Source organism: Plecotus auritus (assembly GCF_963455305.1).
Source record: "Plecotus auritus genome assembly, chromosome: 1".
Taxonomy (NCBI): domain Eukaryota; kingdom Metazoa; phylum Chordata; class Mammalia; order Chiroptera; family Vespertilionidae; genus Plecotus; species Plecotus auritus.
In genome coordinates this window covers 100,302,178-100,424,073 of record NC_137770.1, presented here as the reverse complement: position 1 = coordinate 100,424,073, position 121,896 = coordinate 100,302,178, and the positions used below count along the sequence as shown (strand labels likewise).

At 42.0% G+C, this 121,896-nt stretch overlaps 3 protein-coding genes and 1 long non-coding RNA gene across 5 annotated transcripts in view; 2 read left to right on the top strand and 2 right to left on the bottom strand.

Annotated features, from left to right (window-relative positions):
* Positions 1-3,852: 3,852 nt before the first annotated feature.
* On the top strand, positions 3,853-67,043 carry OPTN (optineurin). Of its 2 annotated transcripts, XM_080660962.1 has the most exons (15): positions 3,853-4,083; positions 11,380-11,556; positions 12,235-12,437; positions 17,454-17,630; positions 19,573-19,646; positions 21,475-21,609; positions 36,825-36,927; positions 38,017-38,132; positions 39,733-39,882; positions 40,446-40,539; positions 42,497-42,655; positions 52,798-52,928; positions 54,203-54,285; positions 59,684-59,839; positions 66,914-67,043. In XM_080660962.1, exons 2-14 carry the CDS (start codon positions 11,391-11,393, stop codon positions 59,806-59,808), a joined length of 1,716 nt encoding a protein of 571 aa, XP_080517088.1. In that variant the 5' UTR covers positions 3,853-4,083; positions 11,380-11,390; the 3' UTR covers positions 59,809-59,839; positions 66,914-67,043. The 2 variants fall into 2 exon arrangements, with proteins under 2 accessions (XP_080517088.1, XP_080517087.1); XM_080660961.1 differs by lacking the exon at positions 66,914-67,043 and having other exon boundaries at positions 59,684-62,981.
* On the bottom strand, positions 51,683-66,950 carry LOC308244857. The gene is made up of 3 exons (XR_013960180.1): positions 66,868-66,950; positions 66,597-66,757; positions 51,683-52,381 (listed from the first exon to the last, which is right to left on the bottom strand). It is a non-coding gene; the product is annotated as an uncharacterized lncRNA (long non-coding RNA).
* Positions 67,044-67,147: 104 nt separating the features above from the next.
* On the top strand, positions 67,148-106,657 carry MCM10 (minichromosome maintenance 10 replication initiation factor). Its single transcript, XM_080660832.1, has 20 exons — positions 67,148-67,249; positions 68,503-68,591; positions 76,794-77,132; positions 77,914-78,015; positions 78,159-78,296; positions 80,147-80,318; positions 84,328-84,493; positions 85,629-85,796; positions 87,061-87,177; positions 90,227-90,426; positions 91,757-91,857; positions 92,743-92,853; positions 92,940-93,057; positions 95,198-95,426; positions 96,742-96,886; positions 97,733-97,851; positions 100,155-100,268; positions 102,766-102,911; positions 105,861-105,903; positions 105,994-106,657. The coding sequence occupies exons 2-20, from the start codon at positions 68,585-68,587 to the stop codon at positions 106,075-106,077; spliced, it is 2,619 nt and encodes an 872-aa protein (XP_080516958.1). The 5' UTR covers positions 67,148-67,249; positions 68,503-68,584; the 3' UTR covers positions 106,078-106,657.
* Positions 106,658-115,841: 9,184 nt separating this feature from the next.
* The window catches only part of UCMA (upper zone of growth plate and cartilage matrix associated), a 10,911-nt gene continuing 4,856 nt past the window's right edge, over positions 115,842-121,896 (bottom strand). Inside the window, exons 4-5 of the mRNA XM_080642848.1 lie at positions 121,231-121,329; positions 115,842-116,320 (exon numbers count right to left, since the gene is read on the bottom strand). Coding sequence (XP_080498974.1) covers positions 116,223-116,320; positions 121,231-121,329 — 197 coding nt within the window. The 3' untranslated portion in view covers positions 115,842-116,222. The remainder of the gene's footprint in view (positions 116,321-121,230; positions 121,330-121,896) is intronic.

Sequence of the window (121,896 nt, the reverse complement as noted above, 5' to 3'; positions counted from 1 at the left end):
TGCATACTCTAGCATTCTTTTTGGTGTTTTTGCAATTCTACTGAAGTATATACTTTGCATGCCAAAAAATTCACCCATTGTAAGTGTACAAGTCAGTGATTTTTAATTACGCTAATAGAGTTGTGCAATCATCATTACAATCCAGTTTTAGAATATTTTCATCACCCCCAAAATACCCTTGAGCTCATTTGCAGTCAAAACCACTTTCAGCCCCAGGCAACCCCCGGTCTGCTCTCTGTCTCTCTGTGTTTCCATTTTCCAAAACATTTCCTCTCTATGGAATCACAGTATAGGCAGATCTATATTATAGGTAGATCTTTTGGATCTGGTATCCCAAGTGTGAATATTAATTTACTAGCTCAAATGTACATGAAAAATATTACATATCTTTATCTCCACCCAGCCCATGGAGGAGTGCAGGACAATCCACTGTCAGGCATCACTGGGGCTTGGCATGGAGGCTCTCCTGCTCTAGGCTCACGTGAAAATCCAGGAGGGCTTTTGGTACCATTTGTAATCAGGACTGTTTATTCTTTAGCCCATTAACTTTAATGCTGATATCATCATTACCCAACATTCGGGTTCTTCAAAGGAGAAGGCAGCTTGCTCTGTGATTTCCAATGACAAGCCTGTATCTGCCAAAGCTGTGGGACCAGGTTTCCAAGGTCCAATAGACGCATCACAGAGCTGTGTGGTGCTGAGAGCTTGCCATGAGTCCTGGTGCTATAGGGGCTGAGGCTTGAGTCCCTGATGCTCAGGAGACCACCAACCCCTAACCCTTCCACTCTGGAGGAGTCCCTTGTCCCTCCTACTGTTGTGAAAGCCCCCCACCTCATCCTGCCTCTCTTCACTCTTCCCCCAGGACAACTGGGATAGATAATTTATTTAGTAAGGATGGGCTCTCTCTGAAGACTATAAGAAAGGCTGCTCTTCCAAGAATCCTGCAAATGTTTTTGAGCTGCTCTCTCCAAACAGAGGGAGTGAGGGAGTGGGGAGGAACACAGAGATCATGAAACAAATATCTCACTAAATACTCTACTACACTGCTTTGTATTCAACTACCACAAAGCCACGGGGGTAGACAGCTAAAAGCATTTATAATTGCAGTTTTCTTAGCTGCACTTAGAGTCCATGTACTCACAGAAGTGTGAGAGGAAGGAGACACTACCGTGGGCTATTCAGGCTAGAAATAGAGCTGGCACTAACACTAGCAACTAACACTATGCACCAGGCATTGTTCTGAGCGTTTTATACATATTATTGCTATTGGTGGGGTGTCCTCCATGTCCCCCACCTGTTGTTGGTGGAAGTGGAGCTCTTTAGGTGCTGTGGGAACAAGAATTTCCAGAGGCTTCCACAGGAGGATGAGGTATCATGGAAAGCTTTATTTCTGTAGAATTAAACCGCTGAGTTTCAAGGTCCTATCTCCCTCCATCCCACCATGGAAGAAGTCCCATTTTTGTCTTCAGCAGAACTAGGATTAAAGCCACTGCCCAGAGTTTTCATTCCATATCGAAGCACAGTCCAGTCCAGCATCTGGCTGGCTTAGCTTGTGTTCCCAGCTGCAGTCCATTGCATGTGGGGTCCGCATGGCCATGGGCCATGCAGCTTTTAGGGCCATATGGCAGGCTAGCATGGGTCATGGAACAAGCGAGTGCAAGAAAGCAGGAGCGAAGCAAGAGGAACAAGAGAGGAAACTCTTCTGTCTGTGGATTATGTATTTCCAATTTTCGTAGGCTTGCATTGGGGTCCACCCTCCTAGCCAATGATCTTTGTTCCCAGGTTACACTGACAAGAAAGCATCTTCCTGTGTCATCCTGATGTCACTGTGCATGCTCCCATTTCTCTTTCCCCAGTGATTTGCAGGGAATGGACCTGTGGTTCCCTGAGGAGTATAAAGTTGCAGCTTCCTGATGAAGCTGCCCAGATGATCATGCTTACAATGTCTGACCTCCCCTTTGCTTTCTTCCTATTATTAATATTAATAACTAGCTATTATGCTGGTAACATTCCTTTAATCCTCGCAATGACTTTAGGTAGTAAGTGCTGTAGATCCATATCCTTATTTAAAGCCTATGGAGCAAGCTCAGATTCAGAATTGTTTGGATTTTAGCAAGGCAACACATGCATGTAATTGATATAACTTAACTTCCCCAGAGGGTCTGAAGCTCCCTCATACAAACTAATTAATGTGCCTTCAGTGAAACAAATAATCACAAGATATAAAGACTGTATAAGGTTTATATTAGTTTAGGTCAAGTTTTGCCTTCAAATGAATTAATAAAGGCTTTAGTTCTCAAACTGTTTGGATTTTAGACCTGTATTATAGCTTTCATTTAACAGATACAGAATGAGGTACAGCAAAAGTAGGTAGGTAATTTGTCCAAGGTCACATAGCTAAGAAGTGATGGGGCGCCTCAAGGCTATGGAGCAAGTTGTTCAGGAGAAAACTACTTTGACCACTTTCTCTAGCAGAAACTCACTTCCAACCTTCCGTCCTCTACAGCTTTGGCAGCCTTGTGTATGACCTTCCACCCCTCCTCACCCCATTCCCCAGCTTCCCTAATACTCATTTTATCTCACCTTAATATGGTTTCAAATAGCAAGAAGCCCAGTGGAGTGTGCTCACGCAGGCGCCTCTAACAGGCCAAGAAGGGACTCTCGGGAATTGAATATGGGGGCAGTTAAGACGTGCTAGCCACCCTACCCTGTTCCGGGGTTAACTTCAGGGTGGTGTGAAGGGGAGTCGCCCTGGAGTAGGCAGTCTAGATAGCAGGAAGCTGAATCCCTCGGGGATGCCAGGAAAAGGAATCTGCCTTTTCTCATTTGCATTAGGATCCAACCCCAAAAGCCCCGCCTTCCGTTTCCTTCCAACCAGTGAGCAGCATGGACATGCAACCATATGCTGCTTATTCCCACTGAGTTCAGCAGCATCAGCTCCTTCATTCATAAATCAAGTTCTTCCTGGTAAGACGTCCTTCTTAGTCTTTAGCACAAACTGGCTCCCAGACTCTCTCTCCCAGACCACCTGGGACCCGCCCTGATTTCTGTTTTCTTGTCTTGTTTGAGATTCTGTTGCCTGCCTGGTGTACAGGCTGCGCCGCCTTGGCCAAGACCTTACACACACACACACACACACACACACACACACACACACACACACACACACACACCGTGATCAGATGCCTTCTGTGCCCCGTGTCCTCATCCTTGCTCATTCATCCCTGCTGGCGGTGCTTAGGATGCAATCTAGGGCACTTCCCCTCCTTCCTCATCATCTTGTTTCCTCCCTTTTAAATCTGTCTAATCCGGAGGCATCTTCCCCGCTCTGGTCTAGTAGATCAATGTTCCTGCTTCCCAGGTGCAATCCAGGTCAATCCAGTAACCCCTCTCCCTGGGGCAGCTGAAGCATATGGGTGTCAAAGTTGGCCTGCTCTCTAGGAGCAAGTGCCCAAGCAGCATCCTGCAAGCTTTTGTTTTTAATTAAAGGTGTATTTTAAGGTCAAAATTGGGTGGAAAGCCACGCATGCTCAGTTAACTATGTCCAGATGTAAGACTTTTAACAGAGATCGAAGTCTTTCCAAAGATGCCTGGGACCATCCTCTTTCCATGGGATCTGGCCTTTCATAGGGACCCCCGCGGGGAAGACCGAGTCCGCATGTTTGATTTAATTAATAATTTATTTTAATTAACTTCATCCGTCAGGGTCACATTGACACCTAGGCGGTGGCTCTGGGTCCTCGCCCTGACCCTGAGCGAGCTGTAGGGTGAGGTCGCTGCAGGCCTGCTCCAGGGGAAAGGAAGGGCAGGGCATTTGGGCGGGGCCTCCGGATGGGGGGCGGGGCCTACGCCAGGGCAGGGGCGGGGCCTGAGGAGGGGCAGGGCCTGGAAATTCCCCGGCCAAGACAGGACGCCCGCGCGACAGGCAGTCAGCTGAGCTCCGCTGGGCGGAGTCGAAAAGGTTCCCGACTGCTCGAGGCTCCCCGAGTGCCCGCCGCCGGTCTGCAACCCGTCCGGAGTCCTCCCCCAGCGGGCACTATGCCGAGGAAGCCGTGAGGAGTGAGGCGAGAGCGCCGGCGCCGGGTGAGCCGGGGCAGAGGGACAGGGGTTTGGTGAGGCGGTGACTCCTCCTCTGCCCAGGAAGCTCTTCCCGCAGCCCCCTTCCCTGCCACCCTGAGCCAGTAGGGGTGTGGGTGGTAAGGGGGTGGGGTGCCCCCTCCAGTGGGAAGGTTTCCAGGTCCTGGCGGATCCTGACCTGGTGGGAAAGGGCAGCGGGGCGGTAGTCCCAAAGCGCCCTTCCCCCCCTTTTTACTGGCCTGGCGAACTGCGGGTGACTTACTCTGCAAGTCAGGAAGGTGTTAAAGGTTGACTCCCTCAGGTTGGGAATTATTAAACAGCCAGTTCCTCATTATAAGGGAAGTGGTTAAGGGTACACCTTTGGAAGATGTAAAAACTAAAATGTAGCTTTATGAGATGGCCCAGGAACACTAAAGAACCGGTGACCTCTCCCTAAGGTGGTGGGATACTGAACAGCTCAAAGGAATCTTCATAAACCGTAAATCTTCACACACACACACACACACACACACACACACACACACACACAGAGAGAGAGAGAGAGAGAGAGAGAGAGAGAGAGAGAGAGAGAGAGAGAGAGAGAGAGAAAGAATATTTGATAAGACAGAAATTGTTTGTACTGTCTTAAGCGTGTAAGCTGGAGGCAGTAAACATCACTAAGATGATGAAACCCAGATTCTGGTTGGCTACCTCCACCAGGAAAAGTGTTGTATGAAATGTATGCCACAGAGCTGTTTAAAGATGAAATGGAAACCAAAACTGTAGGACAGTAAGGTGGTGTTAGGACATCAAAAGCCTCAGATCTGAGCAAGTGGTACTTGCTTTTTGCCTACGGGGCCCTGGCTAACCCCCAGGATGGGCCCAGTTTGTAGTGGACTGGAGAGATCCAGGGCAGAGGCCAAGGTCAGAGTCTGCTCTGGAATGGACGAGGCAAGTAAAGTTTAAATGTAGCCCATAGAGAAAGGACAATCATTAGAGTCTTTGGGGTGTTCCATCTGTTTTCCTACTGGGCCAGTTTAACTATTCTTTATGTATTGTGAATAACTTTAAAGAAGTAGTCTTTTTTTTTTTTGTAATTGACCTCAGTTTGCATCTTATGCTATGGAATCCAACTAAACACTCCAAAAAACAAACTTTATTCTTAAAAGGAATTTGTCACTGTATTATCTTCCCATGGAACCCCCTCCCATCCCCTTTAAGTAGAACTGGCACATGGGTACTCTCTTCTCCAAGCCCTGCTTTTTTGTGAATTTTATAGAGATTTGGACTGTTCGATATATTCTTTTTTTAAAATATTATTTATTGATTTTTTACAGAGAGGAAGGGAGAGGAATAGCGAGTTAGAAGCATCAATGAGAGAGAAACATCGATCAGCTGCCTCCTGCACACCCCCTTCTGGGGATGTGCCGCAATCAAGGTACATGCCCTTGACCAGAATCGAACCTAGGACCCTTAAGTCTGCAGGCCGACGCTCTATTCACTGAGCCAAACTGGTTAGGGCTCGATATATTCTTTGGAATCTATAGAATAGTAAATCCAAAGAAAAGGAAAATAAATTAAACTTTGTTTTTTGAAAATAAAATCTATTTCAACCAGAAAGAAAGTTTTATTATAAGTTTTCATTGTTTTCACTTTGATGTATGTATGAGGATTGAATAATAGAATATGTGTTATGAAATGACATCCAGGTACCTTTGTAGTGATATAAAAAAAACCCACTAATTTTCAAAATAAGTTTTAAAAGTTGAGTTTAAAAATCTGGAAATGAGTGCCATAGAACTATAGAAAAACTCATAATACTAGAATGCCGGGTTGTTATCTACACAGCAGGAAGTGTTTTACTAGTGTTAGACTTTAAAATAACCTATTAAACTGTATTTTCATTTCATTTCAACAAACATTTACTGAGAGCCTGCTGTGTGCCAGTCTCTAGGAAGAATAAAATAGAGATCTTGGCTTAAGTTTGACAGAGAGATGGACTAGCATCTTTGCTTTGCAGGAAAGGGCCGAGGAGATGGAACACACAAAGTGCTATTGGGTGCTCAGAGGAAAGAACAGTTGCTTTCACATAGGACATCTATTTGAGCTGAATATTGAACTGTCCAGTGGGTGTTTGCCAAGGCAAAAGCGGGCCAGCTTTTCAGGTAGAGGGCAGAACAGATACAAGGGTACAGAAGCAAAAGAGTGCAGGGAATTGTCCCTGAAAGCCTGTATTTATCTTGCTCAGGGGCTGGAACTCTGTCTGGTATGGGAAGGGTTTTAAGCAGTCAGCTGAGCTCATACTAGAAAAGAAACCATGGAGGAAATGAGGCTGAGATGAAAAGAGATGAGAGTCAGACCTTGTAGGAGGCTATGAAAATTCATTCAGCAATTATTTGTTGAATCCCCAAATATGTAAAGTTGTGTTCTAGGTGTGGTGGACACAGCAATAGACAAAATAGGCAAAAATCCTGTACTCTGTGGATTGCAATGTTGTTGTAGTCCAGACAAGACAAGAAGGGCCTGAGCTAAGCTGGTGGGATGGAGGGAGGGAAGGTGGAAGTGACAGCACTAATATATTAGACTTGGGGGGAGAGAGAATGAGAAGGATCAATCATAACTCCTAGGTTCCTGCCTGGGACGATGAGGTAAAATCTATTTCCATTTTCTGTATGTTAGCAAACTACAAAATCAGAATACCATTTCTGTCACAAAAGGTGAGGCTTTTCTTACCTTCTTAGTAGAATACAGTTTTTCTTTTTCCAGGATGGTGATGGGTTTAGTTGATCTGATCTTGGAATCTTACTCCGCCTCCTTGTGAACCCAAACCAGAATTTGCCCATAGCCAGCTATGGTCTCCAATCAACAAGTACATTTTTATTCTTTAAAACTAATTTATCCTCTTGGTGCAGACTCATAGAGAACAGACTGGGGGTGTAGGGAGTAAGCAAAAAAGAAAAAAAAAAGAGAAAACTCATGGACATGGATAACAGTGTGATGATTTCCGCAGGGCAGGAAGGGAGGGGTAGAGGGAAGTGGAGGAGGGTATGGGGGGGATAAATAGTGATGGACGGAGACTTGACTTGGGGTAGTGAACACACAATACAGTGTACAGATGGTGTGTTGTGAAATTGTGCACCTGAAATCTATATAATTTGGTTAACCAGTGTCACCCCAATAAATTCAATATAAAGGAAAAAAAACTAATTTATTCACTTGGAGATTGAACCTATGAATACTTAATCAGCAAATCTGGAGAATCAGCCACACCAGGGTTGGGGCCTGGGCTTGTTCTGTATATGCCTCCTGGTCCAATGTCCAGTGGGTGGAAGTCAGAATAAAGCAGATTTCAAAATGACTTTCTGACAATTAGAGTTATCCTGTAATAGAATGAGCAGTTTTCTGCTAAGGTCATTGCTCATATTTTCTATCATTGAAATCATTCAAGCCTGGTCAAGACGTTCTTGCACTGAATAAAGGAGTTGGACTGGATCAACTCAGGAATGAGATTTAAGCTCATGCCTACAAAGTCAAGTCATTGCTATAATTACTTGACCTCTGGAATTAAGAACGATAAAAATATATAACCAGGAATTCAAATAGCAGATCTGGGAATTAAATCTAAGAGATTTTGCTTTGGATCTTACACCTTCCAACTAGTTCTCATTCTTTCTCATTGGCAAAATCTTGACAAATCCTGTGCTAAATTAATTCACCTTTTTGTAGTTAAATATCACCTTTGCTTACAAATGACACAATTTCAGGTGCACAATTTCAGATCCAGATTATTTGGCTTTTTATGAAAAATTCTGTTATTAGATAGAACCTTGGAATAAATGGCTTAGTTCAAATTTCCATAACCTTTGAAGATGCGTGCAAGGATTTCTAATGCATCTCTGTGTTTGCTTAATTGAAAGTAGCTCAAGGTAATGTTAAAAACAGAGAATTCCGTGTCCTCTGCCAATAGACATTTCCCATATGCACTGCACTGTGATAACTCCTAATGAGGCCCTCCAAATATTCTGAAACCATAAAGTGCCCTTTGAATCACCAAAACTGATTAAATTGCTTTTAGTAAAAATTTGGTAGTAAATTACATGCTTATAATTTTGGTTTTTACATGCTTATGTTCAGCATATGTATTAACTTTTCATTTACTATGACATTTGCATTACCAAATAAGTTTTCCTAACAATGCTGGGTAATGAAAAGTTTAACTAGGACAGGTATATATATTACTAGAGGCCCAGTGCACGAATTTTGTGCACTGGTAGGGTCCCTAGTGGCTGCCAGCTGCTGGCTGGATACTCCCTCCCTTCTCCCAGTCGCCTGCCACCATCACCACCAGCCAGGGCCCCCCTCCTTTCCCCCAGCCATCTGCTGCTGCTGCTGGCCAGGGCCTCCCTCCCTTCCCCTGGCCATCCACGCCCCCTGGTCAAACTCCTGGACAACTCCCAGTTGAGGGGACAATTTGCATGCTACGCTTTTATAATATAGGATTAGTAAGTGGGGGTGTCACAGCCATGAGAGTGTTAGGGTGTGCTGAACGGTGTGGGTCGAACTGTGATCTTGCTAGATGGTTTTGAATACTTTTTGAGCTGAAACCTACTATAATGATTATCATTTGCTAGACAAGTTAATAAACCATAGCAAGAGGCCAGGTGACTTCTAAAGGTCACACATCTGATTAGTGGCACCTGGTATTTTTACTACTGTCTCCTTAGTATAACCCTGCCTTTTTTCTTGGTGTCCTTATAAAATCTGGGCAACCTGAAAAAGTGAGAAGCATCAGTGTAACAACTAGAACCACTTTAACTGTATTATGGTTATGTCTGAAAGCTTGGTAGAGGTATAAAGGAAAGAAAAGGAGGAAAATATCTGCCCAATTTTCGAAGGAAAATCTCTTTTTCTTTTCCCCTCCTTCCTTCGACTCCTCTCCCCTCCCCTCCCTCTTCTCTCTTTTTTTTCTCGTAACCCTCTCTTGGAAAAAACATTAAGAAGAAATGTGTGCATATAATACAATGAAACCAAACCCATCTACAGACATGTGCTTAGACACTTTAAAATATATATATTTTTTATTGCCCTGGCTGGTGTGGCTCAGTTGGTTGAGCATCATCCCATGCACTGAAAGGTTGCCAGTTGATTCTCACTCAGGGCACATGCCCAGGTTGCAGGTTCGTCCTGGGTCAGGATGCATATAGGATGTTTCTCTCTCACATCAGTGTTTCTCTCTCTCCCTCTCCCTTCCTCTCTCTCTAAAAAATGTCAATAAAAACATTTAAAATATTTTTATTGATTTTTAGAGAGAGAGGAAGGGAAAGGAGATAAGTAACTATGTGAGGGAAACATCAATTGGCTGCCTCCTGCATGCCCCCTGCCAGGGATTGAGCCTGCCACCCAGGCATGTGCCCTGACCAGGAATCAAACCAGCAACCTTTTGGTGCACAGGACAATGCCCAACCAACTGAGCCACCTGGTCAAGGCAGTAAAAGCCCATTTTTATGAAATGTTAGCACCAACATCATTCTGTGCAAAAGTGAATTTTATAGAAAGCCAGAAAAACTGGTGTTATTCAAATTATTTTTATCCAAATTATTTCATGCAAAATAATGTAGATTATTTTATTTGGGAAAACAAGAGCAGTCCATCTAGTCACCTGATGCTGAGAGAGCACACTTCAGCATTATTCCTCTTTTCTAAATTGAATTAGGATGTGTACATCATAGATGCCTTCAAAAGGCTCACAGTTGAGTATTATGCTTTATTAGTGTTTTTTACCTCCTGAAATTGCCGTCATAATTAAGGAATTCGATGAGAATGCCTTTCTTTGTGCTAGCTGTCTTAGAGAGAAGTCATGAAGGCGACTGTGTCATGGGGCCTGCTGTCCCATCAATAGTAGCACCATCTCTGATTACCTACAAGTTCCTTCAGACGAAAGGCAGGTCGCCAGCCTCTCGGTCCCAGGGAACCTCCAGAGAGCCCAGGTATCACCTCCTATTGGATTGGGAAGAAGCACCGCCTGCAATTGGTGTGTAGCTACATTTTATTACATGGACACAGAGAGCGTGCTCATAGATGTTATGATATAGTGACAGATCAGATAGGGCATGTCTCTCTCCTCAGCTTCCAGTGACTGATTCACTGACTCTGCAGTTCTTCATGAAAAGGCTTATTATCATCTTCATGAAGTGTGAAAAAAAAAAATGTTTGCCTAGCCCGGCCAGTGTGGCTCAGTGGTTGAGTGTTGACCTCTGAACCAGAAGGTCATGATTCGATTCCCAGTCAGGGCACATGCCCGGGTTGCAGGCTTGATCCCTGGTGTGGGGCGTGCTTGAGGCAGCCAATCAATGATTCTCTCTCATCATTGATGTTTCTATCTCCCTCTCCCTTTCTCTCAAATCAATAAAAATATATATTTTTAAATGTTTTCCTATAACATGTAGCCAGTCACTAGAAGAGATTTCTATGTTTGCCCAGGTGGTAGGCCATAGAGATGTAAAGTTGGAATATACTTTCTCTTATTTATGTCCACTTTGACCCCTCTAAAAAATAAAGTGGTATTAAGACATTCTCAGAATATGCGATAATTAGGCAAGATTTTCTAGTCTTTTTAGTGGGCTTTGCAAAATTATCGAATACCAAGGCCTAAATATTCAGTGGTTCCTTTATCATATTACAGGTCTGGGTTTGGAATCACCATTTGTATTTGGTTGCACCTCTTGTTAAGTGACCTTGGGCGAGCTATGAAACCTCAGTGAACCCAGCTTCGTCCCCTGTAAAAGAGATGTATGTTGAGTTTCAATGAGGATTAGAAACTGACATGTGGTACAGTGATTAAGCATCCAAAATATGTTAGTTCCCCTTTTTTTCTTAGCCTAAAATATGAAGATTATGAGCAACTTTATTGAGATATAATTCACCCAAAATATGGAGATCTGAGTTTAAAGATTTGCATGGGAAAATCAATTTAATGATACTTTGCCCATGTATACAAATGTATATATGGAAACCCTCTTGAATGACTTGTGTTAGGATACCTGATCATCATGATATGCCCTCTTCCTCCTCCATATTTCAGCTCCTCACTGCACCTCTCTGCACACCCATATACACAGACTTACACATGCACACACATACACACTGAAGCTAGGATATACCTTTTTTGTTTAAAAGGTAGAATCATAAATGTTCAATTATATTTGGAGAGAAAGTAGGCAACTCTTGGGGTACTTACTAGCAATTATTAATAGATTTGGGGGACTCTTGGGGACCCCTTGCAGAGGGGGGACAGCTATTTTTCAGTTTGTAACTTTTTCATAGGAACTGCTGCCATGTCCTACCAACCACTTAACTGCCTGACTGAAAAGGGGGACAGCCCAAATGAAGCCACAGGAAATGGACCCCCCAATCTGCCTCACCCAAACCTGAACACGTTTACTCCAGAGGAGCTGCTGCAGCAAATGAAAGAGCTCCTGACTGAGAATCATCAGCTGAAAGGTAAGCAGCACCTGGCCCCTGGCCTCCGTGTTTCTCCATTCATCCCAGGCCTTCCTGAACCTAATCCTCTTGTAATAAGGCTTGTAGGTGAACTCCCTATTCTCTTTCTGGTTCCCTGGGGGCGGAAAGAGTACAGAATTTAGCTTAGTAAGGCTAAAACTGTTTTCATTATTTACCTTTGGGTACAGGTCAGAATAAAAAGTTGTTGTGGTTTTTTTTTTATCTCAGGGAAATGGCATAAAGACATCTAGCCCAATTAAAAGGAAAAAGAAAGGCTGCTATTATTTCCTTTAGTTCTAAATACTGCCTTGTTAAGAGGAAGGGTTCTCATTTCAAGCCATGGCTTTTGGCAGGTCCAGTGTTTGAATCTAAGAGTCACAGATGTTAGTCTGTCTAGTTAGTTATTCATAGGTATTCGTGCTATATGGAGGTACCCAAATCAGTTTTACTTTATTGAGACTTTTGAGATACTAGACCTGCTACTCCTGTCTGAAAGCAAAAACCACTCATCTTGCTACAGTCTTTTTTCTGGCTGACCCTTGGGCCCAGACCCAACATGGCATCTTTAGATTCAGAACCCCAGGTTGAAGTGGCTTGAGGGGCGGTTTGATTCATTAAATCAAGTCCAGTTTGTGTGACCCCCTTGTTGTGTGACCCTTTACTGTGAACCCCATACAGAAGCCATGAAGCTAAATAACCAAGCTATGAAAGGGCGATTTCAGGAGCTCTCAGCCTGGACAGAGAAACAGAAGGAGGAACGCCATTTTTTTGAGATCCAGAGCAAAGAAGCCAAAGAGCGTCAAATGGCTCTGAGTCAGGAAAATGAAAAATTAAAGGAAGAACTTGGAAAACTAAAAGGGAAAACAGAAAGGTCATTAGAGGTGAGCAGACAAATTAGTTGTGATTTTATTTTATTAGTATTTGTAGTGGAATCTTATTTGTCTAGACTTCTAGATCAAACCCTTTATGGTTTAGATTACATTGGTGTTTTTGCATTATCTTGAAAGAAATGTTCTTGCTGAGAAGATTGTTTGTGATTTTAAGGGTCATGAATAATCTTTTGTTGGGAGAAAGAAATTTATAAAGTTTTGACCATAATGATTTTAATCAGAAGAATGTTGAGGTTATAAGTCACTATTTTGTACTCATTATAGACAGAGCAGAAGGACCTCTGCTTAGAACCGTGCAAGTGTTAGTTTTTGATGTATGTCTTTGATATAAAATTACATTTTTTAAATTTACTGTCCTAACCAGTTTGGCTCAGTGGATAGAGCGTAGGCCTGCGGACCGAAGGGTCCTAGGTTTGATTCAGGTCAAGGGCTCATACCTCGGTTGCAGGCTCCTCCCCAGCCCTGGTCAGGGCGCATGCAGGTGGCAACCAAATGATGTGTTTCTCTCACATTGATATTTCTCTCTGTCTTTCCCTCTCTTTTCCACTCTCTCTAAAAATCAATGGAAAAATATCCTCAGGTGAGGATAAATAAATAAATAAAATTTACTATTACTCAGAATTTTTACTTATTGACCTTGTCCTTTCTCAGTCTAAAACAGACTCTTTGCTTTAAGTTTTACATTTACTTTTGAAAAATGGTTTGACAAATGTCGTGTTGTGATAGGAGATTATATAAGGTTGCCATGTTTTCATTGACACAAAGAATCTAGGAAATGTGCTCACAACCAAGGGTGGGTGTCAAAGTTGATAATGAAAAAAACAAATCAGAACACAGATGAAGCTTCTGCCCGCATGTTAAAGCTTACTGCATATTATTTGTTTAGGTGGACATCTGCTGTCCAAGCCTGCAACTTAATAACCCTTTGGAAGATGGAGCCCTGGGTTAACTGAAGGAGGATGTAATCCTGGATATCAGTGATTTTTCTTGAGACTTTACTTTGAACTTTGTTGATCTGTAATTTCTTAAATGAGTAAGAATACAGACAAAATGGAAAGAAAATAATGAAAAAGGGATGATGCTGAATAATCTAACGAATGAAAAGTTTTTTAGAAAAAGATCATAGTTTATATCAATGACTTGCTCGTCAACTCATGCTCATGGAACAATGAAAACATTCAGCTTTAATACATTTATATTTGTATTGGAAATGTTTCACTGTTGAGAGTTTATCACCTCTGATGCTTCAATGTGTCTTACAGTTCCAAGAGCATTAAGTCACTTTTCTTGGGGAAAGCTCTCATTGTCCAAATATTTTTGAGATACAGTACTCTGAAGAAATGACCACCTGGAATACATGAGTCATTTTCTGTTCTCTGGAATGAAATACCTTACAGATATTTCCCTTGCCTTTTGGGATGTGAGCTAACAGTTCGCTTTAGCCATTGGTGCCTATCACATTGAAGCCAAAAAGGAAGCTTCTAGAAGCAGTTTGTCTATCTGAGGTAGTCTGCCTGTAGGGTTTGCAATAAGTTGAGATCAGAAGCTAAAGCTCTAGACAGCTTCTTTCAATCCAGATGATAAGTTAAAGTGAGCTACAAAAAGGACTCAGAAATGAGTCCTTGAGACAAAGAGACACTTATAGCTCTTTAAGACCCTTGGTCATTAGCTTTCTCCCCCAAACTGTGCCTCCCAGGCCCACACCTGTCTCCTTGCCTCTTCCTTAATTTTTGTTTCATGGGTCATTTGAGATGATTTTTTAAAATTTAGGCCCTCATCTTCCTGACTTAGTAAAGGTTTTAAGGCCTTGGACTTCTCTCATTCGTGCTGTCCCATCTTTGCCACTGTTTCTACAGGAAATGCCCACCGGCCACCAGGGATTCTCATGTCTCTGTGCCACTCCAGGCCAGGGAGTTGAAATTTCCTGTAGAGAGCTGCCTTCTGATCCTCAGGGTGAGGCTGAGGCATTAATGGTCTGTCCAATTTCACTGAATTACACATTAATTTTTCTAAGGAGTACTTTTTAACTCTTAATTGCAGATTACTAGGCAAAGGTCATTAGATAGACTTTTCTTCTTGGATTATAAAATGGCATATCAACCTGCACACATTGCCAGGACAGTAGGATAGAGACATTACACAAAATCACAGAAAAACCGGAAGTTGCTGTGTCCCACAGGGTCAACGGTAAGTGCTCAAAAGTGATGACAGTGTAACAAATAGTGGAGTGGGAGTTGAGATTTGGGAGAATAAACCATAAGAATTCTGTGGTTCCCAGAAGGCAGGGAAAAGACTCCCAATGTTAAAATGGAGAGGAACTTAAAGTGTTATCCTACAGGGTGTTTATGGACAAATAAATAGATTCATAATTTCCCAAGGATAATTAAGAGATGCTCACAAGTGTGGAAAAAGACAATTAACCTAACAGTCTGAGATTCTAGTGTCACGGTCTCATATCACTGGTCCTCAGACACTTGTTTAAAACTCTCTTCCCAGGAACATACTTTCATAAGGAGGCAGAAAATTCAAATAAAGCTCTAAAGGCCTCTTTAATAAAACTTTCTTACCTTTCTGCCAAGGTAGTGTTTTTGTTTTGGTTTTTTTTTGTTAATCCTCACCTGAGGATATTTTTCCATTGATTTTTAGAGAGAGTGGAAGGGAGGGGGAGAGACAGAGAGAGGAGCATCAATGTGAGAGAGACACATCAATTGGTTGATTTGAGTATGTGCCCTGACCAGAATCGAACCCAGGGCCCTTCAGTTCGAGGACCAATGCTCTATCTACTGAGCCAAACCAGCTAGGGCTAAGCCAAGGTAGTTTTAAAAAATCCATTCTATAAAATGTCCCCCAAGAGGTCAGGTAGATAAATGTGAAGATTCCTAATGGGGCATAGTCTTGCCTTCACCTGCTTACTTCCTGATTCCAGGCTGAGCAGTGTCTTTCCTTGTATGCTTTCATTCTTTACATGTATGTTCCCACGGTGTGAGTCATTAGTGGGAGATAGCATAAGCTTGGAACCTTTCTTTGCCCACCTAACTTTGTTTCACAATGAGTTGCTTTTCTCTGAGGCCTGTGGTAGATTCCTGGCAAGAGACTGCTGCAAATGAAGACAAGCATGATCTTGATGGTGGGAGGGGCACTTCCCTGCTACACTTTTTAATATTTCATGGACAAGCTGGTTTATGGTCCAGGCACATGCCCTTCTGATACTTTTTGGTTCCACTGTGAGCCTTTGGACCTGTTTACCATTCCTTAGGACAGTGGTTGGCAAACTCATTAGTCAACAGAGCCAAATATCAACAGTACAACGATTGAAATTTCTTTTGAGAACCAAATTTTTTAAACTTAAACTTCTTCTAACGCCACTTCTTCAAAATAGACTCACCCAGGCCGTGGTATTTTGTGGAAGAGCCACACTCAAGGGGCCAAAGAGCCGCATGTGGCTCACGAGCCACAGTTTGCCGACCAATGCCTTAGGAAATCTGTAACAGAGGGTAAATGTGTGTGTGTGTGTGTGTGTGTGTGTGTGTGTGTGTGTGTATGTGTAGGGGTCAGTTTTCTAATGTGTTGCGTCATCTGATAATCACAAGTGCATGTATTTCTGGTGGTGCCAAGAGCAGTGAAGGTTTCCTGAGGAGGAAATCAGAAAGGATGAGAAGGTCACAGCTGGAAGAGACCATGGGGTACTGTCTTTCTTTCTAACTCAAGAAAACTGAGGCCAAGACATGAAGTGAATCTACTCAAGGCAGCACATGCACTGATTAGCAGAGTGTGGACTGGAGTCTATTCTCCCAAGCAAAACACTGCAGCTAAACAGGGTCTTGCTCTTCTGATTTTGTCATATTTAGTAATTGCAACAGCAGGAACACAACATGTACTTGACATTAGTGAAATATTAACATTTATTGTTAATATTTATAGAGGCTGAAATTTTTTTTTTCATTTTGTTACCAGCCTCTGAATTGTCAGTTGCTTATTTCTCACCAGACTTTACATTTAACAAGCTTAAAACAACACAAAGTTTTATAGTACCCAGACTACATTCCTGGGAGAATTTGAACCTTTCATTGTGTTTTTGCCAGTACTGTACCAGGTGATATCCTTGGTGCTTTGCCTTCTGAGTAGACATGACAGGTATGGGGAGAGTGATGGTGGGTATATGTTTGTGTGTGCGGGGAGTGGGAAGCAAGAGGTTGAATTGTGGTAGCTTTTTATCCTTATTTTCCAGTATTTTGGGACTATAACTTACAATTCTGCCATTGGCAAACTTTAGTTGTTTTTTAATTTTTTTTAACTTACTGCAGAAGCGCCCTGGTGGGGTAGCTTGGTTGATTGGAGCATCATCCTGTACCTTAAAAGGTGGTGGTTTCCATTCCTGGTCAGGGCATATGCCCAGGTTCCAGGTTTGATCCCCAGTCAGGGCAATTACTCTTTCTTTCACATCAATGTTTCTCTCTCTCTCTCTCTCCCTTCTTCCCTCCCTCTCTCTCTCCCTCCTTCCTTCTCTTCTTCCTCTTCCTCTCCCTCTCCCTTCCTCTAAAATTGATTTAAAAATAATAAAAATAAAGCATTAAAAAGTTACTTCAGAAGCACTGTCTTTTTTATTGAATTTATTTGGGTTAACAAAATTATGCAGGCTTTAGGTGCACAAGTCTATAACACATCATATGAACACTGTATTGTGTGTTCACCACCCCAAGTCAAGTCTCCATTCTAGTTGGCTGTTATTATGATACCAGATTATTCCAGCATGCTGAGGAAGCACGTCTTTCTTGTCATGAGGTTTAAAATTTTTTTATTATTTGAATACAATAAAATGATATTAAAATGTTTATTTTAAAGGTTATGTCGAAATAAATTGCCAAGGAAATGTAAGAATTTTTTACTGTAAAGCACAGGGGATCAAGTTGTTGAGAAACTGCCTTATCAGTGGGCATGGGGCACTGGAGTTGGATTCTGGAGCCTTAGTTTAATTCATTAATGTGCTTTCCTCTTGGTCATTTCCAGGAACCCAATGGTGACCTCAAGGTTCCCGAGGCAGAACAGGAAATGGAACAGCTGAAGACCCAAGTGGCACGACTTCAAGCTGAAAAGGCAGATCTGCTGGGCATTGTGTCTGAATTACAACTCAAGCTGAGCTCCGGAGGCCCCTCTGAAGACTCCTTTGTTGAAATAAGGATGTCTGTAAGTATTTTGGTTTTGTGTTAAGCAAATTCCAAAACCTCACCTGGGCAATTGATACAAATACCACCATTTCTTTCTCAACACAGGGAAGCCACTTAGTGAGGAAATTTCAGTAGTTAAGGTAAATTGGCTCTTTTTTTTTTTTTTTTTTTTTAAGTATAACATAATGCTTGTGAGGGTTATCATAGCTGAAATGGAAAAACATCTATTACCTCTTATGACAAAACAGCTAGTCCTTCTTTTTTTTGTCCTCACAAATCAGACATTTATATGACTGACCTAAAAGGCAAAAAAAAGCATAATCGTTTTCAGATCAGGTCTCAAAGCTGTGTTCAGCATTTCACTTAGGTGAGCAGAATCGTGATCAGATGCAATAAATGTTTTTAAAACATTTTTTTAATATTAGAACCCTCTTTTCAAACAAGGTCTTGTGAGGAACCATGGTTTGTTAAAAATAAGTGAAGAAAAGGAGCAGAGCTCTGCTGGTTGTAGGTGGATGGACTATCTCAGCTTCTCTAACAGCAGCTACTCAGGAACCTGAGAACAGAGTTCGAAGCTGATGCCACCAAACTCCCATTTATGTGCCACCAAAATGAAGTGAGCTACGCGAGATGGCATGTCCTAACCTGTGTGCAGCGCCCGTTATGGCTGTGTCTCAGACCGGGTGTGGCAGTCCTACTAAAATAGTGGATGAACCACAGAGGGGGAAAACATGTGAAGGTCCAATCCTCTGTCATACACACTGTCATTTTAGCTTTATCGAAGTGCATGTCTGATAAAGGAAAAGAGATTGTGTCTCTGAAAGAGAAAAATGTACCTTGAAGATGGGGGACAGGTGAAGGAGTTGGAAGGGCAATTTGCAAAAAGCTAAATTATGGATGTGTCTGAAATATTAGAGTGTGACTTCCTTTACTTCCTGATTTATTTGTTGCACTAAAGATTGATAGAGTTGGAGAATGGCTCTTAATAACTTTGTCATCCATGCCCCCTAGTAAATTTTAGATGCATTAAAAGTGGCTGAAATTAAGAAAATTAAAATACCACTTGAAAGCACACTTTGCCAGAATACTCTTTCTGCAAGTGACTAAAGATTATGAAACACAAGTTTGATCAAAGAGCATTAACCTTCTGCAAGTAACTGATAACATCCAGGAAGCCCAATGAGCCTATCGGATGTTTCCAAAAGGCTCCTGCCTCCAGGGCGCGTGGTGAGCATGGTATGTTCCCTCACTGATGAGTGACAGTTATTTTTAGTGAAAACCTGTTTTTCTTGGCCTTGCTACTGTGAACTGGATGGCACTGCCCAAATTTTAGGAAGAATGCACACATCCAAAACTATCCAGAACATCATTGTGCATTTTTGGAAGATTATCCCGCTACCTCATTAGAATAGAATTGCCCTTCAAGTCATTGAAGTGATCTTAATCCTCCGGTTTCCTAAATGGCCCAAGATGCATAGGGTTTCTAATAGGAGCTGACTTTGTGTTTTGCGAACCTTATTCACAGAAAACTGCCTCTTTTTCAACTTTGCTTCAGGAAATTCTAGCATTTTGAGTTTTAAAGGACTGTACAGGAAAGGTGTGTGGAGTTGTCACTAGCTCCATGTGACCTTAACCTAGGGAAGAAGGGAACTGCCAAAGAGAGCAGGAGATAAGCTTTCACGTTATGGGGTCAGATTGACTGTGCTGAATGAGAGGAGACCAGCCTTCGTCTGGATATTTATAATCCTGACAGCGCATGTGGGGTGAGGGAAGGGTACATTCCATTCCATTTGAGTGGCCGAATTTAAACACCACATATTTAAATGTTCGGTAGGCTCCTTAGGTTGCATGTCATCAAAATTCTTGATCTTTTGACTTTTTCTTTTTTTGCCTTTTTATCTGTGATAACATTCGTCTTGTAGACATATTGTATGATATCCCTTTCACTTCTGGTTCTACAGGAAGGAGAAGCAGATGTGGCAGTGAAAGAAATCAAGACGAGTCTTGGGCCCACGAGAATTGACTCCATTGACACGTATGTGAAGAAAGACTAGGGCTGTTGGACAGGCTTACTGGACTTGTCACTTCCAGGTCCCCACTGAGAGGTCAAACATGGGCTGTAAAGTAACTTATTATTAATTTATACCAATCAGGACCTCTCAAGAATGTTTAAATGCTGTTTAATGTTGCAGCTAAAACTGGCAGAGAATAAAAACAATGTTTGATGCCTTTTCAGGCTAACTAACCCTCACCACTCAAGGTGTTTCTTCTCCTTCAGATAAAAAGTGAAAGACCTCTGCTTCCTAATTTGCATACCAGCGCAGTTTGAGCTGGACCAGGCTGCCCAGCTTGATAAGTGGGATATTTCCATTTCCTCTGCCCTGTTCATTCCTTAGTACGAGCCACTGTGACTGATACTAATGGGTAATCTTCCATAACAATGACTGTTACTGCGCAGAGTCTCTGGGTGTTTCTTGGAAGTGCCCAGATATTTTACCTGTGGAGTCTCAAGTCGACCCCTCCTAAGTACTTACTAGGAAGTAGACCTTGTAATTGATGGGGGGACTTTGAGGGGATGGTGGAAGGACTGGGCCCCTGAGACTTGCATGTAGCACTCCCCAGAACAGGCTGTTGGCTCATCCTCTATACGCCGGTTTCTACTGTATTAGTCTACAAGAAACAGACAGCTATCTGAAAGTTTCTCGAAGGATCTCTTCCCTCGTAGACTTAAAAATAATTATCTATCTTCATTGTTTAGGGTATTACAGATGACCCAATTCCCCACCCCCTAGACTTTTAATATCTTTTTTCTGTAACTTGATGAATGTGTTTATAAAACATGAAAATGTGTTGTTGTTTTTTCTGTTATGCTCCCAAACCCTTGTATAAGGAAGAAAATAAGTTATTCGATAATACCCTTCCTTCCAGGAGAGCAATTGGCATAAATGAAAGTTATTCCCTAGTTAGAAATTCTTCAGTTTTTGTCTATATTACTTTTTTAAAAAAAATATCAGAAGACTTTACTAGAAATGGTGGGAAGGAAGGAAGCGCTGTTTGAAATTTCTAAGCCACTTCCTCCTCATTTAGATCCATAGGTACAGACCACTTCCTCTTTCAAGCCACAGAGCTGTTTTCTATTGCAGCTTTGTTATCCTGTTTGAGACTATATTAAGGAATCAGATATTGATTTCTAGGTTTGCAGTTTGAGCTTAGGAGTTGGGAACCAGAATTTACTCCTGGCTGTTTACTAGATGGTGAATGTGAGTAGACTACTGGAAGAGTAGCGGCCATTAGCATCAGCATAGTCACCTGGAATGTTTTGTTGTAATGATGGTCGTGGTTTTGTTTGCTTGTCATTGAACTGCCTCTTGATTTAATCATGTTTTGAAATCAAGAAAAATATTTGACATACCAATAATGCCTACATTTCTCTGCTCTAATTATTTGAATTTTTTCTTGACTCGAGAATGTGATGCTTATGTCAAGGTGGGGAAAGGCCGGTGGCCTGCATGTCACCACCAGCAGCATGTGTGCTGTGTACTTTGACTGTGGTTCTCGAGACTAGTTTTCTAGAAAAGCTGGGCACCGGAAACCAGGACTACCCCTGCTCCGCTGTGTGCGTGGGTCCTGTGGTCTGCTGTTGTGAGCACATGCAGTGTCAGGCAAGCCTACTCATTAGTCTCTACTCTTTCCCTGGAAAGTATGGAGGCCTGTAGCATGGAGGGTCACAGGGCCAGCGCTGCTTGTCAGTAAATGAGAATTAACTGGAGAGTATTCTGGAAAGCAGTTCCTTTAAGTTTGTTCCAGTTATATTCTTAGACTCTGACATTTTTGTTTTCTAACTCTATACCGCCTTGATGTAGGAGCAAATCTGCAGAAGGTGCCAGGAGTTGTTTGGAATCTGAGGAATTAACAGTGCGCCAGCTCCTGCTTTGCCTGAGGGAAGGGACCCAGAAGGTGGAAAGGCTTGAAAAGGCACTGAAAGAAGCCAAAGGAAGGTAGGAAATAGGCAACTTGAAATATGCATACACTGCTTTTTTTAAAATTATAAGTTTTTAAAATTTATCTTATATTGTTGAAAGTATTGCAGATATCCCTTTTTTTCCCCATTGGCCCCCTCCATACTGCCCCCCTCCAGACCTTTACCACACTATTGCCTGCGTCCATGGGTTATGCATATCTATAATAATAAAAGGGCAATATGCTAATTAGACTGGACAGCTGAACGACCTTCTGGATGAAGCCGGGGCTGCAAGGGCCGAGGCAGCCATTGTGGCCGAGGCCAGACGCCGGGGCTTTGAGGGCAGAGCCCCTTTCACGAATTTCGTGCATCGGGCCTCTAGTAAGCATATATATCCTGAAACACCAGTCAGAAAGAATGTGTGCACCCCTTTGTTCATAGCAGTGCTATTTATAATAGCTAAGATGTGGAAACAGCCCAAGCGCCCATCAGTAGATGAGTGGATAAAAAGTTGTGGTACATTTATACCATGGAATACTATGCAGCAGTAAAAAAGAAGGATCTCTTACCCTTTGAGACAGCAAGGAAGGACCTGGAAAGTATTATGCAAAGCGAAATAAGCCAGTCAGAGAAAGACAAGTATCACATGATCTCACTTATATGTGGAATCTAGTGAACAAAATAAACTGATGAACAAAATAGATCCAGAGATAAAGAAGCATGGAATAGACTGACAAATCTCAGAGGGAAAGTGGGGGGTGGGGGACTGAGGGGTAGGGAGAGATTAACCAAAGAATTTACATACGTTGCTTTTTTAACAGCTTTTTTGAGATAGCATTAAGATACCATCTAATTCATCCCTTTAAAGTGTACATTTCAATGATTTTTAGATTATTCACAGAGTTATATAACCATTAGCACTTTAAAATTTTAGAAGGTTTCCCCCCCAAATAAGAAAACCAGGAGCCATTAGCACTCATTCCTCTCAGTAATCTACTTCCTCTTTGTAGATTTACCTATTATGGACATTTCATATAATTAGAATCATATAATACGTGGTCTTTTGTGATTGCCTTAGGGTAATGTTTTCAAAGTTTATCTATGATATAGCATGTATTAGTTTTTCATTTCTTTTTGTTGCCGAATAATATTCCATTGTATGACTAGACAACATTTTGTTTATTCATCAGTTGATGAACATTTTGTTGTTCCCACTTTTTGCCTATTATGTATGTTAGCTGTGAACATTCATGCACAATTTTTTGTGTGAATGTATTTTTTAAATTATCTTTGGTATATACTAAGGAGTAGACTTGTTGGTTCATGTGGTTACTTTATATTCAATAGTTTCAGAAACTACCAAACTTTTGTCCATAGTGGCTGAAACATTTTATATTCCCACCAGCAATGTAGGAGGGTTCCAATTTCTCTACATCCTCAACAGCACTTGTTATTGTCTGTCTTCCTGATTATGGCCATCCTCATGGATGTGAAGTCATCTCTCACTTGTGATTTTTATTTTATTTCCCTAATGACTAATAATGTTGAGTATCTTTTCATGTTGACCATTTTATACATCTTCTTTGAAGAAATATCTATTCAAATCCTTTGCCTATTTAAAAAAAATTGCAGTCTTATTATTATGAACTCATTATATATTCTGGATACAAGTCCTTTATAAGACTTTTTATTTGCAAATATTTTCTCCCATTCTTTGGGTTATCTTTTCATCTCTTTGGTGGTATCATTTGTAGCACACTTTTAAAAAAATATATTTTTTTATTGATTTCAGAGAAGAAGGGAGAGGAAGAGAGAGATAGAAACATCAATGATGAGAGAGAATCATTGATCAGCTGCCTCCTGCACACCCGCCCCTGGGGATCGAGCCTACAACCCGGGCATGTGCCCTTGACCAGAATGGAACCCGGGACTCTTCAGTCCGCATGCCAACACTCTATCCGCTGAGCCAAACCAGCTAGGGCACACACTTTTATTTTTTTTTAATGTATTCCAATTTATGTTTTCTTTTGTCTCTTGTACTTTTGGTTTCATACCTAAAAGACCATTGACTACCAGGCGTCCTCAAACTACGGCCCGCGGGCCACATGCGGCCGCCGAGGACATTTATCCGGCCCGCCGGGTGCTGCTGCCTGTCCTGCTTAGCAGCCAACTTGTCCCAGGCCCGCAGTGCGCATAGGAATTTGTTCATAGTTGTTTTTTTTAAACTATAGTCCAGCCCTCCAACGGTCTGAGGGACAGTGAACTGGCCCCCTGTTTAAAAAGTTTGAGGACCCCTGGACTAACCCAAAGTCACAAAGATTCCCTCCTATGTTTTCTCCTAAGAGTTTTATAGTTTTAATGCTTACATTTAAGTCTATGATCTATTTTTAGTTCATTCTTTATGGTGTGAGGTAGGGTACAACTTCATTCTTTGGTGTATAGATATCTAGTTGTCCTAACACCATTTGTTGAAAAGATTATTCTTTCCCACACTGAAGTGTCTTGGTACCCTTGGGGTAAATCAATTGACCATAAAGGCAAAAATTCATTTCTAAACCTCCAATTTTGTTCCATTGATCTATTTAACTATCCTTATGCCAGTACTACACTGTCACAAATACTAGTTTTGTTGTAAATTTTGAAGTTGGGAAGTGTGAGTCATCCAACTCTTTTCTATTTTTAAAAGATAGTTTTGGCTATTCAGAGTTCCTTGTATTTCTATATAAACTTAGGGTAAGTTTGTTAATTTCTGGTGGGGGCAAAGCTAGCTTGGATTTTGTTAGGGTTTGCAATGATTCTAGATATCAACTTAGGGAGCACTGTCATCTTAACAATATTAAGTCTTCTGATTCATGGACGTGGGGTATTTAGGTCATCTTTAATCTCTTTCAGTGATGTTTTATAGTTTTCAGCATAAAACAGGTCTTACACTTCTTTTTCAAAATTTATTCCTATACATTCTAGTGTATAGAATGTATACATTCGGTGCTACTACACATGAAATTGTTCTCTTAATTTCATTTTTTGATTATTCATTGCTAGTTATAGAAATACAACTTATTGATCTTGTAGCCTGCAACTTTGCTGAACACAGTTATTAGCACTAATAATTTTTAAGGAGTTCCTTAATGTTTTCTACATACAAGATCATGTTATCTACAAATATAGTTTTGCTTTTTCCTTACCAACCAGGATATTTTCTTCTTGCCTGATGGCAGTGCCTAGAACTTCCAGTACAATCTATAATAATAAAAGCATAATATGCTAATTAGACCAGATGACCTTCTGGATGAACCCGGAGCTGTGAGGGAAGCCTGGGTCCTGGGTGCCTGCCGGCGGCCGGAGGGAAGCCTGGGTCCCAGGTGCCAGAGGGAAGCTGGTGCCAGCAGCCAAGGGAAGGAAGGCCTACTCTTGCATGAATTTTGTGCATTTGGCCTTTAGTATTATTTATATTACTAGTGGCCCGGTGCACAAAATTCGTGCACGGGGGTGGGGTGTCCCTCAGCCCAGCCTGCACCCTCTCCAATCTCGGAAACTTCGGAGGATGTCCGACTGCCAGTTTAGACCCGATTCCTGCGGGATTGGGCCTAAACCGGCAGTTGGACATCCTTCTCACAATCCGGGACTGCTGGCTCCTAACGGCTCACCTGCCTGCCTATCTGATTGCCCCTAACCGCTTCTGCCTGCCAGCCTGATTGCCCCCTAACTGCTCCCCTCCTGGCCTGATTGACGCCTAACTGCTCCCCTGCCAGCCTGATCACCCTCAACTGCCCTCCCCTGCTGGCCTGATCACCCTCAAGGCTTTTATTAGTATAGATATGACCCTTCACAGAAAATTTCACTAACCCTGCTCTACAATAAGGGCTTGACAATTGAATCATTGGGACCAGACACCAAGATTTTCTTTCTTTGAATAGTGGAGGGAATAATTATCTTGTCTCTAAGTTGCCCTGAACATCAAATGAGATAATGACTTAGAAAAGTATAAAAGCACCATATAAAGACAACTGTCTTTTTCATGTACTGAAAAGACAATAAAGTGGTAAAACGAAAAACACTGTTTTTATTGTCCCCCTTCCTTTATAGCCTGTATTTAAACTTTGAAATTTATAAAAATTTCATTTCTATTTTCATTTCTTTACATTCAATATTATTTTGTATTAGTTTCAGGTTTTATACTAGTTACAGAATAGTGGTTAGACAATCATATACTTTACAAAGTGTTCCCCGATATTTCCAGTACCCACCTGACATCATACCATCATTCCAACACTATTGACTATATTCCCTATTTAAGTGACAATAGGTTTACAGGTTCCTTCCAGTCTTTTGTGTTGCTTGCCCTTCCTTTTCTTTCTTACTTCTTCCCTCATTTTCTTTATATAGTATCTCAATTGGCCCTCAAAGCTCAGTGAAGGCACTTGGACATGCTTAATCCATTTTACAGACCAGGAAACTGAGGCCAATTCCAGTTGGCTGTGGAACTGGACTCAGCGCACAGGGAGCCCTCACAGCTGTGCTCTCCGCCCTTCCTAAGGGACAGCCATGGGGCAAACAGAATAAACCTCCCCGTGAGGCTTCTGAGCCTCGTTCTGGCTCATCGTGGATGCTCCACATTCTTTTCTCTCCCCTAGCCCCGCCTCCCGGCCCCATTCTTTACTGCCCCCCCCTTTCTGGGGAGCAGGTGGTAGGCTTCACAGTCACCGTGCAGGTGCGCGCCACAGTGGGGCAGGGCGGGAACTGGGGGCGGGACGGGCACGGGCTTGCTTTTGGGTCAAGGTGGGAGCAGGAGTCACGGCCTCTCAAGGCCCAGGCCGCAGCGAGGCCCGGTTAGCACCCGGAGCTTCACCAAACTGCTGCAGTGGGGTACCCGGCAGTGCAGTGCCCCTCCACTGAGGTGGCGCCGCCCCTCAACCCCCGCCTCAGGGCTGCGGGTCCACGCTCCTCCGCCCAAGCATCCTTCCACACTGGCAGTCATCACCTCTTGTTTCTTGGGGCCACCGCAGAACCTTGCTCTCCACAGGCGAGGCAGATCCCCGCCTGCCTGCCCCCTGCCCTGGCCCCAGCCCCCTCCAGTGCACCCCGCCTCGGCGCTGCTCTGCGCCCCTTGGGCTGCCTGCGTCCTGGCCGGCCACTTTGCCCAAGCTTCCTCTTCCTTCAGGTGCTCTCCTTAGACCCGTGGGAGCTTGGCTCCAGCGGCCCCGCCCCTCCATGGCTCCCTGCAGCCCCTGCTCCACTCGGCTCTCCCGAGCTGCCTGCCTGTCAGGACGCTGCCGGGGCACCCTGGTGCGGGCAGCGCGGTCCTGGGGCAGGGGGTGGGGGTGTGGGGAGCAGCTCCAGTAAAGTTTAGTAAACCCCAGGTCGGCCTTGGAATTCAGCTGCGGGCCGCAGGGGAGCCCGCCTGGGCGGGATGAAATCATGCTTAGACCCGGAGTGCCGCCCTGTGGCCCTGCAGCCACACCCACCCTGCGAACGGTTGTGAGGTGATGGTGTCCTGGACAAATTTGCATATTCCTCCATTATGTGTATATAGATTTTGACATGTAATTTTTTGCAGTAACATAATTACCACACAAATCTTTCTTCTAATTAATTTCCTTTCAATGTGCATGAATCCGTGCACTGGGCCATTAGTGTTAAATAAAAGTGGAGAGAGGAGACATCCTTGTCTTGTTCCTAATCTTAGGGGGAAAGCTTTTAGACTTTCACCATCAAATATGATAACTATTCACCTGTGGGTTTTTCACAGATGCTTTTTTCAGATTGGGAAACTCCCTTCTATTTCTAGTTTATTGCAATTTTTATTTGAACGGCTTTTGGATTTTGTTAAATTTTCATGTGTCTCTGGAGATGACTGCATGGTGTGTGTTTTTAAACCTTCACTAACATGATGTGTTACATTGATTGATTTTCAGATGTTAAACCAACCTTTCATCCTGGATAAATCCTGCTTGATTATGATGTATAATCATTTTTATATGTTACTGGTTTGGATTGTTAGTATTTTGTTAAGGATTTTGCATCTATATTCATAAGCGATATTGGTCTGTAGTTTTCTGTTCTTGTGATGTCTATGTCTGGTTTTGGTATAAGGGAAATACTTCCCTTGTAGACGTTGGTATACACACACTGCACTCAAACACACACACACAGTTTGGGGTAAAATATATCTTATAGAGTTGTGAAGCCAATGAATGTCTATATGTGAATGCACTTTTTAGAAATGCAAAGTGCTAGACCAAGCATGTCAAACTCGCAGCCACAATGCCTATTTTTGTGGCCCAGCCAATATAATAGTATGTAAGAAATGTTCTAATAAAACATTTAACTTAATTTTTACAATATCCTGTTATATATAATTATTAATAATGAACTACAACATTCTCTAATGACTGATTACTATAATCATGTTGCATTTATTTCCCTTACGCGCCTTATGCACAGGCGCACCATTTCTCTCCACTAAGACTAGCAGCAAATATTTTAGCAGCTGAATGCCACATCATTAGTCTTGGACTGACTTATTTGGTGAGAGCAACAGGAAATATTTCACTTTACGAGAACAAGAAAAATAGGTTTATTTGCATTACGCTTATAATTTGTGCAGTAATTTGGTGTCTGGTAAATTAATGTTCAAGAAAACATATTAATTTTTATTAAAATGTTCTATTATTTTATGTTAACGATTACTCATTTATTTCAGCCCTTTGTATTCAGCATGTCTCTATCGAAATAAACCTATGTTTCTATGAAAATTGAAACTTTTGTTTTTTTGCAGCCCACATAAACTTAAACCTTGTTTATTTGGCCCATGTTAGCCTTTGAGTTTGACATGCTTGTGCTAGACCATATAAGACATGGGGGAGGTTATGCAGTAGTTTTAGGGTTCCAGTGTTTGCAACATTTAATCATAAATATACTGTGACATAATCAGTTCTCTCAGACATTTAAATGGCTCATTGACCTTAAAATTATCCTATATAATAAAAGGCCAGTGACCATAATGATGTCACAACCAGAATGACTGATCGACCAGTCGCTATGAGGTGCATTGACCACCTCTTGGTCCCTCACCCTCCTCCCCCACAGCCAGCAGGCTCTGATTGCCGAATGGCGAACAGGGAACCACGGGGAACCAGGATGGGTGTCGGTGGCGAGGCGGGACTGGAGACTAGTGAACGGGCAGAAGATGGCCCTGATCACAGGCTAGGCCTAGGGACCCTACCCGTGCACGATTTCGTGGTGTGGGCCTCTAGTAGCCCTATAAGAAGCACTTTCTAACTAAAGCAGTTTAAATTTTTAACTATAGGAATATCTGTTCTTAAAATATGAAACGTAAGTTATTTATTCAGAATGAGGTTAACTTGCAAGATACAACAGCATTTTTCCAATGACTTATTTGACTGTCAGCTATTTTGTAAGGTGAAAAAGGCACTGTGGCTCTAATCCTAGCTTTTTATCCCTTATCCTACTGCTTAAAAAAGTACAGCGGTTGACCTCTAGGAGGCTAGTACTGTGTATTCTAATGGAGTAAAATATTTGTCCTGCCTTTTTGATAAATCCTCAAACATAGAAATGATGCACAGATAAACACATAAATAAAAGCATTCTTTTTATATCTTAATTATTACAGCTGACTTTATTTATTTCTTTTTACTTTAAACTATTTTTTATTTTTCAATTACAGTTGACATACAATATTATACTAGTTTTGGGTATACAACACAGCAATTAGACATCATATAACTTATTAAGTGATCATCCCAAAAAATCTCACACCCATCTGACGCCATACATAATTACAATATTATTGACTATATTCCCTATGCTGTACTTTACATCCCTATGACTATTCTGCAGTTACCAATTTGTACTTCTTAATCCTTTCACCTTTTTCAACTATCTCCCCAAACCCCTCCCATCTGGCAACCGTCAAAATGTTCTCTGTACCTATGAGTCTGTTTTTTCAGATTCAGTTGTTGATAGATATGTATTTATTGCTATATTATTATTCATATTTTTATCTTTTTTCTTCTTAAGGAAGACCCTTTAATATTTCATATAATACTGGTTTGGTGGTGATGAACTTCTTTAGCTTTGTTTTGTCTGTGAAACTGTTTATATGTCCTTTAATTCTAAATGATAGCTTTGCCTGGTAATCTTGGTTATAGGTCCTTCCTTTCCATCACTTTGAATATTTCTTAGCAATCCCTTCTGACCTGCAAAGTTTCTGTTGAGAAATCAGCTGACAGTCATATGGAGCTCCCTTATAGATAACTGCTTTTCTCTTGCTGCTTTTATGATTCTTTGTCTTTAACCCTTTGCATTTTAATTATGATGTGGGCCTCTTTGGGTTTATGTTTTTTGGGACTCCCAGCACTTCCTGAACTTGTATGTCTATTTCCTTCACCAGGTTAGGGAAGTTTTCCATCATTATTTTTTTATGTAGGTTTTCAATTTCTTGCTCTCTCTTCTCCTGCCACCTCCGTGATACAAATGTTGGTATGCTTTAGTTGTCCCAGAGGCTCCTATACTATCCTTAATTTTTTGGATTATTTTTTCTTTTTGCTGATCTGATTGGGTGTTTTCTGCTTCCTTGCCATCAGAATCTTTGAATTGATCCTCTGCTTCATCTACTCCACTGTTGATGCCTGTAATATAGTCTTCAACTCTGATTCTTATTTATGTTCTAGTTCCATTTTTATTTCCTATCTCTTTCTGAAGTTCTCACTAAGTTCATCTACTATACCCCTAAGTTCATTAAGCATCCTTATAACAAGTATTTTAAACTCTGCATCTAGCAAATTACTTGTCTCCATTTTATTTAGTTCTTTTTTTGGAATTTTGTTTTTTTCTTTCATTTGGTCCATATTTCTTTGTCTCCTCATTTTGACAGCCTCCCTATGTTTATCTCCAGGGCTTGGCACAGTGGCCTTATGTAGTAGGTGTCCTGTAGGGTTCAGTGGCTTAGCCTCCCCATTCACCAGAGCTGGGCACTCAGGGTGTGTCCCTCCAGGTGGTATATGCTCCTGTTGTACTTGAGCCTTGATTGCCAATTGCTGTTGGCATGTCAATGGGAGGTGCAAGGCCAATTGGCTGCTAGGAATGGCTGCAACCACCCTGGAGGATCTTCAGTGCAGGGGCTGACCCCATGGAGCCCGACTTACTTCAGTGGGACTCTGGTGCCTGATGAGTCTGCCCCTTGAGTGTGTCGCTTGTGGAGGTGGTTGGTGGTACTTTGACTGAAAGTGTTCTGAAGCTATCCACCAGGTGCGCTGGTTCTGGGGCCTCCAGGAAGCACAGGTCAAGGTCAGCTGCCATCAGTGTTCTGCCCAGGGCCACCTGGCATGAGCTACAAAGCAATCTGCAGATGGCTGTTACCTATGTTGGGCTTGTAGGTGCCCAGAAGAGGCCAAGCTGCAAACCAAGGCCGGCTGCCATTAGTGCCAGAGGTACAGGGCACACTAGGCCAGATGCTGCTTGTTTGAAAGATTTTAGGACAGTCTGAAGAATGAGCCAAGACAGGCCAATTGTATGGAAAAGCCACTGCAAACAGCTTTGGTGGGCCCACAAGTTGGATGAGGTGGGGTCTTAGAGAATCACCAGGATGGGGCAAACAGGATGATGTAGACACAGATATGGTGCCTGCCTGCTGGCTCTGTGTAGGGAGGGCTCAAAAAAGAAGCAATAGCCTCTACCAGTCCTTCTGCCTTGGAAAAAGCTGCCCCTCCAGCTCTTGCCCTGATACCAGACACTTTAGTTCCTCCCCATATGTCCCTGTGCCTTTTGAGCTACTGCCCCAGCACTGGAGCTCAGAGTGAGTGAGTCTGCTAGTTTTTACAGCCAGATGTTACTTGAGACTTCTCTTCCCGGCACTGAAATCCTGAGCTGGAGGGCCTGATGTGGGGCTGGGACCCCTCGCTCCTCACAAGGGACCTCTGGAGCCTACCTATCCCTCCTGATTTTTATCTGCGACATGTGGGAGTGGGACCAGCCAGTTATGCATTCCACCCCTCCTACCAGTCTCAATGTGGCTTCTTTATATCCTTAATTATAGGACTTCCAGATTTCATGCGGTTCTGAATGATGGTTGTTCTGTAGTTTGGCTGTAATTTTGATGTGGTTGTGGGAGGATGTGAGTATTGCATCTACCTACTCTGCCATCTTATTACAGCTGATTTTAAAGGTAAAATATTATCCTATATAATAAAAGCCTACTATGCAAATCAACCGAACAACGGAACAATTGGTGGAACAACTGGTCGCTATGACATGCACTGACCACGAGGGGGCAGACACTCAACACAGGAGCTTCCCCCAGCCCGCAGGCCCCAGGCCAGCCAAGGCGGGTGCCAGTGGGGGCCCCCTCGATTGCCCTGCCAGTCACCCCGCAGATCGGCCCAGGCCTAGGGACCCTACCCATGCACAAATTTCATGCACCAGGCCTCTAGTGCTTTAATAGTTATGAGTAATCAGCGTGTTAGTTTATTTTAGGCATGTTTCCTCTCCTAAGTTCTGTACACCATTCTAAGTGTCAAGTCTAAGTGCCAGTAATTCATCCTTACTTAGACAACATGATTAGCTTTAATAATAAAAGTGTAAACTTAGGCCCTGGTCAGTGTGGCATAGTGGTTAGAGTGTTGGCCCACACACCAAAGGGTCCCAGATTCGATTCCTGGTCAAGGGTACACACTTGGGTTGCTGGTTGGATCCCTGGCCCCAGTCAGGGTGCATACGGGAAGCAACCAATGTGTCTCTCTCACATCTATGTTTCTCTCTCTCTCCCTCCCTCTCTCTCTCTCCCCCCCCCACACACAACCTCCCTCCCTTCCACTATCTCTTAAAAGCAATAGAAAAATATCTTCGGCGAGGATTAACAACAACAAAAAGTAAACTTAGGAGCGTGCTAATTATACACCCTGATTTTTCCATATACATATATATATATATATATATATATATATATATATATATATTTATATATGTATATATACATATCTATATATATAAAAAGCCAGCAACTGTAAGGGCCAGTCACTATGACACCTACTGTAGCCAGCAAACCACCCGATCAAGGGGTGGGGCTGGCCGGCCAACCTCACAGCCCCTCCCCCCTGCTGGCCTGCCCCTAATTGGACTCTCCCACCCCAATCAAGAGCGGGCCAGCTGGCCAAATGCCCCCTCCCTTCCCCCCCTCTCCAGCCCCGCCCCCGATCAGCCCACCCCACCACAATAGGCTCGCAGCCCCTCCCCCCAGCTGGCCCGCCCCTGCCCGCACCCCCCAACCTCATTTGGGGGCAGAGCCGGCCGGCCCACCACCCACAGCCCCTCCCCATGGCCAGCCCCTACCCCAATTGGCCCCCCAACCACAATTGGGGGTGGGGCCCGCCGGCCAATCGCCCACAGCCCCTTCCTCCAGCCAGCCTGGCCCTGATCGGGCCTTGATCAGGGCAGGCCAGCCAGCCAACCTCCCGCCATCTCCTCCTCCTGACAGGCCCAGCCCTGATCTGCCCTGATTGGGGCCAGGCTGGCCAGACCCCACCCGTGCACAAATTCGTGCACTGGACTTCTAACATATATATATATATATATATATGTGTGTGTGTGTGTATATATGTATATATGTATATGTATATGTATGTATGTATGTATATTTCCTACTTTTCCTACTTTCAAAATAATTAAAGCTTTATGTCTGGAGGCTAAGAGGCATAGCTCTTCAGATGGCAGCTAGGAAGTCAGACCTGCTTTGAGATGGATGTTTCACCAGTAAAGTCTCTTTCTCAATTTGATTAAAATTATGCTTTGTGAGTCAGCCTTCCCTCTGTATTTAACAATTGGCGAGTCAGTGATTAGTTGCCAGCATTAATATTCTCTATGTGGATATCAGTATGATGATTCTCCCTACCTAAGGTAGGACTGAAATCTAGAAATAAATCACTGATACATGAATAAGCTGGCTTGATTTACGCACTTTATAGGATATGATGAAGACACATTCCATGTCTTTTTTTCTCAAATAAATAAGCCAGTCTTAACCATTTTCATTCATCACTAAAAACAGGGATATACACAGTCTAAAATTTATTTTGAAAAATTTTAGGTGATTTTTGGGCAGGAGGGACAGTAAATATGTCTTTCTTTCGTTGTTTACCAACATTAATAAGTTACATTTTTTGTTTTCTAAACAAACTTAAATTGACAGCCAGTAAAGAGAGGGTAAATGTGTAGGAAGTGTGGCCCACAAGAATTGAAAAGTAGCAGGGGAAAGTCAGCCCAAGATGGAAATTTGCCCTAGAAAATTAAGATAAGCTGTAATTCAAATGTAATTCAAAATGCTGCCGAAGTGTATGTGAATGGTATGATAAAGGCTCTCCTTCAACTCTGCCCCAATTAGCTCTTCACCCACTTATCTGCTTAGCTGGGAACAGTGTCTGTGCACCAATTAGGTTTGGCAATTTGCAACAGATACCAATACTGTTTGTTTTATTTTTTATTACCATTAAGTTCCTTTTTAAAAATCAGTGTTGCATTCATATAGTTTAAAGAATTGGTTGTTATATAGTTTCTTATGGGAAAATAGCAGCTCCTTGACGAAACCCCTCGCTTCCTTTTCCTGCTTCCCAGACAACCATTTTCAACATATTTACCTGGTTCTTTTGATATTTACCTTCGTATATCAGGCTTAAATGGCTACCTAAAATTTTGCCCCTTTATTAAACATAATCTATTGACCTCTCACTGTGAAGAATGAAGATTTAACTGCCTTTCACTCCCATCATCACCACCACACACATATGCTTCTGGACCCTTCTTCCCCTCCTAGCCCAACTTTGAAATTGATTATAATACATTGAAACTTAGTTAAATCACGAATCAGTGCTTTTATTATGCATATACACACAGTTCTCAGTTAAGCTGTGCTCTGTGTCTTGACCAGCTTTCCTTCTGTATATATTTTTTTTATCTCTATGCATAATTACCTTTCAAAGTTTTGCTTATTTTCCCCCTTTCCAAATGGGGAAATCTGTCAATTACATTCAGACATGTTAGTACTATCCAGTAGTAGTTTCTTCTTGACAACTTTATTCCTGGTGTCTGGCCTGGTTGCTTTCTGGAACCTGCTGTATTTCAGTTATCTTGGAATATCCCTTTCCCGTCATCCTGTGGAATTCCTTCAGCTCTCCTGTGTTGGGTCACCTGTTCCCTGAATCGAATGTTTTTCTTAATCTTAAAAATTTTTTTTTTCAAATAGGGCTCATGACATCTCTAATTTACTAAGAAAATATATGGGGAGTATATTTTCTAAGATCTGCATATCTGAAAATTTCTCTATCTTCATACTTTATGGATAGTTTGGCTAGATATAAAATTCTATGCTGGATATAATTTTCCTGAATTCTGAATGTATTACTTCATCGTATCATAACTTCTGATATTACTTACTGCTAAGAAATCCATTATAATTTGATACTTAATCTTCTGGAATGGAATTTCTCATGTGCTTTGGTGTGAGCCTCTTTTTCATGCACTTGTTCTGGACACTTGGGCTTTCATTTTACAAAATTGTGTCCTTCAGTTCTTAAAAAACTGTCTTGAATTAATTTAGGTGTAATCTCTTATCCTCGTTTTTTTTCTGTTCTAACACTACTCATGAATTGGACCTCCTGGACAAATCCTCTGATTTTCTTAACTCTCTACCTCTGCTTTCTCTCTTTCTTCTCCTTTCTGATACATTTGATCAACTTTCATCTTCCTTTTTGGAGGGAGGGTGGGGTCCTTTGAATGTTCATTTTTTATAATGTTGCATTTTGTTCTGGTTGTAATGTTTCCTGTGTCTTTAAGGATATTAATGATAGTTTTTTGGAAGTTCCAACCCCCACTCCAGCATATTCTAATTTCAGTAAATTGCTTTTGTTGTTTACTTTTTTCTGTTTCCATTTAAGATTTTCCTCAAGTGTCTGATCAAATGTAAGAGGGGGGATTAGAAGCTAACAACTGTGTCATATGTAGGGAGATCTGGCTTGGAGATTTCCTTAGGGAACCCCATGTCAGAAACATTAAATCTTTTCCATCCTCCTGGTCACATACTCCAGAGGAAACTTCCAGTTTCCTGCCTGGAGGGTACTTTTCTAGATGCCAGGTTTCTTGAGATTAGTAGAAGACTGAGGTTCTCAGTATTCTGTGTGTAAGCTCCCTAGTTTTCAGTAGGAAATCCTAGCCCTCAACTCTGACTAATGAAGGGTCCTTTTATTTTGTTATCTTCTAGTCCTTCTTAAACATACCTTCCTTTATCCAGAGGTACCTATTGTCACCACCCCCTGAGCCTTTTGGGTTCACATTGAGTTACATCTTGGCTCTGTTGGCTTCAGATCCAGACTTTTGGGGCTGCCAAGTTAGTTCCCACTCAACATCTATGCTTCCCAAATATTATTATTATTTCTTCTTCTTCCTTTCTCTTTGCTCTTGTAGTATATGGCTTTTTAAGTCATTTGGTGTAGGGTGAAAATTGCATATATTCAATCTACCATCTTTAGCCACAAATCTCTTTCATTTTATTGAGGCTTTCATTGATTATGATTCAGTGGAAGAATATTGCTACATTTGTTTGTTTTTAGGGACTTGTAAACTTAGATGGGTCCAAAAAGAAAAGTATTTCCTTCTCTGCTGAATCCTTATAAAGGACACACACACTCATGTAACACACAAGCATGCATATGTGTATACACACAAATTTTAAAAATATTTGTGTTGCCAAAACCGGTTTGGCACAGTGGATAGAGCGTCGGCCTGCGGACTGAGGGGTCCCGGGTTCGATTCCGGTCAAGGGCATGTACCTGGGTTGCGGGCACATCCCCAGTGGGGGGTGTGCAGGAGGCAGCTGATCGATGTTTCTCTCTCATCGATGTTTCTAGCTCTCTATCCCTCTCCCTTCCTCTCTGTAAAATATCAATAAAATATGTTTTAAAAAAATATTTGTGTTTATGTCAGTGACATGAAAAGAGGCAATGTTTTTCAGTCTTTGGGGTGAATTATACCTTTTACCTCTGTGTGCATTCATCTCTTAAGTCAGTTCTAGCCAATTTTAGGATGAAAGCTAAACGAAGGCTAATATATTGAATGCAAAAAGATTTTTAAAACCCCTGATCCTTTATCCAAAATTTGAACAGTGTTCTTTTTGGTGCTTCTGCAATTGTTATTCCTTTTGAAATCAAAGATAAAGTAATTTTTCTATATTCTGTAATTTTTTAGAATTTCAGATTTTGAAAAGAAAGCCAGTAATCATTCTGAGATGGAGACCCAGACAGAGGGGAACACAGAAAAAGAGGACGAAGAGGAGAAAGACACAGAAACTGTGGGTACTACATTTGTAAGATTGTTCTCACACCCATAATTGACATAAGAGTAGTACAGAACCTGGAGTCGAATCTTGTGATGTGTTATTAGCTTTAGAAATTTAGAAATAATTTTAACATTGAATATCTTCTTTTTCTGTTATATTTCCTTGTCCTGATTTAAATTTCATTCATTGTAAATTGTAGTGAGATGTATTCACTCTTCTTCATCTTCTTGACTGATTTCCTCTCCTGAATTCCTAAGTGAAAAGGCCTGGTAGATGAGAAAGGAATGTTGACTACTTTATAATAAGATCATTTGAGGATATAGCTCAGCAACTTGAATAGAAATGAAAGGTATTAGTTCTATCCCACTACTGGTTTGTGTAAAATAGTTTCAATGAGAAAAGTTCATTGTTTAATGGCTACTCATTGACTATCTTGGAGTCTGAAAACATAGTCTGAAGCCTAGGGAAAGTTGATGAAGCCAGGAAGTTGTAAGAGCCACAATAGCCCATACAATTTAGCTATTTCATTTATTTAACAAAGATATATTGAAAGACGCCCTACTTTCTAGAAAATGGAGAACATTTAAAAAACTGAGATGAAGAGACAACCCGTGAGTACCCAGCTGACTAAAACTATTCGACAACCAATAGTAGATAAAGAAGTACTGAGACTTCCAAGGTACCATAAAAGTCACTGACGAAAATTCTAGAGCTGCCAGGAGAAAGGGGCTACAGAGCTGAGAGAAAAGAGCTGAGTGATAAACCAGACAGGAATATGGGTTTGAGTTGCTAACTGGATAAATTAGATTGTGTTTTGACACCACTGTGATCTGTGATCCCCTGAACTATGATCAGGATTAATTTTAATTATGGCACAGTTATTATCACAAGTACATCCCAATTGATCTATTAATACTCTATGAGGGAATAGTTGTATCCAAAACTTTTTTTATATACAAGATATTTGGGGCATTCATTGTCAAAAGTTTAATCCTGTCACCAGTCAGTCTTAACTGGACACTAATGGTTCACACTGTTCCCCCACAAAGAGGTGCTTTTAATCTGTGATGCAAATTATGTTTGGGATTTCCTGTACGACAGGTTGGAAGTGAAGTAGAAGCCTTGAACCTTCAGGTGACAACCCTGTTTAAGGAGCTTCAGGAGGCTCATATGAAACTTAGTGAAGCTGAGCTAATGAAGAAGAGACTTCAAGAAAAGTAAGAATGAGAGATGAATTTTATCTTCCTTCATAAAATGTACATTTTTATAAAATATATTACTGTATAAAAACATAGTTTTGTTACTGTGTTACTGACCAAAACAAAAATAGAGATCTAATTAAAATAGGAATTCAGAAAGCACTAATGTTCAGGTTAATATATAAACATGAAATACTTATAGTGTTGTAGGGGGATGGGGCCCTGGGGACTCCGATTCTGCTGTTTGGGGACATTTGTTAAGCATACTAGCCTATCTGAGGACCTGTAAAAAGCAGTGAAGTGGATCTTTTGTGACTTACATGAGCTGACATGTGAACAAACATAAAAGAAAGCTGCAAATATCAAAAAGAACTTGAGTGAGATTTATTTAGAAAAAATTTTTTTCAAATAATTATAAAAGCTAATATATAAATTGAGAATTTTGCATTTGCTGGTTTCTCTTGATGTAAGAGGTTACCCCCCAAATTTAAAAAAGTTAAGTTGATGTTGTTCTTTTGGCTTAGTAGGCAAACATATTCCCAGCATAACATACAAACATGTTTGCTTCGAGTTACATTTTCCAAGGCTGTAATTTCCAACATGACAGTCACAGCTAAGAATTTGGCCAAACTTGCCAAAACCGGTTTGGCTCAGTGGATAGAGCGTCGCCCTGCGGACTCAAGGGTCCCGGGTTCGATTCCGGTCAAGGGCATGTACATTGGTTGCGGGCACATCCCTGGTGGGAGGTGTGCAGGAGGCAGCTGATCGATGTTTCTCTCTCATTGATGTTTCTGGCTCTCTATCCCTCTCCCTTCTTCTCTGTAAAATATCAATAAAAAATATATTTAAAAAAAAAAAAAAAAAGAATTTGGCCAAACAGACCTAGGTTGAAATATGGATCTACAATTTATTTGTGGTATTAACCTTGGGCAAGTTATTTATTTAACTTCTCTGAGCCTCAGTTTTATTGTTTGTAAAATTTGTGTCATAATTCCTATGTCATAATGTATTAAGTGAGATCATGTTTAACATGCTTGGCATTGATGCCTTGCACATAACTATCACTGGTTCATATTTGCTATTATTACATTGAAATTCTTTTTTTTATCTTAAAGATGACTTCCTTTCCCCTGTTGAATCTTTGTCAGAAGTCATAGTCTTTGTGCTTAACAGAACACGTCACTCTTTAAAATACAAAAGATATCCATGGATCACCATATGAGAGGCATCTTTAGGCAATTTACTACTCTGGTCTGTGACTGAAAAACAAAAATATATTTGTATGACTACTTAATTATTCCAAGTGGGCAGTAGTTTGTGTGATCTTCCATCTGTGCTTTTTTATGCTAGGCATAAGGGTTCAAAAATATGTACTTTTTTTTTTTTTACCAAAAAACCTGTATTTTTTTTTTTTATGTGTAGGCACAGGGGTTCAGAAAAACTACTTGCTTCTAGTAAAGCAGTAAGGAGGATAGAATATTTTATTTTGTACTGTTAAATCCTTGAAAAACGCAATCCCAAAATTCTTTGTATTTGTTACATAATCTTTGGATTTGTTTAAAAACCACAGAGAATGAAGGAGCATTGTATATCTTCATGTTATTTTTATCTTTCTTAGATGTCAGGCCCTTGAAAGGAAAAATTCTGCAACCCCATCAGAGCTGAATGAAAAGCAAGAGCTTGTTTATAATAACAAAAAGTTAGAGCTACAAGTAGAAAGCATGCGATCAGAAATCAAAATGGAGCAAGCAAAAACAGAAGAGGAAAAGTGAGTATGTTGTGATTGAATGGCTACTTGCACAAAGAAGATAGAATAGCTCTTTTTTACAGATTGAAATTAGGATTTGAAAATACATTTACATTTTTTTTTATTTGAAGGAGTACTAGGAGACTTTTTTTTTCTGAGGTGTTAAAATATAAGTTTTATAACAAACATAAAAATTACTTGTAATCTTATTTTGATTTTTTGGAAAAAAACTGTTTTCTTTGAGCGTAAGAAAATGCTTGAAGGTGGTGGGATGGTAAAGTAGGAGAAAAGAACCCTGGCTGGTGTGGCTCAGTTGGTTGAGCATTGTCCCATACATTGAAAGGTTGCCGATTTGATTCCCAGTCAGAACACATGGCCAGGTTGTGGGCTTGGTCCCCAGACAACCCAATCAATGTTTCTCTCTCTAAATAAATAAATTTTAAAAAATCAATAAACCCCCCCCTTTTTTTTTAAGTAGGAAAAATGATTTTGCTCCTTGAGTGTTCAGAAGGTTGGGAGGCAAGAATGTAAGTTTCCATGATATTTTCCCCCGAGATTCCATTTCTCAATTTCTTTTTAAACAGGTCCAAATTAGCCACTCTACAGCTGACACACAACAAACTTCTTCAAGAATTCAGTAATGCATTGAAAACAGTTGAAGAATTAAAACGGAAAGAGGTACTCATAGAAAAAAATTACTTTGCTAGCCTAGTAAGGGGTGGAAACTATTGAACATTTTATATGTATAGTAGTTGGTTTTATATGTAAACTAAGTCTGGTTTCAAAGGTTATTTTTCAGTTTATAATTGACTAGAGGCCTGGTGCACAAGATTCATGCACTGGGAGCGGGGGGGCCTCAGCCCGGCCTGAGTCCTCATAGTCTGGGACCCCTTGGGGGATGTCCGCCTGCCGGCAGTCATACATCCCTCTCACAGTCTGGGGCTCTCGCAGTCCGGGACCCCTCGCTCCTTACCGCCTGCCTGCACTTGCCAGCCATGAGCCTGGCTCTGGCTGAGCAGCGCTCCCCCTGTGGGAGTGCACTGACCATCAGGGGGCAGCTCCTGCATTAAGCGTCTGCCCCCTGGTGGTCAGTGTGCATCATAGCAACCGGTCGTTCCATGGTTCAGTCGATTTGCATATTGCACTTTTATTATATAGGATAGGATTTCTTGTGTCTAAGGCTTATAACTTCTGATATTCTATGTATGTACAGGCATACCTGAGAGATATTGCGGGTTCACTTCCAGACCACTGCAATAAAGCAAGTCACTTGAATTTTTTGGTTTCTGAGGGTATATAAAAATTATGTTTCACTACACTATGGTTTGTGAAGGTATATAAAAATTATGTTTCACTACACAATAGCTTTATGTCTAAAAAATGTACATACCTTAATTTAAAAAATACTTTATTGATAAAAAATGCTAACCATCATCTGAGCCTGTAGCAAGTTTAACCTCTTTGCTGGTGGAGGGCAAATTTGTAATAAACACAGTATCTGGAAAGCACAGTAAAGCCAAGTGCAATAAAATGAGGTATGCCTGTATAATGTGCTTTGTGTATGAAGGTGGTGCTAATGTCCTATAGTCAGGGAGTAAACTTTTAGCATTTCTCATAATGGGTGGGTTTGTAGGAGAGCTGAGAGCATTGGCTCCTCTGTGAGTAGTGCAGAGTGAGATTGCTGGCTGAGGCTGGAGAGGACATCTACTGAATGGAACTATTACAAGGCTAGCTTGTCTGCTATCAGTGAACCTAAGACCCTGGACTTACTGGGCTGCAACTTAAATTAGTAATAATGCCCAGCATGATGTGATCATTTTAACACCATGAGTAGGTATGTAAGGTGACAAATGTGTTAATTAACCTAATGGGAGGAGTCCTTTCACAATGTATACATACATCAAATCATCACATTGTACATTTTAAATATCTTATAATTTTATTTGTCCATTTTACCTCAATAAAGCTGAAATAAATAAATAAAGATGATGGAAGCTTTGAATTAGATGGAGTCTTTGAACTTATATCCTTATAAATATACTTTTTGTTTTTCATTTATTTTTTAATAAATTATTGTTCCTCTCTAGGACTTACTACATTTTTTAAAATATATTTTTATTGATTTCAGAGAGGAAAGGAGAGGGAGAGATAGAGACATCGATGATAAGAGAGAATCATTGATTGAATGCCACCTGCATGCCCCCTACTGGGGATCGAGCCCACAACCTGGGCATGTGCCCTTGACTGGAATCGAAACTGGGACCATTCAGTCCCAAACTGGCTAGGGCTAGGGTATACATTTTTAATGTAAACTTTTTTCATCTTTCCACCGACTTTACAAAGTAGGAGTAATATGAATGAAAAAGTAGCAATATTAGCAAGTTACAACCTCACTGAGATCGGGGTTAGTTATAATTTCCCTTATTTTAGTGTTTTCTTTTTTTATTGTTTTAAATTAGAAAATTATTATTTGTAAGCCATAAGTTAAATGAATATCCAAGTAAGTTATCATTGCTAATTAACAAAACCGCATAGAGCCAATCATTTTTTAAAAAAATAAACCTTTAGCTAATCTTTTACTAAAATAGATTGAATTGTTTGAAAACCATTTCTAGAATAAACTTGTCTTTTACAGTCAGAAAAAGTGGATAAGGTGGTGCTGCAGGACCTAAATGAAAAACTGGAACTGGCAGAGAAGGCGCTGGCTTCCAAGCAGCTTCAAATGGATGAGATGAAGCAGACCATCGCCAAGCAGGAGGAGGACCTGGAAACCATGACCATACTTAGGGCGCAGGTAAGCTACATTTTGAAATATGAGCTGAGTGAAGCTAATCCTACTTATATTCTCAAATAGGAAAGTGATGATGTTTAAAATATGTTTTATTTTATTTTATATTATTTCCATTAATATTTTTAAAATATTTTAATTGAAGTATATCACATGTGGAAAGTACACCAAACTTTTAAGTGTAGAGCTCAATGAAGTTATCCATTCTACAGTTGATAGTTGAATTATTTCCAGTTTGCAGAATTGTGATTAATGTTACTGTGACATTTTTGTGCATGTCTCTTTGTTTACCTATACATTTTTTTCTGTTGGCTACATAACTAGGAGTGGAATTGAAGGTTCATAGAGTATGCACATACTGAGTGTTGTTGATTTTTATGAAGAAAAATTTTTTATTTAATAATTCTTTCTTGTTGAAAATATTACATGTCCCCTTTTCCCCCCCATTGGTCCCCTCCAGTCACCCCCCTCCAGGCCTTCAGCACCCTATTGTCTGTGTCCATGTGTTATGCATATATGCATACAAGGTCTTTGATTGATTACCTCCCACCCACCCACCCTCCCCCACCTTCCCTCTGAGATTCCACACTCTGCTCCATGCTTCCATGTCTCTGGATCCAGTCTGTTCATCAGTTTATTTTGTTACTTAGATTCCACATATGAGTGTGATTTTGTGATACTTGTCTTTCTCTGACTGACTTATTTCACTTAGCATGATACTCTCCAGGTCCCTCCATGCTGTCTCAAAGGGTAAGAGATTCTTCTTTTTTACTGCTGCATAGTATTCCTTGGTATAAATGTACCTCAGCTTTTTTATCCGCTCATCTACTAATGGGCACATGGGCTGCGTACTGAGTTTTAATAGGTGATGCCAAACAGTTTTCCACAGTGGTTGTACCCATTTTCATTCCAATCAACAGTATTATCAGTACTCATGCTTGTATATCTGTATTTTTACATTTATTTTTAAGCATTCTGTAGGTATATAATGATGTTTCATTTCCTTTGCACTTCCTTGATGGCTTATAACAGCGGTCCCCAACTGGTGGTCTGTGGACCACTGGTGGTCCATGAGGTACAAAAGGTTGGCAACCACTGGTTTGAGGAAACTTTGGAGCAGCAGTCACCAACTGGTGGTCTGCAGACCACTGGTGGTCCATGAGGTCTGAAAGGTTGGCAACCGCTGGCTTATAAGATTGAGTACTTTTTCAAATGTTTACTGGCCATCTAGTTATCCCCTATTGTGAAGTACCTGATCAGGTCTCACTTTTCTTCTGATTTTCTGGCTTTTTCTTAATCTTTATAGGAGTTCTTTATATTCGTTGCAGATTTTTTCATTCTGACTTGCTTTTTCACTCTTATAAAGGTATCTTTTGATGGACAAAAGTTCATTTGTTATTAAAGTCCAATTTATCAGTTTTTCATTTATGATTAATACTTTTTGTGGCCTGTTTAAAAAACTTTCACTACCTTGAGGCCATGAAGATTTCTCCTGTTGTGTCTTCTAAAAGTTTTATTGTTTTTCCTTTTACATTAGGATCTAGAAACCACCTGGAATTAACTTTTCTATATGGAGATAAAGATAAGGATGAATGTTTTTTTCCTATATGAATATCCTGTTGACATGGCACTATTTATTAAAAAGGGCATCTTTTCTTAAGTACTCTGCTGCCTTCTTTGTCACATATTGTATCTATGTACCTATGAGTCTTTTTTTGGACTCTGGACTGTTCCATTGGGCTATTTATATATCCTTGCTCTGGTACCATACTATCTTTCTTATAAAGCATCAAAAGTTTTGAATCTGGTAGAATAAGTCTTCCTACCTCAGTGATGTTCTTTAAGAAGACTTCAGGTCTTCCTTCCCTTTTTCATTTTCATATAAATTTTAGAAACTTGATATTTTTCACTCACACAGAAAAGCCAACTGGGGTTTTGATTGGAATTGTATTAAATATATATCAATCAATGTGGAGATAACTGACATCTTTACAACATTGACTCTCAATCCATGAATATGGCATATCTTCTTTAATTCTACTCAATAACCTATATATATAAAAGCCTAAGCGACCATTATGCCAAATGACCGGGATGACTGGTTGACCAGTCACTATGAGGCACACTGACCACCAGGGGGCAGACGCTCAACACAGGAGCTTCCCCCTGGTGGTCAATGCGCTCCCATAGGGAAAGCACCGCTCAACCAGAAGCCAGGCTCTCAGCTGGTGAGCGCAGCTGCAGTGGCGGGAGCCTCTCTCAACTCCGCGGTAGTGTTACCAAGCAGCGGTGGCAGGCACAGCAGTCCAGGATGAGCGCGAGTGGTGCGGTGCCCAGCCCCAGCTCAGGCTCCTCACTGGCCGCCTGCCGCTTGGAACACTGCTATATCCCTTGGGGGATGTCCGACTGCTGCTTTAGGCCAGATCCCCTGGCCTGTGGGGATCGGGCCTAAACCAGCAGTCAGACATCCCCCGAGGGATCCCAGATTGTGAGAGGGCACAGGCCAGGATGAAAAATCACACCCCCCTTCCCCTGCACTGGGCCTCTAATCCTATCTAATAAAAGAGTAATATGCAAATTGACCGTCACACCAAGACACAAGATGGCTGCCCTCATGTGGTCAAAGATGGCTGACCCCATGTGGACACAGATGGCCGCCACAAGATGGCCTGCAGGGGAGGGCAGTTGTGAGAAGTTATGGGTGACCAGGCCAGCAGAGGAGGGCAGTTGGGGGTGACCAGACCAGCAGAGGAGGGCAGTTGGGGGGGACCAGGTCAGCAGGGGAGGGCAGTTAGGGGGAACCAGGCCTGCAGGGGAGGGCATTTGGGGGGACCAGGCCTGCAGGGGAGGGTAGTTGGGGGTGGGGCAGGCCTGCAGGGGAGAGCAGTTGGGGGGACCAGGCCAGCAGGGGAGGGCAGTTAGGGGGGACCAGGCCTGCAGGGGAGGGCATTTGGGGGGACCAGGCCTGCAGGGGAGGGTAGTTGGGGGTGGGGCAGGCCTGCAGGGGAGGGCAGTTGGGAGCCAGCAGTCCTGGATTGTGAGAGGGATGTCCGATCACCCGTTTAGGCCCGATCCCAACGGGTGGTCGGACATCCCTCAAGGGGTCCCAGATTGGAGAGGGTGCAGGCTGGGCTGAGGGACAACCCCCCCCCCCGCCCCGTGCACGAATTTCGTGTACTGGGCCTCTAGTATTTTTATAATCTTCTTAGTAAAGATTTTATTCTTTTATTAGATTACTAGTGGCCCAGTGCACGAAATTCATGTACATTAAAAGGGGATTAATTAGAGGAAATAATTTAATATTGCTATTTGCCCTTTCTTTACAAAAGAAGTGTCAGAGATTAAAGAAAATTAGTAAAATGTGTATGAAAATCTTCCTCCTGTCAGAGTTTGGGGCATACCCTGGGACCCAGAGTCAAGTCTTTGCCCACCCACATATGCCTCAAAATTGCCTGAGACCCAGACCTGGCCCCCCCCCCCACCCCGCATTGGGCTAGATCCAGACCTGGCCAATCCCACTGTTGTTAAGCCCTGCCGGGCAGGGGGCATAGCCTCAGGTCCCCTAGCCCGGCACCAGGACGGGGGGGCGTGGCCTGAGGTCCCACAGCCCAGACCGGGGTGAGGGGTGTGCCATGAGGTCCCCTGTCAAGCCCAGCTGGGTGGGGGACGTAGCCTGAAGTCCCTTGGCCTGGCGCTGGGGTGGGGGGAGCAGCCTGAGGTCTCCTAGCCCAGCATCAGGACAGGAAGTGCATCCCCCGTCAAGCCCTGCCAGGTGGGGGGCACGGCCTGAGGTCCTCTGGCCTGACACTGGGGCAGGGGGAGCATCCTGAGGTCCCTTAGCCCAGTACCAGGGCAGGAATCACACCTTAAGGTCCCCCATCAAGCCCTGCCGGGTAGGGGGCACAGCCTGGAGTCCCCTGTCAAGCCCTACCTGGTGGGGGGCGTGGCCTGAGGTCCCCTGGCCTGGTGCTGGGGTTGGGGGAGGAGCCTGAGGTCCCCTGGCCCAGCACCAGGACAGGAAGTGCACCTTGAGGTCCCCTGTCAAGCCCCACGGGGGTGGGGGAGGGCATAGCCTCAGGTCCCTGCTGATTGCTCATTAAGGCTCCTTATGGGAACTTGGCCTCAGCTGTGGGTGCAGCCATCTTTGTGACGGAGTGATGGTCAATTAGCATATTCCCTCTTTATTAGATAGGACTAGAGGCCCAGTGCATGAGATTCGTACCTCTAGTAAGGGGGGTCCCTTAGCCTTGTCTGCACCCTCTCACAGTCCTGAACCCCTCGGGGGATATCTGCCTGCCGGCTTAGGCCTGATCTCCCTAAGCTGGCAGGCAGATATCCCTCTCACAATCCAGGCCCCTGGCTCCTTACCACCCGCTTGCAGTGGAGGCGAGAGAGGCTCCCACCACCACTACTGGGCTCGCCAGCTGTGAGCCCAGCTTCTGGCTGAGCGGCACTCCCCCTATGGGAGCTCACTGACCACCAGGGGGCAGCTCCTGCATTAAGCATCTGCCCCCTGGTGGTCAGTGCGCGTCATAGTGACAGGTCATTCCACCGTTCAGTCAATTTGCATAGTATGCTTTTATTATATAGGATTCCTAGATATTTTATATTTTGATGATACTATTATAAATAGCATCTTTTTAAAAACTCCATTTTCTAAGGATTGCTGTTATATAGAAATACAATTGATTTTCATATATTGACTTTGTCTGCAGTAAACTTGCTCAACTCACATTTTAATTCTAGTATTTCTGAATTTTTTTAGACCAGTATATCATTTGAATAATGACAGGGTTTGTTTGTTTTCCCTTTCCAGTTTTTCTACTTTTTATTTATCTTGCCTTGTTGCACTGGCTGGGACCCCAGTATCCTATATAATAAAAGGCTAATATGCAAATTGTCCCCTCGACCAGGAGTTCAACCAGGGGGGGAGCCAGCTGGCCAACCACTCACAGCTCCTCCCCCCGGCCAGCCCCACCTCCAATAGCCCCCCCAATCGGGGGTGGAGCCAGCTAGTCAACTGCCCACGGCCCCTCCCCACTGCCGGCCCAGCCCCATCGGCCCCAATTGGGGCAGGCTGGCCGGACCCCACCTGTGCACGAATTCATGCACCAGGCCTCTAGTAATCCTATATAATAAAAGGCTAATATGCAAATTGTCCCCACAGGCAGAAGTTTGACCTACCAGGAGTTAGACGTGTGCTGACCACCAGGGGGCAGCGTGGAACATGGCTGCCGGGGGCAGCAGGCGGCTGGGGGAAGGGAGGCCCCCCTGGCAGGCAGCCTCTAGGGACCCTACCAATGCACAATTTTCATGCACTGGGCCTCTAGTGTTATCTATAATAATAAAAGCATCATATGCTAATTAGACCAGACAGCCAAACGACCTTCCAGACCTCCTTCCGGACAAAGCCAGGGCTGCGAGGGCTGAGGCAAGTTGCCGAGGCAAGCTGCCCCGCTGTGAGGCCCGAGGCAAGCCGCCTCAGCTGTGAGGGCTGAAGCAAGCCACCATGGTTGCAAGGGCCGAGCCCCTTGCGCAAATTTCGTGCATTGGGCCTCTAGTATAACTATAGATATGGTAGACAGTCTTGCCTTACTCTCATCTCAGAGACTATGCCTTCAACATTTCACGATTAAGTATGGGCTTTTCGTAGATATCACTTAACAAACTTATGAAATTTCCTTCTATCCTTGTTTGCCAAAAAATGTTTATTTTGAATAGATGTTGGATTTTATGTAAGAAATGTTTTTTCTTTATATAATGATATAGTTAGGTAATGTGGTGAGACAAATTGATTTCTTAAATATTAAGCAAACTGCATTTCTTGAATTATTCTCTATATATATATTAGGATTTTTGAATCTATATTCTTAAGGAAACTTGGCCTAGAATTTTCCTTTTGCTAATATACTTGTCAGGTTTTGATATCAAGTTTCCACTGGCTTTATAAAACCAAGTTAAGACACATTTCTCCTTTTATTGTCTGGAAGAATTTGTGTACAGTTGGCTTGTGACTGTTTTGGCCTACTCTGGTTTCTGGTTGGTGAAGTACTTGGAGGAGAGTTTGTGAGTGAGAATACATCCTACCTGAGATTTAAAAATCACAAAAAAGTGGGAAGTAACTTCTTCTTTCTCAGTAACTAGAGATCTATTTCAGAGGTGGTTTTAGGATTATATGGTAATAAAATATTTTTATTTTTGAATTACATAAACAATACTATTCATTATAAAATACAATTTTTAGACTATAGAGAAATGTAGAAAGTAGAAAGTGGAAATTCAAGTGTCCCAAATTCCATTTTGGTGAGTGTATATTTCTTTTTCTTTTTTTTTTTTTTTGTTTGCTTAATTAAAAATGGGATTACACACCCTAGCCAGTTTGGCTCAGTGGACAGAGCATTGGCCTGCAGACTATGGGGTCCCGAGTTCGATTCCAGTCAAGGGCACATAATACCTGGGTTATGGGCTTGAACCCCAGTGGGAGGCATGCAGGAGGCAGCCAATCAATGAGTCTCATCATTGATGTTTCTCTCTCTCCCTTTCCCTTCCTCTCTGAAATAAAAATATATTTTTTAAAAATGAGATTACACTATCTGTACTTATTGTTCTACAATATTTTTACTCAAGATATATCTTACCAAGCTGTTTTTCAGAAATGCACATCCAAGATTATTCCTTCACCAAAAGTAGATGTGTTTCCCCACATGCTTGCATCATTCTTCGAAATGTTTCCCAACCTGGTAAACACATTATCCTATATAATGAAAGCCTAATATGCAAATTTTCCCCTTGACAGGGAGTTCGACCGCTTGCTATGACGTGCACTGACCTCAAGGGGGCAGTGCGGAACATGGCAGGCGTTAGCAATGCGCTGTGACCTCGCGCCGGCTACCTGTGGGGGTGGGGGTAATGGGGACCGAGGTGCAGTGAGAATGTGGGGTGTCCTCTGAGCTCTCTCTCACTCTCCCTGCTACCCTCCCCTGGGACACCACGGCTCACGTGCCAGGGAAGCCCCTTGCGCTCAGGTGCCAGGCGCCCGCTAGGAGCCCAGCCTGCACCCGCGCAGACTCTTCCGGGTGAGCCAGGCCGCAGCCGCTGGGACGACAAGGGCTGATCGGGCTCCCTGTGGGTTCACACAGGAGCCAGTCTTCAAGGCTGGCTGGGAGAGAGCACGCTGCCTGCCAAGCTTCTATGTGGACTCAGGCGCCGTAACTCAGGCGAAGGGGGGCACGTAGAGGCCCGCAGGCCCAGGTGCTGCCCAGGGCCCAGAGATCAGCTGGGACCTGCCCTTCCACACCAGAGGCTCGCACTTCTATCACCAGCAAGGCCTAAGGACTGCACCCATGCATGGATTTCATGCACTGGGCCTCTAATTTTTAATATAACAATGTTAACAGTTTATTAATCTACCTAATAAAAGAGTAACATGCTAATTGACTGTACCTTCGTGACACCCACCAGCCAATCAGGAGTATGCAAATTAACCCACCAAAGATGGCAACCTGCATCTTTGCATACGCAGGCGCCGAGTGGCGTTCCACACCACCTCAGCTGCTCCGGGCCTCTGGGCAGCGGAAAGGCGGCTCCAGGCCAGAGTGGAAAGGCAGCTCCGGCCAGAGCAAAGGCCGTGCCGGCAGCCAGGGGAAGGAAGGCCCATTCTTGTACGAATCTTCGTGCATCGGGCCTCTAGTCCTTATATACTCATTACCAGCTGCCCAGAGTGGCTGACTCAGTGAAGTATGGAGAGGGTTGAATGGACTTAGGGCTTTAATGTATTTCTATAGGAACAGAATCTCAACCTGAGCTCTTTATAGTGTTTCCTTTGTTTGGGCACCTCATGATACTGTAGTCATGTACTTCTGCCATATTCTATACACAGACATTTGTTTTGTTTTGATGAATATTCTTGTTCATTTATTCAACAAGTCTCTTTTTGAGCACCTATAATATGTCAGGCACTGTTCTCACTGCTGGGGATATAGGAATGGACAAAACAAAGACCCAATTCTTAGTAGCTCAAATCTGAATTGAAGACTCTTAACTCAAATTTAGGTCTGACTCAAAAAAGCCCATGATCCATCAATGATAACATAAAATTTTGCATTACTCACAGATGGCAGGAACTCTCTTACAAAGATCTCTTTATTACATGCTTTCTTTTTGAACTACAATTGTGATGAAATATTTAAAATTTTTAATTTTACTTTTAAAAGTAATGTTAAAATTTATATCCTAGAACCCCTAAATTTGAAAATAAAAAACCCCTAATTTTAAATATAGCAAGTTAAAAACTGGTATTAGAATAATGCTCAACTCACTATTAAGTAGTTCATTTTTACTTTATAATTTTATAACTTAAGAAATTGCTATCATATAATATTTATTTATTTCTAGATAACAAATTGCTCTCCAAACTTAGCAGCTAAAACAGTAAGCACTTTTTATCTCACACACTTTCTGTGGGCCAGGAATCCAGGAGCAGCCTTACAGCGTGATTCTAGCTTAGGGTTTCCTATGAGGCTGCACTCAAGAAGGAAGATCCATTTCCAAGATGTTTCACTCACCTGGCTGTGGGTGGAAGGCCTCAGTTCCTCACCTAGAGGCCTCTCTATATGGCTACTTCAGCACTTCATGATGGCAGCTAGCTTCCCACAGAGCAAGTGATCCAGGAGAGAACAAGGCAGAAGCCACAGTGTCTTTTATGACCTAGTCTCAGAAGCACAGTATCCTAGTGGTTGCACAGGTTAGCCCTATTCATTGTGGGAGGGAATACATGAGGTTATGAATACCAACAGGTGATGATCACTAGCGCAATCTTGGAGGCAACCTCCCTCTATGGGAAGTGACGTGGTATATGGAAGGGTCCATGGTATATGGGCTTCAATCTGAGTTCAAATGCTGGCTTGACCTCTTAAATAATCTCCCAAAGATTAAGAGCTATTGAACTTGTAATATGAAATGAGCATAGCAATTTTACATTCCCAGGATTTTTGATAAAATGAAGACAGTAAACATAGAACTTCACACGTGTTTAGAATTCAATAAATAGCATATATTTATTATTTTAAATTTAACTTAAGGCCAGCCTTCATAAATATGCTTGACAAAGTAAATAAACCATCCTACATAATAGAAGGCCAGGGACCATAAGCATAACCACCAGAACGACCGCTCGACCAGTCACCATGAGGTGCATTGACCACCTCTCGGTCCTCCCCTCCCCCACCACCCCCACCTTCCCACCCCCACCCGCAAGTGAACAGGGAACCACGGGGAAGTGGATGGGTGGCGGCAGAGCGGAACTGGGGACTGGCGAGCAGGCATAACGGCTGACCTCTTGGTCCCGCCCCCTGGCCCAAAGGCTCCGATTGATCAGCGATGTTGAACAGGGGAACTGGGGTGGGTGGCAGGAGGACCAGGCTGGCTATCAAGTCGTTGGGATCCCCAGCTCATCCCCGGCTACTCAGGGGCTCAGGCTGACAGGAAAGCAGGTGCTGGTGATTTCACCTCCATGTGTGCATGGCTGCTCGGGGGCTCAAGCTGGCGGGAAAGTGGGCACTGGCAACTTCACCTCCATGCGCGTGCGCCAGGCTGGCCGCTGATGGAACATGCTGCCCACTCGGGGCGCTCACACGGGCGCCACCGCCGCTGCTGCTGGGGCTTGTGGTGCTGACAGAAGCTGTGGGGCGTGCCCACAACCTAACTGCCCCAGTGGCAGAGGCAGCGTTTGGCCTGGGGATTGGCGAACAGACAGAAGATGGCATTGATCGCAGGCTAGGCCTAGGAACCCTACCCACATGATTTCATGCGCTGGGCCTCTAGTTTACTATATTAAGCTAATCCTGTATATTATTTTTTTAAAAGAGACCAAAGAATTTTACTGAATTGATGCTATATACAGTACTTAAACCATCTATATCAATCTAATTGCTGAGTTCTAATTGTTTAAAGTGCACACACATACAGAACTTGCGTCTTCTACTTGAAGGTAGTTGGAACATCCTGGTCACTATATTTGTTTCTACCAGGAACATGTACCTGTCATAGTCATACCACAGCTGCAGCACTGTCTTTTCACCTCAACAGGTGAGCTATAGAGAATCTACCTCATCTAGATAGTAACTGCTGTCTCTTTCTTCCTCTAACAGATGGAGGTTTACTGCTCGGACTTTCATGCTGAAAGAGCAGCAAGAGAGAAGATTCATGAAGAAAAGGAGCAACTGGCATTGCAACTGGCAATTTTGCTGAAAGACAGTAATGTTTTTGAAGATGGAGGCAGGTAAGGTGAGGGGAAGACTTAGAGCACATTTCAACATGGGACCTGTCAAATATGGTTCCTAATTTGAGCTATAAGAATCTCTGGCTACATTTCACTGGGTTCCTGTGCTTAGTTTGACTTACAAGACCTGGCAGTGTTTTGTGGAAACCTGATCAAGTTCTTTGCTTTTAACTGTAAAAACATGACGTTGTGTTCCAAAGACATATCTTGCCATTGTTATAGATGAAATAGTCCTAACACTTAAAATAATTCTGTAATGTATCTTAAAAGAAATACTGCTAAAATTACTTCTGTCCTTTAAATTTTCATTTTGAGAAAAATTTGAAATATATAGAAAAATAAAAATACAGAGATCAAAATACACATCAATATGAACCCCATCCAGAATTGACAGTTACTCGTATTTCTTTTATTTGCTTCAAGCATATTTTTATTAAAAGAAAAAAAGTAGCCCTAACTGGTTTGGCTTAGTGGATAGAGTGTCGTCCGCCTGCAGACTGAAGGGTCCCAGGTTCGATTCCGGTCAAGGGCATGTACCTTGGTTGTGGGCACATCCCCAGTAGGGGGTGTACAGGAGGCAGCTGATAGATGTTTCTATCAAAACATCGATGTTTCTAACTCTCTATCTCTCTCCCTTCCTCTCTGTAAAAATCAATAAAATATATATTTTTAAAAAAGAAAAAAAGTATATTTCTATTGCAGATGAGATTGAAGTCTTGTTGTTCCCCAGCCTGTATTATATTTCTCTCTCCCTTTCCCCATACTGCCTGGAATTTTGTGGGTAGCATCCCCATCTGTTTTATATTTTTACATATATACACATCTATATATCTTAAAATAAGATAATACTAATTTCTCTATGCTTAAGCTACAAAATGTTCACTATACATAGTTTTGCAATTTGCTTTACATAACATTGTGATTTTTTGAATTGTGTATATATATGCAGATTTAATTAATTCTCTTTAATTGCTCTGTAGTGTTTCATTAGAAGTATGCCACTTTTTTCTAATACATTCCCTTACCAATGAACAGTTTGGTTATTTCATAATTGACTTTTTTTAAAAATCTTAATTGTTATTTACTTTTACTACATCATGTCCTAGTACCAATAATATCTACAACTCAAGTTAGTCTTAAGTTCTAGTTTCTATGCACCTTGGCATTGTATACAGTTCAGCTCTTTTTTTTTTCTCATACTTCTACTGAATGTGTGCTTAATGTCATGTTTCAGGATTTTAGAACATCACATAGAGTATTGCTTTTAATCCCAGTAGGCAGTCCTTGATGGAAATGCAGAGCCGTCATGGAGCCAGAACCAGTGACCCCGACCAACAGGACTACCTCGTTCAAAGAGGTGAGTCATGTGTGATTCTAAGCTTTCAGGAATCCAGGGAATAACTATCCTTGAAGAAGATGCTTGAAAAAAAATTCCTCTACATCCTATATAATGAATTTCAAATCAAGCTACCAAAAAATAGAGTACCCATCAGCCTATTTCCATAGTACTCCACTCTCCATCCATTACCTACTGAATCCAGACCAGACTCTTCATGCTGACAGTTAAGGCCTGGCATAGCCAAACTTTTAAGCCTTCTCTCATTGCATTCCCCTACAGCAATTAGCCAACTAAATCGTTCCTTGTTCCTTGAACTTGCCATAAATGTGTATACCTACATATACTTGTTTATGGAGTGTCCTTCATGTAGATGCCCTTCCCTCATATCCTTGTATTCCTCCAGTCTCTCTCCAGTAAATAAACTCTTATCCCATCTTTAAAAACCATTTCAAATACCAGCTTTATGATACCAATAGAATGTGACCTCTCCCTCCTGAATTTCCAAAGTACTTTATTCCTGTTTTCGTACTTACCTGCTATCTGTAATAATAAAAGCATAATATGCTAATTAGACCGAACAGTCAAAATGTCCTTCCAGACATCCTTCCGGACAAAGCCGTGGCGGCTGCGGGGGCCGAGGGCAGGCAGCCGTGGTGCCTGGCAGTGGCAGCAGTAGCGAGGTGATGGGGACGGCGCCTTCCCGATAGGCCGGTCGCCTCCCATAGAGGGAGGCCAGACTGCGGCTTAGGCCCGCTCCCCACGGGCCTAAGCCATCAGTAGGACATCCCCTGAGGGCTCCTGGACTGTGAGAGGGGACAGGCCGGGCTGAGGGACCCCCTCCCCACCCTGTGCACAAATTTTCGTGCACTGGGTCTCTAGTTTATTATAATTATTTATGTGTTCTAAACAAACACTTAAATGTCTTTTAAATAAGCTCTCCCAGAGCTTATATCTTCACCCACCACCTGTTACCATTTATTGAGAGTTTACTTTGAGTGGTCCCTGTGCTGATCTTTTCATTCATATACATTATTTCATGTAATCCTCACAAATTTCTATCAGATATATATCATCACTACCTTACAGAAGTCAAGGTTAAATTATTCAGGATCACAAGGTGAATTAGGGGCAGAACTAGACCATCAAACCCAAGACTCTGTGAGCCTCATGGAACCCAAGGTTATCTGTCCCATAACCCTACATGGTACTGCATGAAATATTGTCATTAATTATGTTCTACATCCAGATTTTAATTTCCTGAATGAAATTGATCATGGAACTTATTAAAAGTAAGATGCTATGTTTATTATATGGTTTTAATACACTAGTAATAATATTCTGAAATTTGTAATAAATCATGGTCTTAATACTGAAAGGGAAGTGTTATCCTTGATTCTAGATATGAAAAAAAAAACAACACTCAAAGGATCAAAGACTGACATGACAAGAAGAAAAGTTAATATAATGCCAGTAAGAAGACACTGGCTTTAGGATGTCATCCTAAATTTCACATAAAACTGTGAAATTTCTTTAAATTCTTTCATAACGCTGGACAAGTCTATCCCTTCCACAAAGCAACTGACTATTGAAATGGAACTAGATCACAATGTTATCAGCAGCAAGGAAGTATTATTAGTATGTATAGTTAAATGTTAAATCTTGGGGAAATGTCTCTGAGTACCCCTTTTACACCTTCCATCTCCTCCTATTCCCCCTACCACTACCCAAAATTCTTTTACAGGAAAAAAAAAACAGGCTAAAGTAAATATTATCGGTAGTAATTCAGGGTACAGGTAAACATAGTATTCATGGGGCAGAGGTAGCAGCATATGAACTGGCATAAATAATAGCCTCAGGCATTTTTAGCATCAATGGGTAAAGCTATGTTTCTCTGAAAGCTGCATCTACCCACTTAAGCACTGCTAAGCATTTTCTCTAACCTAGTTTTAAATATCCTAGGAACATCAATATAGCTCATATCCAGAAGTACCTACACACTTGTCTTGAGTCAAAAAGGGTGATCTCTTGCACCTGGATTTTTAAGGGACGATTTCCATTCATCATAACTATATAAGACAAATGCTTATTTACATTAAAAAGAAAAATAATTGAAACAAGAATTGGTCACTCTTTGGTTTACATTTATAATCTAAAAATCATCACAAAGTGTAAATTTATTCCTAATAAGCTTTATTGTTTTATAAAAAAACAATATTCCAGAGATAAGATGTCTTAAGATTTTTTTTTTTTCATTTTCTAACAAAGCTGCCTTAAATGGAGCCCCTCTCAGTATATTTCATCAGCAGCAACAGCCATCTAAGTGTCTAATCTGGTCTAGGTCACTGTCTGAGCACAAGGAAACAAATGGGCATAAGTCATGGTCAGATCTGTGAGGGCGTATGGTCTAGTTGGAGAGACAGGATGTGCACATACAAAGATGAATTCATAATCCTATATAATAAAGACATAATATGCAAATTGACCCTCACACCCTCGCACAAGATGGCCGCCCCCATGTGGTCAAAGATGGCCACCACAAGATGTCCGGCAGGGGAGGGTAGTTGTGGGCAATCAGGTCAAAAGGGGAGGGCAGTTAGAGGCGACCAGGCCTTCAGGGGAAGGCAGTTAGGGGTGACCATGCCTGCAGGGGAGGGCAGTTGGGGGGACCAGGCATGCAGGGGAGGGCAGTTGTGGGGGGACCAGGCCTGCAGGGGAGGGCAGTTGGGGGTGACAAGGCTTGCAGGGGGTGCGCAGTTAGGGGCGATCGGGCTGGCAGGAGAAGGCAGTTGGGGGTGACTGGACTGGCAAGGGAGGGCATTTGGGGGGGACCAGGCTGGCAGAGGAGGGCAGTTAGGGGCAACTGGGCAGGCAGGGGAGGGCATTTGGGGGGGGGACTAGGCCTGCAGGGGAGGGCAGTTGGGGGTTACTGGGCTGGCAGGGGAGGGAATTTGGCAGGGGACCGGGCCTTCAGGGGAGGGCAGTTGTGGGGGGACCAGGCCTGCAGGGGAGGGCAGTTGGGGGTGACCAGTTTGGCAGTGGAGGGCAGTTAAGGGTGACCAGGCCGGCAGGGGAGGGCAGTTAAGGGTGACCAGGCTGGCAGGGGAGGGCAGTTGAACGCAACTGGGCCAGCAGGGGAGGGCAGTTAGGCATCGATCAGGCTGGCAGGGGAGTGGTTAGGGGGTGATCAGGCTGGCAGGCAGGCGAGTGGTTGGGAGCCAGCAGTCCCGGATTGTGAGAGGGATGTCTGACTGCCGGTTTAGGCCCAATCCCACAGTTGGACATCCCCCGAGGGGTCCCAGATTGGAGAGGGTGCAGGCTGGGCTGTGGGTCACTCCCCCCCCCCTCAGTGCACGAATTTTGTGCACCGGACCTCTAGTACAAGATAATACTTCAGTAATAGAAATAATATTGCTAAAGGTAAGAAGAAAGGATGATCATTCAGGGCTGAACAAGTTGAGATAGGCTTTGAAAAGATGTGACTATAAGCTTGACCTTTAAGCTAGGATTTAGATAAGTTCAGTATGAGAATGAAAGGGCAAAGGCTGAAATGAGTGTAATGTGTTAATAATGAAAACTGACTAAGCTTATTTTATAGTGAAGAGCCAGGAGGTAGAGGGAACCCATAATCCCAAGTCTGAGTCTTTAAACCTAGGTCAGGACAAAAAAAAAAAAAAGGCACACTTCAATGCAATGGAGCTTTAAATGAAAAGTCAACAGTCCCTGAGAGTTGGCTAGTTGTTCTCTAGAGCAGGGTTTGACAAACTGCAGTTCACAGGCCAAATCTGACCTGTTTTAATAAATAAAGTTTTATTGGAACACAGTCATGCACTTTTGTTGACTTATTGTCTATGACAACAGAGTTGAGTAGCTGTGACAGAAATATGACATGCAAAGTCTAAAATATAGGGTGGGGCAAAAGTAGGTTTATAGTTGTATGTGAAACAATTTATTCTTGTATTATTATTTCTTAATTATTGTATTATTTTCCATTTGAACAAGTATAAACCTACTTTTGCCCCACCCTGTATTTATTCTCTGGCCCTTTACAGAAAAAGTTTACTGATCCCTAATGTAGAACAATGAGACCATCAGAAAGCTCCTTGTTACAGGGACAACAGTGTGGGGATTGCCAGAGTGGGGTGTAGGAGTAGCAGTGAAAGAGTTTGGGGGGTGAGGGAGCTGGTGAACACACCATGTAGTGTACAGATGGTGTGTTGTGGAATTGTGTACCCGAAACCTATATGATTTTGTTGACCAGTGTCATCCAATAAATTCAATAAAAGAGGGAGAAATCTCCCTGCTTTAGAAATCATGTCTTGTGATCAATATTTCTATTCAAGTGTACTTCTAAAGTTTGCTAAACACAAACTATAATAGTCTCACATGTTATTCAATTCAAATATGCTCAGAAGCAAATAGCCATGTTAAAGGTTACCTCCACTGTCATCCTCCAAAAAAGCAAACAAACATTTGAGGATTTGAATGAATTCTGGAGATCTGTGTGGAGACGCTACAAAACCAAAATGGTTTGCATTTGTCAAGAAAGGTCAGATGAAGGAGATGCCCCGGAGCCAGGAATCATTTCCAGCACTGACCACAGTTTACTCATGTGGGACCTACCTAGAGTCAATGCTCATTTCAAGCATTCTTTGATTTAGACTCGAATCTCAGTCCCATTCCAAAATTGGGGGAAATAATTCTTCAATTCTTTCTCCTCACTTACTTTACCTCGATAACCCTTATTCATTCTTAGGCCTCTCAAGTAGAATCAGCCTCATTCAGGGGGCCTGTCTGCACAGAGCATTCTGAGCCAGGTGCCTTTCTCTGTCTTTCCACTAAACCACCTTGTGCATGACACAGCCACGGCACTTCCCTCCCATGCCACGCTGTCACTTTTCTTGTCTCACACCCCCATCATATCTGTATCCCTCTCTTCAATCTCACACGGTACTCAAAAGTATCTGCCGAATAAACACAATTATTGTCTTTGCTTCTAAGAAGATACATACTGTTCTAGGATGCCACATCTCCATGCTCTCATCATTTTTTCCACATCTCTCCTCTTTAGTTTATATCCTCATCTATCTCTTTCTTCTCTCAAATATTCTAGGTTTTACTAGAGCATCTATTTCCTGGTATCTAGAAATAAAACCATGTATTTTCATGTACCTAGAACCCAGAATAAAGCCTAAATCTTAAAATAATAAGGAAGCGGGTACTACTTTTGGAGATTTTCTGTGTGTGTGTAGATTACTTCAGTAAAAAACAAAAATGACCTGGATTCACTTCCTACTAGGTACAGATTACAATGTTTAACTGATGTTAAAATTAATCATCTGTTATTAAAATCCATCAAATAAGACTGCTTGTAACATGGAAGGAATGGAATAATATTTCACTTCATGCTTATTCTCAGGAGCTGATGATAGGAACTGGCAGCAACAGCAGCAAAATATACCAATTCATTCTTGCCCCAAGTGTGGAGAAGTCCTGCCTGACATAGATACATTACAAATTCATGTCATGGACTGCATCATCTAAGTGTTGACATTTCGCCTCCCCCAAACTGCTGGTAAATGTCAGATTTCTTTCCTCCAAGAGTTCTACTTTTGTGTTATTTGTTTTCACTCAAATATTTTGGCTTATGTTTTAGGAAAAAGAAAACCAGTATGTTCCATATAGGACATTTTTTGTGTGGATTTCCATAAAATCGCAAAATAGAATTCTTAACATACCATTCTTCTGATAACAGAGTCATTTCTTTAAATGTTCAGTTTAGGTGAGCACTGAACTATTGGTTCATCTAGTTCAGGGGTGGGCAAACTTTTTGACTCGAGGGCCACAATGGGTTCTTAAACTGGACCGGAGGGCCAGAACAAAAGCATGGATGGAGTGTTTGTGTGAACTAATATAAATTGAAAGTAAAGGAGCGGAGGGGAGAGCAAGAGAACCGGATAGAACAGCCGGATCCGGCCCGCGGGCCGTAGTTTGCCCACGGCTGATCTAGTTAATGAGGGTATGACATCATGGGACATAGTAAATGTAATTATATGGAAGAAGTATTACTGATAAACTTTAAGTACCTTTTAAATAGGCAGGAAAAATGAAGTGGTCACAGATTTCAAGAAAAAGATATCTGAAGTATTTGTGAAAAAATTATTATATTTCTTCATTCATTTAAGACAGACCTATTTGGGTTGTGTATATATGTGTATGTTGTAGTTTTATCGCAGCCACAGTTGTACCAAAGTTATAATGTGGCTTTTTTCATATGAGCACTGTGAGCTTTTACTTGGTCATCAGGACAAAGGGAAAATTTTTGGCCTAGATGAAGTGGATACATTAGGTTCACTGGATTTGATATAACCACAGTGCAAGGAAGTCATCTTTATTCTTTCATTGTGCTACAGGTATGTGGACTTGTACAGTAGAAAGTTTATTCATTTCTAAAAAGAACCACTATTTCTTCATTCTCTTCCTAGATTAGGCTATATAATCACAATCACAAAAAAGTTATTGCAAAATAAAATTTTGCTTTGAATCTTTCACATTGTTCAAATGTGATTTAGCTAATTTCATAGGATGCATTTTCCAGATTCAGCTTCATATAAGCTTATTGCTTGATTCAGATCTGTTTTGTTAATTCTATAAATATGAGCAAATCCCTTTACTAGAGACCAGTATGTGTTGTTTGAATTAGAAAGTGTTCTAGCTAAGGAGGTGAAAATATAGGGATGTGCCATATTTTGTGAACCTATAGTTATTAACTAATACTGGGCCTGCCATAAAAGTAAACAATAACCTATGTATCTAAAGCCTATAACATTTAAGAGAAAATTAAAATATATCCTCTGTTTGGCTTTGTCATAATAATCTCTCCTAGACAAAATTGATTTAATACACATAAATACACACACATATGGAATCAAACAGGAAATCAAAGAGAAATCAAAATAGTTCATTATGTCTTCATGCCAAGAGAACACACTGTACAAATTCACTAGCAATTTAGATTAAAAGATTTCCCACTTCAGCCCAGGGAGAATGTTTGTTTAAAAACATTTCTAAAATTAACTATGAAAATTTTACTTTTAATTTCTTGCTTAAGGCTTCTAGTTTAAATTTTCCCCTACTATTTTATACTGGAGAAAATAGATTTCTATATTATCTTAAACAGAAAAGCAAACCAAATGGTTTTACATTTAAGTTTTGGGGGATACTCTTTTACTTTGTCAAGTAAAAATATTAAGTTGGTCACAACTCTGAGATACCTAGAAATCCTCTAAACACCTGGAGATTAAACAACACACCTGTATATAGTACACAGGTTGAGGAAGTCTCAAAAGAAATTTAAACAAAATTAAAACATAACATCAATATTTGGGGAATGAAGCAAAAGCAATGCTTAGCAGGAAACCTATAGCATTGAATGCCTATATAGAAAAGAAGAAAGATCTAAAATGAATAATCTAAGCTTTCACTTTAACTAGAAAAAGAATGGCAAATTAAACACACAAAAAAGGCAGAAGAAAATAAATAATGAAAATCAGGGCAGAAATCAGTTAAATTGAAACCAGAAAATCAATAGAGAAAAATCAGTAAAACCAAAAACTGATTCTCTGAAATTATCTATAAAATTGGCAAACCTCTAGCCAGGTTAACTGAAAATATAAGACACAAATTACTAATATCACCAGCAGTGAACACTTGGAACTTGAAATTAAAAAGCAAAGTTAACATTTATATTAGCACCAAAACGTGAAATAGGTATAAATATAATAAAATATGTACAAGATCTGATGAAAAAACTCAAAGAACTAAGTAAGTGGAAAGATATTCCACGTTCACGTAAAGGGACACTCAGTATTGAGATGTCAATACTTCCCACCCTGATCTATAGATTCCACATGATTCCAATCAAAATCTCAATGAGTTATTTTGTAGATATCAACAAACTGATTATAAAATTTATACAGAGGCAAAAGACTCAGAATGGCCAACACAGTATTGCAGGAGAATAAAATTGGAGGACACTACCAGAGTTCAAGAAATACTATAAAGCTACAATAATCAAGATAGCATGATGTTGGTGAAAGAATAGAGAAATATATCAAAGGAACAGAATAGCAAGCCCAGAAATAGACACAGAGAGTTCACTGGTCTTTGACAGAGGAGAAAAAGCGAATTTATGGAGAAAGGATAGTATTTTTAACAAATGGTGCTGGCACAACTGAACATCCATGTGCAAAAGAAAAAAAAAAAACAAAACCTGAATCTATACACAGACCTTACACCTTCTACAAAAACTAACTCAAGCCACGGACTGGGAATAGATCTTTATAAAACAGATATCTGATGAAGGACTAATATCCAAAATATACAAAGAATTCTCAAGACTCAACAGTAATAAAACAATCCAATTTTTTAAATGGGCAAAAAATAGCAGGTACCTCACCAAAGAAAATATACAGAAGGCTAATAAGCATATGAAAAGATGCTCAGCCCTAACCGGTTTGGCTCAGTGGATAGAGCGTCAGCCTGCAGACTGAAGGGTTCCGGGTTCGATTCCGGTCAAGGGCATGTACCTTGGTTGCGGGCACATCCTAGGTGGGGGGTGTGTAGGAGGCAGCTAATGGATGTTTCTTTCTCATCGATGTTTCTGGCTCTCTATCCCTCTCCCTTCCTCTCTGTAAAAAATCAATAAAATATATTGGAAAAAAAAAGAAAAGATGCTCAATATTATATGTCATTAGGGAATTGCAAATTAAAACAAGATACTACCACACACTTATTAAATGGCTAAAATCCAAAACAATAACAACACCAAGTGCTGGCAAGGATATGGGACAACAGGGACTCTCATTTATTTTTGGTGGAAATGCAAAATAGTACTTTGGAAGATAGTTTGGCAATTTCTTGGGAAACCAGGCATGCAATCCTTGGCATTTACCCAAATGAACTGAAAACTTATTTCCACACAAAACTTGCACATTAATGTTTATAATAGTTTTACTCATAATTGCCAAAACTTGAAAGCAACCAAGATGCCTTTCAATAGGTAAAAGGATAAACAAACTGTGGTACATCCAGATAATGGAATATTATTCAGTGCTAAAAAGAAATGAGCTATGAAACCATGGAAAGACATAGTTTAAGGAGGAACCTTAAGTGCATATTGCTAAGTGAAAGAAGCCAATCTGAAAAGGTTACATACTGTATGATTCCAACTATATAACATTCTTGGAAAGTCAAAACTATAGAGACAGTAAAAGGATTAGTGGTTGTCAAAAGTTGGGGGTTGGGGAGGAGGGATGAATAGGTAAGAGCGCAAAGGAGTTTTAGGGCAGTTAAACTATTCTGCATGAATGTATAACATAAAGAGTGAACCCTAATGTAAACTATGAACTTAATAATAATGTATCAATATTGTAATAATGTACAATTATAATAAATGTCCCATACTAATGCAAGATGTTAATAATGGGAAATTATGTGTTGAAGGGGCGATATGAGAACTCTCTATTCTTTCCACTCAATTTTTCTGTAATCCTATAATTGTTCTAAAAAAATAAAGTATTATTTTCTAAAAAATGAGAAAAAATAACTTTGAACTATGATTATTTAATATGAACACAGATAAAATATATTGTGTGCATCATAAAAATCAAGATTCTTGTGAAAACTGGCTAACACTTCCATCTGACCTATAATAAAAGGGCTAACTTGGAATTGCCTTTAATGAAATGTCCAATTTATTTTGCCATCATCAGAAATCAAGTATATGAACTGATATTCAAATATTTTAATGGAGCAACAAAAGGTACCCAAACTGCTTTGCTATGAAAGGCAAATAAAAAGTAGAAATAATTTAACACTCTTTGGCATTCTTTGACTTACATAGTATGTCATTTAAAAATTATTGAAATTACTCTTGCTATGAAAATTTGGTCATTGCTGAGTAATTTGTTACTTTTTTCTAGCTAAGTAATTGCAAAGATGTAAAGTATAATACAAAATATTAATTAAGAAGCTCTCAATGAGCTGAGAGATTTATGTAGAAATTTTGTCCTTTAAATATATGGAGCTATAATCTTGGATAGGTATTTCACATATGTAAAATATATATTGTAGTTATTAACCCAGCACAACCAAGATGAGTTGAACATTCTAATGAGCTCATTGAAACCACCAAGGATAGTGTTTTTTATTGGCTTCCCTTTGTAAAATATCATACTCTGCTGTTTAAAGTAACCTCTAGATTGGCTGAAAATCAATAGACATTTATTTGAGCAGCAAAGACAATATTCTGTTATGAAAATTAAGTAGCTTGGGTTTTCCCCTTTCTTAGTAGGGCCATTCATCTCTAAGTAGAGGGTTGCCTCTGATCAAGGGTAACATTTTTCTCAGTACAGGGTCTTTGTCCAGTTTGTTGGACAAACTCAAGTTTGGGGTGAGGCTCTAGAGCAGTGGTTCTCAACCTTTCTAATGCCGCGACCCTTTAATACAGTTCCTCATGTTGTGGTGACCCCCCACCATAAAATTATTTTCGTTGCTACTTCATAACTGTAATTTTGCTACTGCAGCGGTTCTCAACCTGTGGGTCGCGACCCACAGGTTGAGAACCGCTAGCAGGGTCGCCTAAGATCATCGGAAAACACAGATATTTACATTATGATTCATAACAGTAGCAAAATTACAGTTATGAAGTAGCAACGAAAATAATTTTATGGTTGGGGGTCACCACAACATGAGAACTGTATTAAAGGGTCACGGCATTAGAAAGGTTGAGAACCACTGCGAGAGTTCTGCACCATACAGCTTGGCAGATGTGAAGGCAAATGTAAACAGATTTCTACAGGGAGGTGGGGTGGGGGGGCTGTGAAAAGTGGCTATTTCTCCCAGTAGAAGGTCTGATTTTCTGATTTTGAATAGCACTGCCTCCTGCTGGGCCTAAGGATGGAAGAATTGATTTAAGTATCTGGTACATTAACCCGGTAAACATTCTCAGATATTCTGCTTCACAATCTCTACTTTAGAGAACTCAACTGTATTCACTAAACCAGTGGTCAGCAAACTCATTAGTCAACAGAGCCAAATATCAACAGTACAACGATTGAAATTTCTTTGGAGAGCCAAATTTTTTGAACTTAAACTTCTTCTAACGCCACTTCTTCAAAATAGACTCGCCCAGGCCGTGGTATTTTGTGGAAGAGCCACACTCAAGGGGCCAAAGAGCCGCATGTGGCTCGCGAGCCACAGTTTGCCGACCACGGCACTAAACCATCCCAAACCCTATACTTGAAGCCCTGATATGTCCCTGTGGCTTCAATCACAAATCTAAAGGCACTTGCTGAAATCTCCAGAACATCCCCACCACCTTAATTTATTATCTCTTCCCCTGTCCAAAACAAGGGGAAGAGATGATAAATTCCTTTAGACTTCTAGTCCATTTCTATAACTCTGCCAGTTTCTCCTGGGTATTGCCAACATGGCCACTGTCCTCTCCTTTTCCTGCCAAAAGTAACTTTCCTTTGTTCAGTTACTAAAGCAGACAGGTTTTCCTTCATAATGTTTCCTATTTGTCTCTTCCCATCAACTCTTATAGTCTGGGACTATGGCAGTTTTCTAATGTGCTTCTCTGCCTTCAGTTTCTGGTACATTCAGTTCCTGAGTACCTGTCTTTGTTAGCTCAATCTCCCTTAGCAATGCCTATAAAGTAGTAATGTCCCAGTGTTGCAAAGTGGATAGTGCCTGGTCCCAGGCACTGCAGGGTTGCAGGTTTGATTCCTGGTCAAGGGCACCGTAACTGGGTTGCAGGTCCCATCCCTGCCCCAGTTGGGGTGCCTGTGGGAGACAACCAATCAAAGTCTCTCTCACATGGATCCCCATCTCTCTCTCTCTTCCCCCACCCCCTTCCGAGCCTCCCTCCCTTCTCCCATCCTTCCACTCTCTAAAAAGCAATGGAAAAAAATATCCTCAGGTGAGGATTAACAAAAAAAAACACAAAGAAAGTAGTAAGAATATTGTATGTGTATTTTCAAGGTTTTCTCAATCCTCACAATGCCCTATAAAATAGTTATTACTATTCACTTCGCTGATGAGTAAGTTGAGGCTCTGAGAGGTTAATTTACCCAAGGTTGCACAGTTAGTATGAGGCAGTTAAAAATCTTAGTCTTAATTAACTACAGAGTCTAAGCAGGTAGCCACCCCTTTTCTCTATACATCTAACTGCTCCTCCCCAACCTGCTCAAACACGGTCTTTTTATTAAAAAAACAAAATAAAAATTCTTGACCTGGAGTTTATCATCCACATTATTCGTTTTACGTACTTATTTTAATGTTTCTCGCTCGTCTCCTTTGTTGCCTCCTCTTCCACAAGATTGGTACTCATTAGTAGTCGCCTTATGTTAATTACCATATATCATATCTACCAAATTAGACCGTGAATTCCTAGAATATGGATCACGTCTTTGTCCAACACTTTCTATACCTGAGGCAACAGAAAGAGAAAATGAGGCTCAGGATTGGATGACATAGGCCCGGAGAGTGTTAGGAACTGAGTTTTGACCTCATGTAAAAATACCATCCGAGAATACTTACACTTCGTGGCGCTGGAGGACACCTAAACTCTTTATTTCACCTAAAGGTGCCCAGGACTTGACCGACCGGAAGTTCCTTGCCCCCAACAAAGAGGACGCAGGTCACGTGAACCAATCAGGCTGCTCTACGTACGGATCGTTTTCCCCCCAGCCCTCGGCCCCCCTCCCCAGTCGTTTCCTCCAAGGGCTCTGACGCAGCCAATGACCTCACGTCTAGCCGGCGTGCGTCTAACGTCAGAGACTGGGTGGAGCCTACTTGAAATTTTGGCGGGCCTGGCTGTGGAAAGGGAAGGGGCACGGAGTGGGTGAGGAGCCCGGCCTGGGCGTGTGAGTGGCTCTCGGGCGGCGGGAGAGACGTCCCGCCACGCGCGTCTGTGGTATAGGTGAGAGCTCCGGGAGCGAGAGCGCGGAGCCCGCGGGCGCTCGGGTGAGGGGAGCGGGGGCGGCCGCGGGAGGGCGCGACCGGGAGGTCCGGGGCTGAGCAGTTGCGGGGCACGTCTGAGGTGCCGTTTACTTTAGTTAAGGGACCAGTGTTTTCTTTCTTTAGTAACCTTTAAAACGCTTGCCAGGTGCATGCCGTTTGGACTTCTCTTATTTGTTCATTTTTAAAAGTCACAATAATAAATGTTGAGTACGTGCCATGTACGGGGCTCCAAACACTCATTACTTACGCCCAGTGACGCCTGCAGTTTAAAGAGGATAAAACAAGTACACAGTAGTGCAGTACAGTCATGAAAAGGGTGAGCTGAGAGGGTGGTGGAAAGGCTTAGAAAAATTGATAGTTCAGGGTGAGAAGGAGCTAGGGGAGAACTTTCCGGACGGCCCGAGGCCTGAGAGCACGCTTGTGTTCAAGAAGTCGAATGCAGGCTAGTCTTGCTGGAACGGACCCGCAGAAAAGATAAGGAAGTAGAAGTAGAGAGTATCCATTGCCTCATTGGCTTCGTAAAATTTTTTCTAAGGGCATTAAAGAATTTTTATTAAAGGAATACCACTGTTGGATTTCTGTTTCTAAAAGATTTCTAAGAAAAGAAAAGGTTACTGTGGCTGTTGTACCAAAACTAGATTACAGAAGGCTAAAGAGACCAATTCAGGACACTAATGCAGTAATTGGGGCAAAAGACTGATAGTGGCTTGGACTAGACTTTTGGCGGTAAAATTGGGGAGAAGGGGAAGTTTTGAGCAATATTGTGGGGATAAGAACCATAGCACGTGTCAAATGGCCCTAGATAGGAGGGTGAGGAAAAGGCATGGGTTTGGGTGGAAAGGGTGGTTGGTTATAGAAATGAACAAGATAGTTTCCACTTTCTAAACTCTCGAGGAGCGAGCGTACAAACCAGCAGACTCCCCAATAGATAGCATAGTAATACTGTTTACAATTTGTTTCATCCATGTAATCTAGTGTCATACTCCTCTGTACCTCACCTGAGTTTCTACAATCATAGTTTGCAAAAAAAGAAAAAGGGGACTGCTTCCATACTAGGAGGAAGATGGTGTTGGCGGTAGGGGTGAGAAATGGTCAGATTCCTGATGATTTCTAGGATTAGAGTCCCTAGGAATTGTAGGATTCCGGACTTTCTGGATGTGCAGTGTGTGCAAGAGAGAATCAAGGGTGACTTCTCTAATGATGGTTTCACAGAGCCAAGATTCTGCATTACTGCCATCTCCCGGGCACCTGGTCCGCCTTCGAAGTTCACTGTCACCACTGTTCCCTAGACAACATGGAAGGTAAGTCCTGGCAGTTTTCTCAATTTTCTTTTGTTTTCAGAAAATCATCCTTTGTGGATTTGTTATTTACCCTACTTGCAAAATGGTGAAAAGAGCTGCCCACCCTCAAGTGTTGTCTGAGTGGATCACTTCAGTCACTGAATGTTACTTGTTTTAATCAAGTGGGATTTATTCTGGCATTACTGATTGATTGTCTTTCATAATAATGATAGCTGGCATGCACTTACAATGTGCCAAGTGCTGCTCTAAGATCCTTAATTATATTAACTAACATAATCCTCATAGCAACTGCGTTTTAGAAACAGAAAGACCAATGTCAGAGCAGGGATTTGAACCCACACAGTCTCAGAGTTCACATTTAATATTGAAGTCTGTCGAGCCTTGGCTGGGTCGCTCACTTGGTTAGAGTGTCAATCTCATACACTAAGGTTACAGGTTTGATCCCCTGGCAGAGGCACATACAAGAATCAATCAATGAATGCATAAATAAATAGAACAAATTAATGTGTTTTTTCTCTCTCTCCCTTTCCCTCGCTCCCCCCTCTCCCTCTCCCAGTCTCTCTCCTTCCCTCCTTCTCTTCCCCCATCTGTCTCTAAAAATCTGTAAGTGAAAGTAATCTGTTGAAGTGGTTTTAGTCTAGCTGTCTTAAATTATTATAGTCCTTTCTGGTTTTGTTCATTTTGCAGGAATGTGTGCAAATATTTACTTAGTAATGAAATGTTGTTCTAATTAGCAGCGCTTAGCCAGGTTGCAGCACAAAACTGATTGTGCTGGCTGTGAAGAGATGATCCTATATGATAAAAGGCTAATATGCAAATTGTCCCCTTGACCAGGAGTTCGACCAGGGGACAAGGTCGGCCAGCCAACCACCCAAGGCCCTTCCCCCTGGCCAGCCCAGCCCAGCCCGATTGCCCCAATTCGGGCAGGCCAGCCAGACCCCACCCGTGTACGAATTCATGCACTGGGCCTCTAGTAACAAATAAAATACATTCTTTTTAGTTGTATAATTGAGCTCATTGTCTGAAACTGTATTTTTTTAAATCCAAGTTTATTATACATTGTCTTTTTTTTTTTTTTTAAAGTACAATTCAGTGTTGTTGAAATTCATCATACTGTGATATAATGTGAAATTGATTGCACCATTAGTATAATGATAGTTTCTTATTTCCTAAAATCATCAAATTACCTACAGGGCACTTTATGTAATACAGAGTATAATTTTTTTGCTATGAGAAGGTCGGGAAAATAAGTGGTGAATGGGTATGCGTTCTCTAAGAAGTCATTGTAGCTAATAAAATCTCATTTGGTTGGCATGGCCTCACAATTTGATCCAGTATATGAAATCAAAATGTTTCTTGGTACTAGAGTTTCCTGAACAACTTTCCTGCTTACATTCTAGTAAAGAGAACAAGATAACAAGTAAGTAGAAAAATATCTGGTAGTTGATAGGATGGGAGACATTGGAATGAGTTTGTATGCTGAGAGAAATGCTCCAGAAAATGGAAAAATTGGTGATGTGGGAGAGAGTGAATTCTTGGGAAGCTGGGAGTAATGGGTTCCAGTTAATAAATGGAAGAACTGGCCATAAATAGGACTAGACACTTCATCCATTTTCATAGGAGGAAAAGCAGAGAATATATGTTCAGATTGAGTAGGGAAAGATGATGGAATCTGATTACTTCCTCTTTTTTTTTTTAAGTGTGAGACAAGGTCAGCTAAGAGTAAAGATAGAGGATGGATATCAGAGGTTTGAGAAGTGGCTGAATGGTTAGAAAATAGGAAAGCAATTATTAGGGAAATGTGGGGATTTTTAAGCACTACTGAATGCTTATTTGTTCTTGGCAATATACACTGAGTGGCCAGATTATTATGATCTCTGAACACATAATAATCTGGCCACTCAGTGTATATCCTATATAATAAAAGGCTAATATGCAAATTGTCCCCTCGACCAGGAGTTCGACCAGCAGGCAGGCCGGCCAACCGCCCATGTCCCCTCCCCCTGGCCAGACTGGCCGGACCCCACCCATTCATGAATTCATACACGGGCCCCTCTCTCTCTCTCTCTCTCTCTCTCTCTCTCCCTCTCCCTCTCCCTCTCTCCATATATATATATATATATATATATATATATATATATATACACACACACACACACACTCTCTCTCTCTCTCTCTCTCTCTCTCTCTCTCTCTCTCACTCGCACGTACACTGAGTGGCCAGATTATTATGCGTTCAGAGATCATAATAATCTGGCCACTCAGTGTATATTTAACCAATCAGTATGGTGGTCTTTTTCTAGGATAGTTCACCGGTTGGGTTGCAGGTGTGGAAGTGGCAGTCCCTTGGGTTTAATCAAGGTCAACATTCATAAAATTTTATAAATTGTATAAAGATAGAAGTTTATAGGAAATATTCACAAAGAATTATCTGTATATATAAAAGCCTAGCAACTGTTATGACCAAACGACTGGAATGACCAGTCACTATGACGCACACTGATCACCAGGGGGCAGACGCTCAACACAGGAGCTGCCCCTTGGTGGTCAGTGCACTCCCACAGCCAACCTCCCTCGGCCCCTCCCCCTGTCCGGCCGGCCCCATCAGCCCCTGATGCTAAACCATTTGTAGAGACCTGCTTCTGGGTCAGGGTTTTGTACATAGAGAGCAGTTCTCTCACTGCGATCTATTGAAAGTCTGCCCTCAGTACAAGGGTTTGTCTTGCTCCCGTCCAATCTCTTCCCCAGGGGCTGCCCACCCGCCGCAGTGGCGGCGAGGGAAGGAGGAGCGGGGAAGGTAGGGAACCGCGTGGTGGCGGGGCGCCAACCGTGGCATCGGCGTCCATTCCTTCCATGCCTGGCCTAGTGACTCACCTCCTCTTCCAACCCCGCCGGGGCCTTCGGGCCCGGGCTGGGACGGGGAACCAGAGGGTGGGTGGCGGTGGACGTGGCCCCTTTCCCAGGAGGGCTGAGGGCCAACCTCCCGTGGTCCCTCCCCACCCGTGCATGAATTCGTGCACCTGGCCTCAGTCTATATTATAAAAGGCCAGTGACCGTAACAACCAAACAACCGGTCACCAGGAGGTGCATTGATGGGTCTCGCGATGCGGCGGGTCTGGGGTCTCATGTGATTTCATGCGCTGGGCCTCTAGTGAATGATAAAATTGACTATAAGGTGATTATAGAAAAAATAATGTACTCTAAAGTAGGAAAGACACCATTTAACCTGTGTAACTTGATTGTAGTTAGGAGAGTACTATTAGGTTATCACAGACCTTTAGAACTGAATTAGACTCGAGATACAATTTTTGTGCCACTGTGTGTGTGTGTGTGTGTGTGTGTGTGTGTGTGTGTACACGTGTACATATATATATATTTTTTAATCCTCACCCAAGGATATCTTTTTTTATTGATTTTAGAGAGAGAGGAAAGGAGAGGGGGAGAGAAAGAGAAATATTAATATGAGAGAGAAGCATCGATTTTTTGCCTCTCACACACACCCCAACCACGGATGGAACCTGCAACCTGGGCATGTGCCCTGACCAGAATTGAACCAGAGACCTTTTGGTGCATAAGAAGGCACTCCAACCAACTGAGCCACACCAGCCAAGGCACTTTTGTATTTTTTTAAGAACAGCACATGCCACTATAAAAAAGAAAAGATTTCTGTCAAGGAACCTGAGGGCATGCGAGAGAAGCAATGGAATGAAGAGTTGTTAGAAGGCAGTGATTATAATGATGGAACATGGATCCAAAGTGGGGACTGAAGGAATGGGGTATGAGGGATATTAAAAATATTATAGACAAGTCGATGGATTGTCCTTCTTAATAAGTGGTTAGAGCGTTGGCCGGGCACACCCCAGGTTCATTTCCCGGGCAAGGCCACGTATGTTGGTTGCAGGTTTGACCCCAGCAGGAGGCAACCAATCTATGGGTCTCTCTCACATCGATGTTTCTCTCTCCTCTCCCTCCATCTCCCCATCTATCTCTCCTTTCCACGTTCTCTTAAAAAAAAAAGAAAGAAAGAAAAGAAACCTTTGGGTGAGGATTAACAAAAGAAAACAAAAAAGACGGAGGGGAAGTGGGAGGAATCCCAAGGGAATTTAATTTAGTAAATGACAGCAACCAGGAGGACTTCCTGATGAAAAAAATCTGATGTCATGTTGTGTGGTTTTGAAGAAAGGTTAATAGTTCCAGAGTGACAGTGATAAGCAAGAAGACATCAGGGCCCTTGAGTTGATTACCAAATATTTATTACACTAGAGACCCAGTGCACGACATTCGTGCATGGGTGTGGTCCCTAGGCTTGGCGGGCCGACGGAAGCGTGAACGTCTGGCGTGGAAGGGCAGGTCCCAGCTGACCTGAGCCCTGGGCAGCACCTGGGCCCCCAGGCCCCTGTGCACTCTCTTCCCAAGTCCCCATGCAGAGGTGCGGTGAGTGCAGCCAGACACCGCGGGCCAGGGCACAGCATGGGCCTCTAGGCCACACAGAAGCCTGGCAGGCAGCGCGCTCTCTCCCAACTGGCCTCGCAGACTGGCTCCTGCGCAAACCCACAGGGAGCTCGACCTGTGGCTGCGGCCCTGCTCACCCAGAAGAGGCCACATGGGTGCGGGGGGGCGGGGGGGGGGGCTCCTCACGGACACCTGGTACCTGAACGCAGGGGCTTTCCTGGCACGCGAGCCCTGGCGTCCCAGGGGAGGGTAGCAGGGGGAATGAGAGCGAGCTCAGTGGGCACCCCTCATTCTCACCACACCTCCATCCCACCACCCCTCCCCCCAGGTAGCCAGCGTGAGATCACAGTCCCCCACCACCCACCCCCAGTTCCCTGTCCCCAGCTCAACGATCAGGGCCTGCCGGCCGCTGGTCACCATCTGCGGGGCAATTGGGCCCCTGCTCGCACCCGCCTTGGCCTGGCGCTGCCTGTTCACCTGCTCCACCATCCAGCCGTGGTTCTGCTCTCATCGGGGCCAGCAGTGCCTCCACTGCCGCCCGCTGCCAACACTGCCCTCTCCCCTCAGTGGTGAGTGCACGTCATAGCAAGCGGTTGAACTTCCAGTCAAACACTTGGTGAAGGGGACAATGTGCATATTAGGCTTTTATTATATAGGATGACTGGTGTGTGCTGGACACTGTTCTATCATTTGCAATATGAGGTGTGTGCAGTTAAACAATTCCAACAATTCCACTCAAGGGGCAGCTTGATTTCTTTTTTTTTTTTTTTTTTAATATTTTATTGATATTTTACAGAGAGGAAGGGAGGGGGATAGAGAGTTAGAAACATCTATGAGAGAGAGACATCGATCAGCTGCCTCCTGCACACCCCCTACTGGGGATGTGCCTGCAACCAAGGTACATGCCCTTAACCGGAATCAAACCCGGGACCCTTCAGTCCGCAGGCCGACGCTCTATCCACTGAGCCAAACCAGTTTCGACGGGGCAGCTTGATTTCTAACAGCCACTGAGGGTATAGAGAAACTTGCTGGTAGTAGATTCTGTGTTCCACATAGCAGATCCCAGAGGTTTGTGAGTAGGAAGGCAGGAAAATGGGTCAACATAACATCAGGAAAACATGATTTTTGGTGGTGACTGAGATAACCTGGGATAGTGGCATCATGGATTAGTCTGACTGCTCTCATGAAAGAAAGTGAGTTCAAAGCCAAGAGTATGGAACCACAAGGTAACATTTTTCACTCGTGACTCCCAGTGGTGTGGGCCAAGGCCTCTTCTTGCGGGGTGCTCTCTACAGCAGCTGGGAACAGAGAAAGGCTCCCTTGCCAGGATGTGACCATCTCACCTGGAGCACAGGGAACCAATTGCCTTTTCTCTCTTGCTGCACCCTGTCATCCTAGAGTCTGCGGACTAAGCATTCAAAACTAATTGTTGTACAACCTCTGACTTTAAGCTTCAGACCCTTTCATTAAATTCTAGGCCTTAAATTTGTTGGCTCTTTCCCATCTGGTATGGGAGTGTACAGCAGTAGAAAGGATACTGATTTCCTGATCTAGAGCTCTCCATCCTAGCCCAGGCTCCTATGCTGACCTGTTTCACCGCAGGCCCCTGCCCTGTCTGGACTTCAGCTCCTGTCTTTCCAGTGAGGGAGTGAAATATCCTTAACGTTTTGCTTTAAATGCTTCTGATTTCTTAAAGGAATAATGCCTGAACAGGGAAAAAATGAGCAAAGAAAATAGACAAATCAAAAAAGAAGAAATCCACTGGCCAGTTAACATAAGCAAGAATTTACCTCAACTAGTAATCCTAGAAATGCAAATCAAAACAATGAGCTACCTGCCTTTTAAAATCATCCAGCAGGTTGGCAAAATATCTTAGGTGACCTATCAGATATTGGTGAGGGGCTAGGGAGAAATGGTGCTTGAGTACAATGCTAGTGAGAGTACAACCACTTCGAGAACAATTTGGCAGTATCAAGTAAATTTGGAAAACATGCATTCCCCAAAATCCAGGACTTTCACCTTTGATATGTATTTCCAAGAAACTCTCACACATGTACAAGGTGTAAGCATGATTATAGCATACTTTGTAGTGTGAAAATATTGGAAATAGCTCATATATTTTTTATTGGAAAATGAATTAATAAAATGTGATACATTCTTATCGTGGACTACTAAACAGCAATTGAAAGAAATAAGTATATGTTTTGATTTGGATCAGTCTTACATGCAATCTTTCTGTATCCTGAAGGAAAACAGGATACAGAGTAATACATATAGTATGAAATAATTTATATAGATATTTGTAAAACAACCAAATACTGTGTGTTAGTTATAAGTATCTATATATTTATTAAAAGTTTGAAAAATTGACTAGAATGGTATACCAAAATTATGATAGTGGTTGTAGTGGGGCCTGGAGGTAGTGATGTGGAGTTGGAATAAGATTTGGCATAAGTATTTTTTGTTTGTTTGTTTTAAGCTTTTAAAAAATTAATGTAAAGGTCAAAGAAAACCTGACAAAATGTTAGTGGTGGCTAATTCTCGGTGATGGAATATGAGTATTTTTTAAACATATATATTTTTTATTGATTTCATAGAGAAAGGGAGAGGGAAACGATAGAAACATCAGTGACGAAAGAAAATCATCGATCAGCTGCCTCCTGCATGCCCCCGCAATGGGGGTCAAGCCTGCAAACCCGTCATGTGCCCTGACTGGGAATCAAACTGGCCTCCTGGTTCATAGGTCGACACTGAGCCACACTGGCCGAGCGGGATATGAGCACTTTTTATGTAATTGTATGTACCTGTCTATATTTTTAAAAAATTGCTCAAACAATTAAAAACTGGAGAAATAGCCCGGCCAGTGTGGGTCAGTGGGTGAGCATCAACCTATGAACCAGGAAATCACAGCTCAATTCCCGGTCAGTGCACATGCCCAGGTTGCGGGCTTGATCCCTGGTGGGGGACGTGCAGGAGGCAGGCGATCAATGATTCTCATCATTGATGTTTCTAACTCTCCCTCTCCCTTCCTCTCTGAAATCAATAAAAAATATATATTTTTTAAAAATAATTTTTTAAAAAACTGGGGGAATATATACATCTAGGGCCTAAATATACAGTGGCCAGATTATTATGATCTCTGAACACATAATAATCTGGCCACTCAGTGTATATCCTATATAATAAAAGGCTAGTATGCAAATTGTCCCCTCAACCAGGAGTTCGACCAGCAGGCACGCCGGCCAACTGCTCATGTCCCCTCCCCCTGGCCAGGCTGGCTGGACCCCACCCATGCATGAATTCATGCACTGGGCCTCTTAATACACACACACACGCACACGCACACGCACACGCACGCACACACTGAGTGGCCAAATTATTATGCATTCAGAGATCATAATAATCTGGCCACTCAGTGTATGTTTAGTGTGTTTTTCAGTTACACCCTTGTGGGTTAAAGTTGGTATGCAGGAAGTTGTCTCATTAGCTGATGTAGTGTAGGGGGAAAGATCTAGCCTAGTGACTGGCCCAGTGTGATTACTAAGCAGATATTGGCCCCTTCTTCCTTAGCCCAGAGCCCTCCAAGAAGCACTTAGGAGATAAGACTAGTGATTATACCAGGAAAATTGGTTAAATTTATAGTCATTTTAATTGCGTTATGAATGTTGCATGTTTTAATTAACTATGCTTTCATTAGCAGTTCTTCTCAGGTAGGCTTATTTTCTCTCCTTTTTCTTCTTTTTCCCCTAGTGGGTGAAGATGAATTGTCTCTGCTGACCTCACTACTGGAAGAGAGTGAGTCAGCCTTGGATTGTCATTCAGAAGAGAGCCACCCTTCCACCCAGGATGATGGTAAACCTGATACATTTGATGAGCTCTTCGATGCTGACGGTGATGGTGAATCTTACACAGAGGAAGCTGATGATGGTGAAGTGGAAAAGACTGAAGACCAAAAAGAAAATTTGGCTACTCTCTTTGGAGATATGGAGGACTTATCAGATGAAGAAGTTCCTGCATTACAATCAACTAAAAACAGAGCCCTCCCTGCTCCTGCTCTCAATCAAGGGAAAACTAATCAAGAGTTACAAGGTGCCCAAACTACTTGCTTTCTCTAGACTAGAAGAAGACCACCAGTCTGACAGTTTTCATTAAGATAACTGTTGAGTCAAGAGTGAAGATAAATGACTTTGTAAAAAAAAATTGTCTGAGTTAGTATATCAAACATTTAAGGCCAGCATTTCAGCACACAAAGCGATAGCCAGCCAGCAACGTATATATGTATCAGGGACAGCAGCTATAGTTGGTCCTTCACAGGGTGACTCTAACACTTTTCATGCTTATTACGAAAAAATTACTTTGGAATTTATATGCAAATAGTGCCAGACACAAGACTATAAAAGCTATTGCACATTCTATTTGAGCAGGAGACCATTTCTGAACAGAAGCTTTGAGAAGTGTACTTTTCTTATCCCTGGCATCTTCTCTTATATTTTTAATTATAATAAAATTCCGTGGTTGGCAGTTTCTTCTGATACAGGACCAAGCATTTGTTGTATTAGTTATGATATTCTGTGATATTAATGTTTTGATTCCTAAAAACTTAACTCTAGATAGGTATCTATGATATCTGTCAGTAGTACAAATTCATAAGTAGCTTTGGTATTAGAGGCTTGATTACTGGAAATAAGTTTATTTCTCTAAAGGGACCCCTTCGAAGTGTAAAAGTTAATTGAGTTCTTAGTATGTGATTATATTGTGGGTCTCGAGGTTTGGGGGGAAGATGGGTGGACACCAAAAATAATTCCAGCACTTTTGTCATGTATAATATTTCTTCTGGTTTGCTTCTTAAGTCATTATTTTTCCCCCCTAGATGAATTAAGGAAGTTGCAAGAGCAAATGAAGTCCTTACAAGAACAGCTAAAAATGGCGACAATTAAACAGCCTACAAGTCCAGCCTGTCTGCATAAATCTGGTAATCAGACTGTAATTCTTGTAATAGTATGCATTTCTCATATTAAGAAATTATAACATTTCTGCATCCAATTCCTGGTAAAACTGCTCCTGAGCCCCTTTCTAAACTTTCATTACTAATTTCTTTTACTTTTAATCAAGTAGAGAAGTCTCCACACCCCCCTCTTAAGGAGAAGAAAGTTCGGAGAATTCAGGAGTCGACATGCTTTTCTGCAGAGCTTGATGTCCCTACTCTACCAAAAACCAAGCGAGTGGCTCGGACACCAAAAGTTTTACCTGCAGGTGAAGTACTCAAGGCCTCCTGGTTTCTCACTACTCTGATTCTGTTGAAATATATTTTGGCACTATTGTGTGTGTGTGTCTCTGTGTGTCTGCTTCATCTGCCCCCTGAGAAAAGTTTCTTGGGAATTGGAACCATATGCTCTATTATGTACTCTTTCTCCACATCTCAAAGTGCTTAGAAAATTTTTAGGTAGAGAGTAGGTATGTACTAAACACTTCATGGGTTGAATTTTTTTTTTAAAACTCTGTAGTCTTGTAGTTGATTTGAACTATAGTAAAAATTAACCACTGGATCTCATGCTAGCAATCTAGAGATTTAATCTTTTGACTTGTCAGATTGGTGCATAGGTTCTCTTATAAAGTAATCAGGTTTTATTTGAAGTTAGGTTGTATTAAATTAGAAGGTCCATTCTTGAGAAAAATTTTCTTTGCCAGTAGTCTGGAATAGTACTCAAATAAAAGCCTATTTCAGCACACACATATATACATACACACACAATAAAATGAAAGAGATTTATAAGCTCTCTGTTGATTTTGTTGTATTGCCTCAGTTTGCCCAAAGTGATTATTCTTTAGAAGACAAAATGGTCTCTAGATAACATAGCTAAGAGTAAGCAGTATTTTTTTGACCATGGGAGATTAAAAAGGCCCTTTTGAATAGCATTGATATATGGGACAATAGTAGAGAATAGTTGCAGCCTCTGAGTGTTCATATTTATTTGACAACAAATTTATACTTTATATATCTATTTATGAGTAGTGTCCATCCCTTTAGGACCTTTGGCATTACTAAGGTATTTCATTAGGTAGCTTTCAGAATTCAGTTTTGAGGGGTGGGACATGGACATGGTTTCTAGAGATTCTAAAGTTCAGGGTTGCCCTGGCCCTAGTTTGGAAGCAGTGATCCAAAGTCTCTCTGAGGGTAAACAAAAATCTGGTTGAAGAGAAAGTGATATTTTATTAAGGAAAATACTCAAACTTTCTGACCTTCAGGAGTACTGTCAAATACTTCTAAAACAGGAAAAGTAGCCTTGTCAGTAGAATACTTTGATCATCCCCAATTCTCCTTACCCCATGAACAAAATTGAATGGATTGAAATAAAATGAAACAAACAAGGAGAAAAGTGAACTTTGGGTTTTCTTCAGGTGGAATTTGATCTGTGCACAAATATCCACTAATTATAGAATTCTGAAGGAGAGCTCTTGCTCCCTCATAAAATCTACCACAGTGTTCCATATGTGGTGAATACTCAATAAATGTCTTTGCAGAAGAAAGGTGTTTTGGGTTTGTTTTTTTTAAAAATATATATATATATATACACACACTTTAATTTCAGAGAGTAAAGGAGAGGAAAAATAGAAACATCAATGATGAAAGATAATCATTGTTTGGCTGCCTCCTGCACAACCCCTACCAGGGATTGAGTCCGCAACCTGGGCATGTGTCCTAACCAGGAATCAAACTGTGATCTCCTGGTTCATAGGTCGATGCTTAACTACTGAGCCACACTGGCCAGGCGAGGAACAGTGTTTGGGGATTGGCACTATCTAATATAGCAGTCACTAGCCACGTGTCACTATTTAAATTTAAATTTTATTAAGTTAGACATTCATTTCCTTAGAAACAGTCGTCAATTATAAGTAATCAGCTGCCATATTAGACAGCACCAGTATCAAACATGTTCATCATTACAGAGATTTGAGGGTAGTACAGAAATGATCTTGTAGGCTTCCTTTGTTCTCTCAATATTTGGTTATTATATGGTGGATGAAAAAAAGAAAAACTGTTAAAAATGTTATAGTTATCAGTGTGGTTTTCTTTTCACTTAATTTTTATGTTAATTTTCTAGAGCCCAAAAGCTCACCTTCAAAGATGATATATGCACCCTCCCAACCACTCCGAATGACTCCTGGGAACAAACCTAGTTGGATGACTAGAGATCAGGGTGTGGAGGCCGCCAGGAGTTCTGGGGACGTGGCTCAGCCGGTCTCGGTAGAAGCCTTCTCTGGCCTGAGGCTCAGGTCAGTAACTGACAGCCCCTCACTTGATCACATGCCCCGCCAGATGCCTTGTCCTCCTGCCTGAGGGCTGAGCCTTTTAGAAATGGTGTATTTGTACAGCAGATCCACATAACACCAATAACTCTGGAACTTGACAAAACTTGGCATTGAGCACTGGTTGTGATTCAGTACATTTGCATATGAAGTATTTAAGGGAGACTTTTGCTTGGATGGATGGATAGATAGATAGGTAAATAGATGTGAAATTATATTTAATCAAACTGACAGAAAGAAGCAGTGATAGAGACTATTTTTAAATACATAAAGAAACATACAATTTAACCAGGATAATAGTATCTTGTAATTGATGTTAAGAAAATAGCTGTGCTCTTTTTATCCTAATAACTTTTAAGGTAAATTTATATTCTTTGCATCTGTTATGTGGAAAAACTAAGATATTCAATTAAAATAGGATTAAGTCCCAGGATTTATTACTAGAGGCCCAGTGCACGGATTCATGCACTGTTAGGGTCCCTTGGCCTGGCCTGTGCCCTCTCAGAATCCAGAACCCCTTGGGGGATGTCGGACTGCAGGTTTCAGCCCGATCCCCACAGGCCAGGCCGAGGCACCCCACTGGTGCACCAGGCCTCTAGTATGCATATAAGATCTATGGTTAATCTCTTCATGCCCTCCCCCCTCCCCTTTCCCTCTGAGATTCATCAGTCTGTTCCATGTTTCCATACCTGTGGGTTGAGCACCTGCCCCCTGGTGGTTAGTGCACGTCATAGCTAACGGTCAGACGGTCAGTTAGACTTTTAGATAGATAGATACGTGGATGGATGGATGTGGAAATGTTGGCTTAAAAAATATCTGGTTAGAAATGGTAGAACCAGTGCAATTCCTGCAAAACATGAAATTTAAAAATCTTATTTACTTATATCAAATTCATGATCCTATATAATAAAACCCTCATATGTAAATTGACTGAACGGCAGAACAGTCGGTCTCTATGACGCGCACTGACCACCAAGGGGTAGATGCTCAATGCAGGAGCAGCCCCCTGGTGGTCAGTGTGCTCCTACAGGGGGAGCGCTGCTCAGCCAGGAGCCAGCCTCATGCTGGCAAATGCAGCAATGGTGGCAGGAGCCTCTCCCGCCTCTGCGGCAGCACTAAGGACCCCTTGGGGATGGCCGCCTGCGGGGAATGGGCCGAAGCGGGCAGGCAGACATCCCCCAAGGGGTCCTGGACTACAAGAGGGCACAAGCTGGGCTGAGGTACACCCCCCCTCCCCAGTGCACAAATGTTGTGCACTGGGCCTCTAGGACTATCTAATAATAGAGTAATATGCAAATTGACTGTACCTCTGCTACAACCACAAGCCATGCCCACAAGCCAATCAGGAGCAAATATGCAAATAAACCCAACCAAGATTGCTGCGGCCACAGAGAGCAGAAGGGAGGCTTGGGTTTCCCCGGCAATGGAGGAAGCCAAGCTTTCCGCCTGCCCTTGCCGGCCTTAGCTGGGGGCAGAGCCGGGCGATCGGAGCGAGCTGGGGGTCCCTGCCCAGGGCCCGAGCCTCGGCCAGAAGCTTGCAACCTTGGCAGGGGGCGGAGCCGGGCGATCGGAGGGAACTGGGGGTCCCCCGCCCAGGGCCTGAGCCTCAGCCAGAGGCTTGTGGCCTTGGCCGTAGCTGGGCGATCAGAGGGAGCTGGGGGTCCCCTGCCCAGGGCCAGAGGTTTTAGGCCTTGGCAGGGACAGAGCCGGCGATTGGAGGGAACTGGAGGGCCCCTGCCCAGTCCCCGAGGCTTTAGGCCTTGTCAGGGGTGGAGCCGGAGATCGGAGGGATAGGTGTGAACTACAAAGGAAACACCTTTTCTGACTGCTCATTAGCTAAGCTCCCTGTATGCCACTGGTAATAATCTTAGTAACTTGGGTATAAGAATCCAAGAAGGTGATCTAGGGCTTTTCCACCACACTCCTAGAGAAAAAAACGAAGGTCAGCTGCTGGAGGGCTAAGAAATGTCATATCCTGCCCTAGGCTGTTTGGCTTAGTGGATAATGCCTAGGCCTGCCAACCGCAGGGTCCGGGTTAGATTCTGATCAAGGGCATGTACCTAGGTTGCAGGCTCCTCCCTGTCTGGGGCCCAGGTCAGGGCTCATGCAGGAGGCAACCAATCAAAGTGTTCCTCTCTGGATGTTTCTCTCTGTCTTTCCCTTTCTCTTCCACATTTTCTAAAAATCAATGGAAACATATCCTCAGGTGAGGATAAAAAAAAAGAAAGAAAGAAATGTCATATCCTATGAAAGACACATCTTGAAAATGCCTAAAGAAAGTTGTCATTTTTTCATGGTGAAGGGATCGGAGTCCGTGTTGATGAAAACACCTTGGTGGCTGCGGTGACTGGCAGTGGCTGCAGCAGCGGGGTGATGGGGCTGGTGCCTTTCCCTGATAAGCCCGGTCGCCTCCCACAAAGGGAGGCCAGACTGCGGCTTAGGCCCGCTCCCCATGGGGAACGGTCCTAAGCCATCAGTAGGACATCCCCTGAGGGCTCCCAGTATGTGAGAGGGGTCAGGCTGGGCTGAGGGGACCACCCCCCCCCCCCCCAGTGCACGAATTTCGTGCACCGGGCCCCTAGTATTATATAAAAGTCAAAAGGCATTTTTTTTTAAAAAAAATATATTTTATTGATTTCTTACAGAGAGGAAGGGAGAAGGATAGAGAGTTAGAAACATCGATGAGAGAGAAACATCGATCAGCTGCCTCCTGCACACCCCCTACTGCGGATGTGCCTGCAACCAAGGTACATGCCCTTGACCGGAATCGAACCTGGGACCCTTCAGTCCACAGGCTGACGCTCTATCCACTGAGCCAAACCAGTTAGGGCCAAAAGGCATTTTTAAGGGATAGTATAAATTATAATTGATATGAACTTAAAGAATTTATCTTTTTTATTTCTATATAAGCCCCAATTCTGTATCCAAGGAAACATAAACCTAGCTTTAAAAATTGTCATTTTTATTTATCTGCCATAAAAATATCCACCTAATCCATACTATGTAACCAAACCTCCCTGAAAGCAGGTTCTTTAGAGATTTCTGCCTATAACACTTCTTTTAACCAACCTGCTATAGTGCCACATAATCTCTTATTAGACTAACTGTCTGACTGCCGGTTCTGGCCCGATCTCCACAGGCCAGGCTGAAGGACCCCACCAGTGCACCAGGCCTCTAGTATGCATATACGATCTTTGGTTAATATCTTCCTGCCCTCCCCCCGCCCCCTTCCCTCTGATATTCATCAGTATGTTCCATGTTTCCATGCCTGTGCATTGAGCGTCTGCCCCTGGTGGTCAGTGAGCGTCATAGCTACTGGTCGGAAAGTCAAACAGTCGCGTAGGCTTTTATATATATAGACTAGGGGCCCAGTGCACAAATTCGTGCACCTTAAAAGGAACTGTGGGCCGTGAGGCTGCTGTGGGCACAGGGGCGAGTCTTGGCCCATTCTCTGGGCCCCCGCCCAGCCCCTTCCACTGTGGCCCCGGGTTCCCTATCTGCCGGCAGCCCCACTCCCGCCGCCGCCACTCCCATGTGCTGACGGCTGCGGCCCCGCTCGCAACCGCTGACAGCGTGGAGCGATTGGGGCTGACGCCAGCAGCAGGTGCAAGTGGGGCCAGCGTTGGCAGTAGGTGCGAGTGGTGGCTCCAGAGCCAGCAGTGGGTGCGAGCACCAGGCAGGACTGTGGCATGAGGGAGCAAAGAATTTTTAGTAACCACCAGAGGCTCACCCCGATGACAGCAACTGGCACCTTGGTCTAGTGCCCCCGCTCACCTGCTCCACCATCCCATAGCAGCCAACGCCTGCAATGTGCCGCACGTGCCCCCTGGTGGTCAGCGCACATCATAGCGACCCTTTGTTTGGTTGTTCTGTCATTCGGTCTATTTGCATATTAGGGTTTTATATATATAGATAGATATAGATATAGATATAGATATAGATAGATGGTCTACTAATTGCTGATTTCTTGATGCAGACGGCCTCGAGTGTCCTCCACAGAAATGAACAAGAAAATGACAGGTCGAAAACTGATCAGACTGTCTCAGCTCAAGGAAAAGATGGCAAGTGAAAAGCTAGAAGAAGTAGATTGGGTAACATTTGGGGTTATACTGAAGAAAGTCACTCCGCAGAGCTGTAACAGTGTGAGCCATTTTCTTTTTTATTATCATTATTATTTATTATTATTAACAGTTTTACAGATGTCCCCCATTTTCCCCCTTTTTGCTCCCCTCCACCCTGCCTGCACTGCACTATTGTCTGTATCCTGAGTTTTGCATATATGCATATATGTTTTTTGGGTTAATCTTTTTCCATCTCCCTGATCTCCCTCCCCTCAGATCTGTCATTCCATGCATTCATACCTCTGGACCTATTCTGTTTATCAGTTTGTTTTGTTCATTAGATTCCACATAAGTGAGATCATGTGGTATTTGTCTTTCTCTGACTGGCTTATTTCACTTAGCATAACACTCTCCAGGTCCAACCATGCTGTTGCATAGGGTAAGAGACCCTTCTTATTTTTACAGCCACATAGTATTCCATTGTGTAAAGGTGTCATGGCTATTTTATCTACTCATCTTTTGATGGGCACTTGGGCTATTTCCAGATTGTAGGTATTGTAAATAACACTGCTGTGAACATAGGGGTGCATATATCTTTCTATCTGGTGTTTTGGGATTCTTAGGATATATTCCCAGAAGTGGGATCACTGGGTCAAATGGCAGTTCCATTTTTAATATTTTTAGAATACTCCACACTGTTTTCCAAGTGCCTGCACCAGTCTGCATTCCCACCAGCAGTGCATAAGGGTTCCCTTTTCTCTACATTCTTTTCAGCACTTGTTTGTTGATTTCCTGATGGTAGCAATTCTGGCAGATGTGAGGTGATATCTCATTGTAGTTTTAATTTAATTAATCAGTGATAAGTTACCAAATATATATCAGTGTGGTATGCACATGAGTGTGTGTGTTTGAATATTCCAGTGAGAGAGATTAGAAAGGCAGTGCTGCTATCCCATTGACTACTTAGACCTGAGAATTAGAGACTCTAGTAACAAGTTTGCTACTGCCTTACCTTAACTTTACCTTCATCTCTAAAATGAAGGGTAGTACTAATACCTAGAGAAAGGATTATAATTAACAGAAATTCTGATGATTATATATTCAGGGTGGATTATAATTATATATTTTTCCACAATAGAACACTTGAACGGTAAATGGAGACAGTCTACCTCATTATTCAAAGATAATTAAAATTAAGAATAAATGTTTGTTCCAGGGGAAAACATTTAGCATCTGGCGACTAAATGATCTTCGTGACCTGACACAATATGTGTCATTGTTCTTGTTTGGAGAAGTTCACAGAGAACTCTGGAAGACTGAACAGGGTACTGTCATAGGGCTACTCAATGCTAACCCCATGAAGCCCAAGGATGGTTCAGATGAGGTAAGAATCTGTTTCTGTGATTATTGAGGGAAATGCCTTTGCAGCTTAGTCAAATTCTGTCAACAAGATTATCTACTTTCAGATAATAGATCATGCTTTTAAAGTATTACCTCCGTGAATCTGTTTTTTTTTTTTGCTTGCTTGTTCATTCTTCACCCACCAGTATTCTGAATTTTCCACCTGCTCTAAATTGTTTTGTATCAGCTTCTTTCATTATATCCTTTTGAATTAGTTCCAAAGTTCCTGGAGTTTTTTGAACTCTTAACTCAGGTCTCCTTAACTCTCCTTCATAAATTTCCATGGTATATCAAGATGGCAAGGTCTTACAGTTTGACAGTTGAGAGGACTTTGCTCCACTGATTAGTACAACCATAGTTGCAACTTAGAATCATAGTTAATTTTTATCTTCTTAAGCATCATTAGAGTTTTGGTACTACCCACTGATTCTCTAGTAAATTGTAAATCTTAATATGGTGTGAATGGGGGCATACCATTTCTTCATCTGACCCAGCACAAAGCTACACTTTAAACTTTGTTGTAGACAGATTATTATTATTATCAGGAGTAGTGAGAGACAAAGTTTTTTCAGTCCTTATTTTTACCAGAGAATAGCAACAAATCTTCACCTATTGGTTCCAATGTGTTTGGCTACAAGTAACAGGAAAACTTCACTATAGTTTCTTTTTACAGTAAACAGTGGGGTTTGTTTTTCTCACATAATTTAAAAAAATACCTAGACATAGGCACTGTAGTGATATCAGGACCAAAGTTTGCCAGTCTCTCAGCCTTTTCCTCTTGGTCACAAGATGGCTTTGAAGCTCTTGTCATCACCTCTCCATTCAAGGCAGGAACTGAGCCAACCTCCTCTATAGGCTTTTATCGGTAAAGCAAAAGCTTCCCCAATACCTTCTGTACCAATCCCAGCTTTGGTCTCATTGATTGGAAAGAATATAGTCACATGACCATTGCTATATGTAAGTAGTGCTAGGAAAACTGGGCATAGGATTCATTACCTTATGCTCAGCCTTTGCCAACCAAAATAAAATCAAGATTTTGATAGCAAAGACACAGGAGAGGATGGATATTGGTAGAGAGCTAAATGTCTTCTACACCTCCCATTTCTAAAACTATTTTATAGGGCACTGACTTCAAATTCCTTGAGAATGACTTCTTAACTCACACCAACCATTCTTTTATCCATTCTAGCTGATAAAAGATCATATTTTCATCTGCTTTTAACTCCCATTCCACTTCTTTTCTACAGGTGTGCTTATCTATTGATCATCCTCAAAAGATCTTAATTATGGGTGAAGCTCTTGACCTGGGAACCTGTAAAGCAAAGAAGAAGAATGGAGAACCATGTACACAGACTGTTAATTTGGTTGGTTTCAGCCTTGTTAGGATGCTTTCTGCTAAAGAAAGGAATTCATAGGAATAAATTATAGGTACTTTAGTGGTAACAACCACTCTGGAACTGAGTTTCCTGCATAACAGGAAGCATGAAAGTGAGAAAATTGAACGTGTGGTTAATAATTGCCAATTTGAAAAGCTGAGAGTAGGGGAAGGATTTCACCTCTTAGGAAAGTGATATTTTATTGCCAGCTGACTAGGAGGTATAAGAAACAGAATTTTAGTTCACCCTCAATTCTAAACTTACACCATTCTTTTATCCATTCTTTGTAGGGCCAAAGATCAAACACTATGATGTAATACACTGCACACCTTAGTTTAGTCTATGCTTACTATACCTTCTCTTAGAATTTGAAAAAAAATAGCTTCATTGAGATATAATTCACCTACCATACAATTCACTTTTTTAAAGTGTACAATTTAATAATTTTTAATATATTCAGAGTTGTGCAACCTTCATCACTATGTAATTTCAGAACATTTTCAATTACCCCCGCCCCCCCAAAAAAACACCCATACCCATTAGCAGCCACTCCCCATTCTTCTCTTCATCCAGCCCCTGGTAAGCTCTAATCTACCCTCTATCTCTTTGAATTTGCCTGTTCTGGACATTTCAGTGCAGCGATTTTCAACCTTTTTCGTCTCATGGCACACATAAACTAATTACTAAAATTCTGCAGCACACCAAAAAATATATTTTTTCTCAGTCTTAAAAAAAAGAAAGGTATAATTTTGATTAATCCACACCTGAGGGTTATAATTATGTTGGCTGTTGTCTTTTTCTCTCTCTTTTTTTAATTTATTGGGGTGACATTGGTTAATATAGGTTTAAATGTACAATTCTGTAGTATATCATCTGTATATTGCACTGTGTGTTCACCACCCCAAGTCAAGTTTCCTTCCACCACCATTTATTCCACCTATACCCTCTTCTACCTTTCCCAAACCCCCATTGCCTCTGGTAATCACCACACTATTCTCCATGTCCATGAGGTTTTTTTTTTCTTTTTTCTTTTCTTTTTTGCTCAGTCCCTCCACCACCAACTCCAGCCTCCCAAACCCCTACCCTGCCCTTCCTCCAACAGCTGTCAGCCTGCTTTCCATATATTTCTTAGTTCATCCTGTTAGATTCCACATATGAGTGAAATCATATGGTACATGTCTTTCTCTGCTGGCTTATTTCACTTAGCATAATGCTCTCCAGGTCCATCCATGCTGTTGCAAGCCATTTTTTTTTTTTTTTTTTTTTTTTTATTTTATTGATTTTTTACAGAGAGGAAGGGAGAGGGACAGAGAGTCAGAAACATCGATGAGAGAGAAACATCAATCAGCTGCCTTCTGCACACCCCCCACCGGGGATGTGCCGCAACCAAGGTACATGCCCTTGACCGGAATCGAACCCTGGACCTTTCAGTCCACAGACCGACGCTCTATCCACTGAGCCAAACCGGTTAGGGCTGCAAGCCATTTTTTAATTTGACAGTCTAAGGCAGTGGTCGGCAAACTCATTAGTCAACAGAGCCAAATATCAACAGTACAACGATTGAAATTTCTTTTGAGAGCCAAATTTTTTAAACTTAAACTTCTTCTAACGCCACTTCTTCAAAATAGACTCGCCCAGGCCGTGGTATTTTGTGGAAGAGCCACACTCAAGGGGCCGAAGAGCCGCATGTGGCTCGCGAGCTGCAGTTTGCCGACCACGGGTCTAAAGGAAAAGATTTCAGTGCCCTTGACTATTTAGTCAGGTATTGTATATTTTAAAATTCTGTGGCACACTTGTTGACTGATATAGTGGAATTGGGCATGTGGCCTTTTGTGTCTGACTTCATTCACTTGGCATAATATTTTCAAGATTCATTCATGGTGTACAATTCATTAGCCCTTCATTCCTTTTTATGGTTGAATAATCCATTATATGGACATACCATGTGTATTCATCAGTAAGTAGACATTTGGGTTGCTTCTACCTTTTGGTTATTATACATAATGCTGCCATAAACAGTCATGTACAGGTTTTGTTGTATCGATGTATGTTTCAGTTCCCTTGGGTATATACCAGGAATGGAATTTCTAGGTTGTATGGTGACTCTCTGTTTAGGATTTTAAAGAATTGCCAGAGTGGTTTCCAGAGTGGCTTTTACTCACCAGCAGTATGTGAGGGTTGCAGTTTCTCCACATCCAGTCAACACTTGCTTGCTACTATCTGTCTTTGATTACAGTCATCCTAGTGGATATGTAGTGGTATGTCGTAGAGCTCTTTGAAAGGATTAAATTACAGGTTTTGGTTTTATCTCCTTTTTTTTCCTCATTCCTGCTTCACAGGTGAACTAGTGAGCATTGTCACCATATCAGGACTCACCCAGTAGAATAATAGTATGCTGTTTCTCTTTTGTTCCTTTCACTGAAGGAACATTTGTCCAAGAGTCAACCATAAAAATAGAAAAATCTCACTAGAAGCTGATTTTGTCTTATTTTTAAAATTAATTTTTATAGAGGTAAAATTCACATAACATACAATTAACCATTTTAAATGTACACTTCAGTGTTATTTAGTATATTCACTGTTGTGTAACCACCAGCTCTCTTAGTTTCAAAACTTTTTCATCACCACATAAAAACATTTTTCGTCCCCCTTACCTCCATCTCCTGGTGACCTCTAACCTGCTTCTTGTTTCTGGATTTGCCTGCTCCGGATATGTGACATATGAGGAGGCATACAATATGTTATGTGACCTTTTGTGTCTGACTTCTTTCACTTGGTGTTATTTTGATTGTAGAAAGAGTGCAAAGGGAGTGAACCATATCACTTTTTTACCTAACTAGTGCTTTAATTAGAATTTAAGGGAACTTCTTTCCCCTGGTCACTGCATGACTACACTTTGCAAATGGCCTTTGAGGTCAGTAGGGAGGGCTCTGCACACAGAATGGTGTCTCACAAAGCTGGGAGAAAGGGACCCTGTGGGTGTATATTTTCTGGCCTGTTACCCTAATCCTGAGGCAGCCTCTCTTCCTTTTTGCAGAAGGACTGCGAATACTGTCAGTATCACATCCAGGCCCAGTATAAGAAGCTCAGTGCCAAACGAGCTGACTTGCAGTCCACCTTCTCCGGAGGACGAATTCCAAAGAAGTTTGCAAGCAAAGGCATCAGTCTGAGAGAACGGCTGTGTCAAGATGGTTTTTACTATGGAGGGGTTTCTTCAGCATCATATGCAGCCTCAGTGTAAGACATTCTTGAGCTGCTTTTGAGACCAGGATCTTGCTTATCTGATAAGAATAAACCTAGTAATTGTACATTTCTGTAATAGTCCTAGAAGACTTGTGCAGGTTTTATCTTTAATAATTCACTGCCTAGAACCAGGTAGATGAAGGCCTCTGTTATTCCCAGGTAGAGAGAAAAGCCACAGAACAGGGAGAAATTGAGCCATGTCACAATGGTCTTTAACAAAAAGCCCATGCTTCCTGTTTGGGTTCTAATGTGAATAGTGGAACTTTGTCAGGGGCTGATTATTTGATAGTTAAAAGACTGTTAATCATTGTATTGACATCCTTTAAATCATTTCCCTTATTATGAATGATTAGAGTAAGGTTGCAAACCTCTTGAAATCCATATTTAATTCAGTGAATGAATATGCAGCTTCACAAAGGGGCATGGAAGGCGGGCGTTTGTGGCCTCTTTTCTGGGGATCAGCCTCTCCAGAGTCCTTGAAATAGGTGATCGATGACCGTGTCCCTTATTGTGAAAAGCACATCTGGGTACGTGATGTCTGGGGACTTGGCACAAGGGAGCTATAGTTGATCCAAGAACAAAGCATAGATTTTGTCCCATGTCCAACAGAAATTAGGCAAGAGGACTCTCACTTTCTGCCTATTTTGTAATATCAAACTCATTTTTAAATTAGAAATAATTTCTGTGATTTTCCAAACTGCAAAAAGCAATAAACATTATTTTAAAATACATATGTATGTATATGTTAGCTCCTTGTTATAGCTGCTTCTAGGTGGTTTTTCTTTTTCCATATGTATAAATTTTTAGTAATTTAAAATGAAATCATACTGTATCTATAGTTTATAACTTTTTAACAAAATTAATGTTTTTATCAAATATTTACTTGTGGCATTATTTTTTAGTGGCTACATAGTATTCTTTTACATGACTGCAATAATTTAAACAATTTCCTATGGTTAAACCTTAATGGTTGTTTCTGATTTTTAATGTTATAAAGCTTTTGTTAATATCCTGTTTTTTGCATAGTCGTTAATTATTTTAAGATAAATTCCTAGATTTCTTGATTAAAGTGTTGGCATATTTTTTATTTCTTTTGTCAAATTTTCCTTCCAGATGGCCTCGCAAATTTTCAGGTTGCTGTTTTTCACATCTGTGACATAATGCTTTCACCAGTTATGCTGTAGGGTCATGATATTAAGAGTCTAGTTATATGCTGTTTTGAGAAACTTTGACAGTTTGTAATATGCATACTTCTGTGCCGTCTTCACTTTATCAGAACACTGAAGTTGAGTGATTTTCCTTGGGGGGTGACTTGTCATTACAGTGCAGCAGCTGGTGCTCCTAAAAAGAAGATTCAAACCACTCTGTCTAATCTGGTTGTGAAGGGCACAGATTTGATCATTCAGGAAACTCAACAAAAACTAGGTAACTGTTTCTCAAAACTACATTTCTTTCTGTTGCTTAAATGTGTAGTCTTTAGGATTAAAAGCGGTCACATTTTGTACTCTAAATTAGGAGTATCCATTCCTCACTATCTTAGTAATATGGCCTAAGCTGAAGGAATCAAGTTTAGTTGGCAGCATCTTAAGAGAAAACAGCATATTCATCTTGGCTGTGTCTTAGCTTAGTATGCTTTTTAAAATTTCTTGATGTATCTGGGTCTAACTCTTAATGTCTAGTATTAGAATCATTAGTATCATGTTCCTGGTCAAACCCATCTGTTATCTTTCATTAAAACAGGTCTAGATCAGAAAATGCTGCCTTCTCCCTGTACTTGGGGCTTTATTCATATAACAGCAGTCAGGGCCTAATGTGGACCCTTATCCATAGTGCATATTCCAGAAATAGTGTATGATGTGACCCCACAGATATGAGTATTCTAATCATTACTCAAAATAAGTTATATTTGCCATCCCCTTGTCCTACTAGCCTGATTAGAGGTTAAGGATCCTTTTTTCTCTTGGCATTCCATCTATTTCATTTACAAATGACTAAGTTATGAAGGCAGAGTTTAAAAGTAATGTCAGCCTTGGGTGGTTTGGCTCAGTGGATAGAGCATCAGCCTGGGGACTGAAAGGTCCCGGGTTCGATTCTGGTCAAGGGCACATGCCTGGATTGCAGGCTCAATCCCCAGTAGGAGCATGCAGGAGGCAGCCAATCAGTGATTCTCATCATTGATGTTTCAATCTCTCCCTCTCCCGTCTCTGAAATCAATAAAAATATATTTAAAATATAAAAAAAAATAAATGTCACATAACATCGAACGGTTTAAATTTCAGATCCTCTAAAGCTGATATTTGTATATTCCAGGAATAGCCCAGAAGAGCTTGTCTTGCTCTGAGGAATTCAGAGAATTGATGGACTTGCCCACATTTGGAGCCAGAAACTTGAAACAACATTTAGCCAAAGCCAAATCATCAGGTAGAGTCAGCTTGTACCTGCTTAGCATTCATATCTGAGTTCCTGCTGCCTCTCAGAATCCCCTCAATCTATGACTTGTGTTTTAGGGATCATGGGAAGCCCAAAACCTGCTTTCCAGTCTATCTCGGCATCAGCCCTCCTGAAGCAACAGAAGCAGCTTATGTTGGAGATGAGGAAGAAGAGATCAGAAGAAATCGAGAAACGGTAAGAGTAACATTTAATATCCGTGCTTGGATAACTCATTCAGGAATCCTCAAAATGTCTCCAGAGATTTCAGAAATACACTTTACATTTTGGATGGTTGGATATCTTTTTTTTAACTTTTAAAAGTGTTAAAATAATTTTGACATAACCTAAATAGATAGCATTTAAAGTTACATATTTCTGACTTATGTTAGTGAATCCTGAAACTGAGTAATACAGGTTGCAATAATTAATATCACTGTGGAAAAGAAAGGAATGACATCTGAAAAGGGTCTGGGGAAGGGGAAAGTATGTATTGACCTATTTGACTCCTATTTCTTAGTTTGCCACAATTAGGTTTTTTGTGTTTTTTTTTTGTTTTTTTTTTAATATATTTTATTGATATTTTTACAGAGAGAGGAAGGGAGAGGGATAGAGAGCTAGAAACATCGATGAGAGAGAAACATCGATCAGCTGCCTCCTGCACACCTCCCACTGGGGATGTGCCCGCAACCAAGGTACATGCCCTTGACCGGAATCGAACCCGGGACCCTTCAGTCCGCAGGCCGACGCTCTATCCACTGAGCCAAACCGGTTTCGGCACCACAATTAGGTTTTTAATTACAGGCCAAACAATGAGTAGATTTTGCAGTTGTTGAGGTAAATGATAAAAATGAGGCACTGAAAATGAAGTCATTTTAGAGACAAAATCAAGTGGGCATGAATATGGAAGGTAAATTAATCAAAGATCCTTTTTTTTTTTACTTTAAATAAATTTTTATTTTTCAATTACAGTAGACATATATTAGTTTCAGGTGTACAATCCAGTGATTAGACATTATATAACTTACTGATTATCCCAAAAATTCTTTAGCTCAAATTATCTGAATAGTAATAAGAGCTATCACTTACAGGTGCTTAACATGTACCTTGAGCACTGTGTTACAGTGTTTCGTCTGTACCTTACAATAATATGTGATGTGCGGGTGGGATATCTGTAGAGGTATTCATCATGTGCCAACAGATGACATAAGTGTGTGTGTATGTGTTGTGTACATATGGACATAAAAATATATGTGGAGTTGTGGACCTTGTGGGAAATAAAAGAGCACCTGTGAGTTTAAAGGCATTATAATTTGTAGTTTTTCAGAATTTGGCTGAACAAGTTAAACATAATCTTTGGGCAGGATGTAATAGGCAGTTTGCTGACAAGAGTGAGACTGGTAGTGACAAGAATACTGGCCTGGGCCCTAACTGGTTTGGCTCAGTGGATAGAGCGTTGGCCTGCGGACTGAAGGGTCCCAGGTTCAATTCTGGTCAAGGGCATGTACCTGGGTTGCGGGCACATCCCCAGTAGGGGATGTGCAGGAGGCAGCTGATTGATGTTTCTCTCTCATCGATGTTTCTAACTCTCTATTTGTCTTCCTTCCTCTCTGTAAAACATCAATAAAATATATTTTAAAAAAAGAAAAGAAGAATACTGGCCTGGGATTATCTTGTACTAATCCTGAGCCTGTCGCTATGAGCAAATGGGTGTTGGGCCTCAATTTCTTCATATATACAGTGAGAGGTTTGGACTAGATGACTTCTGATTTTTGTTTTTAAATAGCTCTTAAAACTGTATGTAAAGTAGTCACCATGGGAATTATAAAACCTATCTGTTAAGGACTTCCAAATTTATCATATGAGTTATCTCTTTCCAGTAGAGTAATCTAAAATACAGAGCGATTTGGTGAATTCCTAAAGATCTAGGTGAATTCCTAGACTAATCAGAGGGCTAGGAATATAGTCCATAGCTCACCTTCAGGGCTGTGTTGTATAGACCAGCGGTCGCCAACCTTTTGGACCTCACAGACCACCTGTGGTCCATGGACCACCAGTTGGTGACCGCTGCTATAGACAGTACCCACTAGAAAGCTAATTGATAAAAATAGTAATCAGTTCTAAATTGATAAAACAATTAGAGCTTTTTCAATGAAAAATCAGACAACTGAGGAGTGAAGAGTTAATGAAACTAGCATTCTTCTTAATAGCATGCTAATCTGAATTATTAACCAAGAAAGGGAAATTTTACTGACAACTACTCATCAGCTGGTGGCCTACCGGCAGTCTCTCAGTCTGTTACTTCTTACAAAGTTTGTGATTGCATATTTCTTTAAAGATTTTTACAAAGCTCAAATGAGGTCTCGAGCCCAGCTGTGCCATCGTCTTCTCGACAGCCCCCTCCTGGGTCTCCACCAACAGGGGCCGAGTTCCCCAGGCTGGAAGCAACCCCACCCACACCAGTGCCCAAGCTGGGGCGAGGCATCTCAGAAGGAGATGATGTTCTCTTTTTTGATGTGTCACCACCTCCAAAACCAAAACTGAGTGCTTTAGCAGAAGCCAAAAAGGTAACTGGTATTTGTTTTCTTCAACGTTTGAATTTGCTTTTTATAGACATGGCTGGAGTTTCTCACTTTATATATCTATGATCAGGAATGACAGCCACGCAGTAGCTATTTATTGATCATGATCGTTAGAGTCAATGAAATTTTAAATGATAATGATGTCAACATAATGCCATTAATTTAGTCCAAAAAAATTAGCCATTATCTCAACACTTTTTTGTCAGGCTGAAGGAGATAGCCTAGAACAGTTGTCGGCAAACTCATTAGTCAACAGAGCCAAATATCAACAGTACAACGATTGAAATTTCTTTTGAGAGCCAAATTTTTTAAACTTAAACTTCTTCTAACGCCACTTCTTCAAAATAGACTCGCCCAGGCCATGGTATTTTGTGGAAGAGCCACACTCAAGGGGCCAAAGAGCCGCATGTGGCTCGCGAGCCACAGTTTGCCAACCACGGGCCTAGAAGAAGATACTGTTTTATAACTGGAGACACTGGCATTAGGGAAAGAAATTCTTGAAATTATTAAGGCAAGATGGTAAAATAGTGGTTTAAAGAATCCTTTAAAAGAAATCTTACACAGAAGCCTAGTCTATAGACATAATAACTGAGTTGCTCTGATTGAAGTGGGAGTGGGAATGCTTAAAACCCCACTGCTCAGCACGTTCCACCACTCCCCTTCCTGAGTCACCCTGTCTTGAGTTGTCTTCTCTTTGCTGTAGTAGCAGCAATAACCACATGGAAGGCAAAGGCGAGCTCGTAAGCCAAAGCTGTACCTACAGTAATAATAATTGCATGTCTTCATCACTGTTACTGTCCCTGTGATAGATGTGCCAATGCTATTTTTTGTGTCCAAGTGTGTGTTTCACATGCAGTATCTCATTTCATTCACACAACCCTCAGAGATAGGGAAGTGCTATCATCCCTGTTTTAGAAATGTAGAAACTGAGGCTGAACAATTAAGTAACTAAGGTTACAATCCAGTAAGTGACTGAGCTGGAATTCTATCCTAATTCTGTCTGATTCTAAAACAAATTTCCAAAATGTTTATGCTGTTCCTCTAGGGGTCTAGAAGCCTATAGACTAGCTGATGTTAAACTTACAATACTTAAATAAGCTGAGACTTTATTTACTAAGTTATAAGACCTGTCTCCCATGCTTTTAAATTTTAATAATGTTAAATAAAATGAAGATATATTTTGCCAATTTATATTTGAGAGCTGCCAGAATTCATTGGTTAATAACTGGAAAGGGTATGGAGCTAAAATGCCTCTCTCATTGTTTAGATTTTTATCTCCCTCTCTTCTCTTTTTTTCTAGTTAGCTGCTATAACCAAATTAAGGGCAAAAGGCCAAATTCTTTCAAAAACAGACCCAAACAGCATTAAAAAGAAGAAAAACTACCCCAAAGATGTCCTGGAAGTGAAGGCACGTGTAGAAAAGAATACCACATTCTCTCCACAAGGTACTGCAGATTTCAGAGTTCACAGTAAAAGAAGGAAGTGTTTAAGCCATAACCAGCATTTCTGATATCAAGTTATTATTTTATTTCAGTTTACCTCTGGGTAGAATCCCTAAATAGAATTTCTACAACTGGAACTGTTCGTTTTTTTATAATCGCATTAAATTGAAATTATGCACAATTTGAAAACTTGAATAAAGGATTACTCATTGGATCTTTGTATGTATAAATATAAAGGTTTACTTTGAAAGAAGTAGAATTCCGTTGTTTAGAATTGTCCTATTTTTATTTTATTTTTAATCCTCACCCAAGGATTTTTTTCCCATTGATTTTTAGACAGAGTGGAAGGGAGGGAGGGCGGGGGATGGAGAGACAGAGAGAGAGAAACATAGATTGGTTGCCTCCCATACTCGATCAAGCTGCAACCAAGCTATGTGCCCTTGACCAGAATCAAACTCGAGACAACTTCAGTCTGTAAGCTGACGCTCTATCCACTGAGCCAAATCGACTAGGGCTGCCCTATTTTTATTTTAAAAACTGAAGTTGGCAACGTCGTTTTATCATCAGTTTGTAAATAGGATATTTGTTATCTCTCTTCATAGTCAGTGTACCTGTTTTAAGGTGAAAAATATTTTAATTCAGTGGTCAAATTTGCTGCCTCCCATATTCTAGTTTCTGCATCTCAGCTCACTTTTTAAGCGCCTTCCTCTGCTGGTAGCTAGTGGGGTGAATTAAGGTTGAAGGGACCGGTGGGCAGAGACAGAGAGAATGAAGGAAACTGAGTGGATGAGGCCCACTGTTTTATGACAGTAGGTGGGCTATACAAGCTGCTTTTTCTTTCTGCTCTAGCTGAGGATGAATTAGAGCCTGCCAGGAAAAAAAGGAGAGAACAGCTTGCCTACCTGGAATCTGAAGAATTTCAGAAAATTCTAAAAGCAAAATCGAAGCACACAGGGATCCTAAAGGAGGTAAGAGCCCGAAAGATTAAAGATGGTAGAGCTGCCATTCAAACTCGCAGTGCTTTGTTGTGGGACTAAGAATTTGCTTCTTTTACTTCAACCAGGATGTAGCTGCATGTCAGTTTGTGAACTTAACTTTTTTTTTTTTTTTTAATATATATTTTATTGATTTTTTACAGAGAGGAAGAGAGAGGGATAGAAAGTTAGAAACATCGATGAGAGAGAGACATCGATCAGCTGCCTCCTGCACGCCCCCTACTGGGGATGTGCCCGCAACCCAGGTACATGCCCTTGACCGGAATCGAACCTGGGACCCTTTAGTCCGCAGGCCGACGCTCTATCCACTGAGCCAAACCAGTTAGGGCTAACTTTTTTTTTTTAAATGGATCACCACTATCTACTGTTTTCTGCCTTGCAACGTGAAAGGGATTTTTCCATTCAAATATTTTTATATTGGCATTTCAAATGCTCTAAATCAGCAGCTAACAACCCAACACTCCCAGTGCCCCTTTTTAACAATAAGTATTTTGTATTGTTCCCTTATTATCCTGAAATAACATTTATGATGATGTTATCACCTAACTAGTTGAATTTTATTGAAATGTTAATATCTTAAATGTAATGTAAAGAGAAAAAGGAAAATATTTATATTAAAAATATGTATTTTATTATGTAAGTACATGGACACAACACCCTAGAAGAAATATTGAAGTATGAAGTAGAGTGTTAGATTTATAAGTGTTGTAAATATTTGAGACAGATATTAAGGAAGACACATAGAAATATGTTTTCTTAGTAACTTAAATACCATGGGCCTATTTCTTTCAAAATGTGATTTTTCAATGGTGAATAATCCTGGGAAAGTTTTGAAGACACCAATGTGCAGTTGTCCCTCCATATACATAAGAGTTGCCTAAATGCACTCTTAGAATATTCAGTGTATATTAAAACCATGCACACATATTATAGGGTTTTATATAAAGCAGTTAGATTCAATGGTGATAATCAGATTTTTCATCCACATGTCCCAAAGAACATTCAGGAAAACCCTTGTTGTATGGGGGACTGTTCTGTGCATTGCAGATGGCGTAGCAGCCTTGGCCCCTGCCAATAACAAGGGTAGCAATTACGGAGATAACAAAAAAGCGCTCCCACAGATTTTCTTTTTTTTAATATATTTTATTGATTTTTACAGAGAGAAAGGGAGAGGGATAGAGAGTTAGGAACATTGATGAGAGAGAAACATCGATCAGCTGCCTCCTGCACACCCCCTATTGGGGATCAAGCCAGTAACCAAGGTCCATGCCCTTGACTGGAATGGAACCCGAAACCCTCCTCAGTCTGCGGACCGATGCTCTATCCACTGAGCCAAACTGGTTAAGGCCCACAGATTTTCAAATGTCCTCTTGGGGGCACTAATCACCCCCATTTAGTGCCAGTACTCTGAATGATCTGCTATTCTTTGGATTAGCAAATGACTAATGAGAAGGTTATATATCATATCTTTTTACTGGACTTGAAATCAGGAAATATGCTCAAATGACTGTAGAGCTGAACTTCTTTCCTGTTGTGGCCACCAAAGACCCTGGGACTTTATGTCTTAGCTGCACTAACTCCAGACCTGTGACCACATTCTGCTATAAATACCTCACTGCCCTCATATCTCCTCCCTATTGTTCCAAACAGGAAGAATTGCTCCTACCAAGTGCTTGGTCTGGAGAAGAGTATAGAATAGAGTGGGCTGTCATTGCTGGGGAGGCATTGAGTATCTTCCATAGCTGGAGTCTGTATTGGGATAGTAGGACTAGTTCCCTTCTGGTGCACACTTTACATGGTGACACTGTTAGTAATGGTAATATTTTAAGTTTGTATTTAGTGTTTTAAAAATCACATGCTTGCTCTAGCTGGTTTGGCTCAGTGGATACAGTGTCAACCTGCGGGCTGAAGGGTCCTGGGTTTGATTCTGGTCAAGGGCACATGCCTGGGTTGCGGGCTTGATCCTCACTCAGTAGGGGACATGCAGGAGGCATCCAACCAATGATTCTCTCTCATCATTGATGTTTCTATCTCTCTCTCCCTCTCCCTCTCTGACGTTAATAAAAATATATTTTTTTAAAAAATCACATGCTCTTGTACCCTTTTTTTGCATGTCAAGAACTTGTGTCTACTTATGATCATCTTTTGGTTTGCATTTACCAAGCTATTATCAAGTGGTCCTCATTGACAGGAAGTTGGTTCCATTCTATTACTGAACTGTTGTCTGAGTATATGTTGGATGTGATAAAGGTCTCCTGTATGCCTTGCCATTTCAGGCCGAGGCTGAGCTGCAAGAACTCTATTTTGAGCCACTGGTGAAAAAAGAACAAATGGAAGAAAAGATGAGAAACATCAAAGAAGTGAAATGTCGAGTGGTGACATGCAAGACGGTGAGTGCAGGAAGACGGTCTGACTGTGGGCCCTATGTTGTGCTGTTGTGACTCAGCGGAACATGGTGAATCTGTGGAATATGGGGCCATATCTTGTGACCAGAGTCTTGCTTAAGCCATTTATTTACACTGAAAACAAAACTGTTACGATAGCCCAGGAGCTGGCTTTATGCCCACTGTCCAGTGAGCTCTGATAAGGGGGAGCATTTGTAGTGAGGTTTTCCTCTCATTTGACCTCAGCTCCCAGTTCTGCAGATGAGCCTTTAAAGTCTCTTCCCCTTTGCCCATTGGACCCAAGTTATTACGTCTTTCTCAAGTTTCTCATACATCCTCAGTTCACAGATCCTGGGACCTTGGTTGAACGACTTGATCTGGATTATCATGATATGACCAATTAACTGTTGTCTCTTTCTACTCAGGACTTAACCTACTAAATTGAATCCCAAGGCAGTGTGAATTGTATTATTGTCTGTCTGCAGAATTTTTATCCTAAGTCTGAGAAAATAATAAATTCCCTATTCCTCAACATTAATGTAAAAATGACTCCCCACCCCCATCCTGGCCAGGTGGCTTAGTGGGTTAGAGCATTGTTCCCATAAGCCAAGGTTGCAGGGTCAATTCCCAATCAGGGCACATATAAGAATCTATAAGAATCAACCAATGAATGCATGAATAGGTGAAACAACAAGTCAATGTTTCTCTTTTTTTCTCTCTCTCTCCCCCCCAAAAAAACTCTAAACAAATTTAAAAAAAACTGGCTCCCAAAAAAGCTCTTGCTGAGCACTGTATTATATCATTACCAGTCATTTTCTCCCTGCCTGCTAGTCAGCCTTATTTGCATGTAAGAAGAAGAGGCTTAGCTTATCAAAAACAATTTTTTATATCTTTATTCTTTTTAAAGCCTTAGATTTTCCTTTACATTTAGAAAATGGCCCTGAAACATCCACAACTAAAAGAGCTTCCTTAAGAAAGTTCAGACCTTGGAGAATAAGTAAAGGTTTTACCTCAAATGATAGCTTTTACTCTGACAAAGTGGCAAACCTAAGGATATAGCTGGTGTATTAGTTTCCTGTTTCTGCTCTTAACAGATGACCACTGATGTGGTAGCTTGAAACAAATTTATTGCCCAGCCAGCGTGACTCAGTGGTTGAGCATTGACTTATGAACCAGGAGGTCATGGTTCAATTCCTGGTCAGGGCACATGCCTGGGTTGTGGGCTTGATCCCCAGTGTGGGGTATGCAGGAGGCAGCCCATCAACAATTTTCATCATTGATGTTTTTCTCTCTCTCTCTCTCTCTCTCTCTCTCTCTCTCTCTCTCTCCCCCCCCCCCTTCCTCTCTCCCTTCCTCTCTGAAATCAATAAAAATATATTTAAAAAACACACAAATTTATTACCTTACAGTTCTGTAGGTCAGGCGTCTGTGTGGGTTTAACAGGGCTAAAGTCCAGGGCTATATTCCTTTCTGGAGACTCCAGGGGAGAAACCATTTCCTTGCCTTTCCTGGCTGAGATCCCACCCGTATTCCTTGGTTTATGACCTCTTCCTTCCTCTTCAAAGCCAGCAATGACAGGTTGGACCCTCTCATGGCATCACTCAAACCTCCTTTCCTTTGTCTCACTTCCACTTCCACTTTTAAGAACATCTTGTGATTCCTTTGGGCCCACCTACATAATCCAGGATAACCTTCTTATCTTAAAATCACCTAATAGGTGTGTACATCTTTGTGTGGGGGTGAGCATTATTCTGCCTACGACAGCTGGCATACCACTCTGTTCTGCACTGGTTTCTTTTTGGGGGGGCGGGGGGGGGGGTTATCTTAGAAAGAGAGAGAGAAACATCAATCGGTTGCCTCCCATACACACCCCAACCGGGAATCGAACCTGCAACCTTCACGAGACCCCACTCCAACCAACTGGGCCAGGGCTGCTCTGCACTTGTTGAGGTTGTCAAAGTCTGGAATTATTTATCTAGACTCAGTGTAATTAGCAGAAATTAACATTGTACTATCCCAGCATCTTTTTCAAGTTTCAGCCACCATTTCTTATTCTCTTCAGTCCTTTTGAGAATCAAAATTAAATGAATTATTTAATATCTGTCTTGGTTTTGCTACTTAAAAAAATAGGATTAGTAAGCTTATATCCTTTCAGAGGCCTTGTAAGAGAAAGTGGACGAGCTGCTGATCCACTTCCTCAGTGGGCCCCATGCCTCAGTGTCCTGAAACCCGGGACTGCAGTGAGTCCAGGACAGCCCTGCCCAGGCTATTGCCTTGATGTCAGAGAAGATTATTGTGTACTTAGTGCCTGACCAGAAATTGAGGCAAACATGAGAAAAGGTGGTATCAGAATGAGGATCCAGGAAATCACAGGGCTCATGGCAGCTGAAAGAAGGTGGTCACTCCACTAGCAAGTACCTGGGTCATGACGAGAGGACAGATTGCTGTCGTAGCTCACAGTTTCTCCTTCAAACTCTTGACCGCATGTGTTGGTTTTATGCAGTGTGCCTATACCCACTTCAAGCCTTTGGAGACCTGCATCAGTGAGCAACATGACTACCACTGGCACGACGGCATCAAAAGGTTTTTCAAGTGTCCCTGTGGAAACAGATGCATCTCCCTTGACAGGCTCCCCAAAAAGCATTGCAGGTATGAGAACTGCCTGGAGTTTCTTGTCCCATCTGGACTTCTTGAACCCTTTTTTTCAATTCCCACGTGATGCTGTCCCATTGAAACACTGGACAGTCCTTTGTGAGAGTCAAGCCTTATTTCTGTGCCTTCTTACAGCTCCTGCAGAGGAGGGATCCTGCCCTCTTCACTGCTTTATCCCCAATACGCATTGCCTGACCTCTAGTACAGTGGTCGCCAACTGGTGGTCCACGGACCACTGGTGGTCTGTTAGATCCAAAAGGTTGGCGATCGCTGCTCTAGTAGGTCCTCAGGTTTGTTGATTAAATAAATGAAGTATGGATAAGGTGGGTTGGGGAATATGTGTATTTGCTTCTACTCTTAAGGAGTTTTCTTTTTATTTTTGGGGGGGACTTCAGATATAGAGACAGCTTTTGTGTTGGGTGTTATTCACATAGAACACACTGTGAATCACACCCTTTGGAGTTCAGGGTGGCTGATCACACGCAGCTTGTAGTACACCATCACTGGTCCATTTGGTGCTCTCCTTATGTATGTACCATCACATGTGCTGCATAATCACATATTAGTCATGACATGGTATCTGTCATAATGCCATAGCCACCATGTCCTCCTGTGTTTGTGGTGAGGCTGGTGTAAACAGACCTGTGCTGCCAGTCATTTCCCTCTAAGTAGTCCTGCTCTAGCAGTCTAAAGGGTAGTTATATTTCTTACTGTCCCTGATGATTGCCTTTTGGACTCAAGGGTTAGTAATGTTTAATTTCTAAATATGTATGATTGATTTTATTGTCATTAATTTCTAACTTTATTACATGGTTCTTAAAAGACATAATTTGTATGATATTGATCCTTTGGAATTTGAGGCAATTTCAGGATCACCTTTAGTCTTCCCAAGAGTATCTCACCGGAGTATTCACACTACCTTTTTGTTTGCTTGTTTGTTTCTGAAACCCATGCTTCACTCTCACTTCAAGTTACCCCAGGTCTGATTTGGGAGGAAGGGGCCTTGAACTGAACATCATACTAGTACATCACCTTGTCAGGAGCTGATTTGTGAATTGTTCATTCTAGATAATTGTTTTAAGTAGCTATGTATATATTACTTGACTTCTCTCCAAAATATTGGGACATCCGCTTATGTAAAACATTTGAGTACAGACAAACTCCGTTCATTAAGGATAAGCAGTTAAGTACAGCTCACAAATGGAAGCACACGATGCCTTTTTGGCCTCCAGGTGACACTGTTATTTTTGTAAGAGTAGCTGCTTTCTCTGGTCTTCTCTTGTCAATTCTAGATCTAGAGCAGAAGTGGGCAGATACTTTCTGTAAAAGGTCAGATAGTAAATATATTACACTTTGCAAAGAGGCCACATGGTCTGTTTCACAACTACTCAGCTTTGCTATTGTGGCTCTGTTCAAATCAAACTTTATTTACGAAAACAAGTACAGGCTGGATTTGGCCCATGGGTTGAATTTTTTTTGCTGACCCCTGACTAGAACAGTGATTTTCTTTTTTTTAGTAATACTAGTATCATCTAACTTTGTTTTGTATTGGTCTCAGCCTATCAATAACCAGTGTTGTGGCTGGACCAGCCCTAGTAGTTCTTACTATGATTGCAAGATGCCATTTCTGAAAAGATACAGGTCTATTACTTAGGAGACCTAAATATTACACAGCACACCTGGGGCCACACAGCAAGGTCCCTGTGGAAAGCCTGGAGACAGAGCACACTGGTCTGGGGTCCTGCTTTTATTGGGGTTAAGGGTGGGGCCTGGGGTTTCCAAGGCTCACTCTTTATTAGTGAATTTAAAACATGAGGGGGAATTTAAAGCACAGGAAGAGAAAACAAGTAGCCCAAATGGTCAGTTTTTTAAATTAGATCTCTAAAACAAAGGAATCTCATTGTGGGAGGCAGGCAGCTGGGCTAGCAATGTGTTTGTTGAGTTAGCCATCTTTGAAGTAGTTGCTTCTTTGAAATAGCAATCAAAGCTTAAGTCAGGCACTTGTATTATAAAAAGAAAAGAAAAGACAAATGCCAGGGCTTCCTCTACAAAACTAGATAGGGAAGAAGAATGAGGCAGATAAGGCAGTCCCTGATGCCCCAGACCCAAGTGTAAGACATATTTCTATGTTTTTCTGTATTTCTTTTCTGTTCCTCTCTTTCTTCCCCAGAGTAAATTCTACAGAAGATAAACTTTCCCCATAGTAGCCACATCCCTTCTCAGGGTTGGGACTCATCCACCAAGTTAAAAAAGGAGAACAAGCATCTTTAGGCCACTTGAACAATAAGAGAGTGACCCTGTTTGGGTTATGAAAAAGGAGGAAAGATTATTCAGACCAGAAAAAGATTAATCCTTTTTTTTATTATTATTATTATTATTATTATTATTATTATTATTATTATTGATTTCAGAGAGGGAGAGAGAGCTAGAAACATCAATGATGAAAGAGAATCCTTGATGGGCTGCCTCCTGCACACCCCACATGGGATCAAGCCTGCAACCCAGGCATATGCCCTGACTGGGAATCGAACCATGACCTCCTGGTTCATAGGTTGATGCTCAACCACTGAGCCATGCTGGCTGGGCAAGATTAATTCTTTTTTATCACAATCTTTTAGTTCCAGAAAAAGAGACGGGGGTCGGGTAAGCCTTAGGCTAGCTTCCTAAATCCCAGTGTCATCTTAGTGACTGTCAGTAGGAACCAAGGTTGCATTCATCACCTACCATGTGCACAAGTCTGCCATTCTATCATTAGAAATTCCATTTCTGATGTATCTGGCTTATTACAGAGTTAAAGACCATTTCTGAAATCACTGGAGTGTGTATTGTCAGTACCATTTGACCATAGCCTGTAATACGAGTGTCACCTTGATCAGCTTCTGCTTGATCTGTACGTGTGTGGGTCCATATCTGACTGCTGAGTAAATCTCATCTTTTCTGTTTCAGTAACTGTGGCCTCTTCAAATGGGAACGGGACAGAATGCTAAAGGTAGGTATGGCATTTATAAGATGACTGATTTTAGTGACCCATGCAAATAATGTTGACCCATTTCTTATGAAACTATTTTCACTTTTCTAGGAAAAGACAGGTCCAAAAATAGGAGGAGAAACTCTGTTACCAAGAGGAGAAGAACATGCCAAATTCCTGAATAGCCTTAAATAGCCCTGACTTCTGACAGATACCCACAACCTGCATTGCTTCCTGTGGGTCTGGGAAAGCAAGAATTGGTTCTGTGTGGCCCAGGTTCCTCATTGACACAGTCAGAACAAGTGCTGGTTAAGCCTACAAGCTTTACCTACATACTCCCCTTCGTTGTGTTGATTGAACACCAAATTTAACATTAACCCGTAAGTGGAAAGTCAGGATATCTTTATCTTCTGTGTTCTTAGTACTGATGACCACATTCATACAAATTCTTTGCCCAAAAACTGGAAGGTAAATTGAGATTCTGTATTTCTTTTATCTCTTGGGTTATAGAGTGTGCAGTATCACTTCTTTATCGCAATAAAGTTCTGGTTTTTATATGGACACAGAGGCAAAAGAATTAACTTAGCTTACCCCAGACAAGTCGCTTAAATTCTGGGCTTCAGTTTCCTTACCTGTAAAAGGAGGAAAGTTGGACTGACTGATCTTGAAATGTGTCTTTTAGCATTCATATTCTATAAATGTATAGCTTTTCTTCATCTAGATAATTATGATCATTGCCCTTGGTATAGCAATATAGTTTTGATATGCTGATATTATAAGCCAGGTTCCTTCTTTTTGTTCTATTATCTCTGTTTTCGTTTGTTTGTTTTTAATTGATTAAGTCACCGAACCACTGGCATTTCAAGTTCTATCTGTATGGCTCTCTGCCCATACAATATTGTGGAGCTTTGAATGCAAATACCTAAAAATCTCATTTTAAAATACTGTTTGAAGAAGTTGAAACCTTTAACCAAAATGAATGCAACATTTGAGAAGCTATGAAGCATGACTGAAAAACAGAAGCATTCCATAAAGAATGGAGTTTGGGATTTGCACATATACTTTATTATATACATCAAGAATTATAGTTCAAGCTCCGGCAAATTATCATCAGAAAATCCCATTTAGGAGATTCCTTTGCCTGTGCAACCTGGCTTTCCAAGTACCATTTGACCCAAATGATTGCTAATATCACTTAACGATCAGGTAAATTGGTAGGATTATTGTATTGGGATTTGAGCTCTAGGTCGAAGTAGATTAGGTTTTCCCAAGATGGTGTTATGGTAGGAACATGACAATTACGGGAGGTGATTTAGATATATAAGAGTCAAATAAAATTCACATGCCTTAGATTTCATCAAACTCTCTGTGAGTAAAAGGTGTTATGTCTGCCCTTGGGCTTCCCCCTAAGGTCATACCCTAATAACTGTATTTTTAGGAGTATTTTATTTCCAGGAGGTATTGGGTTTTCTGTTTTAACTAACAATAAAGTGCTTAATTCTTAATTAGAACTAAACCCTCTTGAAACTGGTATTTTTAATGGTTCGCTTAGAGGAGATTATTTGTCTCATAAACTTAAAACAGAGCTATGTATTTGAAATAGGTCACAACTGAGCAGCTGCCTAGAACTTGAACTCCAGGTTGCTCATTGAGAAATTCCCTTCCTATGTGAGAACATGTTCATGTTTGAAACAAGGGCATCCGAGTCCATATTCACTTGAATCTTGTATGTGAGTAGTGTAATATTCTTATAAAGATTGATGGTGAGCTGAATCTGATGCTTTCCTTTTTTAAAGTTTTATTTTAAATTTTAAAATTATTTTAAAATGTAAATATGATTTAAAAATATAATAATGACTCCCTAGCCGGTTTGGCTCAGTGGATAGAGTATCAGCCTGCGGACTGAAGGGTCCCAGGTTCAATTCCAGTCAAGGGCATATGCCCCAGTTGTGGGCTCGATCCCCAGTAGGGGGCATACAGGAGGCAGCCTATCAATGATTCTCTCTCATCATTAATGTTTCTATCTATCTCTTCCAATAATTGAATGACTACTCAGTTACTCTAGATCTTGGGGAGTTTTCATTTGAGGTGTGTGTGTGTGTGTGTGTGTGCGCGCGCGCTCCATGCTTTTTTTGTTTTTAAATAAATCTATTGTTCAGATTATTACAGGTGTTCCTCTTATTTTTTCCCCCATAGCTCCCCTCCACCTGATTCCCCACCGCACCCGATGCCCTTACCCCCTGACACTGTCTTCATCCATAGGTGTAAGATTTTTGTCCAATCTCTTCCCGCACCCCTCACACTCCCTTCCCCCTGAGAATTGTCAGTCCACTCCCTTTCTATGTCCCTGATTCTATTATATTCATCAGTCCATTCTGTTAATCAGATTTTTTATTCACTTGATTTTTAGATTCACTTGTTGATAGATGTGTATTTGTTGTTCATAATTTTTATCTTTACCTTTTTCTTCTTCCTCTTCTTAAAGAATACCCTTCAGCATTTCATATAATCCTGGTTTGGTGGTGATGAACTCCTTTAGCTTTTTCTTATCTGTGAAGCTCTTTATCTGACCTTCAATTCTGAATGATAGCTTTGCTGGGTAGAATAATCTTGGTTGTAGGTTCTTGCTATTCATCACTTTGAATATTTCTTGCCACTCCCATCTGGCCTGCATAGTTTCTGTTGAGAAATCAGATGACAGTCGTATGGGTGCTCCCTTGTAGGTAACTAACTGTTTTTCTCTTGCTGCTTTCAAGATTCTCTCTTTGTCTTTTGCCCTTGGCATTTTAATTATGATGTGTCTTGGTGTGGTCCTCTTTGGATTCCTCTTGTTTGGGGTTCTGTGCGTTTCCTGGACTTGTAAGTCTACTTCTTTCACCAGGTAGGGAAAGTTTTCTGTCATTATTTCTTTTTCAATATTTTGCTCTCTCTCTTCTTCTGGCACCCCAATAATTCGGATGTTGGTACACTTAAAGTTGTCCCAGAGGCTCCTTACACTATCTTCATATTTTTGGATTCTTTTTTCTTTTTTGTTTTTTTGGTTGGGTGTTTTTTGTTTTCTCATATTTCAGATCTTTGGTTTGATTCTTGGGGTACGTTGATCTACAGTTGAGTTTCTGTATATTCTTTATTTTAGACAGTGTATGCTTAATTTCTGACTGGTCCTTTTCCATTTCTTTTGGCATTCTCATTAAGGTCCTTGAAGGTCTCACTAAGCTTCTCGGAGGTCTCATCAAGTTTCTCGGCAGTTTTTAGAAGATTCTTGAGTAACCTTATAAATGTGGTTTTGAACTCTATGTCCAGTAGTTTGCTTTCCTCCATTTCTTTCATTCATGACACGTTTCCTTGTCTCCGCATTTTGCTGCTTCCCTGTGTTGATGGAGTGGTTTTCTGTGGTAGGTGACCAATGGTTCAGCCTATCACCTGAGGTGGACACTCTTGGTGCACCCCTTTGTGGGCTGAGTGCAAAGTCTTGGTGTAGTTAAGCCTTGATTGCTGTTGGTACACTGGGAGGAATTGACCTCCAAGCCAATTGGCTGTGAGGACCCGCTGTGTCTATAATGGAAGAACTGCTGTGCTGGAGACACCCTTATGGGGCAGGACTTGCTTCAGTGGGGCTTTGGTGCTCACTGAGTCTGCCTCTTGAATGTGTCACTTATGGATGTGAGTAGTTGAAATCTGGTGTCATCTCACACTGACCACTAGATACACTAGCTTCTGGATCTCCAATGGGGTGCAGGTCAGCTACTGTCTGAGGCCACCCAGCAGGAGCTACAGTGAGAACTACAGTTTTCTCCTCTTTGCTTGGGGTTTGGAGGTTTTGGAGCTGTCCTACCAGAGCTGCAGTTTGTTTGGTTAAGCTGCGATAGGGCAGGCCATTTATATGCAAAAGCCGCTGAGTGGAGCTTGGGTGGGTTTGTAGATTGTGCGGGGTGGGGTCTCAGGGAGTCACTAGGCTAGGGCGTGGCAAAGAGCGATGGCTGCCAGTCAGCCGTCTCTGCGTCTCCGCGTTTCCAAGTCCCCGCGTCCTGCGCCCCAGCGCAGTAAACAATGATTGCTGCGCACACCTCTGCAAGAAAGCTACCCTCACTTTCCGACCTGATGGCAGACAGTCCAGCTTCTCCCCGTAGGGGTTTGGGTCTCCAGCGTCTCCCCAGAGACTGGAGTTCAGAGTAATCGGGAGCTTGTCTCCCTTCGGGTTGAAAAAGGCAGCACACCCAGTCTCCTGCCGCCAGCCCGATTCATGCGCCTCCGTACCTCAGCTTTTCAGCGCTTGTGCACGTCTCATTGCTCTTTTCTCTTTCCTTCTAGTTATAGAACTTCCACTCAGCCAGCTTTCCCATGGTTCTGGGTGATAGACTTTTTGTCTTTTAGTTGTAGTTTTGAAATTGTTGTGCGAGGCAGCAGTTTAGGTGTTTACCTATGCCACCATCTTGGTTCCGCACCATGCTTTCTTAAAATATTCAGGGACTAGAAGGGGTACATGGGCTGACAGGGCGACTTGTTAGCATTGAAAATAGGATTAATCAGTGAGATCAGTCTTTTAATCCTACCTTCTTTATCAGCATGTAATAAATGCTTTCATATAAAACCAAAGTGTTTAATTTTTCTTACCTTGTCATTGGCAATGTAGGGCTTATTGTATAATCATGGGCCATCAGAACAGGTTCAGTATACAGAACAAAACTGGCTGTGTCCTATACGGAGAATCATGGAGAATGTACTGACCTTCACGATAAAGTATTTTTCTTTTCTTTTTTGCCTTTTTCTGTTTGGAGGAAATAAGTGGCTTTTTAAAGAACATCATCTTTTGAGTTTTGTCGAAATAAATGAAATACATTTTCTCTTCTGAACCACAAAAGGAAAACAAGTAATTTAGGAAACAATGATATAGAATAGTAATGATTGGTGTGGAATCTTCCCCAAAGAGAACTGAAAACAAAAGTCACAACTTTTAAAAATTTTCAGGTTTTCAACTTTTAAAATCATTACATGTTGGCTGATGTGTACAGCAAAGTTTATAGTTCCTAAATTGGGCTTTTGTGTAGAGATAGATGATGATACAAGTAAAGTCTGATGTTTATAACATTAAATTTCTGATAACGTTACTTTTTTAAAATGAGAGTAAGTCTGTGTCACAGATAGCAGCCATCTATAAGTAATTCAGACATCCCTGATCTCATGAGTGGAGATCTGGGAACAACACAGCTCTCAAGAAGGATGGGTGGCTCAAAAAGTGAAATTCTATATTTGCCATTATTGAGGAAAGAAGATAATACACCTAAAGAAAATAATACACAAAAGAAGAAATAAGTTCATTCAAGTTGACAGCAGTTTTAAAAAGCTGTGGTACACTAGATAGCACTTTTCAGCACTATGCTTGGGGGCCATTTGAAACAGCAAAAGCACAAAAATGTGAGGAACGTCACAAAAACGATACTTGTTTAAGGTAGCTGAACAAGAGTGATGCTTTGACCTCAGCTGGGATCATGTGTGTTAGGCAAGTCAAAATTTTTGTTGCTCTGTACATGTACGTGTCCAGTGACCACAAAAGCACCGTAAGTACTGATTCTGGAATTACAAATAAATGTTAGCAATTCGGTAAGACCACAGATAATTAGGAGTGTCCCCATTTTGCAGATTAGGAATTGGTTAAGTAATTTGAAAATTATGCGTTGGAACTAAGTCTATAGTAATATTGCTCAAGCAAAGACTTCTCTGTTGGTACTTTTTAAAATTAACTTTATTAAGGTCTGAATTTCATACAGTAAAATGCATGCATCTTAAGTGTACAGTTCAATAAATTTTGACAAATAGGTATACCATGTAATCATTGCCATTAGCAAGATAGAAGATATTTCTATCACCCCAAAAGGTTGTTTGCTGCCTCTTGCCACTTCCCAGTCCACACTTTATGTCCCTGGCCATCACTGGTCTGTTATTATAATTTAGATCTGTCTTTTCTGGAGTTTCATATAAATTGAAATTATATCTGGCTTTTTCCACTTAGTATAGTATTTTTTTAATTGGTTTTAGAGAGAGGAATAGAAACAACAATGATGAAAAAGAATCATTCATCAACTGCCTCCTGCATGCCTCCTACTGGGGTCGAGCCTGCAACCTGGGCATGTGCCCTGACCGGGAATCAAACAGTGACTTGGTTCATAATGATGCTCAACCACTGAACCACACCAGCCAGACTAACATAGTATTTTTGAAGTACATCCATGTTCTTGAATGTATCAGCAGTTCGTTCTTGTTGAGTATTTCACTGTGGATATGCCCCCCAATGAATGTGTTCGGGTTGGATTGTTTCCACTATGGGGCAGGTATGAGTAAAGCTGCTGCCAGTGTTAGGTCTTTTTGTGGCTATGTGTTTTCATTTCTCAGGTAAATAGGAGTGGGATTTCTGAGTCGGATGCTAAGTGTATGTTTAGATTTGTAAGAAACTGGTAAACTATATTCCAAAGTAATTGTCCCATTTTACATACCCACTGGTAATGTATGAGAGTTCCATTTCTCCACATCCTCACTGGTATTTTATAGGTATTTTAATTTTAACCATCCTGATAGGTTCATGGTAATATGAAATTGTAGTTTAATTTGCATTATTAGAGTGTGAAAATTAGTGAGAACTTGTCTAAATATTTTTCACCCTGAAAGGTCCCAGGTTCGATTCCGGTCAAGGGCATGTACCTTGGTTGTGGACACATCCCCAGTAGGAGGTGTGCAGGAGGCAGCTGATCGATGTTTCTCTCTCATCGATGTTTCTAACTCTCTATCCCTCTCCCTTCCTCTCTGTAAAATATCAATAAAATATATTTTATAAATAAATAAATAAATAAATATTTTTCACCTGTTTTTTACACATTAAATAAGTGTTTTTGTCAGGCACTTCCCCTCCAACATTACCATTCCTATAGGAGGCTTTTTATCTGAGAAAGCTTTTTGAAAACTGCTTAAATATAAATTAATTATACAGTTTTTTTAATGGTAAAAAATTTGTTTAATAGGTAAAAGTAGGCATTATTGACCAAAAATGAATTTTGAAGTTTAAAAAATAAAAATGGAAAAAGTATAGCTAGATACCTAGATGTGCACAGATCAACTTGAAGAATACTCAAGACTGTTTCCTTTGGGAGACAGGGGAGGGACACTTCCTTTTCATCCTTTACATTCTTTAAACTTTGTATACATTCAAAATATTTTTCATTTAAAAAAATCAAAATAATGTGGAAAGTGGGCAAACCTTTAAAAAGGGTTAGAACAATCCTAGCTAGTTTGGCTCAGTGGATAGAGCGTCCGTGGGCCTGTGGACTGAAGGGTCCCAGGTTTGAGTCTAGTCAAGGGCACATTCACCAAGTTTCAGGCTTGATCCCCAGTAGGGGGCGTGCAGGAGGCAGCCAAAGAACATGATAAGATCGCAGAGTGTAGCAGAGTTACTCTGAATGAGATCCTCCATATTTAACCAATTTGCTTTGGGACAAATCCCTTAAGAACTTGCAAATTATGAAAACCTTACCAAAGAATTAGAACATAGTTGGTTGAAAATGAATTAGAAATTAACCCAACAAAATGAAACTGATAAAAACTATATAACAAGTTTTTTAAATTTTAAAAATCATGAGGCTCATGAAAATGACCACATCCCCAAAATCTAAAGGCACATGGTCCAATCAGTTGCAGTATCTTCCCTGGAGTACACATAAAAAAAAAAAAAAGTAGTGAATAAAAAATGAGTTTATCAGTCCATCCTTTGAAGGCTTTGTTTTCAGCCACTTAACCTGAAACCCCTAAAGAGCTAGGGGGTAGAATGTCCCAAAGACCACACTTTTGACAAGGCCAGTCTCTAAAAATACAGATTGCTCCATTACTAACTTCCTATTGAATGTGGCTGCCTGGATTCCAGGTCCTGTTACCTTTGGCATGCTTCCCCCTGCCCAGGAAATGACTCTGATTGGCTTTAATGAAGGAATTCTGGGTGGAATTTGAAAACCCTGAAGTATAATAGGGTCCTTGTTAAAGACAGGGGTAGAATGAGGTAATAGAATTCTTATTTCTGCCAGAAATAAGGGGGCCCACCCATTTGTGCCAGAGTTGTTTATCTAGAGCCAGCACTCCAAGTGTGGACATTAAAGAGGCAAGGACAGGCTGTTTTGTTCTTTTAAATTGGCCCCACACCCAGACCATTCTTGGTTTTTTACATCTGTGCTGCCTCCCTCCCCACTCCCGCCCCGTGTTTCTTCCTGTGGACAGGGCAGGCCTTTTGAGACACTGGATGTGGGGACTGGACTGAGAATGCTTTAGCCATCATCTGCCTGCTTGCTGGCCTTGCCAGAGAGCATGTGGATGTGTCAAAGCTACCTACAACAGACCAGATTGTGGCTCCTGTTTCCTGGCAGAGTGGGGGAGCAATGCTTTGCCTTGCCTCTATTGCCCAATGGGTGTGTGAAAACAGATACCCCCTCCTAAGTTGGGGTTACCAACCTACAGTGCTGACCATATATAAGGTGATTTGGAAAATGCATAATCGCTTCATTACCAGAATGTTTTTAAAGGTTTTAACAATCTTTAAAAATTACTTTAAAATACATGCATTTGTTGCAAAGTATCCTGATCTAATAAATAGCCCCACCTCTGGTGGAGTATTGTACCATAATGAGCAGCTTTTCTTCAAAGGAAAGTTGACCTATAGTGTATGGGAAGCTCGACCTCAAAAGCAGGCTGGACTAGCAGGCCATGGAGGAAGAGAGGGCCCAGGGGTGGGGACAGGGAGAGGTCAAGGGTGGATGCTTATTTTCCACCCAGGGTCTTCTTTATCCTCCCGAGGGCTGTGACTCTGCAGAGATTCCTATGTACATTATTCTACATTCTTAGTGTGGAATTTCTGTTAGTGTGGAATTCCTGAAGGGAGTGGAGAGCAAGGATAGAAGTAGGAGAGATGCTGAGGCTGGGGCAGGAAGACAGAGTGGTTGGGAGAGAAGGAAGGGACCACTGCTAGCACTGAATTGTGTCCTCCTCCCCCAAAGATTTGCTGAAGTCCTAACCTTTGGAACTTGTGAATGTGACCTTATTTGGAAATAGGGTCCTTGCAGATGTCATCAGATTAAGATGAGGTTAGTAGGATGGACTCTTATTTCAATATGACTGATAAGAAGAGGAGAAAGAAAGAAGGTGATGCGAAGACATGGGAGAAAAGAAAGCCATGTGACAATGGAGGGATGCTGCCATGAGCCAGGGAAGCCTGGGTTACCAGGAGCTGGAGGAGGCTAGGAAGGACCCTCTTCTAGAGCCTTGGGAGAGAGTATGGCTCTTTCAACACCTTGATTTCAGATTTTTAGCCTCCAGAACTGTGAGAGAATAAATGTGCATCATTTTAAGCCACCCAGTTTATGGTACTTTGATATGGCAGCCCTAACAAACTAATAAAGGCACTGTGAAGAAAACGCAGATGACACCAAAACTCAGTTCTGTTTTCTACTTTGGGTTACCACTGGCCTTGCTGTAACCTGGCTTCTGATGGGTGCAATTTAAAAAACCACAGTTGGACCTTAACACTTTTCAGAGAAGCACCTGGGCTCAGAGAATGGTTTTGCCAAAACAGTTGTTTTTCATGTGACTACTGAGACATGCTGAGGAAATAGTGAATAAAACTCCTGAGTTCAAGCTTTCAAACACCCAAGTCAGTGTGAGTAACTGTCACTCAGGGCTGGTAGGTTGACACCCCTCAGTTTGGGATTTGAGAAGATAATTCAGGCCTGGACAGAGTGGCTCAGTTGGTTGAGCGTTGTCCACCTAAGGGTTGCCGGTTCAATTCCCGGTCAGGGCACATGCTTGGGTCACAGGTTCAATCCTCGGTTGGGGCATGTACAGAAGACAGCCAATCAATATATCTCTCTCACGCCATTGTTTCTCTCTCCCTTCTCTCTAAGCATGAGGATTAAAAAAGAGAGAGATAATTTATTGTTGACTCAGCATTTTTATTTGTAAGCTGTAAGCAAACATGTAATCTTCTCTCTTTACTGTGATTCTTTTCATTGTTCTATGGAATGGGACTCTTACTTTGGGAATAATGGCTAAGCAAGGGGAAACTGTACATTTGGTGCTAGGCGGCCCCATAGGCATTTGCTCACCTCAGAATTCATCTGCAAAGAAGCGAAAGGCAGGGCATTTTAATCCATCAGAATGAAAGGCCTTATGTGTTTACCAGAGCAGGCCCCAAATTGAGACCCTTTGAAGGGGCCTGTTTGTGTGGGAGAGAGTTGCTTGACACCTGGGGTGGAACACCTGGGTGAGTATGTGCATTTCAAGCTCCATCTTCTAGGTTCATCAGGATGAGGTCAGATGTGGTGGCGATTATAGAGATATGATGGGTACAGGCCATCATAATGCCACTGGCGCCACTGCTCAATAGCCTCCCGGTTTCTCTCTTCTTGTTCTGGGAGGAGAGATGAAATCATGTTAGGGTAGAGAGGACTCTGACCTGAAGGCAGCCACCAAGCTCTCTTGGAGCTGTCAACCCAAACCTCCCACCCGCGGTGCCATGAACCAACACCTGTGTGCACTGCTGACAGACATCAAAGGTTAGAGCTGGAAGGGCCTGGGAAACACCGAATCCAAAGGTCTTATTTTACCAATCAGGCCCAGACAGGTGAAGGTCACAGGGGAGCCGAGACCAGGGTCTGGCACTCCAGTTCGGTGCTCCCTGCACAGCCAGCGAAGCGGGGAGAGCCTTATGCAGAAACTAGCTCAAAGTTATAATACCTAAGACACAAAATACAGAAGTAGCAAAATAGTAATAAAAATAGACTAAGCCATACCATTCCAAAAAAATCATTGTCAATTTGGAATAATGGGATTATGAGTAATTGTTATATCCATACTGTTCTGTGTTTTCTAAGCTTTAAAAATAATGTGTTTAGCCTGGTCAGTGTGACTAAGTGGTTGAATGTCAACCCAGGAGGTCACAGTTCAATTCCTGGTCAGGGCACATGCCTGGGTTGAGGCTCGATCCCCAGTGGGGAGGGGTCTGGCATACAGAAGCAGCCAATCAATGATTTTTTCTCATCATTGATGTTTCTATCCCTTCCTCTCTCCAAAATCAATAAAAACATTTTTTAAATGTGAGATATATGTTTACATGTATGTATGTATGTATGTATTATTCAGGGATGAAAAGGGTGACCTGATACGTGCTATAATATAAAGGAACCTTGAAACATGCTAAGTGAAATGTGCCAGACACAAAAAAGACAAATATTGTGTAAATCCACTTCTATGAAATAGCTAGAATAGGCAAATTCAGAGACGGAACATGAACTAGTGGTCACCAGGCTGTGCCAATGGCTGTGCATAATGGGTACAGAGTTTCTGTTTGAGGTAACTAAAGGGTTTTGGGAATAGTGACGGTTGTGCAACACTGTGAATGTACTAAATGCCACTGAATTATGCACTTAAAATTCGTTAAGGTTAAGGTGACAAATTTTATGTTATATATATTTTATCACAATTTTTTAAAAGTATTTTTGAAAAATGTTGGAGGATGGGAAGCCCTAACGAAAGAAGGCAACACCGAGGATCAGAAAGCCTGTGAACCTGACTTCAGTGCCCGTGCAGTGCCTCCTCGTGGCACTGGGCTCACAGCATGGCCTGCGGCTTCAGCGTGTGGAGAGTGCCCTTAGCACCTGGGAGAGCCAGGTGACCTCGACAGCAGGGCCTCGTCACCCATGGGTGTTCGGGCCGTGTGGCTGCTGGGAATGTTTCCTTCCTATGTGAGCCCTTGGCGCTAAAATTCCACTTAGGGACTTGGCCCCCAGAGACAGACTTGAGGCTACAGTCAGGCCCAGACTGGATGTTAGCTTTGGGTGTTAGCTGTCACTGTTCAGACCTTTCTCAGGCTGCATAGACCAGTCACTCTTTGCCAATCTTGAGAGCATGATTCCCCCCAGACCATGCCAGACTCTTCTTAGACCATTTTACTTAGACAAAGGGACGGGCCTCCCTGGTAAAGACCAGAGGCCCTGAGAGTGTGGCTTTCTTGTAGGGACCACGTGTGGCCAGGATCCTTTGTTATGCAGCCAACCTCAGATGGCCTGACCGGCTTTGGCTTTGAAGGTGGAAGCCCACTATGCCTTAGAAGTGGGAGCTCAGCACCGTTGGTCCTGGAGCTTCGGAGGCAGACCTGTTATTGTTGCCTGTGACGCTGGTGGTTTTGAGTAGAGTTGCAACCAGGAGCCATGGCAGAGCTGAGTGAGGTGCTAAACTTGGCCGCCCACATTCCCCAAACCAGGACCGGTGGCCTGGGTAGGTTGATAGAGAGGCCTTTGGGGTGGGGTTTCCAGGTCCTCAGGAAGGCCACTCTTACCCAGAAACCCCCCTCCAGACCACTGCCTACAATTCCTCCACTGGAAATCGGAGTCCTCCTCGTTCCCCAAGGGAATGCCTCAGCACTTGCTTTTATGAAGCAAGAACCTCGGGGAGAGGAGGAACATCTGACTGCTCTCTACTATTCTGAGAACCGGTGACTTTGTCAGATGAAGATAGCTAACTGAAACCAGAGTCCTGGTGGGGGCAGGGGCTGGGGGAGCTGTGGGCGTGGGGGCCTCAGGGAAGGGCTCGGAGCAGGCCTGGGTGCAGGTTTCCAGCAGCCTGGCCACTGCTCATGACTCAGTGCTCCCTGCAGAGGCAGGGGTCGGGGAGAAAAGTGAACTTGTACCCTCAGGCCAGCCGCGCCTGCTCCACCTGTTTGCCTCCTTCATGCTGCTCTGGGGTGACCCTCTCTGGGCCCCTTTGCTTTGCCCTCCTCACTCCATCCTCACAGCCAGTCCCTGCAGCGAATATCTCCAGACCTTACACAGTTGATTATCCTTCACTTACAACAACACGAGTTTGCTGGCTTGGTTCAGACCCTTTACCACCAATGCCACCTTGGATAGTCATGTATCCTGTCTCAGGATGAGGTTTGAAACTGTAAAATGGAGATTGCAAGACCTCAGAGGCTGGTGGTGAGGATTGGGCGGTTCAGCCCACTGCCTGACGGAGCAGGTGCTCAGCAATGACCGTGGCTGCACTGCCTTCCCGGAAGGCCTGTGCCCTGCCCTGCAATGTCTGCATCTTTGTGGCAAGCTCTGAGGTCCCTGATCTTAGTCCCCTCTGGCTTTGGTGGAGGACCCGTCATCCCCAAGGCACCTGACCTCTCATCCTAATTTCATCATGAAAGGAAAAACAGTGGATTTTCTATCCAGATGCCAAGGATTTGGACTTGAAACATTTAAAAAGGCACAAAATAAAATGCTGTTATTCATGCTATGAGGGAAAAAAAAAAACGCTGAAGGAATTTTGGAGGCCACATTCTCATTTTAAAATGCCTCTCCCCAAGCTGTCCACCAAGGTAAACAGAAGTGCTTGCCTCTGAGTTATGACGCCTCAGTTCTTCCCAGAAAAGTCTGGTTTGCCAGGATCCAAGCCTGACACCTGCTGCAGGCTCAGCCAGGTGCCGCCACAGGGCAAAGGGCTTGGCCTGCAGCCCCCGGGTATCTGGTGATCCTATCCTCTTCACTACCAGCTGCCCTAAGAGGGTGTTACCTCTCAAACCCACCAGTGCAAACAAGCCAGGAGATGACAACTTCAGAACAGAAACTGCTGACCTTCTCTAACAAAGGTGACCTAAACCGGGCCTATGTCTAAGCACACATGCAGCCCGGAGCTTGTTCAGGAGCACTGCAGTCTTGAAAAACCAAAAAAAGGAGCATGCACACACACGGGCCTGCTGGTCTGATCACTATTAAATGTACCAAAAGGCCCTAACCAGTTTGGCTCAGTGGGTAGAGCGTCAGCCTGCGGACTGAAGTGTCCCAGGTTCGATTCTGGTCAAGGGCAACTATCTTGGTTGCGGGCACATCCCCAGTAGGGGGTGTGCAGGAGGCAGCTGATAGATGTTTCTCTCTCATCGATGTTTCTAACTCTCTATCCTTCTCCCTGTAAAAAATCAATAAAATATATTTTAAAATAAAAATAAATGTACCAAAGGATTTTTATTTGAGGGTACTCAGTAGATCCAAGGTCAAATGCAACCCGGTGGAAGACTGTGTGGTTCAAAGACAGAGCCTCCCTTTTCCCTCACTCACACCCATTCCCAGCTGCCTCAGTGAGGCCTTGATGAAATTGGCATTTCCTTGGGGAAGCAGGAGCCCTATCTGCCCAAGGGTTGAGGGCAGAAATGAGAGGTGCTGATTGCCTAGTGAGACACTGAGGCAAAGGTGACAGCTTAGCCCTAACCGGTTTGGCTCAGTGAATAGAGCGTCGGCTTGTGGACTCAAGGGTCCCAGGTTTGATTCCGGTCAAGGGCATGTACCTTGGTTGCAGGCACATCCCCAATGGGGGGTGTGCAGGAGGCAGCTGATTGATGTTTCTCTCTCATCAATGTTTCTAATTCTCTCTCCCTCTCCCTTCCTCTCTGTAAAAAATCAATAAAATATATATATATTTTTAAAAAGGTGACAGCTTAGCAGGGAAGACACTAAAGTAGTGAGGTAAGGGCACAAGCAAACCACATAGAAGCATGCCGATGCCCAATGTTATGCATGTGTTGGAGCCTTCATGTCACCTGTGGATGTTGGTGTTGGAGGTGGGGAAGGGTAAAGGCAGGCACCAGTGACCTGGTGAGTTTTCCTGGTTTATCTCCACCCATCAGATAAGATGCTGATCATAGTGAATAAGTAAAGGGAGGCCTTGGTTTCCCAGGATGGGTAGTTCCTAAAGCCATTACATTGATGTGAGTCCAAGACACTTAAAACTGAGTTTGAAATCCTCCCAATCCAACTCTTCCAGTGCCAAGTTCACCAATACAGAGAACACAGGCCACCACAGTGATCCCCAAGCAGGAGAAAATGCAGTTAGCTCCACAGTGCCTGAGCCCGAGGGTACTATCCTTTTCAGTCCCTTCTTAAGTTCTATGTCCATTTATGACTTTCTCCCTTCTTTTCAAGACTCCCATAAACACCTCCGAAACCGGTTTGGCTCAGTGGATAGAGCATCGGCCTGCGGACTGAAAGGTCCCGGGTTCGATTCCGGTCAAGGGCATGTACCTTGGTTGCGGGCACATCCCCAGTGTGGGGTGTGCAGGAGGCAGCTGATCGATGTTTCTCTCTCATCGATGTTTCTAGCTCTCTATCCCTCTCCCTTCCTCTCTGTGAAATATCAATAAAATATATTTTAAAAAAAAAGACTCCCATAAACATGAAAGTAGAGCTTCCCTTTCTCCTCTAAAATGTAGGGAGAAGTAGAGACAACTTGTGGTTTTCCAGCAAAGCCCCACTTCCCTGGAGACACTGGCTGAAGAGCTCTTACCATCATTTTGCTCCTCCACAAAGTTCTCAAACTCGTTCCGTTGTTCCTCGTGATATTCTTTTCGTAGCTCATCAGCCCGCAGCTTCTGCCTGTTCTCCGCTGTGGAAGGGTAAGAGATGAGAGTTGCCCCCAAGAATAGGGATATCTGCACACATTTAGGGGAACACCCATTACTAATATTTTGCCTAAGAAATGTAATCTGGTTGGGAAGCACTTATTTGGGAGGGCTAAGGATGGGGGCTTCATTGAAATGGTGTACTCCTGACATAGACTTCAAACTTGAAGGACCTAGGAGGTCTTCCCATCCAGCTGCCTCTTTGTGCCAATGAGAAGACTGAGACTCCAAAAGATGAAGCAATTTAGTTTCAATCATAAAATTAGTGGTATATCCAGATATATTAGGCCACTTAAAAACTACAAGTCCAATGATCAGAAATTAATTATAGCCCAGTTGGTGTGGCTCAATGGTTGAGTGTCGACCTATGAACCAGAAGGTAACAGTTGGATTTCTGATCAGGGCACATGCCTGGGTTGCAGGCTCGATCCCCAGTAGGAGACATGCAAGAGGCAGCCAATCAGTGATTCTTTCTCATTTTAGACCTTTTTATCCCTCTCTCTCTCTCTCTCTCTCTCTCTCTCCCTTCCTCTCTCTGAAATAAAAAATAT

Excerpts from the sequence above, each read along its gene's own strand:
- OPTN (XM_080660962.1), top strand. The coding sequence starts at position 11,391 with ATGTCCTACCAACCACTTAACTGCCTGACTGAAAAGGGGGACAGCCCA. Across the intron at positions 11,557-12,234 it reads TGAGAATCATCAGCTGAAAG|AAGCCATGAAGCTAAATAAC; the intron begins GTAAGCAGCACC and ends AACCCCATACAG. Across the intron at positions 12,438-17,453 it reads AAACAGAAAGGTCATTAGAG|GAACCCAATGGTGACCTCAA; the intron begins GTGAGCAGACAA and ends GGTCATTTCCAG.
- MCM10 (XM_080660832.1), top strand. Across the intron at positions 95,427-96,741 it reads CTTTAGCAGAAGCCAAAAAG|TTAGCTGCTATAACCAAATT; the intron begins GTAACTGGTATT and ends CTTTTTTTCTAG. Across the intron at positions 96,887-97,732 it reads TACCACATTCTCTCCACAAG|CTGAGGATGAATTAGAGCCT; the intron begins GTACTGCAGATT and ends TTTCTGCTCTAG.